This window comes from Patagioenas fasciata, chromosome W (assembly GCF_037038585.1).
Source record: "Patagioenas fasciata isolate bPatFas1 chromosome W, bPatFas1.hap1, whole genome shotgun sequence".
Taxonomy (NCBI): domain Eukaryota; kingdom Metazoa; phylum Chordata; class Aves; order Columbiformes; family Columbidae; genus Patagioenas; species Patagioenas fasciata.
The window spans coordinates 48,593,064-48,737,242 of NC_092559.1; the positions used below are offsets into that span (position 1 = coordinate 48,593,064).

The following is a 144,179-nucleotide window of genomic DNA, read 5'->3' on the forward strand; positions in this document are numbered from 1 at the left end:
AGAAATTCTTTACAGAGAGAGTGGTCAGGAATTGGAATGGCCTGCCCAGGGAGGTGGTGGACTCACCGTCCCTGGAGGTTTTTAAACTGAGATTGGACATGGCACTTAGTGCCATGATCTAGTAAATGGACTGAAGTTGGACCAAGGGTTGGACTTGATGATCTCTGAGGTCTTTTCCAACCCAGTCAATTCTGTGATTATGTGATTCCCATGCTGCCTGATTCCCCGTAGGTCTACTTTCCGCTTTTCTTCGAGCATCCGGCTTATCTTCGCTGGCCCGGTGGCCCTCTTGTGTCTTCACTTCCGGTGATCTTCGATACGAAGTATTGCATCGGGGTCACCAAAATGTTGCTTTCCATGTGAGAGACGGAACCTGACACACCAATATGATGTTCACAGAGTTCAACTTTATTGTCTGACCGGGCTAGCTTTATACCAAAAGCTGCCCTGTCCACGCGCCTTGCAACAATGTGATTGGTTACAACACGTGCTATACAGTAACGTGATAGGTTGCATGCACTGTCCACGCGCCCTGCATGCGCGTGTCGGCGATTGCTCATTGGTTGTTACCTTCTTATAGAGTTCCTTTTGTTTCTTTTGTCTCTGACTTCACCTTCCAGCCAGGCTGGTGACAACCCCATCTCCCCAGGGGGGGTTCTGCCACTACAAAACACAGCATAACCAGTTGGTCAAAAGAGATGATTATCCCTCTGTATTCAGCATTGGTGCAGCCTCACCTTGAATACTGTGTGCAGTTCTATTCTATATTCTATTCTAAGTATATTTATACTCAAAAATACACAAAAATGGTAAAGTACCTACTTCCTGTCCCCACAACAGAAGACATTAATTAATTGATAGGCAATTATGGCCACACATTTGTCAGATATTTCAGCATCATATGTCATAAAGTACTTCTTTGGACCATGTCAACACCTCAACTAAGATGGGAATAAAGATTGATTACAGAACCATGTATATTTAAGAACATAAAGGACTAGCTCGCATAGTATAGTACAAGGGGGAGAAGGGGGAATGGAACGGACCAACTACCACCAGCCTGGCAGGATTTCAGTTAGCTTTTTAACTTTTATTAACAAGCATATAATATTATTTGGCAAAACACTGGATACAAGCATCACTATCGTAAAATCAAAACATTAAGCAATAATCCCAAAAGGCTTCTTTAGACCAAAACTAGCCACCAATAGTACAAAAATCACACTGGAAACAGCATAGAAACAGTATAAAAAAGTAATGTCTCAAGTGAAACCAAGTCAAAAAATATGGCCTTACATTGTGATAATTTCAGTTTCTTTATTATACCACATATCGATGATAAAGGTTTAGTGATTGTACTGGTTTATTGTCCTTTAACCTTAATGTTTTTTTCAGAAAAAAGAATAAAATATTTTTGTCCAATTAAATTACTTGGATAAAAGAACTTTATTAAACCAATGCTTTTTAACTTAAAAGATACAGAAACACCAGTCCATCCTTCAAAAAGTAGGATTCCATCTTGCAGACACACATTTAAGCAATTTTGTCCAAATGAATGATTCCACTGCTTTCAGTTAAACCACCTAAGTTAGTAATAAAGTTGCCATTGTAAGAGTTTGCAGAATTGTCCTTTTAGCCCCTATCTTGCAATCTGACCTCAGCAGATCATGGTGGCTTCAAAAGATTTCAAGAAGCCTTGAGGATCCACTCAAGTGGCTCGAACAACAACAGAGTTTTAAATTTGCGTATAGGCATATCAAACTCCATTGTAAAAATATGACTGTTGGCTTCCCACAAAAGACAGGTTCCTAGACAGTGTCTGTACATGATGACAGATTTTGATGAAAACAGACATTAAATTATTTTTCCATGCTCTCTTTGTACCTTTAAAACAGACAGAAGTCAATACCTCTCAATTATAGTTAAGTGAATCTTATGCAAAGATTCTAGAATGTATGGCATTTTTTCTTGTTATTAACTTCAGGCAGAAAAACTGAAGCATAGATTGTATTAACATCTCTGGTGAAATGTCCAAACTGAATCAATTACCTGAGGAAATGCAGAAATTAGATTTTTCTGTAAAATTCAACCTTATGTACTAAACACATTTCTTAAGTACCACTGAGAAAACACATTTATGAAGATTAATGTGTTATCATACAGACTAGTTGACTCTTTCCGATTATACTTAACTCAGTGGTAAGATTCCTATACCCTGTTTCCCTGAAAATAAGACCTACCCCGAAAATAAGCCCTTGCATGATTTTTCAGGATTTTTGAGGATGCTCGAAATATAAGCCCTACTCAAAAAAATAAGCCCTAGTTACAGTTCATTTAAAAAGTCAATTTAAATAGTGTCCAGGCAGCTGTATGTGTAAAAAAGTAATAAGTTCTGGAGCAAAAACTAATATAAGATCCTATCTTATTTTTTGGGAAACAAGGTAATTGAAAAATAGGCTAGCTGTATAGTTCCATTTACCATTCAGTACGAAAAAGTGAATCTCCTAAGACTAATTATGCCATTATAACAACAATAGAGCCAAATACACTTTCAAAGGTTCAGTCTATTGAAAAAAATCAGTATAATCATAAATGTAGCCTCATTTTTGCAGTCCCACATTCTCAGAGGTGACAATGTTGTGTATATTATTGCACAACCAATAAAAATAAATATTCTCAGGTTAGATGGCACGCAAAGATACCAGACATAACAACGGCACAAAACAATTTCAGATAGGTTGCATCTTTTGCATATTACTTCTACAATTCATATTGAAGTTTCTTGCTAGATCATCCATTTTAAAATATTGCCAATGGGTAGTTCTTCCACTTAAAGATCTTGCAAACCCATACAATTCCAAACTTCATTCTTAAAAAAACAACAAACCACAAATGAAAATCCCAAGTAAAACCCCACTGAATGTATTTATGAAAATCCCTATGTTGCTTTTCAATCTAGAAGTAGATACTAAATTTACAGTTTAAACATATGTCTTATAAATGCATGTTTCTGACCATTTGCACAAAAGAATAAGCAAAGCTCTTTAGCCATACATAGCAAAGACATACAAATAAAGGCCATTCAAACCTAATAGAACAGGAAGAAGCTGTAAAAACTTTTTACAGTTTTATATGCCTGCAAATAAAGCTGGACCTTTGAAACTAAAAAGTACTCTAATGATAAAATAAACCAGAATGCTTAATACAATAAATAATTTTTATAAAGTTAATTTTTCCAAGCTCCCAAATCTTATTTAAATGTAATATTATATATTTTTCTGTGAATTACCTATTTTTAATGAAAACTATCTAGTGAGACTCTGAGCCTGGAATAATTTAGTCTCATTGCTGCTGAGAATAATGCTACAAGATAGCTTTTTACTGCAATTATTTACCAGTGTAAGAGGCTGTAAAAATCACTTCACAGTAATGTTATCTTAATTAAGATCAAAATAAATTAATCATGATCTCATCAGTATTGAAAAAATATCTATACTGAGCCCAACTTTCAGATTTAAAAGTTAAAAAAAAAAAAGAGAGAGAAAGAAGTCAGTACTGTTTTAGCCAATATAATCATGACATTAAATCAAGTGTTTCTAAAGCTTCAAAGAAGTAAAACACAACTTTGACTCCAAGGCTTGCCTCTGACTTGAATTCAGTTCTAGTCTATCCAGTCTTTCCATAAGGCTAGAAAGCAAACAAATAGTGCAGACACCATCCCACCCCTCCCCATGGGAAATAGTTTTTGTAATGAAGATATCTATTGTGACATGATGTGAACAATAGGGTTCTGGTTGTTTTTTGGTGTTTTTTTTTTTTTTTTATTATGAGCAGTCACCAGCTATAAGTGTTACACTGGTTACAGGTACATACCTATATAAACAGATTTGAATATATTGATATAGCACCGTAACAAATTTGAGTGATTCCAAAGGTAGTTACAAACTTGCAAACATATATTCTATACTATAGAGTGTTAGAGAAAGATTTAGAACCAAATGGCAGAGAGCTTTATGAATTTATGTTTGTAACTACTAACCTCTTTCAGTTATAGAGCTACACAGGGAAACACTAAAATCCCGATAAACTTCAACAGCACTGCATCAACATCTGATCTTGCAATAAGGTTCCACACTGTACACATACTGAAGTAGACCAATCACAAATATATTTATTAAACCTTTAGACTGTAGCTGAACAATGAATTAGGCATTTACATGGTCTCTGGGCTTGAGCTCTGTGTCTGTCTCAGGTACATTAGAGGTTCATGGAGGATGGGTGCTTATAACCGTATTTGCAGTCTTTGGAAGCCTCACCAACTGGAACTAGTCCCTGATTTACACTGGGAAGTATACAATGATAGCTCCAGAAAGGCCTATTATGTTAACTTACATATACATCCAAATCATCTGCATTCACTGTTCTGTGAAAAACTACCAAAAATAGAGACTAATTAGATCTCATCCTCTTCTGTAACTTCTGTTAATGCTAAAACCAGATAAAAGCTAAATTGTAGGTAAGCGAGTCCAGAAACAGTACAGCAAAAACAGAGCAAACTTCTAATTCCATCGCATACACATTAAATAAGTCAGGGGTGTCAAACTCATTTTCACTGGGGATCATGTAGGAGTAGTTACATTTATACAGTCCTAAAATTACATTCGGTCCTTTGAAGGCAACCGCGAGACTGACACGGTCCCCAGTGAAAATGAGTTTGACACCCCTGCTCTAAGCTTTGACATAAAGAAGTCATGTCTAACCCAGGTGTTCAAATGTATTGGTCTCACATCATCATTTTCAAAGATGGCTCTACTCCATTGGCCTTACTGTGGCTCTCTTGACCATCCCCATAGTTCAATACACTTTTTCTTTGCATTTCTTTTAGTTTCTTCACCATTTACCACCTTTGGCCATAAACGAAAACAAGGGCCCCATTTCCTAAGACAAACAAGAGAACTTAGATCTTCCCTCTGGCAACAGCAGAACTACAAAAAGAATAACTGAAAAGTTCAATTAAGAAAAGCATGGAAGATGCACAGAGCAATGTAGCTATTGGAAAACTCAAGAAGAGGCAGTAGGATTTAGAAAACTTGAATAAGCCTCTTATGAGATCAACCTGCTATTATCAAGTAATGTTAAGCAATGCTTTCTTGCAAAGTAGGGGAGCACAGCTGGAAGAAGCAGGACAGTGCTAACAGGCATACTGATTTTCCTAGCCATTGACATTTTATGGAATAGTGTGTTTGATATAACTGCCATTTTCAGCTGACAGGAAAACTCAGTTGAAGGCTGCCAATAATACTACTTATATTCTTTTCAGTTACTTAAGACTCCATGTCGGATACATTCACATCCATGCTATATATAATGCTATGCAGCATACAGCTTGCAGAAGTCACTTTCAACTACTATCACATTTTTATGAAGCTGAATATTTAAAAAAGCCTTTCAATTGGTGTAGTCAACACTGCTACTGCTAAGCACTACAGAAAGTGGATTCTCTAAGGTGTGCACATCTGTACACAGACACACATCCAGATAGGGTACTTTGCATCTCTCAGGGCTTGACACAAACAAAATTATCAGTTAAGGCCAGATAGTGCCCCTGTAATCTAATCTGACCTCAAAGATAAATAGTAATTGAGCTACAAACAGCTATGGTTTCATATAGAAAACAGTAAAAGAAACACAGAATTGGTTTGTAATTACCTGAAGAATTTTTAGCTAGTGAAATGGAAACTTGTGCAACATCAACAAAAGGTGCCATAATTTTAACAGCTAATGAAATAGCAAATACTCCCTAAATTAAGATTTTATTTTTGCAAGCTCCAATGACATATTTGCTTTAAAACAATTTCACAAGTTCAGCACTTATTAGTATTTCTTATGATCAGATGTAATTTATGCCATGGCAAAATATTAAGGCATATTAAAAAAATCAAGTGGACTAATTTCAAATCAACATGCAAAGGGAGGATATTAAAACACTACTGAAATACAAAATAAAGAACAAACACTGTGCAAAACTAATGAAGTAATTGGATCTCCAGGTTTTTAGAAAGTTTTTAATGCAGCATAATAAATATCAACAGTCACTGTATCATTAGGTATGTTGAATGCTCTGTAGAATGGCTTCATTAAAGCTGACATAACTGGGTATACTATATAAAACAAGAACACCTCAGAAAAACATACTGAAACAAGCTGTAAAGTTAAAAGTCAAAAATATAAGTAAATATAGTAATTTGGCATTAAAAGCAAAGTTTAAATCTCTCCCACACCATTTTAACTTATTTTTGTGTAACTACAAATAGATGAATCAGACTGACTTCCATGGAACTGTGAAGTGTTTTCACTACCTGTAAACTCAGTGCTAGTAGAATCGTGTTGAGTTGCGATTTATTTCATTTGTACAAAAATAAATATATATATATTTTTGTCCAAAAATCCATGCAGCACATCCCTAGAAATATTCAGGACAGTCTGCTATAGAAGCACTACGATCTTCCAAAATTATTCTGCTGGTTCATGTCACATGAGAATTAAGTGCTGCACTAAGGTGCCAGATGACAGTCTCTGCAAAAAAACTGTCCAGAAGGAAAATACAGTTCTCCTACAGCAAATCCATTTTGGGTCTGTAATGTAGCAGTAGAGGTGCTTTCTGTAAGACAGAATCATCAGACATGTTAAGGGGTAAAACCAAAAAGAATTCATATACTTTAAAAATAAGACTTATCTGTTTAACAAATTAAAGCTTAGAGAGACTATCAGAGTAGCTATATTCGAAAATTTCACCAAGATACCCCACCTACAGAGCCCCTGCCAAGAGAATCCTTCTACTTTTGTTTCAGCAATTGATCATCCTAAGAGTAGCTAACTAACACTAGGTCTGGACATCTACATTAGAACCTGTTCCCAGCAGGAGCCAATTGCAGACTCACAGACCCTTGGGGAAGGGCATAAGAATAGGGCAAGTAAATAGCAATAGTCTCCAGAATGCTCCCCAATCTCAAACAACTCAGGAATTTCCTAAGCCAGATATAGAGCCTTGTATTAATAGTCCTCACCCAATAATTCTTCTGTGAATTTACCCATTGCTTTTTTAAAGCTATGTAAACTTTGAACACCTACATCATCCTGCAGTACAGAGTTCTACAGTTCAAGTTTACACAACATAAAGAATGGTTATAAAAGCCTCTTATGCATGACTTTGTGTGAATTGGTTCATGTGTGGATGGAGCAATAGTTACCTGAAAAGAGCTGGCCAAAGAGAGGAAAAGTATATGCCTAGAATCAGTATGTTTGAAGTTGAAAGAGACTTGTGGAGTTCATCTGGTCCAACCCCCTCACCTAGAGCCAGTTGCCCAGGACCGTATTCAGATGGCTTTTGAATATCTCCAAGGAGGGAGACTTCACAACATCCCTGGACAACCCCTTCCAGTGCTCAGCCACCCTCACAGTCAAAAAATGTTTCCTGATGTTCAGAGGGAACCTCCTGTATTTCAGTTTGTGACCATCATCTCTCATCCTGTCACTGACCATCACTGAAAAGAGCCTGGCTCTGTCCTCTTATACAGCATCAAGGCGTTCTGTTTCTCACACTGACCCATCAGCGAGTATGCTGGGGATACACAAGAAGTTGGGAGGGGACTCAACAAAAGCTGTGGGAAAGAAGGAAGAAGAGGGGGGATATTTGGACCATTATGCATGAGGAAGCCCTGTTTTCCTGGAAACAGTTAAACAGCTGCAGGTCTGCAGGAAGCAGTGAATGAATTCCTTATTTTGCTCTGCTTCCACGCACAGTTTTGCTTTTCCTATGTGCTAGTTTGACTGAAAGTGAGTTAATTTTCTTCATGCAGTCAGAAAATGTTCTTTTTCATAGCTAGCATGGTTGTTGATTGGTTTTAGTCTGAGAACAAGAAGATAACACCCCAGGGCAGAGTTCATCTACAAGAAGGACTGGAAGTACGATCCAGGAAACTACAGAACTGTCAGTTTAACCTTGGTGCTGGGCAAGGTCATGCAGCAGATGATCTTGAGTAACGTCACACGGCACATACAAGAAAAACAAGTGATCAAGCCCAGTCAGCATGGGTTTATGAAAAGCAGGTCCTGTTTGACCAACCTGATCTCCTTCTACAACAAAGTTACCCACCTAGTAGATGAGGGAAAGGCTATGGATGTTGTGTATTTAGACTTCAGTAAGGCCTTTGACACCATATCCCACAGCATTCTCCTGGAGAAGCTGGCAGCTCATGGCCTGCATGGGTGTACTCTTTGATGGATAAAGAACTGGCTGGAGGACCAGGCCCAAAGAGTTGTGGTGAACAGAGCCAAATCCAGTTGGCGACTGGTCACGAGTGGTGTTCCCCAAGGCTCAGTATTAGGGCCAGTTCTGTTTAATCTCTTTATCAATTATCTGGATGAGGGGAATGAGTGCACCCTTAGTAAGTTTGCAGATGACACCAAATTGGGTGGGAGTGTCAATCTACTGGAGGCTAGGAAGGCCATACAGAGGGATCTACACCAGCTGGATCATTGGGCTGAGGCAAATTGTATGAGGTTTAACAAGGTCAAGTGCCAGGTCCTGCACTTGGGTCATAACAACCCCAGGCAGCGCTACAGGCTCGGGGAAGAGTGGTTGGAAAGCTGCCTGGCAGAGAGGGAATCTAGTGGTGTTGATTGACAACTGGCTGATTATGAGTCAGCAGTGTGCCCAGGTGGCCAAAAAAGCCAACAGCATCCGGGCTTGTATCAGGAATAGCAGGACTAGAGAAGTGATTGTGCCACTGTACTTGGCACTGGTGAGGCCCCACCTTGAATACTGTGTTCACTTTTGAGCCCCTCATTATAAGAAGGACATTGAAATACTAGAGAGAGTGCAGAGGAGGTCAACGAAGCTGGTGAGGGGCCTGGAGCACAAGTCTTATGAGGAGCGGTTGAAAGAACTGGGGCTGTTTAGCCTGGAGAAAAGGAGGTTGAGGGGAGACCTTATCGCTGTCTACAACTACCTGAAAGGAGGTTGTAGTATAGAGGGTTGTCCTGGTTTTGTTAAAAACAAGTTTCTCTTTTAGTGAATTTGCCTGCCAGCTAAAGCCTTCATGTTAGCTGCATTTTCCTGGAGAACCCAACACATGTTTTGGTTAAACCTAGCAATGGAATGCAAACTTATTGATAAGCACGGATGGACATCTCGCGAGAGGGGCAACGAGAAAACTGATGACCGAGAGACTGACCAACGGTGTATAACATTCCATTCACGTGAATACTTCATATAAAAGTGGGAGATCACGAGGATCTCGCCCCTTGTCCCTTTTTCCCTTTTTTCCTCATGGCTGACATTAGGAGAGGACCTTGCTGGTCGTCCCTGCGAACTGAGGCCTAGTGAGAGACTGAATCCAGCTCCGGTTGGCTACAGAGTCTAATCCAGGACTTTGGGTGCTGGCTCTGCAGTTGCTGAGACTTACAAGATTGGTTTTGTATATTTTGTATTATTTTCTCTATTCTTATTAGTATCATTAGTAAAACATCTTTAACTTTTCCAACTCTCTTCTCTCTGTCCTTCTTTCCCTCCCGATCGCCTGTCCTGAGTGGGAAGGGGGGAGAGGGAGGGGCAAAAGGGGGAAGTGGGGGGAGAGGAGGTTAATAATACATCTGCCAGGGTTTGATTGTCACCCCGCAATCCTAACCCTTGACAGATAATTGGCGCCCAACGTGGGGCAAGAGAAAGGGGTAAATTTGGAGATTTTTGGCTTTTCTACTGCTCTGACGTGCCTTTCAATTTTCTTGGCATGGTGCCAACTCATAGAGTTGTGATACTTGCGCGTCTGTTTGCTTTGGATATTATTTAGTGATATTAAGGCAAAGTGAATTACATTGATTTAAAGATGTTATGGCAAAAGTTGTATCAGTTATTTTCTACATTGTGGTCGCTGATCCCATATCTGTGTTTGTGTTTCTTTCTGTATCGAAGTATTCATTATATAACAACAAGAAACTGGACAGCGGTCATGATGATATTGTGTGGTATGGCACTGGTTTATTTCATTATGCTGCAGCCGCTAATGAATTTCTACTCGCTTCTGCTTTACCTTGAAAAACCTCCAGGAGAGATTAAAGAGCAGAATGGCTCTATATTTGCTAATTGGTCAAGCGAATCTTTAGAAAGGCTGACTAACAATACTTCTGTGTTTTCGCTGGGACAGTTTGCAAATGTTTTAGAGAACTTTGAATATCCTTGGAGCTTTGATAGAACTGTGATGGTGTTATCTGGTTTGCTGAATGTGTGTCAGTTTGTGTTACTGTTAAGAGAAATGAGGTTCAATAGGAGGTTTGCGTCTCTTTTTAGTCCTGAGATTTGCGGTGCGTCTTCGGAAGCTTTAGCAAAAAGCACTCCTAGCCGCTCGAGAAAAGGCAAAACAGCCAAAGCTGCTGCTGCAGCCACTGCCCCCCCAACCACGGCTTCACAGGCTGAAGCTACAGCTCCTCCGCAGAGCTCCTCTGCCAAGGTCGCTGCAGATAACGTTACTTCTCCAGCCTCAAAGGCTAACAAGGCAGCCCCCCCTTCTTCACACACTGGTCACTGTTGCTGCTGTAACCACAGCAATCACTGTGACAGTCATTCAGACTCTGAAAATGAATCAAATGATGGTGAACCCATATCAGCATCAGTTGCTGGTTGTAAGAAAGTCTCTAGAAAGACTACCCGTGCAGCAGGTGATGGCACAGGGCCAACATCAACCCAAGAGGCATCATCAGGACAGGGTGGAGATGAAGTGACCACCACTCGGTCCTTTTCTCCAGGTGAGCTGAGAGATCTGCGAAAAGACTTTAGTCGTCGTGAAGGCGAGAATATTTTAACCTGGCTGCTCTGATGCTGGGACAATGGGGCAGAAACAATTGAATTAGAAGGTGGTGAAGCCAGGCAGCTGGGATCTCTGTCAAAAGATTCCACCATTGATAGGGCAATTTCAAGAGAGTCTAATGCCACTACTCTCTGGACCCGACTCCTGGCAGCTATGAAAGTCAGATTTCCCTACAAGGAAGATTGTATATCCAAGTTAGGGAAATGGAATACTATGGAGAGAGGTATCCAGTTCCTGAGACAATTAGCTGTGCGAGAGATCATCTATCTAGGACCAAACAGCCAAGAGGGGACAGACCCAGATAGAATCAATTGTACAAAATCTATGTGGCGCAGATTTGTACAAAGTGCACCACCTGCATATGCTAAGTCATTGGCAGGAATGGTCTGGTCAGCTAGAGGTGTACAAGAAATTAATGAAGTGATTGAGCAGCTCCGGTACTTTGAGGACAGCCTTGCTGGTTCTCTACGGGCTTGTGTCTCTGCTGTGGAGAAACTGTGTGAAAAATCTGATGATCGGTTTGAAAAGCTGTTGCAAGAAATCAAAGAGCTCAGAGAAGACTCGTACCGTTCACGACCTGCACAAACCTATGTTTCAGCTGTTAGGAGAAGGCGTTTCCAATCTCGAGAGAGAGGGCAGAGACAGCCCACAAAAAGAGGTTCACTGTGGTTCTTCCTACATGAGCAGGGAGAAAACATGAATAAGTGGCATGGAAGGCCTACCTCAGAACTTCAAGAACGAGTACGTGAGATAAAAGGAAAAACTCCTAGGAAGGTGGCTGCTCCAGTTTACAAAAGGAGCAGAAGAGATTCTGATGCTCTTGAAGGAACCTCTAATTCACACCCAGAGACTGTGCAAAACAGGAATTAGAGGTGCCCTGCCTCCAACCAGGTGGAGGAAAGGGATAACAGAGTTTATTGGACTGTACAAATACTATGGCCTGGTACAACACAACCCCAGGAGTACAAAGCTTTAGTGGACACTGGTGCTCAGTGCACAATAATTCCTTCTAATTATAAAGGAACGCAATCCATCAATATTGTTGGAGTGACTGGGGGATCCCAGGAACTGACTGTTGTAGAGGCTGAAATGAGCCTAACTGGAAATAACTGGCAAAAGCATCCCATTGTGACTGGTCCAGATGCTCCGTGCATCCTTGGCATAGACTACCTCAGGAGAGGGTATTTTAAGGACCCAAAAGGGTATAGGTGGGCATTTGGTATAGCAGCTGTGGACACTGAGAAAATTGAACAGCTGTCTTTTTTGCCTGGTCTTTCAGATGACCCTTCTGTTGTAGGACTGCTGATGGCTGACGATCAGCAGGTGCCAATTGCTACCACGACGGTGCATCGCCAGCAATATCGCACCAATCGAGACTCTTTGATTCCTATCCAGAAGCTGATCCGTCAATTGGAAAGCCAGGGTGTGATCATTAAGACTCGCTCACCTTTTAACAGCCCAATCTGGCCAGTGCATAAGCCTAGTGACGAGTGGAGACTAACTGTAGACTATCGTGGCCTGAATGAAGTTACACCACCACTGAGTGCTGCTGTGCCTGACATGATAGAACTGCAATTTGAACTGGAGTCAAAGGCAGCCAAGTGGTATGCTACAATTGACATTGCTAATGCATTTTTCTCTATTCCTGTAGCAGCAGAGTGCAGGCCGCAGTTTGCTTTCAGCTGGAGGGGTATCCAGTATACATGGAATCGCTTGCCCCAGGGGTGGAAACACAGCCCTACCATCTGCCATGGACTGATCCAGACCACGCTGGAGCAAGGTGAAGCTCCGGAACACTTGCAATATATTGATGACATCATTGTATGGGGCGACACAGCGAAAGAAGTCTTCGAGAAAGGTGAGAGAATAATTCAGATTCTTTTGGATGCTGGTTTTGCCATAAAACGAAGCAAGGTCAAGGGACCTGCACGGGAGATCCAGTTTTTAGGAATAAAATGGCAAGATGGCCGTCGTCAGATCCCAATGGATGTGATCAACAAAATTGCAGCAATGTCTCCACCTACTAATAAAAAGGAGACACAGACTTTCTTGGGCGTTGTAGGTTTTTGGAGAATGCATATTCCTGACTACAGCCACATTGTGAGCCCTCTCTATCATGTGACTCGTAAAAAGAACCAATTTGAGTGGGGCCCTGAACAACGACAAGCCTTTGAACAAATTAAGTGTGAGATAACTCATGCGGTGGCCCTTGGACCAGTCCGAACTGGACTAGATGTTAAAAATGTGCTCTACACTGCAGCCGGAGATAATGGACTTACCTGGAGCCTCTGGCAGAAAGCACCAGGAGAAACCCGAGGTCGACCCTTAGGTTTTTGGAGTCGAGGATACAAAGGATCTGAGGCCAACTATACTCCAACTGAAAAGGAGATACTAGCAGCATATGAAGGAGTTCGAGCTGCTTCAGAAGTGATGGGCACTGAAGCACAGCTCCTCCTGGCACCTCGACTGCCGGTGCTGAGCTGGATGTTCAAAGGGACGGTTCCCTCTCCACATCATGCAACTGAAGTTACATGGAGTAAATGGATTGCACTGATCACGCAACGAGCTCGAATTGGAAGTCCCAACCGTCCAGGGATATTAGAAGTGATTACAGACTGGCCAGAAAGCAAAGACTTTGGGATGTCTCCAGATGAGGAGGAAGTAAAACGTGCTGAAGAAGCACCACCATATAATACGCTTTCAGAGACTGATAAGCAGTATGCACTGTTCACAGATGGATCCTGTCGTCTTGTAGGAAAACATCGAAAGTGGAAAGCTGCTGTGTGGAGTCCCACACGACAAATTACAGAAGCCACTGAAGGACAAGGTGAATCCAGTCAGTTTGCAGAAGTGAAAGCCATCCAGCTGGCTTTGGACATTGCTGAACGAGAGAAGTGGCCAATACTTTATCTCTATACTGACTCATGGATGGTAGCAAATGCCTTGTGGGGGTGGCTACAGCAATGGAAGAAAAGCAACTGGCAGCGCAGAGCTAAACCCATTTGGGCTGCCACACTGTGGCAAGACATTGCTGCTCGGCTAGAGAGCCTGCCTGTGAAAGTTCATCATGTAGATGCTCATGTGCCTAAAAGTCGAGCCACCGAGGAACATTTAAACAACCAACAAGCAGATCAAGCTGCTAAGATTAAAGTAGCTGAGGTGGACTTGGACTGGCAACATAAAGGTTAACTTTTCCTAGCTCGGTGGGCCCATGATGCTTCAGGGCATCAAGGTAGAGATGCAACATACAAATGGGCTCGTGATCGAGGGGTGGATTTAACTATGGACACTATTTCACAGGTTTTTCATGAATGTGAAACTTGTGCCGAAATCAAACAAGCAAAACGGTTAAAACCTGTATGGTATGGGGGGCGATGGTTAAAGTATAAGTATGGAGAAGCTTGGCAGATTGATTATATTACACTTCCACAAACACGTCAAGGTAAGCGTTATGTACTTACAATGGTGGAAGCAACCACTGGATGGTTGGAAACATATGCCGTACCTCATGCTACAGCCCGAAATACTATCTTGGGCCTTGAGAAGCAAGTCCTTTGGCGGCACGGTACGCCAGAAAGAATTGAATCAGACAATGGTACTCATTTCAAAAACAGTATTATAGACAATTGGGTCAAAGAACATGGTATTGAGTGGGTATATCATATTCCATATCATGCACCAGCCTCTGGGAAAATTGAAAGATACAATGGTTTGTTAAAAACTACACTAAAGGCACTTGGTGGTGGAGCCTTTAAAAACTGGGATTCACTTTTAGCAAAAGCCACTTGGTTGGTCAACACTAGGGGATCAACCAATCGAGCCGGGCCTGCCCAATCAGAAATTCTACGGACTGTAGAAGGAGATAAAGTCCCTGTAGTAGACATGAAAAATATGTTAGGAAAGGCAGTCTGGGTTACTCCTGCCTCAGGCAAAGGCAAGCCCATTCGTGGGATTGTTTTTGCCCAGGGACCTGGCAGCACCTGGTGGGTGATGCTTAAGGATGGAGAAGTTCGGTGTGTACCTCAAGGGGATTTGATTTTAGGTGAAAATATGCAATGCTGAACTGTATGATGTGAATTGCCGCACTAACAATGTTTAATAAGTGTCTTTCTGATCAAGACAATGGTGATGAAACTAGAGCTAGCTTCTTCGAGTGGCGCCCGACACCTTCTTCGACGTTGGTGTCCTTAACCCACAAACAGTGGTCATGAGATGCACTTGTACCATCTTTCCTGCCCTGGGAGACTGTTGTGACAAAATGAACTTAATGAACTTTTCAAAGGATGGTCCACTGATTAATTACTCCTGTGTATATATGTACATATGTGTATATATATATATAGTAGTAGTGATTAGATTGTATTGATAGATTGTATTGATAAGGTTTAAGTATCCAGTGAATGTCATATTATAAGGGGTGGAATGTCCTGGTTTTGTTAAAAACAAGTTTCTCTTTTAGTGAATTTGCCTGCCAGCTAAAGCCTTCATGTTAGCTGCATTTTCCTGGAGAACCCAACACATGTTTTGGTTAAACCTAGCAATGGAATGCAAACTTATTGATAAGCACGGATGGACATCTCGCGAGAGGGGCAACGAGAAACTGATGACCGAGAGACTGACCAACTGTGTATAACATTCCATTCACGTGAATACTTCATATAAAAGTGGGAGATCACGAGGATCTCGTCCCTTTTTCCCTTTTTTCCTTATGGCCGACATTAGGAGAGGACCTTGCTGGTCGTCCCTGTGAACTGAGGCCTAGTGAGAGACTGAATCCAGCTCCGGTTGGCTACAGAGTCTAATCCAGGACTTTGGGTGCTGGCTCTGCAGTTGCTGAGACTTACAAGATTGGTTTTGTATATTTTATATTATTTTCTCTATTCTTAGTAGCATTAGTAAAACATCTTTAACTTTTCCAGCTCTCTTCTCTCTGTCCTTCTTTCCCTCCCGATCGCCTGTCCTGAGCGGGAAGGGGCGAGAGGGAGGGGCAAAGGGGGGAAGTGGGGGGGGGAGAGGAGGTTAATAATACATCTGCCAGGGTTTGATTGTCACCCCGCAATCCTAACCCTCGACAAGGGTGTTGGTCTCTTCTCACAAATAACAAGTGATAGGACGAGGAAATGACCTCAAGGTGTGCCAGGGGAGGTTTAGATTGGATTTTAGGAAAAAATTCTTCATGTAAAGGGTTGTCAGGCATTGGAACAGGCTGCCCAGGGAAGTGGTGTAGTCACTATACCTGGAGGTGTTTAAAAGGCATTTAGATGGGGTTCTTAGGGACACGGTTTAGTGCTAGAGTTAGGTTAGGTTATGTTTGGACTCGATGATCCTGAGTGTCTCTTCTAAATGAAATGATTCTATGATTCTACCATTCCCTCAGGATCAGCTGTTCAGGACCAGGGTGCTCTCTTCTGGGGACTGGCTGCTTAGCACAGATGGAGTTTGTGAGGAATTGCATTGAGTATCTTTTCCATTTTATTTTCCATTTTATATATATTATTAGTAGTAGTGGTATATTAGTATTATTTTGTTATGTTATTAAACTGTGTTTATCTCAATCCATGAGTTTCTCCCTTCCCTTTTGATTCTCTCCCCTATTTGGGGTGGTAGGGGTGGGAGTGAGTGAGTGCCTATCGGGGTTGTGATTGCTAGTTTGGGTTATATCACAACACCCTATTAAATGGTCTTTATCTCAATCCACAATTTTTCTTACTTTTATCCTTCCAATTCCCCCATCCCCCTGGGAGGGAGCAAGCAAGTGGCTGTGTTGTGCTTATCTGCCTACTGGGGTTAAACCACAACACAGAATTCTTCCAAGCAGGTCTTTGAACAGACCAAAGCCTGTAATCCTGCCATTTACTTTGTTCCTTTCTTTCAGCACAAACCCTGACTGCTCCCTCCCTCATTGCAGCTGCAGATTCATGCTCTTGTATCTCTAGGATCTTAGAGAAAATCCTGTCAATCTCCTTTTTATCACCTTTGACATCATGCAGCCTGCTTACCTCCACCCTGCAGCTCCTTTACTTTGCAACAGAGATTCTCTACTAACACACATCTTCTGCAGACAATGGCACCATCTCCTCCTACTCCAGTACTCCCTGCAACCAAAAGGCTGAAGAGATGCATCTTCCTCTGGAGGTCAGTCTAAGTCAAGACCTCTGATATTCTAGGGCAGGGGTATCAAACTCATTTTCACTGGGGGTCACATCAGCCTCGTAGGAGTAGTTACATTTATACAGTCCTAAAATTACATTTGTCCCTTTGAAGGCAACTGAGAGGCTGATGTGGGCCCCAGTGAAAATTAGTTTGACACTCCTGCTCTAGACCCTTTACCAGCTTTGTTGCCCTTCTGTGAACTCACCCCAGCGTGTCAATGTCATTCTTGTAGCAAGGGGCCCGAAACTGAATACAGTATTTGAGGTGCGACCTCACCAGTGCCTAGTACAGGGGTATAATCACTTCCCTAGTCCTGCTGGTCACACTGTTTCTGATACAAGCCAGGATGCTATTGGCCTTCTTGGCCACGTGGACACACTGCTGGATCATGTTCAGTCAGATGTCGACCAATAGCCCCAGGTCCTTTTCTGCTGGGTAACTTTCCAGACACTCTTCCCTAAGCCTATAGCACTACATGGGGTTGTTGTGACCCAGCTGCAGGATCCAACACTTGGCCTTGTTGAACCTCATACAATAAGCCTCAGCCCATCGATCCAGCCAGTCCAGATCCTTCTGTAGAGCCTTCCTACACTCCAGCAGATCAACACTCCTACCCGACTTATTGTCATCTGCAAACTTACTGAGGGTGCACTCAATTCCCTCACCCAAATAGTTGATAAAGAGATTAAACAGAACTGGCCCCAATACTGAGCCCTGGAAAACAGCACTTGTGACTGGTTGCCAACTGGATTTAACTCCATTCACCACAATGCTTTGGGCCTGGTCATCCAACCAGTTTTTTATCCAGCGAAGAGTATGCCTGTCCAAGCCATGAGCAACCATTTTCTCCAGGAGAATGCTGTGTGAAACATTGTCAAAGCCTTTCCTAAAGTCTAGGTAGACAACATCCACAGCATTTCCCTCATCCACTAAACGGGTTGCCTTGTCATAGAAGAAGATCTGCCTTTCATAAACCCATGCTGATTGGGCCTGATCACCTGGGTGTTCTGTATGTGCCACATGATGGCACTCAAGATGATCTGCTCCGTAATCTTCCCCGGCACTGAGGTCAGACTGACAGGGCTGTAGTTCCCTGGATCCTCTCTCCGGTTCTTCTTCTACATGGCTGTCACATTTGCCCACTCCCAGTCAACTGGGACCTCCCTGGTTAGCCAGGATTGCTGATAAATGATGGAAAGTGGCTTGGTGATCACCTCTGCCAGCTCCCTCAGCACCCTTGGGTGTATCCCATCTGGTCCCATAGACTTGTGCATGTCTAAGTGGTGGAGCAGGCTGCTAACCCTTTCCCCTTGGATTATTTGGGCTTCATTCTGCTCCACATCCCTATCTTCCACGTCAGGGAGCTGTGTAACTGGAGCACAACTGGTCTTACTATTAAAGACTGAGGCAAAGAAGGCATTAAGCACCTCAGTCTTTTCCTTGTCCTTTGTCACTATGTTTCCCCCCGCATCCACTAAAGGATGGAGTTTCTCCTTGGTCCTCCTTTTGTTGTTCATGTATTTACAGAAACATTTTTTTTGCCTTTTACAGCAGTAGCCATATCAGCTCTAGTTGGGCTTCAACCTTTCTAATTTTCTCCCTGCATAATTTTGCGACATCCTTGTAGTCCTCCTTGAGTGGTCTGCCCCTTCTTACAAAGGTCATAATAAGATAGAGAAGGTATTACGAAAAAATGTGTGATTTCTCAGACATTGGCAGGACGTGATATCTATTGTGTACTGACCAGCCTTTCCTTCCAGCTCCCCTGGCAGAAATAGGGATGAATCAGGTTCTTTCAGTAGTGGATGAATTATGAGAATTAACAGCCCAAATGTATTCCTGCTGTCACAACAACTGTCCACGCAGCAAAATGCAGGGAAACCTCCCTGGAATCAATGGGTAGAGATAACTGTGTGTTATGAAGTATTAGGGACTAGGTTCAGGAGAAAAGGGAAAAAATTCTTATATGGATCAAGAGAAAACAGGGACTTAGAGTAATTGTGAAGATGGACAGTAGAGAAGAGGTTGCAGAGAAATAAGGATTAGAGAAATAGGTAAAGGAAACAGCGACAATAAGATTAGTAAATCAGAAGAAATTGACCAAATCTGTGTAAGGCTGTGGAAAGCGTTAAAGGATTCAGGAGAAAATATGGCAAAATGGATTAGGAAGAAAACATGGGATAAGTTAAAAAGAGTGATACAACAGTTGAAAAGAAGAGCTGTAGCACCAGTATACCTCAGTGCTCAAGCTCCACATACCTCAGTATTTTGTATCAAGTAGAGAAAAAAATACATTGTTTTCCTGGACAGAGGAGCATGAATCAGTTTGTCTAAAAATTTTCCTAAAGAATCTATTCAAAAAGAAAATATGAAAGCAACCTTTTCAACAGGAAGAAAAAGGCACTAAATATTATATTATTAACCTAATAATAGGGCAGTGAGCTGTTGATATAAAATATGAGGTTGTAAATGTGCTGGTTTTGTTGGGACTGATTTAATTTTCTTCATAGTAGTTATAATCTTTTAGTAGCTAGCATAGTCTTATGTTTTGGATTTAGTATGAGAACAATTTGATAACACACTGAACTTCCTTGGGACAGAGTTAATGCTTTCTTTCTAGTAGCTAGACTGTTTTGAACATGGTATGAAAAGAATGTGAGAATTCACTAATGTTTTAGCTATTGCCAAGGAGACCAAGGACTTTTTCAGCTTTCCAGCTGTAGGTAGACATAGCAGCTGGGAGGGGTCACAGGACAGCAGCTAGACTGACAGCCAGGTTGGTCAATGAAATATTCCCTACCATTAGCTTCATGCTCCATTGTGATGGATGAACTCAACCCCCTCCAACCAAACCAGCAGCAGTTTGGTATAGGCTCCAAAGGAGGTAAATGCCTGAACTGCAGCCAGGCCAAGAACTCGTTTTAGGAAACCCACGAGCAAACAGAACAGCACAGTGAACACCAATAAGTTGTGGGTGCAAGGAGTCTCATATATACCTTTCCCACTGTAAGCAATTTGACTAAGAACCAATCACTTTATTCCTTAAATATGACATCTTGGGTGAGCCGACTTTGAGCTCTCTCTGCTAAAAAAGCGTGGCTGTATGGCGATGATCTTTTACTACTCACAGATCACAGGGTGAGCTCAATTTAAGTTTCATATCAATCATTTAGCTTAAGTAAAAGTGTATTAAATAGAATGAATCACTTACTATTACAAAGGCAAGCATAGGGGAGGAATAACCCCAGGCACCAGTACAGGTTAGGGGTAGACTTGCTGGAAAGCAGCACTGCAGAAAACGATGTGGGAGTTCTGGTCAACAACAGGTTGACAATGAGTCAACAATGTGCCCTTGTGGCCAAGAAGGCCAATGGTATCCTGGGGTGCATTAAGAAGAGTGTGACCAGCAGGTCAAAGGAGATTATCCTCCCCCTCTACTCTGCCCTGGTGAGGTTGCATCTGGAGTACTGTGTCCAGTTCTGGGCTCCCCAGTTTAAGAAGGATAAGGAATTACTGGAGGGAGTCCAGCAGAGGGCTACGAAGATGATTAGGGGTCTGGAGCACCTTTCTTTTGAGGAAAGACTGAGAGACATGGATCTGTTCAACCTGGAAAAGAGAAGGCTGAGAGGGGACCTTATTTATGCTTATAAATATCTCAGGCGTGAGTGGGTGTCAAGAGGATGGGGCCAGACTCCTTTCAGTGGTGCCCAATGATGAGGGGCAATGCGCACAGACCGAAGCATAGGAAGTACCATCTGAATATGAGGAGAAACTTCTTTGAGGGTGACAGAGCACTGGAATAGGCTGCCCAGAGAGGTTGTGGAGTCTCCTTCTCTGGAGATATTCAAGACCCACCTGGACACATTCCTGTGCAATCTACTCTAAATGTATCTGCTTTAGCAGGTGGGTTGGACTAGATGATCTCCAGAGGTCCCTTCCAACCCTAACCATTCTGTGATTCTGTGTTGTGTGATTTTTAATGTACTGTCTGCCTCATGTTAAGTGAGCTGAATTTGCTGAAATCTTAAGTTGTATGTTGCAAAGTCCTGTTTGTATTCACCAAACTTGTATCTACTTAATGAAAACAAAAGCAGCTACAGGTCATCACAGACACCTGTGAGATAAGGCCTGTTTTGCATTTTGCTGGGAAGAAATAGAATTCATTCAGACAAAACAACACCTTCAAGGCTGACACAAAGTGGCTATGGACTTTAAACAATATCTACAACTAAACAAAACAAAGGCCCATCTGAGATCAGTGAAAAGGATCCAATGAGAAGCAAGAAGACCTCAGACTCAAATATTGCTTTTGGACTGAATCATGGTGTGAGGGGTGGGTAAACAGTCTGTAAGGGAATAAAAACCCAGGGATTTCTATGCTTGGCTGGGACCTCTGCCAAGGCACCCAGCTCGAGCCAACTCTGCTGCTGTACTACTCCATTAAATTATTTATTTCTGTGAACTTGGATACCTGAGAGTTTGCTTTGAGAGACCTAGGATCCAGACTTCAAAGTGACCTGACACCAGTCCCCTGGAGGGGAGATAAGCAGGTTGAGATGCAGAATGATTAAACTATGAAATCCTAGCAAAGCGATATAAAAAATTGGGTGTACACATATAATCCTTTGGGCATAAATACATATAATCCTTTACCTGTTTTCCCTTACCTTCTGTGCCTCTTTGATATGAACCACTGATCAAGTCTAGGGCTAAGTTTGGATCTAGGCGCACCTAGACTTCTCTCTGAGAAGGAGTTTAGAAAGCCAAGGGGTCCATTCTGAACCTTGTGACTCAACGCGAGGTCCTCCCTGTACCCTTTCACATCTTCTGTCCCCATAGAAATCACTCTAAAACAACTCTCACCTGATTCTGCTTGGCATATTTCCTCCATGCAGTAAGCAGTAGAGTGAACCTTGCCATCGAAATCTTAAGTCACACTTTAAGTGATCTAAACAGTGCTCGATGTCAAGCAGGACCCTAAATCACTCATCCACAACATCTGTATATAGCTGGAGCTGGCTTTTCCATCTCGTTAGTTTTTGGCCTTTTGCTCTTTTGGTCTTCTGTCTTTTGCCTTTTTGCTCTCTTTTTGGAATTGGCTGTTTGGGACTGAGGCTCTCTGTTTTCTGGGACTGGCTGTTCGGTGCAATTGTGTTTGCGTACTAACTGCTTTCTGGATCTCCGCTCTTCCAGGATCAGCTGTATGGGACTGGTGTTTTTGAACAATTGCCTTGTGTATCACTTATATGTATATATTGTTGTTGTTATTATCATTATTGGTTTTTGTTTGTTTTTTCTGTCTTATTAAACTGCTCTTATCTCAGCCCTTTTGATTCTCTCCCCCATCTCACTTGGGGGGGGGGTAGTGAGCAAGCAGCTGTCTGGTGCTTGGTTGCCAGCTGGGGTTAAACCACGATAGTAAATAATAGCAAATAACCTCTTATTTTAGGAATTGACTGGATAATGGAACATGGAATCTTAATTTTTATAGTGATATTTTGTAGAAATATAAAGGAATACAGGAAGCAGGGAAAGACCAGTATAAAGATTCAAGAGAATAAATACAAACTTTAACTGAAATAGATAAAGAATTCTGGAAACAACAGGTCCCATGACTATGGCAGAAAAAAATCCTACAGCATGGAAAAAAATAAATGACCAAGTTGAAACAGTGGGACTCTCAGTTTGTCCCCCTTATACAATATCCATATCCTAAAAAAGCTAGTACTGCTCTGGGAGAAATCATTTAGGAGTATTTAGAACAAGGTGCTTTGTGATAAGTTATAAAGTCACATGTCAGGGTACAGTGAGGGCCATCTGCTCCCTAAGGGATGAGGAGCCAAATGCAATCACAAGGCCAACAAGGCAGGGGCCTTGCTGGTCAGAGCCCTCACAGTACCTGAGCAAGGTGAGCGAGGTAGACACAAGGATGGTAAACAAGTTCAACTAAGAGTCCAGATCATCAGCAAGTTCATGGTGATGAGGCAAGTCCAAGCTCAAGCCAGGAAGTCAATCTGCAGGTTAGTGTCAGGATCAGGTCCCATGAGAGTAACCAGAGTCAGACAGTGATCACCAAGTAGGTCCATAGTAACGAGGCAAGGCCAAGGTCAGACTAGGAAATCAGTCTGCAGGTCAGGGTCCAGATCATTGGGGTCTATGGCCAAGCACAGCTGTGGCTGACCTGGAGCCCAGTACTCCTATGACATAGGCAGGGACTGAAGGCTCATGTCTGAGCTGAACTGGGGCTCCTGGGCAGAGGATATGGAGGCCTCAAGTAAGGCTGATCAGGACCATTAAGACCTACTAGTGCCCTCAGGGGCTTGACAATATAATTCTCCATTATGGCCTGTTAAAAAGGCTGATAAAGATCTTGGAGAATGATGGTATCCTACTGTCAGATAAATAAGTTCATCCTGAGGATGGCTCCTTTTGTAGTATGCATGTCTAAAATTATTGCTAATTTACAAGAAAATATCAAGTGGTTTTCAGTTATACATCTGTTTCATTGTCATCTGACTTACTGAAGAATCAGTTAAGAGATTTGCTTTCACATTTAGAGACAAATTATATACCTTTACTTAGGTACTGCAGGGGTTTTACAAAGTAGAAACATTATGCAGATAATATTCTAGTGATTGAGCTACAGAAGTGTAAGAGACAAGTAGCTGAGTTTTAAGATTAAGAGACCAAATAGGATTTAAACTCAACTTGAATAAGGCCCAATTAGGGCAACCCCAGGTAAACTATTTGTGAATTGTAATTGGAGAAAAAGAAAGCTTTGCTGGTATCAGGAGACCATTATGGAAATTACTGAGAAAGAATCAGGAATGGAACAGGAACAAGGAATATGATGCTTTAACTAAATTGAAAGAAGTTGCTTTAAAAAGCTCTGGCTGATTCCATGGGAGCAGTACTATTACAAAAATACAAAATGCATACTCTTCAGAGGGCAGAACATAAATTATCTGGCTGTGAGAAAGACTGTTTAGCAGCAGTCTGGGCTATAACAGTCTTTAAGACTTTCATCCTTGACAGTCCAGATATAATACAATTGCATTAGGTGTCCATGGCAAAGTTTTGGAAGTGTGGAGGCTGCACAGGTAGTCTCTGTGAGAAGAGACCAGGAGCTGCCCTGTGCTGGACACAGCCGATTTCAGCTGGCTCAGCAATAGACCCACCACTGACAAAAGCTGAACCAATCAGCGAAACTAGCAGTGCCTCTGTGAAAACATATTTAAGAAAGGTCAAAAATGTCAGACAGGCAGAGGAGAGGAAAAAAAAAGTGAGAAACAGCAGTATGAACACCAAGGTCAGAGAAGAAATAGGAAGGGGAAGAAATGCTCCAGGAGCTGGAGCAGAGATTTCCCTCCAGCCCATGAGAGACCATGCTGGAGTAGGTATTCCCCAGAGCAGATAATCACATGGGAGCCCATGGAGGACTCCACACTGAAGCAGCTGGATATTTCCTGAAAGTATTGTGGCTTGTGGAGAACCCATGGTGGAGCATATTTTCCTGACAGGACTGTAGTCTGTGGAAGAGACCATGCTGGAGGAGATTTTTTCCTGACAGACTGCAGCCTGTGGAGAGGACCTGATCTGGAGCAGGGAAAAAGTGTGAAGAGGAAGGATGGGCAAAGGGGATCTGTTATGTACTGACTGTAACCCCCCCATCCACCCCATGCTGCTTGAGGAGTTGGGAATGAAGGAGTGAAGTTAAGCCTTGAGGAAGGTAGTGGAGGTGTTTATTTTTTGTTGTTGTTTTTGTTTCTCACTATCCAAATCTATTTTAATTGGTAATAAAGTAAATTATATTAAATTAATTTTCCCCAAGTTGAGTCTGCTTTGCCTGTGATGGCAATTGGTAAGTGAAATCCCTGTCTTTATCTTGACTTTTTTCATCCTATTTTCTCCCCTTGTCCCGTTGAGGAGGGGGGCTGCATGAGTGGCTGGGTGGGCGTTTGACTGCTGGCCAAAGTTAACCCACCACACCAATTTATGGAGCTAATATTAATGAGCTGGGGGTGGTGGTGGTGATGGAGTACTGTATGACTATTACAACAACCAGATCTGAATAAGGGGTGGATCCCAGTTGTGAACAAAGAGCAATTGCTCAGGGAAGAAGAACTATGCATTGATGTGCATGCCCTTTAAAGGAACCTAGTAATAAACTAAAGATGTGGTTCACTGACAAGAGTGCTAGGTATGAACAAGGACAAAGAATAGTCCAATATGTTGCTGTTATTAAAATGGGAGAATAAATAGCAGGAAAACTGGAGAAAGGATGTACTGAGTTTAGCTGGGACTATGTGGGTACTCAGTTGCTAGACAGGGTCAATATACAACAAAATATTATCTCAAACAGCAGAATTATAGGCTATGACAGAAGTTATTAAAAGACAGCAATCCTTTAAAGAGAACGCATTATCTCTCTTTATCGACAGTGATTATGTTAATAATGGAATAAAATAATAGACTTACGACTGGGAGAAAGGGGGATGTGATAGCAAATGATAGTAATCAACCTTACAAGATGTCTTCTTTCATAGAACAGAACAGGCACAGGCCTTCACTGGCCTTTTGGAACAGGACAGGCCTTAACTGAAGAACAGAACAGACCTTAACTGAACAACAGGACAAGGCCTTTACTGGCCGCTGAATTTGTTATAGTTGATTTAACATTAGGATAGCAACCAGCCCTGTAGCCATAGAACTCTTGTAATCGGTAACCAAACTCTGTTCTTAAAGCTGACATAGATTTATGGTATATTCTTATAAGGCAGGTAACTGTAACCGAGCCTTATTCTTAAGGTGGACATAGATTTACGATATATTCTTTTAAAGTTGGTACCGTAGAAAATAACTGATAATTGTAGCATCTTTTAGATAGAAAGTTTGTGTTAGAATAGGTGTAGAATATGCTAATGGTTGTCAAGGATGAAATGAATATGTATGTGACTAACTTGTATAATAAGGTATGGTCTGAATCAGCTGTTGGAAGCCAGCTTTGGGTGCGAACCCCTGGTTTCCCAGCGCTGAAATAAAGCACCGCATATAACTACGTCCGTGGTTATGTGTCCTGATTGCTAACAGATGGAAAGCAGACAATAGAAGATCAATGGTGATGGAAGAAAACCAGAGGATTATTTTACAAGCTCAGAGAGACAGTGAGAAAAATATATAAGCATGTTAAAGCACATGAGAGATTGAAAATAATACTGAGAAACAGTTTAGTGGTAAAATAGATCAATTGACTCAGGATAATTGCTGCAGTTTAAATCAGGAAAAAGGTAAAAATAAGAAGACATGGATACTAGGGTTGTCTGAAAGAAAGCAAAGCATCTTAGATTGTCATAATATGTTACATGAAGGAGTACAGTTCACTCTCATTCAATAAATTTATTAATATATTTGACTACAAATGAAGCAAGAAATTGAATACATAATTAAAAAGTGCACAATACAAAAGCAAACTGTAATGATAAGAAAGCAAACTAGTAAAACTAAGATGCCACCTCCGTTGCATCAGAGAAGCCTTGGAACCTGGCAAATACTGCAAATGGATTATATAGATAAACTTCCATGAACTAAAGGAGGATATCAGTATGTCCTTGTGTACTGGTTTTGGTTGGGATAGAGTTAAATTTCTCTATAGTAGCTTGTATGGAACTATGTTTTTAATTTGTGATGAAAACAGTGTTGATAACACACCAATGTTTTATCTATTGCTGAGCAGTGCTTCCATAGCATCCAGGTCTTTTCTGCTTCTCATACCACCCTGCCAGTAAGTAGGTTGGAGGTGCACAAGAAGTTGGGATGGGACACAACTGGGACAGTTGACCCAAACTGACCAAAGGAATATGACATTGTGCTCCGCAATAAAACAGCATGGGTGGACATTGGCAGGGGCTGCAATTGCTCAGGGATGGGCTGGGCATCGGTCGGTTGATGATGAGCTTTCTTTTGAATAATTTATTTTTCTTGGGAGGGGGGGTGTGTATTTCTCTTTGTGTTCCTCCACCCACAACTATTTAGTTGTGTTTGTTCTGAGGATCCAAAGCCCAGCTCTGATGCTACACAAAGCTGCATATCCTTGGGACACATATCTGAGAAAACCTGCAAGAAGATAAGAAGGGCAAAACTAGGGAGAGTCTAGTTGAGAACTTTTGGTCGGATCAAGCCACTAATATCAACAGTAAAAGTTAGATGAAACTGGTTTGATTGTTACAATCATGTGTTAACTTTTTCAGTAGTGACCATGTTAACACATGATTGTAACGATCAAATCATTCATGTACTGGGGCATTATATGACAATTATATTAGAATACCTAACTAGATATTGTAAAATGTACATCTTTAATAGAATTGGGAAAGATCTTCCTTAAATGTAATCTTATTAATGATACATACTGGTTAAAGATAACATAAGTGGTTAAAGGGAAAACTAAAGATGGTCAAGAGAGACTTCAGGGTCTTGGGATGACTGGTCAAGTGATCAGGAGCACAAGTAGTGTTCTCCTCTGTCCCCACAGTTGCAGGATATGATGAGGAAAGATACAGGAAGACCCAGCAGATCAATACCTGTCTGCAGGACTGCTGCCACCGGCAGAATTTTGGGTTTTTTGATCATGGGTCAGCTTATATGGCACCTGGTCTGCTAGCAACAAATGGGATGGACCTGTCTCAAAAGGGGAAAAAGATCCTGGGGCAGGAGTTAGTGGGACTTATTGAGAGGGTTTTAACCTAGATTTGAAGGCAGAGGGGGAGGAAACCAGATGTGGCAGAGTCCTGATTGACCAAAATGGCTACACCTCAAAAGAGGACATATCAGAGCCAAGGATCTCTACCAAGAAGCCCATGCTAGAGGCTGGCCAGTAACTCAAGAAAACTGTCAAAACTGTATCTCAGCCTGCAGCCAGTGTCACAGCCGTTTAGACAGACACCCTCTAAAAGAAATATTGGTCCTTTTCAAAAGTCAGAGGGAAAACAGTATGTACTAGTAGGAGTAGAAATAATATCAGGATTAGTTCAAGCAATGGCATTTGCTTGAACAACTGAAGAAAATACAGTGATCGCTTTGGATTGCTGGTTTGGCACTTTTCCCAAGTCACAATCTATCCAATCAGATAATGGTTCTCATTTTACCTCCAAAGAGGTCCAAAATTGGGCAAGCAAAGAAGGAATTGCGTGGGTTTTCCACACTCCCTATTATCTGGAAGCTAATGGGATAGTAGAGAGAACTAATGGCCTTCTCAAATGCTTCCTAAAACCACAGGAAACTGGGTGAGCAAACTGCCTGCAAGAAGCTGCAACTCATGTAAATAGCTGGTGGGGTAAGAATGGATACCCAAAAATCACAGCATTCTGCCCTGAGCCACCAACTATAATCTCAGCTCTTTCTGGTCCTGATCACCCCAGGAATCCATCATACTACCCTGGTTAACCTGTGTTAGTAGAACTACCCATGGTGGGAGAAGTACCACTGGTCCTTAAAGAGCCATTAAACAAATATGCCTGGAAGGCAAAAGATGCTCTTGGAAAGGAACACAAAATCAACACAAGATGGATTATACCTTCCTTTTAATATTTCAAGCCCAGTTCTCTTAGGACCGAGCATACTCTCTTTTCTTTTAACAGATGAAATCCGTGGGACTGAATCAAAACCACCACTGCAAAGAAGACTAATGCTAATCTCAGATAAATTTTGTTGGTAATTCTCAGAATGTATCATGTACTATTTCAGGTATTACTTTTGTCAGCCACTTTCTCCATCCTTAGTATCTCGGCAAACCTCCAGTATGATATCTCCAATCATGAACGGGAAAATGAGTTTATAACTCTGGGTCATCACATAGCTTGTACATATAACCTCACCAATTGCTGGGTATGCGGAGGACCATTAGATCTGGAAAGCTGGTCATGGACCTCTGTCCCCATCGCTCCCAAATGGCTTGTGAGCAATTATAGTATAATTGGCAACAATACCTTTTGGGAAGAAAATGCACCATCACCCTGGCTAATACGATATCCAGCTCTGGGTCAATATTGTCTGAATCAAACCCCAAAAGATGGTGTTTTTATAGGAATCAGTAAATGCAATTGGACTTATATGTGCGATGATCACTGCATTACTCATGACTGTGTACCAACTGACTGTTCTAACATTAACCTGCGCTCAGCGAATATTCCCAAGGAGAAAAAACAGTATTGCAGGCTATATAACACCAATGACAATTCCCTATTACCCTGCATAGGGAAATGGGCTTGGGTGAATTTCTGGATACCAGAAATGATTTGCCATTTATTGGTCCTCAAACAATGAAACAACAAATTATGGGGGAATTAAAGTTAGGTGTAAATGGATGAATGAAATTGGTGCCTGGTCTTGCAAAGCCAGAGATCTTATCCGAAATCAGACCATTCTACAGTCTACTCCATTAGGAGGAACTGACTCACCTTCAGAACCCACAGACAGGTGTGTTTGAGAATGGTGTTCAAGCCTTAAAAGGTCATTATTGGATTTGTGGTCAGTATGCATACAAACTACTGCCAGCAAATTGGACCGGCGTATGCTATGTCGGAGTAATCCGTCCCTTATTCTTTCTGCTCCCTGGAACTGATGATAAAGACCTAGGTGTCCGGTTGCATGATGACACACAAAACAAAAGATCCGTTAATACTGCTCTGACAAGTGGTTCTAGCCAAAAGTGGGGGAAAGATGACTGGACCCCTCAACAGATCATTCAGTATTATGGACCTGCCACCTGGAACCCCTATGAGTGGTTTAACGGTGCTCGAGAACCTATTTATAACCTAAATCACATTATTCAATTACAAGCTGTTTTAGAAATAATTACCAATGAAACTGCTCATGCCCTGGACCTATTGGCAGACCAGGCCACACAAATGCAAACAACAATTTTGCAGCACTGCATGGTTCTCAAATACCTGTTAGCAGAAGAAGGAGGTGTTTGTGGTAAATTAAATGATTCAGGTTGTTTAAAAATTCATTACAACAGTGAAGTTGTTAAACAAATAACCACTGGAATTGTTAGTAACAGAATCAATTTTACAAGATGTTCCCTTCTGGAACAGGTGCAAAACTAATTCATCCTTTGCATATCATGTTTTACCTAATAAAGGATTTGAGTATATTCTTATCTTATCAACCTAGCATTTATCTTAGCCCAAATATGCCTAGAATGAGAAGAAATATATACAGTATCTCTGGAAATTAAGCTAGTCAGCAGTTATGCAATTATAGAGTAGTGCGCATGTGCAGTACCCAAAGGTGAAAAGGACAGAAGCGATGAAGACTACTTACTTCATCCTGAAGACCCCCTGAAAGACCACCAGAGGACACCGCGCATGATCAAAGTAGTTCCAAGGTGTTGCAATCGATGTTGCAATAAATGTTGAGTAACTATTACATGTTCTAATGATCCTAATGAATATATGAATATGTATGTGAATGGACTGTATAAATACGGTGCAACTTAAACTGACTGCTGAAGTCAGCTTTGGGTGCGAACCCCTGGTTTCCCAACGCTGAAATAAAGCACCGCATATAACTACGCCCGTGGTTATGTGTCCTGATTGCTAACAGAATAAGGAAGTTAGCCCATGTTCCCATCCAAACCTGGAAAAGTCAGGAATTTGATCCATTCTCATGGCTTCCGGGTATCCTACGGGTTAAACGCGTTTTGTTTTATATATCATATGGCTTAGCTATGTCAATCTTTTTACCATGCATTATTCCATGTTTAATACAACTAATCCAACACCTTGCGGTTAATTCACAGTTTGCAGCTGCTTCCTCACCAGACAATGCCAAATATGTGCAGCTGGTATACCAATCAAAATCTTCAACTGTTGAAACTGTATAAGCAAATGCTCTTTTCCCACTCCACTATCCTCTCCTTCTATCGCCGCCTGAAGACCACGAAGACAACACTCTGCAATCACGATAACAATCTGCAATCAAAATAGCAATCTTTGAACCACAGGGTGGTGTAAGAGATAGTGGCTCTTAGCATACAGTTTGAGTGTGTGTGAGAGATGGTGGTCCTTAACACACAGCATAAGTGTGGAAGGCTGAGATATTGTGAATTATTTGTCTCAAAGCTTGCTTGCTAAAATAATATGCTTAAGGCCTGCTTGTTATAGAAAAATGTTTGTTCACGCTGCTTGCTTAATTGGGCCTGCTGTAAAGGCCTAAGTACAGTGAGTTAAAGTGCAAAGTGCATGATCACTGTGAATTGCTAAAACTCAAAGAATGCTTGAAGCTTGTGTAAGCTCAAATGAAGCTCCAGTGATATCAGCCACCAACATCTGCGACCAGGCCTGCAGTGTGCTCAGGCAACACCCACCACCAACTGCCATAAAATGACCAGGTTACGACTTGCAAGTGTGCCCATCCACCACCAGGACCAAAACCTGTCACCTGGAACCGGTGGACCTGAGACCTGAGCGCCGCCAGCACCTACTGGGATCTGGACTCTGTTACCAGAACCTGGACTCTGATACTGGCACAACCTGAGACCTGCAAACTGCCAAGTGTTACCAGGACTTGAGACCTGCAAACTGCCAACACTACTGAAGCCTGAAACCTGAGAGCTGCCAGACAGGAGACGATGTTTGGATCCCTGGCAGTGACTATCTCTTGCTTATCTCCTGTTTATCTTCTTGCATGCTTGTTTAACTTTCTTCCTAATTACTCCACCCCTTCTCCTCTGTTGCTGTAGCTTTAGGTGTGAAAATGAAATAGATTGTCTTTACTCTGTCTTTAGGCACAAAAATAAAACAAGATTGTTTATTGGCATCTGACCTCGTTTGTGTCTTAATCTCACTGCTGGAATCATTTTTGAACCTTCCTGAGTCTGAAATTGGACCGGGATCCCACACAGAGGCACACCCAAGGGTGACATGCCAGCATCTGAGGGTAGTGCTAATGAGACCCTTCAGTCTGCCGACCCAGTGGAATCAATGGCTCAGCTGAAGTGCACCTATACGCATGCACGCAGCATGGGCAACAAACAGGAGGAGCTGGAAGCCCTTGTGAGGCAGAAAAACTATGATTTAATTGCCATCACAGAAACATGGTGGGATGATTCTCATAGCTGGAGCGCTGCAATGGATGGCTTTAGACTCTATAGAAGGGATAAGCAAGGAAGGAGAGGAGGTGGGGTAGCCATGTATATTAGGGAGGGTTTTGATTGTCTGGAACTTGAAGGTGACAAAAGGGAAAAGGCTTAAGGAGATATTAGTATATCTGTTAAGAGACTCTGTTGTATGGTTAATCACATTTGAATGGATAGTTTTATTAACTGTGATAATAATAAAATAATGTAGAATAAAATGTTTATGCTTATAATGATTATACAGCTAATGAAACATTCTGTGATTATGGATCTGGATCTTGAAGAAGAGGTAGGTGAGGATGTGGTGCAAGGCCTGCCTACAAGGTCACATAGAAAGAGGCAGTTGACTCCACACCTCAAGACCACCTCAGATAAGAAAGAAAGAAGGGTGACTGTAGTAGGCAATTCCCTTCTGAGAGGGACAGAGGGCCCAATATGCAGAGTTGACCCTCATCATAGGGAAGTTTGTAGTCTACCTGGAGCCCGGATCAGGGACATCACCAGGACGCTCCCCAATCTGGTGCACCCAACAGACTACTACCCACTGCTGATCTTCCAGACAGATGGGGAGGAAGCTGCACCCAGCAGTTTGAGGGGAATGAAGAAAGATTTCAATGCCTTGAGATGGATGGTAAAAGAGACTGGGGCTCAAGTGATTTTCTCTTCCCTCCTTCCAGTTTTGGGTGATGACATGGGACGGAATAGAAAAACTCAGACCATAAACAATTGGCTACAAGACTGGTGCTACAGGCAGGGCTTTGGATTCTTTGATAATGGCTGGTTTTACAAGACACCAGTCCAAACAGTGATATGTGGGAAAGGTTTATCTCGCAGGGTCAAAAGGATGCTGGGACAGGAATTAGCTGGGATCATATGAAGAGATTTATACTAGACTCGAAGGGGGATGAGGCTGTGGCTGGGCTTGCATCAGTGGCGCAGCACTCTAGAACTGATGAAGACTGGGAGGCCTCCCATACTCCTAGGGTGAAATCAGTGTGCTCAGCTCGCTCTCTGAAATGTCTGTACACCCACTCTCGCAGCATGGGGAATAAGCAGGAGGAGTTAGAAACCTGTGTTCGGGCAGGAGATTATGAGCTGGTGGCACCAGAAGCAATGTAGGCCCACTGATGAACGAGTTGGGTGCCCTGGTGACAGAAGATACAGAGAAGGCAGAATTACTGAATGCCGCCTTTGTCTCTGTCTACTCTGCTGGAAGATGTCCTGAGGAGTCCTGTACCCCTGAGGCCCCAGAGGAAGTCGGGGCAAGGGAGGAGTTTGCCTCAGTTGATGAGGACTGGGTTAGGGAGCAGTTAGGCAATCTGGACATCCATAAATCCATAGGTCCAGATGGGATGCATCCGCAGGTGCTGAGGGAGCTGGCCGAGGTCATTGCTAGACCACTCTCCATCATCTTTGCCGAGTCCTGGGAAACGGGAGAGGTGCCTAAGGACTGGAGGAAAGCAAATGTCACTCCGGTCTTCAAGAAGGGCAAGAAGGAGGACCCGGGTAACTATAGACCGATCAGCCTCACCTCCATCCCTGGGAAACTGATGGAACAACTTATCCTTGGTGCCATCTCAAGGCATGTCAAGGATAAGAGAGTCATTAGGGGCAGTCAACATGGCTTCACCAAGGGGAAGTCCTGTTTGACCAACTTCATCGCCTTATATGAGGCGATGAGGCGATAACGAAGTGGATGGATGATGGCAGAGCGGTGGGTGTGGTCTACCTTGACTTCAGTAAAGCATTTGACAGTGTCCCACAGCATCCTTACAGCTAAACTGAGGGAGTGCGGTCTGGATGATCGAGTAGTGAGGTGGACTGCGAACTGGCTGAAGGAAAGAAGCCAGAGAGTCATGGTCAATGGGGCGGAGTCTAGTTGGAGGGTTGTATCTAGTGAGTGCCTCAAGGGTCAGTACTGGGGCCGGTATTATTCAATATATTCATCGATGATTTGGATGAGGAAATAAAGTGTACTATCAACAAGTTTGCTGATGACATCAAGCTGGGAGGACTGGCTGACACGCCAGAAGGCTGTGCTGTCATCCAGCGAGACCTGGAGAGGCTGGAGAGTTGGGCGGGGAAAAATGTAATGAGATACAACAAGGGCAAGTGTAGAGTCTTGCATCTGGGTAGTAACAACCCCAGGTTCCAGTATAAGTTGGGGAATGACCTATTAGAGAGCAGTGTAGGGGAAAGGGACCTTGGGGTCCTGGTGGACAGCAGGATGACCATGAGCCAGCACTGTGCCCTTGTGGCCAGGAAGGCCAATGGCATCCTGGGGTGTATTACAAGGGGGGTGGTTAGGAAGTCGAGAGAGGTTCTCCTTCCCCTCTAGTCTGCCCTGGTGAGACCACACCTGGAGTATTGTGTCCAGTTCTGGGCCCCTCAGTTCAAGAAGGACAGGGAACTGCTGGAGAGAGTCCAACGTAGGGCAACAAAGATGATTAAGGGAGTCGAGCATCTCCCTTATGAGGAAAGGCTGAGGGAGCTGGGTCTCTTTAGCTTGGAGAAGAGGAGACTGAGGGGTGACCTTATTAATGTTTATAAATATATAAAGGGTGAGTGTCACGAGGATGGAGCCAGGCTCTTCTCAGTGACAACCAGTGGTAGGACAAGGGGTAATGGGTTCAAACTGGAACACAAGAGGTTCCACTTAAATTTGAGAAGAAACTTCTTCACAGTGAGGGTGACAGAACACTGGAACAGGCTGCCCAGGGAGGTTGTGGAGTGTCCTACTCTGGAGACATTCAAAACCTGCCTGGACACATTGCTGTGTAGCCTCATCTAGGTGTTCCTGCTCCAGCAGGGGGATTGGACTAGATCATCTTTTGAGGTCCCTTTCAATCCCTAACATTCTGCGATTCTGTGATTCTGTGAAACGGAATGAAAATTGACAATACCGTAAGTTTAACTTAGGTATCAACAGGGAGAGAAGTGTCATAAAGGACTGTTTGAACACCTATCTAGAAGCCACTGGCATGTCAGCATGACACTGCTTCTGAGTACACAGCTGGGGTTGGTCTCCCTGATGTTTCTCCAACTGGATAACTATGGCTGAGTGTGTGAGGGAATACATTAATACACTGTATAAAGTTATCTGCTGTTAATAATAGCCTGATGAAGTTTGCCAATGATACCAAACTGAGTGAAAAAGTGAACACTTCAGAAGGGAGAGGCACCCTGAAGGAAGACCTGGATAGGCTTAAAGAGTGGGGTAACAAGAACCTTATGAAGTTCAACAAAGGACAAGTTTAAAGTCTTGCACCCAGGAGAGTTGGGTGGGGAATAACCTGATGAAATTTAACAAGGGCAAGTGTAGATTCCTGCATCTGGGCAGGAACAACGCCAGGTTCCAGTATAGGCTGGGGAATGACCTATTAGAAAGCAGTGTAGGGGAAAGGGACCTGGGGGTCCTGGTGGACAGCGGGATGACCATGAGCCAGCACTGTGCCCTTGTGGCCAGGAAGGCCAATGGCATCCTGGGGTGTATTAGAAGGGGGGTGGTTAGGAGGTCGAGAGAGGTTCTCCTTCCCCTCTACTCCGCCCTGGTGAGACCCCATCTGGAATATTGTGTCCAGTTCTGGGCCCCTCAGTTCAAGAAGGACAGGGAACTGCTGGAGAGGATCCAGTGTAGGGCAACAAAGATGATTAAGGGAGTGGAGCATCTTATGAAGAAAGGCTGAGGGAGCTGGATTTCTTTAGTTTGGAGAAGAGGAGACTAAGGGGGAACCATGTTAATGTCTATAAGTATATAAAGGGTGAGTGCCATGAGGATGGAGCCAGGCTCTTCTCAGTGGCAAACAATGTTAGGACAAGGGATAATGGGATCAAGCTGGAACACAAGAGGTTCCACTTAAATTTGAGAAGAAACTTCTTCTCAGTGAGGGTGACGGAGCACTGGAACAAGCTGTCCAGGGAGGTTGTGGAGTGTCCTTCCCTGGAGACATTCAAAACCTGCCTGGACATGTTCCTGTGTGACCTCATCTAGGCGTTCCTGCTCCAGCAGAGGGATTGGACTAGATGATCTTCTGAGGTCCCTTCCAATCCCTATCATACTGTGATACTGTGATATCACTCAATCATGAGTGCAGCCCAGGCTGGGATCTACCCGACTCTGTGGAAAGGGACCTGGTGGTCCTGGTGGACAAGAAGCTCAGTGTAAGTGAACAGTGTGCTGCTGCAGTAAAGAACGTCTGCATCAACAAGGGCATCACCAGGAGAGACAAAGAAGTCATTATCCCACTCTACTCAGCGCTTGTCAGGCCACACCTAGAATACTGTGTTCAGTTTTGGTCCCCGTTATACAAAAAAGATGTGGACAGGCTGGAGAGGGTCCAGAGAAGGGCTACAAAGATGATCAAAGGACTGGGAAGCCTGCCATATGAGGAAAGGCTGAGAGAACAGGGTTTATTCAGCCTTGAGAAAAGGCAGCTTAGGAGAGACCTTATCATCATGTCCCAGTATTTAAAGGGTGGCTACAATGAAGATAGAGACTCCCTTTTTACAATGAGTCACATAGAAAAGACAAGGGGGAATGGGTACAAATTACTCCTGGAGAGATTCCGATTGGACACAAGAGGGAAATTTTTCACAATGAGAACAATCAGCCATTGGAATAATCTCCCCAGGGAAGTGGTGAATTCCCCAACATTAGACACTTTTAAGATTCAGCTGGCAAGGATGCTGGGCCATGTTGTCAAGACTGTGCTTTTGCCAAGGAAGGCTGGACCAGTTGATCCTTGTGGTCCCTTCCAACCTGGTATTCTATGATTTATAAAAGCTGTTATTAATGAATATTGGTTGTGATCTGTTGTGGCAGGATCCAAACCCCCCTCTCTCCCCCTCCCTCCTTCAGTATGGAAGGAGTAGGTACATCTCCCTCTCTCTCTGCTGTTTGAGGCTAACAGCTTCTTCTGTTTGGCCCCAGAGCACCCTTGCCAGGGCCATTAGGAGAAGGGAGTGCCGAGGCGCCAGGGAGTCGCTGGGCGCCTGCGGCCAGTGTGGGGGATGCTTGTAGGCTTCAGGAGCACCCCACGGCCAGTGTGGGGGTGCAGAGAAGCTTCTGGAATGCCTACAGTCAGATCTGATCAGCCTATAAAAAACGGGATTCTCGTCGAGACTCCACCCATTGTCGCGGGTCTCTCGGAGCACGAGCGAGATGCTGCCGCCGAGAGCCCCCCTCCCCGGGATGGAGACTCTGCTTGCCTTGCCGCCACGTGTGTGAGTAAAACTTCTTGCAGGATTACACATACACACGTGTAACTTTCCGTGCTCAATATGAGCACGTGTAAAATTAATCCTCACATAATCGCGGGTGTATTTTCCTCCCGTGCTTCCACATAAGCACATGTAACTTTCCGTGCACATTTGCATGCGTACTTTCCGTGCTTAATACAAACACGTGTAACTTCCGTGCGCATTTGCACGCGTACTTTCCGTGCTTAATACAACACACATGTACTTTCCGTGCACATTTGCATGTGTGACTTTCCGTGCTCAATACGAGCACGTGTATAAATTATTTCCTCGCACAATCGCGAGTGTATTTTCCTCCTGTGCTTCCACATAAGCACGTGTAGTATTCCGTGCACATTTGCATGTGTAAGTAAATTAACCCTCACAGGATTGCAAGTGTATTATAAATTTACCCTCGCAGAATCGCGAGTGTACTCACTTTCCATACTCACTACAAGTACGTGTATCTCTTTAAAAATAATCCCGCACCCTGTTCAGGCAAGTGTGTACTCCTCCCAGACTCAGAGACGGTTCCAGCATTGTTTTGGTGAAGCCACGTGCATGCACTCTGTGGACCGCCTGTTGTACTAGTTGCTGCCCCTTAATAATTTTCCTCAACTGATATCCGAACCTGTATTTAAGTCACTTTTGGAGTGCTAAAACCCTGTTTCTCACCGGTTTAATAAAAGTTGGTTTGGACCCTGTTGTCCCTTAAACTAGCCTCGGGGTGCCTCTGTGACATCTGTGTCTCCCCCAATTCAATCCCCTATCAGAGTAAATGGAATTTACAACAAAATCACTTCCTTTTGTTCAGTCTAAACCTCATACCTATGAGTTTCACTTGATACCCTTCACCTCTTTCTCCAAATAGACATTTACAGTTGCTGCCTTTTCCATGCCACTCTTGACTTTAGAAGTCTTCATGATACAGGTAAACAGTGGATTTATAGAGAGGCACAGCAGTGCTCTTGTTTAGCTCTCTATTCTTTTCCTAATAATTTCTAGCTTTTCTTCTGGGTTTTTCTTAAACCATTACTGAGCCGATATCTTGATGTGTAACCCTAAAACCTGATTTCTGTTTGATGGCAGTCTACTCAGACCCCACCGTTTTTATATATAAAGTTCAGATACATTTTTTTCCCCAGCATGCATCTCTACATTCACCCATATTGAACTTTAGGTGCCCTTTTATCACCTGGTCATCCAGTACTGTAAAAGCCTCCTGGAACCTTTAATCACCAACATTTATCTTTACTGTCTTGAATAACTTTATTAGTGCCAGTGTCACTTCACTATTTAACCTCTTTTCCAGGTAGTTCATGAATATGTCATAACTGACCACAATCTCCTACCTTCTATTTCCCAATCTGAAATTAATTATTTCTTCACAGACAGATAAAAATTGCCTACCTGTTCTCATTCATCCCTTCTATTTATGCATCCAAATGTATTACATCTTTCTATAATACCACAATATTATCCTAGAAGCTTGTGTTGTGTTGCATGTCCATTATGAACACTAACCCCTCTTCAAAGTTATCACTCCCAAATGGCACACACCCTGATACTCTTGATGTGACTTGTATCCTAGATCTTCAACTTGATATTTCATCATACTTACAGTAATTTTATTTGGGTGGCCATAAATAACCAGTGATAAATTATGCTCAGTATGAATCCCCCATCATTTACTCTTCAGCTCTAAGTTTTGTTGTATGGGGTCTTGGTTTTGTTTTATTTACATAAACTAACATCAGTAACCCAGAGACCCACTCAGTTGCTTTCCTCAGCCTTGTTTATGCCTACTAAACATTGCTACAAGCATCTTGAACTGAAGTCGGGAGCACCTCCTTTAATGAGTATATTCAGCCTCTCTCTTCCAAATTACAGAATACAAATGTATTGAATATTTGTCTCTTCTGCATTGTAACTAGTTTAACAATCTACACACAGTAATATTAGTTGTATCTGACTGACATGGCTGAGAAAAATGTCATTCTCAATGGCTTCAGCCTCCTTTACCTTATATATTTTTAATTACTATTAAATTGACATCTGCCATCAATGTCCCCTTTTCCTTAGTGGCACATTTTACATTTTCCCCTATTTTTCTCTTTTGAGTTAAGAAAAAAATATATTTTTTAAAAATAGTTTATTACACATTTTAAAATAAATATTTTAACAATTTTGAAGCTATTGCAGTATAGGCCTGCATGATGTATGCTTTATGAACTTTGTTCTTTAGTCAGCTAATGATTTACATGGAACATGAAAATTTTGATGAAAAGCAGTTGTGTCATACCTTAAATCTCCATCTAGTAACAACTACAAACTTGAGCGTATGGTCCTTGCCAAGAATCTCTTCATTGCATAATATATCCAGCTGATGTAAAAAGAAGAAATAATTAATTTATTGAGACACAGAACATGGCTTTGAAACAATACATTTCAGATAACTCCCAATAAAAAGATCAAAGAAACAGAACTCAATTCTCATGTAAAGACAGCTTTGTCCTTTGACATGCTATGAAAATTGTTTACACAGTACTCAGCAAGTAACTTTCTACTTTGAAAATACATTTATAAAAGGCTATTCCCTACTTATAGATCAGTGTTAAGGACTTTTTTTGCAGACACTTTATACTTGGTTTTATTTTTCTATGTTGGCTTTGAAAGAACTTGATCATGCACATGATCTTAGCCTATTTGACTGCAAGGCAACGTACTGAAAGGGTAAGTCACCATGGAAGTGGCATATGTTAATGGTACTTTACCAGAACCTGAGAAAGCTAAGAATACGCATGCAGTCCACTAACATGGCTTAGCTGACAGACAATAAGTCAAATCAGAATTTGTGTATAACATTCAATCAAGTGTTCGCATCCTTAGGGCCTTATTCCTCAAAAGATATTTTTTACTGGACATACCAATACTCTGTTTCCACAAAAATGCCATGTGCCCTTAAAGGGAGAGGGAGGACTCCTGAAACACAAGTACTGTTGAATGAACATTCATACATTTCATTAAGGGCCAAGTAGGTTGTAAAACCAGAGATTGCTGCAGTGGAATAGTAAGTTTAAGCACAAAAGAAAAAGGTGTAATTACTAAGAAAGCAATCCAGGTTTCTGAAAGGTGTTAGGAATTTTAACACAGATGCTAGATGGGCCAACTACAGGTGACATACAGCTGGATCTACTACTCACCAAAAAGGAAGAACTTTCTGGGGAGATGAAAATCAATGGCAGCCTTGGTTGTAGCAACCATGAAATAGTGAAGTTCAAGATCCTGAAGGGAGCGAGGAAATCAAGTAGCGGAGTACAGATCCTGGGCTTCAGTAGAGCAGAATTTTGCTTTTTCAGGAAGCTGGTAAGTGGGATCCCATGAGAGGCAGCTCTGAAGGGCAAAGGAGCTCAAGAGATCACAAGTCTTTAAGGATGTCCTCCAAGCACAAGAACAGTCCATCCCAATACTCAGAAAAATGAGTAGATGTATCAGGAGGCCAGTTTGCCTAAAGGGAGTTCATGAGAAAAAGGACATATACAGGAGATGGAAGTGAGGGCAGGCTACAAAGGAAGAATATAGAAACACTGCCCGGATATACAGGGATGATTTGGGGAAAGTCAAAGCTCAGCTGGAGCTGAAACTGGCAAGGGACATCAAGGGCGACAAGAAAAACTTTTCCTGCTACATTATCAATTAAAGTCTAAACAAGGAAAATGTGAGCCTACTGCTGCATAGGGTGGGAAATTTAGTGACAGTGTCTGCAGATAAGGTTGAGGTACTCAATGCCGCCTTTGTGTTGGTGTTCATCAACAAGGTCTCCCATGCCTTTTTGTGCCTAGAGACAGGGTTCAAGGAGGAGACAAACTGCCAGTAGTAGAAGAGGACTGAGTCAGGGATCTATTAAGAAATCTCAACCCACACTAGTCCATGGGACCAGATGAGATGCATCCAAGGGTGCCACAAGAGTTTGCTGATGTCATTGCAAGGCCACACTGTCATCACTGAAAAGTCACAGAGATCAGGGAAGGTACTCGGTGACTGGAGAAACATTGTACCAATCTTCAAAAAGGGCAAGAAGGACTATCTAGGGAACTAAAGGCCAGTCAGTCTCACTTTGGTAATCCCTGGGAAAGTCATGAAGTGAGCCCTCTTGGAAGCCATTTCTGGGCACATAAAGGCAAAGGTAAATCCATGCTGGCTATTCCAAATCACCAAGGGAAAAAAATCATGCTTGACCAACCTGATTGCCTTCTTTCATGAAATTACTAGATCCATGGATGCGGAGACAACAGTGGATGTTGTCAACCTTGACTTAAGCAAGGCTTTCAGCACCATCTTTCACAGCATCCTTGTATCCAAATTGGGACATTATGATCTGGATGGGTGGACTACCTGATGGGTGAAGACCCAGGTCAATTGTCAGGCTCAGAGGGCAGTGGTTAATAGTTAATACTCTACACAGAGGCCAGTGACATGCGGAGAATTGCAGGGGTCTATCCTGGGACCTGTGCTGTTGAAAGTCTTTTTATCAGTGACCTGGAGGAGGACACAGCATCCACTTCATCAAGCTTGTGGATGACATCAAACTGGAGGAGTGTAGCTGACACACTTGAGGACAGGACTGCCATTCAGAGGGACCTAGACAGGCTAGAAGGATGGGCTGATGAGAATCTCAAATTCAACAAGAATAACAGCAAAGTAATGAGATGTTACAAGCTGGGTAGCAGCTCTGCTGAAAAGAACCGGGGGGTCCTGGTTGAAAGCAAGTTGAACATGAATCAGTAGTGTGCTCTGGCAATGATGAAGCCTAACAGGATACTGGGGTGTATCGACAGAAGCACAGCCAGTAAACTGAAGGAAGTCAATGGAACAATGTTCAAGTGGAAACCAGTAACGAGTGGTTTCCCTCAAGGTTCTGTACTGGGACCAATACTATTAAATATCTTCATCGACATAGCCAGTGGGACTGAGTGCACTCTCAGCAAGTTTGCAGATGACACCAAGCTGAGCAGTGCAGTTGATTCACTAGAGGGATGGGATGCCATCCAGAGGGAACTTGACAGGCTTGAGGAGTGAGCTCATGAAGTTCAACAAGGTCAAGTGCAAGGTCCTGCACCTGGGTCGGGGGATCAATACAGACTGGCAGATGAATGGCTTGAGAGCAGTCCTGCAGAGAAGGACTTGGGGGTACTAGTGGATGAAAGACCGGACATGAGACTGGATGGCAACAAAAATTATCATAGGGCTGAACATCTCTCCTATGAAGAAAGGCTGAGAGAGTTGGGGTTGTTCAGCCTGGAGAAGAGATGGTTCTGGAAAGACCTTATTGTGGCCTTTCAATATATAAAGGGGGCTTATAAGAAAGATGGAGAAAGACATTTTGCCAGGGCCTGTAATGACAGGACAAGAGGCAACAGTTTTAAACTGAAAAGAGGGTAGGTTAAGATTGGATGTAAGGAAGAAATTCTTAACTATGAGGATGGTGAGACACTGGAACAGGTTGCCCAGAGAAGTTGTGGATGCCCCGTCCCTTGAAGTGTTCAAGGTCAGGTTGGATGGGGCTTTGAGCAACCTGATCTAGTGGAAGATGTCTCTGCCCATGGCAGGGAGTTTGGACTAGATGATCTTTGAAGGTCCCTTCCAATCTTCCATTTTATGATTCTATGATTTTAAGTGATCATTCCCATTTACTCAGCACTCATTAGACCACATCTGGAATGCTGCATTCAGTTTTGGCCTCTCCAGTACAAGAAAAAAGTTGATTAACTTGAGCAAGTTCAGTGGAGGGTCACCAAAATGGTCAGCGTGCTTGAACACAGACCCTATAAGGAGAGGCTGAGGGAACTAGGTCTATTTATCTTTGAGAAGAGAAGGCTTAAAGGGGACATCGTTACAGTCTTCCAATACCTGAGAGAAGCCTATAAAGAAGATAGAGCTAGGGTCTTTACTGAGGTGCATGGTGGGAGAATGAGACAATGGTGATCAATGGAAACAGAGTAAGTTCTGACGGGATATAAGGAGGAAAAAAAAAATCTCAGCAAGGATAATTAAGCACCAGAACAAGTTGTCCAAAGAGGTCATGGAATCACCATCCTTGGAAGTTTTCCAGAGATGGAAGTTTGAGAGTCAGGCTGGATAGAGGGGGACTATGACTAATATCAACAAAGAGGGAACAGAAGCTATGTTTTCACATGCCTGTCATTATGTGTTCTGGTTTTAGAATCTGAAATAACACAACTTGCAGAGGATAGAAAAACCCCTTTCTTCCCTTACCCTCCACCATTATTTCTTCCCATGAACAGTTCAATTATGTACTCCCTGCAGGGAAGGTAGCACCAGCTGATACTGCACAAGGCTGAGTTTCACTCAGAGTAGAGAAGCAGAAGAAAGTATATGCGCTGCTTTCCATTAAATCAGTCTTTTGGTAGCGTCCAAGTGTTATAATCCATTCTCTGCATTAAGTGAAAAATTTCTGCTAGGGCAGCATATCCCTTCATTTAAGACCACCAAACAAAGCATCTTGCAGGAGTCAGTTTTAACACAGGTGGAAAACACATAACCAAGCCTTTTGGTATGTTTTAAAACAGATCATGAAACAACATACTGAGCTACACTGCCAAATCTGTATAAAGCCAAGAACCACTAAGAGCTACATCTCCATTGTATTAGAGGGGGAGAAAAAAAGGGAAGATAACCAGTATCCTTAAATTAAAAGGGAGGGAGGTAAATTTGGAAAAAAACCTATTTGTCTGCATTCAGCTCCTCAACCTAAAAAGCCATTTTCTGTTCCTTTACATTAGGAAATAGAGTGAGCTCCAGTTTTGTTTTGCTTTGTTTTGGTTTTTTTTAATCTGTTTGGAAGGAACGACACTATTTTGAAAATAATCCATAAGATTTTCATTTGCAAAATAATTTTTAAACATTAAAACATTACCTCATTAAAAGAAGAAAGGTTAAGTTTTTTAGCAATGAACTTCTTTAGATGCAAGACTGTTGCTTGTGCTGAGCAGCGGATCCATTTTCGTTTCAATCCACGTAATTTGCTGCTATTGCATTCCAAGCAGATGCTTACCTTCAGGGAAAAGCAAACACAGGGCTAGTTGACAGAATTTCCTGCAGTTCCCATTATGTATTTCACATGCAGCATTTATTAGGTCAAAAAAAGGTGAAAATGTTGAATCCCAGTATTGTTTAAAGTGAAATGCATGCCGTGTCATTAAAAAAAAGATTGTCTAGTATTTTGTCAGCTTACTGTTAAGCACCATTCAACTCAAAAAGGATCTGGACAAAAGTTTAAGGCAGAACTTTAGAGCTGCCTTGTTCCAGAGCTTTATTTTAACTGCAAAGGTCACTACTAGTTCAGAAGAAGCCTAGGTCAAGGCCAAAGCAAAATATCATTATAAAAACCTGTCAGGACCCTGAGGTAATTTCCCTCCCCCCTGGAAGTTTGGTTGCCTGAATTCAGGGCCAATTTTGATAAGCAGCTGTTTGACCATGAAACTGTTGTGAAAAAATAACTGTTTGAGAAAAAGCTTGAAGAATTTTCAGCGTGAGCTCGCTCCATTCCACTTAGCAGCATTATTAAAGTTGAAGCACCCTCCCTTGGTTGGTCCCCCTACATGAGTTACATTGCAGCCATGCCCATGCATGGCCTTGACCCTGAGCCACAGATTAGACTTCCTGGTTTGACCTTGGACCTGTTTCATCATTATGGTCTATGGCTTGGTGATCACTGGACTGTGTATGACCTCGGTTACTGTTGTCTCTGGACCTGACTTTAATTTGCTGATTTCACTTTCTGGCTTAACCTTGGACCTGCCTCATCACTAAAGATTTATCTGGTGATCACTGGACTATGGCTGAATCTGGTTGCTGTCACCAAAGCTGCTATGCACTCCTTATTCAGGTATTGTGGGACTGCACTTCTTGTTGGTGAGGTCAATGCCCTGTCTGACTTGCTCTTAGCTCCTGTGTGGCGGCTGCAACCTTCCCCCCCTCCTGGGTCACTCAACTACCTGGCTACCAGGGCACTCAGGCATGATTTGGGGAAAAGAATTCACATTGTGTGAGTATGGCGAGATGGAGCACTGAGGCACTGTGTTCCATACCTCTGCCAAGAACAATTCCCCATTGTGTAAGCGCAGTGAAATTGGGAAAACTGAGATACAAGTGCAGTGAGTCAAGACACAAAGGCACGCCCTCCATGATCTTGGAACTCCTGCCGTATGGGAATAGACGCCCTTTCTGCCTGGGAAAGGTAGTGACCATCAGTCACTTTTGACAGTTTGGTACACCTGATACCTGGGACTCAGCCTGAGCAAAACAGTACCAGAACTATACCATCTGGAGAGTTCTGGATGCTGCCGGAATATTACCTCATCCTAAGAGTGGCTACAGTGGAAAAATACTGACTCAAGTCAACAATCTCGTGATCCTATAAATAGCAATCCTAAAGTGAGGCCCTTTGAGCTCTCCTGGATCACAGCGGGCTCTGACTCAGTATCTCCCTCCAAGGTGGGATGCCCCTCACAGACACTGTGACAAACCGATGCCACAAAGCCATGGACAAGGACAGATTTCTCGAGTTTCAACAAATTGCCCATTGAGGAATGCCAATGCACTAAAGTGAGTAATTTGCTTAACTCAAGAGGAAAATTTTATAGCTGTACCTCCACATATATACCACATACATATGCACAAATCTATAAATTAGTGTGTGTGGATATATTCAAATATCCATGGATTAATGCGCACAAGTATGTGTGTGTTTATAGATTTGTATATAAGCTTTTAATCATATATCTGTGTGTGTCTATATGTAAGTGATTTAACTTTCTCTTTTGTAAGTAGTGTGACCCTTGACATCATCAAATCTGTAATCAAGTCGCTGTTTTAATTATAACAAATCCCATTGAATTGTTTTAAAATAATTTTGAATTGTTTTAAATCATTTTGTTAATCAGCTGTTATCAATTTTAATGACTGTTTCTAATCTAACCTCTGAATCCAGTAACACAATTTAATATTTAAGGCATGTTTTAAAAGAATATTTTGAACTTTAAAATTTACTGATGCAGATGATGTAACGAATTTTTGAAGTTCAAAAGATTATATGGGAAAAATGGCCTTTTGATCTCTGTGCTTCAGTTCCCTCTTCTCAATCATCTATTTTCTTTATCTAGTCTAAGCTCTTTAGTTTAAGATTTATTCTGTGCACTTAAATTATCTAGTAGAAAGCACAACCCATCTGAATATTACCACTGCACTATCATTAAATGGAAAATTAATCCAAATTTAATTCACTTTGGACACAGCAGGGAAACATAAAGGCAATGAGTTGTATATTCCAATAGCAAGTTTCATACTCAAACAGGTTTTGTGTTTAAAACTTGAAACTAAATGCTAAGTTAAAAAAGACTTTTCATTCTAATTATTGAAACATATTCAGTCCTGATGCACTGGAGTGGCATGGGAGTAGACTCTCAGATAATGGTCCCAAATGACTTGAAATCTAGTTGAGATGAAAGCCAACAGAGAGTTTAGCCAGTATTCAGGAAACTCAGAAATATTTATAACTATCAAACCTTGATGAAATTCTCAAAACCAAATTTCTCCACAGCTACCTAAATAAAAATGATGAAGCTCAAGTTTACACAAAAGCATGGGAGAACACTATATCTTGTCTCTGTCAGAGAGAAAAGTTTATAAAAGAAAAATAATCATTTAAAGTGGAAATACAAAATAAAACTAAGGAATGCCCTATATCAGAAGTACGCCTACCTGTTCATCACTTCGATGATAGTCATTATCTTCTTCTGTTTTTTCTTCAGAAGTTTCTTTGTTTGAATTTTCATCTGGTTTAGTTTCACCTTTCAGAAGAAAGCAGAGCATTACAGTAATTAAATTACACATATCGGATGACAGGTAATCCTGAAACAAAGTCAAGACTATAAGAGCAACTGTGGAGTTCTTTTGTTTGGGTTTGTTTTTGTAAGTAATTAGTCTTGTCAGAGCATGATCAGCTTCTCTTCTAACCAGGAAAAAAGTTGGAAAGCAGTTTTATTCTTGGTAGTAGAGATGTGGACACTAATCCAAAGGTTCCTAGAAAATCAGTTCAAGACACCTTGCTACAAGTTTCATTCACTATTCTGTAAAACTGATATATGCTCTCCTCACAATCACAAATTTGAGAATTCCTTTGCCCTTGGATAAATACACACACACATACATTTTAAGTATAACCACCACAGCATTTCTATCACAAAATTACACTTAACAACAGCAGTTTCTGAAGTTAATGTAATTCAGGACTGGGATAAAAAGTAACCTTTTCTTATTATAGAGTTCTTGCATATTATAGATACGACTGAAGATCTTCACCAGGAACACAATACAGCCAGATAAAAGAACACATTCTATAAACAAGTGTGATGCAAAACAATGCTATGGTTAGATGGTGAGTTCTTGTATATAGTACAATATATAAGCACAAGAAAGACTGGTACAATATTATACAACAGTTATGAGTGCTAATAAATATTAGCTAGACACCTATCTCTGACAGATCCTTTCAGCAGCTTAATGGCAGCCTGAGCCCCCATCCCAAGACAAAATAAACATAAGACCATTTACCATTGTGATGTGAAGCTAGATGTTGCTTTGCAGAGCATGTCTCCCCTTTGATGTCCCCTGGTACTTCCATACCCAGTTTGTGATAGAATTCCCTCTGCTTTTTCATTTCCGCTGTTTAAAATTGTAAATATTAGTTATGCAATAATGTTCTTGCACAATATCAAGGTATTCCAAACCCCTCCTCTGTTCTGTAAAAGAAGCTTGTCAGGCAGGAAGTGGTATTAGCACTTTTTGCTACTTCTCTACTCTTGCTGCCGTAATCAAGTTACCCTGGATCTTATTCTTGAGAGGCAGAATACTACCAAGTCATTTGCAGAGCTATTATGACAGCATTCTGTTATTACATATAAAATAAGTTTTAAATACCGTACCATACTTTGTGTTTTTCCCCTTCAATATTTCTGTCAAAATATTGATTTTTAATTTTTATCCATATTTCTGATTTTCAATATCCTAGAAACAATTTTAAAATAATCTCTTTACCCAAATTTGCTTATAAATGTCCAATAATGTCCTCACTTGACACCTTAATTGGACTGAAATAGTCTATTTAAAAGTAGAAACACATAACTGAAAAATAATACTGAACAATTACTATAAAGCATTCTTTTAGTTCATTATCAAAGTAAATTATAAGAACACAAATGCAAAGGCACCTGCTAGCAAATGATTTAAGTACATCTTAGGAGAAGAAAAGTTCACTGAAACTAAAATTTATGCTACACTAGTGTTCTACCTCTGAGAACTCTGCAAAGCTGTCAAAAAAGAAATGAATATGCACAGAGTTTATTAAAGAAGAATGTATGCAAATTATAGAATGCCAACATGAAAAAGTTGTAGTGCTATTTAGGTTTACATAATGTTACTTTTTCCTGAAATAACACCAGCATTTTAATTTCTGAAGTTTTTTCAGTAACACTGCTAGTACAAGTCTAAAATTAAAAAAAAAAAAAAAAACACAAAAAACAACCAAACAAAAAACCAACCAAACAAAGAAAAAACAAAACAAAAAAAACACCACAACAAACAAACAACCCCCCCCAAACACTGAAGTACAGAGGAAATGTAATGCTAGAACTTGAACAAGCAAGGATGGTATTTTTCATCCCTCCATGAACACTTCCTCTTTTCATTAATGTAAAGGAATTATGTGTAAATCTAACATTCAGTAAAAATAGGTCATACCAGAACACTTACCTTCTTGGAGGCCTGGCACAAGTTTGTAAACAATATCTTGCATTGTTCTATCATGACTAGCAGGGAAATAAAAAGAAAAATTGAAGGTTTAAAATAGCCATCTTGATTCAAAACATTTCTCTTTAAAAGATTCAGTATTAAATCAACTCTACAAATCTCTAAATGTTATAAGAAATAAAAATATTTATCCTGGACAACTGAAATATCAAACATGAGATAACAGTAATAAGAAAGGAATGCAGATAAGGTTCAGGCTAAGACAAGAACTGACAAAAGGTAAACTGACAAAAGTTTAACAGAAATGCTAGGAAGGATGCTATAAACGATGGTCTTTACGATACAAAGGATGGCATCCTGTGACAGATGTATATACCTGCATGTGCATTAGTAACAGAACTCTCAAAATTCCTTGGCAATTTTGACAAAAGCATTTTTTTTAATTTTCTGTTTGCAGACACTAGACACTTTTCTGTTTCTAGAAACTAGACTGTTTCTTATCCCTTTTAATTAATCTCTCATGTTTCTAGGTTGTTTAGTTATTCATACTGGGCTTTATAAAAACATGAGGAAAAAAAAGAAAAAAAACAAGAGAACAAAGGAAAGAAAATTTGTGTTTGCTCTTATAATCCAGCATTTTACCTAAGAGCAACATCATGTAGCTCAGAATCCCATCTAGCTAAGAAGGGTGGACAGACATAAGGAAGGAAATGGTGGGGAAGCAGGACTGGTTAACATTTTAAACACATTTTCAACTGAAGTTTAACCACAAGCTGCTATTTCCTGGATTACTCTAAAACAAGTCATTGCCTGAAAGGACCAGAACATTACCCTGACTTCCAAACTATAAATAAAATCCAATACAAGCTAAATTGTCAGCCTCAGCTGCTACCAGGGCTTTAACCCCAGAAGAGTTTACAATACCAAACTCCAGCTTTTGACTCTCAGGTTAGGATTTTTAAATGTCACAGATTACAGGAACATCTCCAAAAACATTTCAATCTAAATGAATTATTTTAGCCATCAGTATGAGAGCAGAGATGAGAATTTAACAGCATTCTTAATGATGAAACATGAGATGTGTTTGTTTTACCTATTCCCCAGATGAATTAAATCACAGATTCTTATAACTAAGGCATAATACAAAGTTCCTCACTATTAATTCTTTATTGAAGAAACCACAGACTTCTAAAAGCAGGTTGGACAAAGGCTATCTGTTTTAATCTTTAAGGGGCAGTATTTTGTAACTAGCTCAAGGAAAATACTTATCTAGGAGGGCATCTTCATTTTTGGAAGGAGTAGAGCAAAGAACCCAGACTGAAGAAGGAGATCAGTTTTTAAAAAGACATAGTAATGTGCATTCAGTGTCCACAAACAACTGTCAAATCCACTTCTAACTACTCAATTTGAGGTTATAATCCCAGGCCTCTCTTAGCATTGAAAACAGGTTTCTGAACCAATACACGGATTTATTCCTGTAGCTTTACAGAGGACAATCATGTTGTCTTAAGTGCCATTTGTTTCTTCTTGCCTACTGGCATGGATTTATCATTACTGTTTTGTTATATTTCAAAATACACTCCAGTACAGTCTCTACATCATTCTTGGAAGGTATAAGAAAAACCTATCTTATTTCTGACTCCTGAAGACTCAGTTTTGAACAATTCAGAAAGTTTTTTATAGGACATGCACATTTCTCAGTGAAAGTGGAAAAAAAAGAATGAAATTAATTTTCTATAGCCACTTCTTCAAAAGCTGCACTAGAACTGAGATGTGCACATTCGAAGTAGTGTCACAAACAAAAAGAAACTTTGTATTGAGGTAGACAAGAGTCTACACAACATGCAGAAGCTATTGTGAACATAGTCTCAACATTTATATCAATGAAAGTTGCTATGGTACAAATCTCTAGTGAAGATACAGCCAAGTCAGGTGGTATAAACATTTCACTGATACCTTTAAAATTTTTAAAATGAGAGGAAACTGTTGAAGAAAAAGAAAGGTAATGTACAAATACACATAAAATACACTGAAAAATAAGGAAATTATGATATAATACCCCATTCATTTTAGGTCACACAGTAAGGGAGCCCTGGTATGGGAATGGAAAGAAGTAGGCACAAATCTTTCACACACTTTTCCATTCAAGATGTTGAAGCCACTACTCTAACTTTTCTCCTACCAACTTTCTCATCTGCACCTATGAACTAAACAGTTATTTGAAAGACTAAATCAACAATAATGCTGTGTATTTGCAAAGTCTTTGAATATACCCTCTCAGTCGCTGAAAAACCACTGTTCAACTGCCAGTCATTGTTCTGAAGTGTAATTCATGTAGATGTTCCATATGTGCAACCTCTATGATCCAGGCATACAAAACAAGAAGCAATTAAATCTCATTAAACTTCACTCAGAAATTAAACAATAAAGTCTATTGTGTTTGTCTGACTCAAAAGAAAAAGATTTGCTTCATAAGAACTACAAATTCACAGCAGAATTCAATACCTTACCTCTTTTATATAAATCTTCTATCTTCTAATGAGGCTTCTTTATATATATTTAAAATACTGATAAGCAAAAAAAATGTAGAGAGAAACTGTGCTGTATTTGAAAAGTTTGTACAGACCACAGAGTAACTAGTTGTGCTTTTCCTTTCATACTGCACACTTACCCAATATACTGTAATGGATGGCTCTGGTGTATAACAATCCGACATGTTGGACAGGTGTTATTTTCCTCCAAATACTTCACCAAACAGCTTCTACAGACTAATAACAAGAACATAAATAATTAAAAAGAAATAAAACAAGATGTAGTTTGAAGAAACTTGTGAGGTAGCCAGGGATATCTGAATGCTTTTCTGACATCCTTGGGCTGTGCCTGTGGAGGGACCAGCTGCCAGGCAAAAGGTCTTGCAAGAGGAGAGGGCAAGAGTTGGGTGGTGCTGGCAGTCCCTATGGTCGGTTCAAACCCCAGGAAGATGCATTAACCAGCCCCTAGGGAGTGCTAGTGACCAAGAGTGTGGCACTGGTTGGGAGTACTGTCAGCAGTTTTCATAAAAAGGGCAACACACTGTCAGTTGTTGGACTGATGCCTGTTCTGCTCACCTGTAGGCTTAGGCTACAGCCCTGATGGTCACCCCAACTAACTGGTGGCTGTGCAAGCCTACCCAGAAACTTAAGGTCTCCAGGGAATTAGAATCAGAAGGATGACATCTTTCAAAAGAATTACCATTCTATAAGTAAGTGGGCCATTTTTCTTCTGAGAACTATAAGAAGACTGTGACCTGCTGAGAGAAAATGGTGTCCACCCACTGCAACTGCAAGGTTGAGGCTGAAACCCAAACAAAAGTACTACAGCCTACCTATGCTGATGTCTCCACCCAAACAGACCTCCCAAGAACTGAAATAGCTGTCCAGACCTCAGGTTGCATGGAGCTGCAGCACCTGGAAGTCGCCCTAACACCTGAAGGCAGTGACAAATGTCATAGCTGCAAGTGTTCCCAGCTAGAACTCCTCAAACAAGTAGCTATGTTACAAGAGGAGCTCAACAGGCAGCACAGTATCCAGGAATGTGAGTGAGAGACTGATAGGTGGTATTGTGTGCTGTCCCAGGCTGAGTGACAGTCCAGCCTTAAGGTTGTGAAAGGGGAAGGTGAGCCTGAATCCAGCCTTGAGCTGACACAAGAAACTCACAAAATGAAGGAGACTGGACTCGTCTCTGCTTGCGGCAGAAGGAAGAACCTTCCCCTAAAGTGTCCTTGCATAACAGAGACAACACTCTGGGTTTGGAGAACAAACACCACATGAGTAATGGACAAGAAAAAGCCAACCAAAGTTGATCCAACCACCCAACCACATTAGAACCAGTGCCACCAGAAAAGCACATTAAATATTAGTATTATAATTGAAGACTCCTTACCGAGATGCACCAAAGCACCCATTTGCCATCCAGACAATTTCTCTAGAGAAGTTTGCTGCCTACCAGGAGCTCACATTCATTATGTCACTGAGAGGCTTCCCAGCCTGATGAATCCTACAGATTATCATCTGCTCCTACTATTCCACATAGGGTCCAATGATACTGTGACAAGGAAACTTAGAACCATCAAAAGAGACTATATGTAACTCAGAGCAATGTTAAAAGGATCTGGAACACAGGTGTGTTCTCTATCCTCCCAGTCAGAGGAAGGGGTTCAGGAAAGAGGAGAAGAACTGAACAGGTGAATGCCTGGCTGTGTGGCTGGTGCCGTACTCAAGGTTTTGGCTTCTATGACCATAGATGTATCTTTGAGAAGCTGGGTCTATTAGGAGCTCATGACATTCACCTGACCAAGTGGGGCAAGAAGGTCTTCACCAACAAGCTGGCCAGACTTACAAGGAAAGCTTTAAACGAGATTTAGTGGTGGAGGAGGATAGAGTTTTGAGCACCAGACAGGAGCCAGGGGTTGCTGGTGTATTAGGAACCAACAGGGAAATATCTGTGAAATGCCTCAAAGGAATTAGGGCATGTTCCTCTGAAAAGGTGACAAGGTAGGTAGCCTAACTGAAGTGCCTCTATACCAATGCACACAGCATGGGTAACAAAGAGGAGGAGTTGAAAGCCACTGTGCAACTAGAAAGTTATGATCTAATCACTGATGCTGAAACATGGTGGGATGAATCACATGACTGGAGTGCTGTCATTGATGACTACAAACTGTTCAGAAGGGACAGGCAAGGAAGGAGATATAGGGAGGTTTCCCTCTATGTAAAAAAAAAAAAAAATATGGACTGACTGTACAGAGCTGTATTTGAAAAATAGCGTAGAACAGACTGAGAGCTTATGGGTAAAAATTAGGGGCCAAGCCAACAAAGGACATCTTGTGGTTGGTGTTTACTACAGGCTGCCCAACCAACTACAGGCTGCCCAACCAAGGGGAGCCTGTTGATGAAGCATTCTTACTTCAACTACAGGAATCCTCATGCTCACTGGCCCTGATCCTGTTGAGGGACTTCAATCACCCTAACATATGCTGGAAAAGCAGCACAGGAAGGTATAAACAGTCCAGAAGACTCCTGGAGTGCGTTGAGGATAATTTCTTAATCCCCATGATAGAAAGCCCAACCAGAGGAGAAGGGTTACTGAACCTCTTGCTCATCAACACAGATGAACTAATCAGAGAGGTCAAGACTGATAGCAGCCTGGGCTGCAGTGATCATGCCCTGGTGAGATTCACAGTCCTGAGGGATATGAGCCAGGTGAAGAATCTTAGGAGAGCAAATGGTAATCTCTCTTCCCACATCTCTCAAACCCCTAAACTTCAAGGCATGGACTGGGGGAATGAAGAATTTCCCTTCATAGGAGAAGATCAGGTTTGAGACCACCTGAGGAACCTGAACATATGCTAGTCTGTGGAACTCAACGAGATGCACCCTGGGGTCCTGAGGGAATTGATTGATGCAGTTGCCAAGGCACTCTCCATCATATTTGAAAAGTCATGGCAGTCAGGTGAAGACCCCAGTGACTGGAAAAAGGGAAATATCACATCCATTTTTAAAAAGGGGAAAAATGAGGACCCTGGGAACTACTGACCAGTCAGCCTCACCTCTGTGCCTGGTAAAATCATGAAACAGATCCTCCTGGAAGACATGTTGAAACGTATAGAAGGCAGGGAGGTGATTAGAGACAGCCAACATGGCTTCAGCAAGGGCAAATCATGCCTGACTAATATAGTGGCCTTCTACAATAGAGGGACTGCATCAGTGGACATCATCTACCTGGAATTCTGTAAGGCCTTTGATGTGGTCCCCTACAACATTCTTGCCTCAAAACTGGAGAGATATTGGTTTGATGGATGGACTGTTAGATTGTGGCAGTTGCACATCCCCCTGACAGATTCGAGATCCGGAGCCTTCAATAGGACAGTTAATGGCTCTTTAGCACATTTTGTGCCCCACTGTGCCTGTCCCCATGTACACACCTAGGATGGTGCTGACAGTCACATCCTCCCCATCCCCATACCTGGGGGCAGGGCAACTTCACCTCCACCCAGCTGGGGGGGCAGGAGGGGTGGGAACCTCAGTCGATTGACAAGGTCCTCAACAAAGGAGGTGCCCAGAAATGCTGAGAAGCTTCTGGACTAAACGTAGTGACCACAGCCAGATCTGACCAGGCTATAAAATGGGGTCCCCACCAAAGACCCCGTTTGAGTGGTCTTCTTGGAGCAGCGGGTCTGTGAACTGGAGCCCTCCCCTTAGACTGGGACACCATCTAAGGAAACTTCCTGGGATTGAGAGCGCCTCACCTCTTCCTATGGTGAGTGGTTATTTTCCTCTGCTGGATATATCCTTGAGTGAGTCCTTGCCTAACCCAGGCAAGTGACTGTTTCTTCTGGGTACCCCTGAGTGAAAGAGTCCTCTAGTTTTGTTTCTTGTGAGTATATGCATGCACACTGTGGATCCTCATTATTCTTATGTTGTCGTACCCCAATAATTTCCTCAACTGATATCCAAACCTGTATTTTACATTGTCAGAGTGCTAAATAATTGAATAAACCTTGTTTCTAGTCAGTTTATTTCCTACACTTTTCCGGCTAGAATAAAGTCTGGTTTGGAACTTGTTGTCCACCTAAAACTGACTTTTGGGGTGCCTCCGTTACATAGATGCATAAGGAATTGACTGGATGGCCACATCCAAAGCATTTCAGTTAATGGAATAATGTCCAAGTGGAAACCAGTAATGAGTGGTGTCCCTCGAGTGTCTGTACTGGGACCAATACTGTTTAATAACTTCATCAGTGACACAGACAATGGGATTGTGTACACCCTCATCAAGTTTGCAGATGACACCTAGCTAAGCAGTGCAGTTGATTCACTAGAAGGATGGGATGCCATCAAGAGAGACCTTGACAGACTTCAGGAGTGGGCCTATTGTGAAACTCATGAGATTCAACAAGGCCAAGTGCCAGGTCCTGCACATGGGTCGGGGTAATCCCCAACATCGTTACAGGCCAGGAGATTAATGGATTGAGAGCAGCCCTACGGAGATGGACTTGGTGGACGAAAAACTGGACATGAGTTGGCAGTGTACGCCTGCAGCCCAGAGAGCCGATCATATCCTGGGGTGCATGAAAAGAAGCGTGGTCAGCAGGTCAAGGGAGGTCATTCTCTCTTAAGTGCTGGATTTTGCATCTGGGACATGGTAACCCTGGCTGTACAAACAGACTGGGGGACAAGATGCTGGAAAGCAGCTCTGCAGAGAGGGATCTGGGAGTTCTGGTCGACACCAAGTTGAACAGGAGCCAATAGTGTGCTCTGGCAGCCAAGAGGGCCAACCGTGTCCTGGGGTGCATCAAGCACAGCACTGCCGGCCGATTGAGGGAAGTGATTGTCCCGCTCTACTCTGCACTGGTGTGGCCTCGCCAGGAGTACTGTGTGCAGTTCTGGGTGCCACAGTATAAAAAAGATATTAAGCTACTAGAGAGCGTCCAGAAGAAGACTACAAAGTTGGTGAAGAGTTTGAAGAGGAAGCTGTATGAGAAGCAGCTAAAGTCACTTGATTTGTTCAGCCTGGAGAAGAGGAGACCTCATTGCAGTCTACAGCTTCCTCACAAGGGGAGGAGGAAGGGTAGGTGCTTAACTCTTCTCTTTAGTGACCACTGACAGAACTAGAGGGAATGGCAGGAGGATGTGCCAGGGGGTGGTTTAGAGTAGACATTAGGAAAAGGCTCATCACCCAGAGGGTGGTGGAGCACTGGAACAAGCTCCCCAGGGAGGTGTCACAGCCCCAAGCCTGACAGTATACAAGAAGAGACTGGACAATGGCCTCAGACACATGGTGTGAACTGTGGAGTTGTCATATGCAGGGACTTAGAGTCTTATGTCTGGACAGGAACAACCCCAGGTTCCAGTATAAGTTGGGGAATGACCTATTAGAGAGCAGTGTAGGGGAAAGGGACCTGGGGGTCCTGGTGGACAGCAGGATGACCATGAGCCAGCACTGGGCCCTTGTGGCCAGGAAGGCCAATGGCATCCTGGGGTATATTACAAAGGGGGTGGTTTGTAGCGGCACGGCTCCCACCCCCCCGCCCCGGGGGGATGGGGTTGTCGCCAGCCTGGCTGAGAGGTGAAGCCAGAGACAAAAGAAACAAAAGGAGCCCCATTAGAAGGTAACAATGAATGAGCAATCGCCGGACACATGCGTGCAGAGCGCGTGGACAGTACATGCAGCCTATCACGTTACTGTATAGCACGACTTAAAATCACATTGTTGCAAGGTGCGTGGACAGGGCAGCTTTGCTATAAAGCTAGCCCGGTCCGACAATAAAGTGAACTCTGTGAACATCACATTGGTGTGTCAGGTTCCATCTCTCACATGGAAAAAGCAACATTTTGGTGACCCCGAGGTGATACTTCGTATCGAAGAAGATCGTGGGAAGTGAAGACGCGAGGAAAAGCCACCTGGACGGTGAGGATTAGCCGTGTGCTCGAAGAATAGCGGAAAGTAGGCCTACGAGGAATCAGGTGGCATGGGAAACGTGGCATCCACGGAAGAAAAAATAAGAGTGAAAAGTATTCTGCAGCTGGCTGCACGAATAGGAAGATTTTTGGAAAAAGACGCGGTGGAGCGTCTTTTACTATTCGCCCAGCGGAAGGGGTGTGTCCGATCGACGGACGAATTTTTTTCTCTCGGTACGTGGGAGGACATAGGGATTGAACTATGGGAAGTGGTCACAAGGGGGAGCCGTGAGGCTTGCGATCTCGCCGGACCGTGGCGGGAGGTCAGGCAGCTGATGCAGGAAGTCTCAGAGGAGCCGGAGCTGTGTGCCGTCCCCCCGGAGCCGCCCGCCGCGAGCTGCCCACCCTCCGAGAACTCCGAAAAATCAACACCGCTGGTATGTCCCGTATCAGATCTGGAGTTCTGGGGCGGAGAGCAAATTATACGCTCTGCACCCTTTGAGCCATTGCCTGCCTCCGATGACGAATGGCAGCAATCAGCAAGTTTCAACAAGCCAGGACAAGTTAAACCAGCCGACGTGCCTTTGCCGGAAGACCCGATGGAGCACCGGGACGGAGCACCGCAGGATCGCCCTGACTTCCAGAAGGAGAGCCGTGTGCAGAGCCTGAAGGACTTACTGAAACGGCAGAAGACTCAGATGCAAGAAGTCTTAAAAGCAATGAAGCGACTAGATGGCGGTAACAGTAAAACTTCGCGGGTAATAGCATATAAAAAGGCGTCAGATGCAATTAAGATCAATTGCTGAAACAAAAGTAGAAGGATTCTCTTGGCAGGGGCTCTGTAGGTGGGGTATCTTGGTGAAATTTTCGAATATAGCTACTCTGATAGTCTCTCTAAGCTTTAATTTGTTAAACAGATAAGTCTTATTTTTAAAGTATATGAATTCTTTTTGGTTTTACCCCTTAACATGTCTGATGATTCTGTCTTACAGAAAGCACCTCTACTGCTACATTACAGACCCAAAATGGATTTGCTGTAGGAGAACTGTATTTTCCTTCTGGACAGTTTTTTTGCAGAGACTGTCATCTGGCACCTTAGTGCAGCACTTAATTCTCATGTGACATGAACCAGCAGAATAATTTTGGAAGATCGTAGTGCTTCTATAGCAGACTGTCCTTCTGAATATTTCTAGGGATGTGCTGCATGGATTTTTGGACAAAAATATATATATATTTATTTTTGTACAAATGAAATAAATCGCAACTCAACACGATTCTACTAGCACTGAGTTTACAGGTAGTGAAAACACTTCACAGTTCCATGGAAGTCAGTCTGATTCATCTATTTGTAGTTACACAAAAATAAGTTAAAATGGTGTGGGAGAGATTTAAACTTTGCTTTTAATGCCAAATTACTATATTTACTTATATTTTTGACTTTTAACTTTACAGCTTGTTTCAGTATGTTTTTCTGAGGTGTTCTTGTTTTATATAGTATACCCAGTTATGTCAGCTTTAATGAAGCCATTCTACAGAGCATTCAACATACCTAATGATACAGTGACTGTTGATATTTATTATGCTGCATTAAAAACTTTCTAAAAACCTGGAGATCCAATTACTTCATTAGTTTTGCACAGTGTTTGTTCTTTATTTTGTATTTCAGTAGTGTTTTAATATCCTCCCTTTGCATGTTGATTTGAAATTAGTCCACTTGATTTTTTTAATATGCCTTAATATTTTGCCATGGCATAAATTACATCTGATCATAAGAAATACTAATAAGTGCTGAACTTGTGAAATTGTTTTAAAGCAAATATGTCATTGGAGCTTGCAAAAATAAAATCTTAATTTAGGGAGTATTTGCTATTTCATTAGCTGTTAAAATTATGGCACCTTTTGTTGATGTTGCACAAGTTTCCATTTCACTAGCTAAAAATTCTTCAGGTAATTACAAACCAATTCTGTGTTTCTTTTACTGTTTTCTATATGAAACCATAGCTGTTTGTAGCTCAATTACTATTTATCTTTGAGGTCAGATTAGATTACAGGGGCACTATCTGGCCTTAACTGATAATTTTGTTTGTGTCAAGCCCTGAGAGATGCAAAGTACCCTATCTGGATGTGTGTCTGTGTACAGATGTGCACACCTTAGAGAATCCACTTTCTGTAGTGCTTAGCAGTAGCAGTGTTGACTACACCAATTGAAAGGCTTTTTTAAATATTCAGCTTCATAAAAATGTGATAGTAGTTGAAAGTGACTTCTGCAAGCTGTATGCTGCATAGCATTATATATAGCATGGATGTGAATGTATCCGACATGGAGTCTTAAGTAACTGAAAAGAATATAAGTAGTATTATTGGCAGCCTTCAACTGAGTTTTCCTGTCAGCTGAAAATGGCAGTTATATCAAACACACTATTCCATAAAATGTCAATGGCTAGGAAAATCAGTATGCCTGTTAGCACTGTCCTGCTTCTTCCAGCTGTGCTCCCCTACTTTGCAAGAAAGCATTGCTTAACATTACTTGATAATAGCAGGTTGATCTCATAAGAGGCTTATTCAAGTTTTCTAAATCCTACTGCCTCTTCTTGAGTTTTCCAATAGCTACATTGCTCTGTGCATCTTCCATGCTTTTCTTAATTGAACTTTTCAGTTATTCTTTTTGTAGTTCTGCTGTTGCCAGAGGGAAGATCTAAGTTCTCTTGTTTGTCTTAGGAAATGGGGCCCTTGTTTTCGTTTATGGCCAAAGGTGGTAAATGGTGAAGAAACTAAAAGAAATGCAAAGAAAAAGTGTATTGAACTATGGGGATGGTCAAGAGAGCCACAGTAAGGCCAATGGAGTAGAGCCATCTTTGAAAATGATGATGTGAGACCAATACATTTGAACACCTGGGTTAGACATGACTTCTTTATGTCAAGGCTTAGAGCAGGGGTGTCAAACTCATTTTCACTGGGGACCGTGTCAGTCTCGCGGTTGCCTTCAAAGGACCGAATGTAATTTTAGGACTGTATAAATGTAACTACTCCTACATGATCCCCAGTGAAAATGAGTTTGACACCCCTGACTTATTTAATGTGTATGCGATGGAATTAGAAGTTTGCTCTGTTTTTGCTGTACTGTTTCTGGACTCGCTTACCTACAATTTAGCTTTTATCTGGTTTTAGCATTAACAGAAGTTACAGAAGAGGATGAGATCTAATTAGTCTCTATTTTTGGTAGTTTTTCACAGAACAGTGAATGCAGATGATTTGGATGTATATGTAAGTTAACATAATAGGCCTTTCTGGAGCTATCATTGTATACTTCCCAGTGTAAATCAGGGACTAGTTCCAGTTGGTGAGGCTTCCAAAGACTGCAAATACGGTTATAAGCACCCATCCTCCATGAACCTCTAATGTACCTGAGACAGACACAGAGCTCAAGCCCAGAGACCATGTAAATGCCTAATTCATTGTTCAGCTACAGTCTAAAGGTTTAATAAATATATTTGTGATTGGTCTACTTCAGTATGTGTACAGTGTGGAACCTTATTGCAAGATCAGATGTTGATGCAGTGCTGTTGAAGTTTATCGGGATTTTAGTGTTTCCCTGTGTAGCTCTATAACTGAAAGAGGTTAGTAGTTACAAACATAAATTCATAAAGCTCTCTGCCATTTGGTTCTAAATCTTTCTCTAACACTCTATAGTATAGAATATATGTTTGCAAGTTTGTAACTACCTTTGGAATCACTCAAATTTGTTACGGTGCTATATCAATATATTCAAATCTGTTTATATAGGTATGTACCTGTAACCAGTGTAACACTTATAGCTGGTGACTGCTCATAATAAAAAAAAAAAAAAAAACACCAAAAAACAACCAGAACCCTATTGTTCACATCATGTCACAATAGATATCTTCATTACAAAAACTATTTCCCATGGGGAGGGGTGGGATGGTGTCTGCACTATTTGTTTGCTTTCTAGCCTTATGGAAAGACTGGATAGACTAGAACTGAATTCAAGTCAGAGGCAAGCCTTGGAGTCAAAGTTGTGTTTTACTTCTTTGAAGCTTTAGAAACACTTGATTTAATGTCATGATTATATTGGCTAAAACAGTACTGACTTCTTTCTCTCTCTTTTTTTTTTTTAACTTTTAAATCTGAAAGTTGGGCTCAGTATAGATATTTTTTCAATACTGATGAGATCATGATTAATTTATTTTGATCTTAATTAAGATAACATTACTGTGAAGTGATTTTTACAGCCTCTTACACTGGTAAATAATTGCAGTAAAAAGCTATCTTGTAGCATTATTCTCAGCAGCAATGAGACTAAATTATTCCAGGCTCAGAGTCTCACTAGATAGTTTTCATTAAAAATAGGTAATTCACAGAAAAATATATAATATTACATTTAAATAAGATTTGGGAGCTTGGAAAAATTAACTTTATAAAAATTATTTATTGTATTAAGCATTCTGGTTTATTTTATCATTAGAGTACTTTTTAGTTTCAAAGGTCCAGCTTTATTTGCAGGCATATAAAACTGTAAAAAGTTTTTACAGCTTCTTCCTGTTCTATTAGGTTTGAATGGCCTTTATTTGTATGTCTTTGCTATGTATGGCTAAAGAGCTTTGCTTATTCTTTTGTGCAAATGGTCAGAAACATGCATTTATAAGACATATGTTTAAACTGTAAATTTAGTATCTACTTCTAGATTGAAAAGCAACATAGGGATTTTCATAAATACATTCAGTGGGGTTTTACTTGGGATTTTCATTTGTGGTTTGTTGTTTTTTTAAGAATGAAGTTTGGAATTGTATGGGTTTGCAAGATCTTTAAGTGGAAGAACTACCCATTGGCAATATTTTAAAATGGATGATCTAGCAAGAAACTTCAATATGAATTGTAGAAGTAATATGCAAAAGATGCAACCTATCTGAAATTGTTTTGTGCCGTTGTTATGTCTGGTATCTTTGCGTGCCATCTAACCTGAGAATATTTATTTTTATTGGTTGTGCAATAATATACACAACATTGTCACCTCTGAGAATGTGGGACTGCAAAAATGAGGCTACATTTATGATTATACTGATTTTTTTCAATAGACTGAACCTTTGAAAGTGTATTTGGCTCTATTGTTGTTATAATGGCATAATTAGTCTTAGGAGATTCACTTTTTCGTACTGAATGGTAAATGGAACTATACAGCTAGCCTATTTTTCAATTACCTTGTTTCCCAAAAAATAAGATAGGATCTTATATTAGTTTTTGCTCCAGAACTTATTACTTTTTTACACATACAGCTGCCTGGACACTATTTAAATTGACTTTTTAAATGAACTGTAACTAGGGCTTATTTTTTTGAGTAGGGCTTATATTTCGAGCATCCTCAAAAATCCTGAAAAATCATGCAAGGGCTTATTTTCGGGGTAGGTCTTATTTTCAGGGAAACAGGGTATAGGAATCTTACCACTGAGTTAAGTATAATCGGAAAGAGTCAACTAGTCTGTATGATAACACATTAATCTTCATAAATGTGTTTTCTCAGTGGTACTTAAGAAATGTGTTTAGTACATAAGGTTGAATTTTACAGAAAAATCTAATTTCTGCATTTCCTCAGGTAATTGATTCAGTTTGGACATTTCACCAGAGATGTTAATACAATCTATGCTTCAGTTTTTCTGCCTGAAGTTAATAACAAGAAAAAATGCCATACATTCTAGAATCTTTGCATAAGATTCACTTAACTATAATTGAGAGGTATTGACTTCTGTCTGTTTTAAAGGTACAAAGAGAGCATGGAAAAATAATTTAATGTCTGTTTTCATCAAAATCTGTCATCATGTACAGACACTGTCTAGGAACCTGTCTTTTGTGGGAAGCCAACAGTCATATTTTTACAATGGAGTTTGATATGCCTATACGCAAATTTAAAACTCTGTTGTTGTTCGAGCCACTTGAGTGGATCCTCAAGGCTTCTTGAAATCTTTTGAAGCCACCATGATCTGCTGAGGTCAGATTGCAAGATAGGGGCTAAAAGGACAATTCTGCAAACTCTTACAATGGCAACTTTATTACTAACTTAGGTGGTTTAACTGAAAGCAGTGGAATCATTCATTTGGACAAAATTGCTTAAATGTGTGTCTGCAAGATGGAATCCTACTTTTTGAAGGATGGACTGGTGTTTCTGTATCTTTTAAGTTAAAAAGCATTGGTTTAATAAAGTTCTTTTATCCAAGTAATTTAATTGGACAAAAATATTTTATTCTTTTTTCTGAAAAAAACATTAAGGTTAAAGGACAATAAACCAGTACAATCACTAAACCTTTATCATCGATATGTGGTATAATAAAGAAACTGAAATTATCACAATGTAAGGCCATATTTTTTGACTTGGTTTCACTTGAGACATTACTTTTTTATACTGTTTCTATGCTGTTTCCAGTGTGATTTTTGTACTATTGGTGGCTAGTTTTGGTCTAAAGAAGCCTTTTGGGATTATTGCTTAATGTTTTGATTTTACGATAGTGATGCTTGTATCCAGTGTTTTGCCAAATAATATTATATGCTTGTTAATAAAAGTTAAAAAGCTAACTGAAATCCTGCCAGGCTGGTGGTAGTTGGTCCGTTCCATTCCCCCTTCTCCCCCTTGTACTATACTATGCGAGCTAGTCCTTTATGTTCTTAAATATACATGGTTCTGTAATCAATCTTTATTCCCATCTTAGTTGAGGTGTTGACATGGTCCAAAGAAGTACTTTATGACATATGATGCTGAAATATCTGACAAATGTGTGGCCATAATTGCCTATCAATTAATTAATGTCTTCTGTTGTGGGGACAGGAAGTAGGTACTTTACCATTTTTGTGTATTTTTGAGTATAAATATACTTAGAATAGAATATAGAATAGAACTGCACACAGTATTCAAGGTGAGGCTGCACCAATGCTGAATACAGAGGGATAATCATCTCTTTTGACCAACTGGTTATGCTGTGTTTTGTAGTGGCAGAACCCCCCCTGGGGAGATGGGGTTGTCACCAGCCTGGCTGGAAGGTGAAGTCAGAGACAAAAGAAACAAAAGGAACTCTATAAGAAGGTAACAACCAATGAGCAATCGCTGACACGCGCATGCAGGGCGCGTGGACAGTGCATGCAACCTATCACGTTACTGTATAGCACGTGTTGTAACCAATCACATTGTTGCAAGGCGCGTGGACAGGGCAGCTTTTGGTATAAAGCTAGCCCGGTCAGACAATAAAGTTGAACTCTGTGAACATCATATTGGTGTGTCAGGTTCCGTCTCTCACATGGAAAGCAACATTTTGGTGACCCCGATGCAATACTTCGTATCGAAGATCACCGGAAGTGAAGACACAAGAGGGCCACCGGGCCAGCGAAGATAAGCCGGATGCTCGAAGAAAAGCGGAAAGTAGACCTACGGGGAATCAGGCAGCATGGGAATCACATAATCACAGAATTGACTGGGTTGGAAAAGACCTCAGAGATCATCAAGTCCAACCCTTGGTCCAACTTCAGTCCATTTACTAGATCATGGCACTAAGTGCCATGTCCAATCTCAGTTTAAAAACCTCCAGGGACGGTGAGTCCACCACCTCCCTGGGCAGGCCATTCCAATTCCTGACCACTCTCTCTGTAAAGAATTTCTTTCTAATATCCAGCCTAAATTTCCCCTGGCAGAGTTTAAGCCCATGCCCTCTTGTCCTATTGCTGACTGCCTGGGAGAAGAGACCAATCCCCACCTGGCTAGAACTTCCCTTCAAGTAGTTCTAGAGAGTGATGAGGTCACCTCTAAGCCTCCTCTTCTCCAGACTAAACAATCCCAGCTCCCTCAGCCTCTCCCCATATGTCTTGTGCTCAAGTCCCTTCACCAGTCTTGTTGCTCTTCTCTGGACCCGCTCCAGCACTTCAATAACTTTCCTGAACTGAGGGGCCCAGAACTGAACACAATACTCCAGGTGTGGCCTCACCAATGCAGAGTACAGGGGAAGGATCACTGCCCTTGTCCTGCTGACCACGCTATTTTTGATACAGGACAGGATACCACCCTGTGGGATGGGTCTGGGCAACATATAGGGCCCTCTGTTCCCCTCAGAAGGGAGTCGCCAACTACAACCACCCTTATTTGTTTTTTCCTTATAGCTGCAGTTGTAATTCTTTTTGTAGATGAGGTCCATCCAGGAGGCTCTCAAGGGCAGATCTTCTTGGCTGTTCTCTGCCTGATTTTCTGGGTCCAGGGCCTCATATCTATTTGTTAAGGGCACCAAATGTGGCATCCGCGGAAGAAAAAGCAATAATGATAAGTATTCTGCAGCTGGCTGCATGAACAGGAAGATACTTGGAAAAAGACGCGGTGGAGCGTCTCTTCTTATTCGCCCAGTTGAAGGGGTGTGTCCGATCGACAGACGAGTTTTTTTCTCCCGGTACATGGGAGGACATAGGGACTGAACTATGGGAGGTTGTCACAAGGGGGAGCCGCGAGGCTTGCGACCTCGCCGGGCCGTGGCGGGAGATCAGGCAGGTGATGGAGGAAGTCTCAGGGGAGTGAGCCGGAAGTGTGTGCCGTCCCCCCACCCGCCGCGAGCTGCCCCTCTTCTGAGAACTCTGAAAAGTCAATGCGCTGGTATGCCCCGTATCAGACTTGGAGTTTTGGGGAGGCGGCGAGTCGCTTATACCCTCTGCACCCTTTGAGCCATTGCCTGCTTCTGACGATGAAAGGCAGCAACCAGTAAGTTTCAACAAGCCAGGACAAGTTAATCCAGCTGACGTGCCTCTGCCGGAGGACTTGATGGAGCACCAGGATGGACCACCACAGAATCACCCTGACTTCCAGGAGAGAAGAGCTTAAAGGACTTACTGAAACGGCAGAAGACTCAGATGCAAGAAGTGTTAAAAGCAATGAAGCGGCTAGATGGCGGTACAAGTAAAACTTCGCGGGTAATAGCATATAAAAAGGCGTCAGATACAATTAAGGATGGGTTGGAGGCAATTGGCAGGGAATGTGAAAAACGGGGAAAACAGGAACAGGAGGGGCGGAATTGGACCTCACTCCTGAGGAGCTCCGAATAAAAAAGGAGCAAATACAAACATGGGCAAAGCAATGTGTAGAAGATGGGATGTGGTCAATAAGGGAAGCAGATGAATATTTGAGAGCGCGATATGGAAAAGGGCTGGAGACTGGGTCAGCAGATCGGTTCGCGAATATGCGTCGACTTACTGATCCACAGGGAAACACAAGGGAATTGTATAGCAGTGACAGTAATGATAATTTGGGTGCTGCCCCTGTGCATCAGGGTAGAGATATTCCTCGAGATCATTCTTATAATGCAGGGCAATGCTGGCAAGGGGTAATCAGGGATGCAACCATTGAAGGGATTATGTTACCTGGTAGTATTACAGCAATGCCAGTATATGTAGATAACAGAGGGCAAAGGCAGTGGTCGCCCTTTGATTGGAAAACGGTTAAGCAGTTGCAAAGTGCAGTTATGCAATATGGTATGGATAATAAGCATGTGATGCAGCTAATCGATTCATTTTTCAAGGGGCGAGTACTAACTCCAACAGATATTCGCGCATTAATGGAGTTATTAATTCCCCCAACGGGGTATCTGCTGTTCTTGGACAAGTGGCAGGGGAAGGTGGAATTGGCAGTATTAGAAAATGTTCATTTACCAGCTGATGATCCATTGCGGTTAGCTAGCATGGACCAATTACCGGGTCATGGACAATATGCGGATGGTGCCACTCAGGCAGCGCTTCATCCAAGGATTTTGCAGCAAACGCAAGGGCTTGCTCTGGCAGCAGTGAAAGAATTGCCAAATAGAGGTACCCCTGTGCCACCCTATTCTACAATAAAGCAGGATCCTGGGGAACCCTATATGAATTTTGTGGACCGTTTAAAAGAAGCTATAGATGCTTCTCCTAACCTGACTCCAGAGGCAAAAGCTGCTGTGGGGAAAGATTTGGCCATGATGAATGCAAACACCCAATGCCAACAGATATTAGCCGGTTTGGGAAAAACTGCTTCTCTGGCAGAGATGGTGGAAGCTTGTACATGGGTACTGATTTTGCAACAGGAAGCAGAAAAGGCAAAAATACATGCTCTAGCTCATGCTGCAGCCTTGGCTTCAGCACTTAAGCCTGCAATGAAAGGCCGAAGCCCTTCTTCTCATGGCCTAGCATGTTTTACTTGCGGACAGACAGGACATCTTAAAAGAAATTGCCCTCAGTACGCTTGGAGAGGGGGACCTAGTAATGGTAGTAGTCAGTCACCAGCTCCCCTCGATTATTTGCACTTTGATGGCACGTGCAGTCGGTGTGATGAGTATGGACACCAAGCAGTGGAGTGTCGATCAAAATTTAAAAAAGATGGGACACCGCTGCTGGGAAACGGGAGGGCCAGAGCCAGGGGCTGGGGCGTGATGACACCACAATACCAGCCAAGAGGGGGAACAGCCATGGTTGTTTTTGCTCAGGGCAGCAACCTCAGGAAGCGCAGGTGTCAACATCGCCGTGGAAACAGATGTCACAATAACAGACCAGTCTGTACATGTTGTTCCATCTACAGTAACGGGGCCCCTAGGGTATGGGCTGAGTGCGCTTTTAATAGGCCGCTCTTCTGCTTCAAGACAGGGATTGTTTGTTTTGCCTGGATTAATAGACACCGATTATGCTGGACCCATAGGCATTATGTTGCAAGTCTTAACACCCCCTGTGACTATTAAACAGGGGACCCATATAGCGCAATTGATACCCTTCAGAGCATGTGTCCCAAAGGCTTTATATGCAGAAAGAGGTCAGAAAGGTTTTGGCTCTACCGGAGCCCCTGTGGTTGCTTTCACAGAAAAACTGACTTTGGACAAACCATCTCGGTTAGTTTCCATATATGGGCCTGGAAGTGAGATTAGGAGAAAAAGAATGCTTTTTGATTCAGGTGCAGATGTGACAATTATCCCTTGCACTGATTGGCCTCCGTGTTGGCCTTTAGAAGCAGTAAACACCATGGTAGTGGGGATTGGGGGGGCCACCCCTACCCACATCAGCACACATATGGTTAAGATAAGAGAAGAGGTCGAGGGCTTAGAGGCATGGGTACGACCTTATGTTCTGAACACGACAATTGCATTATTAGGAAGGGATGCAATGTCTCAGTGGGGAATAGTCATGCAGTCGCCTTTTTGATAATGGCCATTGCAGCGAGCAACACCCAGCCTTGTATGAAGCTGAGTTGGGAAACAAATGATCCTGTCTGGGTGGATCAATGGCCATTACCAAAAGAAAAGCTCGTGCATTTAGAGGAGTTGGTTGAAGAGCAACTCCGTCTCGGACATTTGGTCCCTTCCACCAACCCATGGAATACACCTGTTTTTACTATCTAGAAGAAATCAGGGAAGTGGCGTTTGTTACAGGACCTCAGGGCAATTAATGCAGTAATGAAAGATATGGGGGCACTGCAACCAGGTCTTCCTACCCCAACCATGCTTCCAAAAGATTGGGATATAATTGTCATTGATTTGAAGGATTGTTTTTTCACGATCCCATTACACCCAGAGAATTGTGAAAAGTTTGCCTTTACTGTTCCAGTGCTTAATCATCAAGCTCCCACGAAAATATATCATTGCGTAGTGTTACCTCAGGGAATGAAAAATTCTCCTACTATTTGCCAATGGTATGTAGATTTGGCTTTAAAGTCATTTAGGCAACAACACCCTCAGATGATCATCTATTATTATATGGATGATATCCTTTTGTGCAATAAAAAGGAAATTAGTGAGGATACAACAATTCAGTTGACAAAGCAATTATGTCAGTGGGGTCTGGTTGTGGCACCAGAAAAAGTACAGCGAACCGCACCATGGAAATATTTAGGATATGAGCTAACCCAGGCCATGATTAGACCTCAGAAGCTTACTATGAAAGCAAAGGTAGCAACCCTTCACGATGCAATGAAGTTGGTAGGGGAGTTGCAGTGGATAAGAAATGTTGTGGGAATTACAAATACAGATTTGCAACTGTTGTTTAGTCTCCTTCGTGGGGGACGAGACCCCCAAGAACCACGGTGCCTTACACCAGAAGCACAAAATGCGCTTGAGCAAATTTCAAGAAAAATTTCACAGAATACTGCTCAGCGGATAAGATCAGAATTGCCTGTTACTCTTTATGTCTATAATACCAATAAGGAGGTGGCAGGACTTTTGGCCCAGTGGAGCACGGAAGAAAAGGATCCGTTGTTAGTATTAGAATGGATATTTCTAAACAAAAACAAAAAAACACCATTCCGAGGTGGGAAGCCATTGCCCAAGTGGTAGTGAAAGGACTAAGCCGATATCTGACCTTGTCTGGATTGTATGTTGCTAAAATTGTGATCCCCATTTCTCTCAATCTGTTTGAACAGATCCTTCTCAAACATGATGATCTTGCCTTAGCTCTTGCCTGGATTCCAGTGCAGGTGGACAATCATTATCCACCGTATCCCATATTTAAAACTAACCTCCCCTTGGAGCCTATGTAAATTGTTAGTGAGCATCCATTAGATGCCATAACTATTTTCACAGATGCGAGTAGTTGCTTATACAAAGGAGGTTTTGTATGGTTTGAGAACGGTCAATGGCATTCACAGATTGTTGCAGCTGAAGGATCAGTTCAAATTTTAGAATTACAAGCGGTGATAGCGGCGTTACAAAAATGGCATAACTGCCCAATTAATCTGGTAGCAGATTCTCTTTGTGTTGTGGGAGCTGTACAAAGAATACATGGAGCGCTTTTGCAGCGTGTTTCCAACTTCTTGTTGTTTGAGGCATTATTAGATTTGTGGAACGTGTTAGATTATAGAACAGCGCCAGTATTTATAATGCATATAAAAAGCCACTCTAACCTACCAGGTGGGCTAGTTGAGGGAAACAACATTATAGACAAACTCGTGGCAGTGACAGATGTATCTCCTTTTGAACAAGCCAGAAAAGCTCACGAGTTCTTCCATCAGTCCTCAGCATCACTCCGAAAACAGTTTACTCTTACCAAGGAACAAGCTCCATCCATTATCGCAGCTTGTCCTGATTGTGCTCGCATAGTGCCTCTGCAACAAAAGGGAGTAAATCCTCGGGGCTTGAAGCCAGGTCAGTTATGGCAAACTGATATTACTGAATTTGCACCGTTTGACCGACAAAAGTACATTCATGTGTCCATAGATACCTGTTCAGGACTGTTGTGGGCTACAGCTTTGACCTCAGCAAATGCAAAAGCGGTAAAGTGTCATTTATTACAAGCTTTTGCTGTCAAGGGTGTTCCTACACAAATCAAAACAGATAATGGTCCCACATACCGTTCTGACACACTTGCAACCTTCCTCGTCCAGTGGAAGGTACAACACCTGTTCGGAGTCCCTTATAATTCTACTGGCCAGGCAATTATTGAGCGTGCACACCACACATAGAAAAATCTTCTGTCTGTTTTGCAAAAACAAGGGGGAATTGACGTGAGCCCAGAAGAGGCATTGTATGTGCTGAACTGGCTTAATCCTAAAAGTGAGACTGAAATGGAACCGGTTGTTATGCACCATATCAAAAATGTCAAAGATTTTTCCGAAAATGTACCTAAGGTTAGTGTGTTTAATCTGACAACACAACAATGGGAAGGTCCTATGTCATTAATAACCTGGGGAAGGGGATATGCTTGTGTTTCTACAGGTAACCATAATTTGTGGATCCTGACAAAGTGGGTGAGACCTTGGCTAGCTAACAAAGAAGAAACCGATTGCAGTGATGACAACCCTTAACCTCAGAGGTATTATCACTTTTAGCAACGGATGTAGCCAATGTTGAGCATACCACTTTGTAAAACACAGCAGCGATTAAATTTTTGTTATTGGCCATGGTCACAGTTATGAAGAGTCTGATTGTATGTGTTGTTTGAACTTAAAAGATAAAACGATAAAAGATTTGCAGAACAAGAAAATAACAGAAGATGTTGGGTTTTTTGGGTTGGATGCCTTGTTTGGTTAAAAGGAATACTGAAAACAGGTCTGTTCTTGTTAACTGTAACTGTATTAGCCTTAATGTTCTTACCCTGTATTTTGCACTGTCTTTAAAGCATGATACAGCGTATTGTTAATATTGTATTAAATAAGAGGGGGAGATGTAGTGGCAGGGCCCCCCCCCCCCCCGCCCCGGGGGGGATGGGGTTGTCACCAGCCTGGCTGAGAGGTGAAGCCAGAGACAAAAGAAACTAAAGGAGCCCCATTAGAAGGTAACAATGAATGAGCAATCGCTGGACACACACGTGCAGAGCGCGTGGACAGTACATGCAGTCTATCACGTTACTGTATAGCACGACTTACAACCACTCAGATTGTTGCAAGGCGCATGGACAGGGCAGCTTTGCTATAAAGCTAGCCCGGTCCGACAATAAAGTGAACTCTGTGAACATCACATTGGTGTGTTAGGTTCCGTCTCTCGTATGGAAAAAGCAACAGTGGTTAGTAGGTCAAGAGAGGTTCTCCTTCCCCTCTAGTCTGCCCTGGTGAGAGCACACCTGGAATATTGTGTCCAGTTCTGGGCCCCTCAGTTCCAGAAGTACAGGGAACTGCTGGAGAGGGTCCAGCGTAGGGCAACACAGATGATTAAGGGAGTGGAGCATCTCCCTTATGAGGAAAGGCTGAGGGAGCTGGGTCTCTTTAGCTTGGAGAAGAGAAGACTGAGGGATGACCTTATTAATGTTTACAAATATATAAAGGGTGAGTGTCACGAGGATGGAGCCAGGCTCTTCACGGTGACGACCAATGATAGGACAAGGGGTAATGGGATCAAGCTGGAACACAAGAGGCTCCACTTAAATTTGAGAAGAAACTTTTTCACAGTGAGGCTAACAGAACACTGGAACAGGCTGCCCAGGGGGGTTGTGGAGTCTCTTACTCTGGAGACATTCAAAACCTGCCTGGACACATTCCCGTGTAACCTGATCTAGGTGTTCCTGCTCCGGCAGGTGGATTGGACTAGATGATCTTTTGAGGTCCCTTCCAATCCCTAACATTCTGTGATTCTGTGACAGGAGTTGGACTTGATTGATGATCCTTGTGGGTCTCTTCCAACTCAGGGCATTCTATGATTCTATAATTCTGCCCCTCTACTCCACTCTTGTGAGACCCCACCTGGAGTACTGCATCCAGCTCTGGGGTCCCCAGTACAACAAAGTCATGGACTTGTTAGAGCAGGTCCGGGGAGGGCCACAAAAATAATTATAAGGCTGGAACACTTTTCTTATGAAGAAAGGCTGAGAGAGTTGGGCTTGTTCACTCTGGAGAAGAGAACATTCTTAATGAACATTTTTCATGACTGTTCTTAATTCAGAGAAGTGATGCATTGTAGCTATGGTGAGAAAATTATATCTAGTTGGAGGTTTCCCTGATACCTAAAATCAGCAATTAGTAATAAGTCTATATGAATAAGGGTCATACATTTTAGGCATTTACTAAGTTAATAAGAACAAGGTTCACAGCTGTTAGGTGTTAGGCACTTGTGTGCTGGTGTGACTGAAAATGAGTTAATTTTCTTCATTCAGTTAGAAACTTTTCTGTTTCTTAGCTAGCACGGTCATTATTTGGACTTAGTTTGATAATAAGAGATAACACCCTAGCACAAAGCTAATGTTTTTAATTGCTCTAGTCTGAGAGCCAAGGATGTTCTTAGTGCTCTGCCCATAGGCGTGAGGCATCGAGGAAGGGGGGCATAGATGGGGCAGACCTTGACTGACATCCAGACTGATCAATAAGAGTATTCCATCCCATTAATGTCATGCTTCATATTTCAGGAGAGTTGGGATCTTCTGGTCTCTCTCTTGCTCTCTCGGGCGCGCTCTCCCTCTCTTGCGCATTCCTTCTTTGCTCTTTTTGTCAGAGTCAGGGGGAGTTTGGTTTGGGACATTTAGTATAGCCTTTTGCTGTTTTGCAGAGGTCTCTGAGCCTTTCTGCCTTTTTTTTCCTCTTTTCTCTCTTTGGGTCCAGGGTGCTGCTTGCTGGGACTTGCTGCTCAGTGTAGACAGAGTTCGTGAGGAATTGCCTTAAGTATCTTTTATTTCTATTTAAATATATTTATTTACTAGTAGTGTATTAGCATTTTGGTTTTTTATTAAACTGTGTTTATCTCAATCCAAGTTTCTCCCTTCCCTTTCGATTCTCTCCCCTATTTGAGGGGGCGGTTGGCGGGGAGGGTGAGTGAGTAGCCATCATGGTTGCATTGCTAACTTCGGTTAAAACCACAACAACTTGTTAGGAGTTAAGTCACAAGAACGGTATTTGTTAAGATAAGCAGAAGGAGGTTAGGAGACAATGCCCTTGCTCTCGGAAGATAAGGTGACACCAGTGGAGCAGGTTACAAGCTGAATAACAAAGGGATGTAATGCATATGCAAAGGATTTCTTGGAAATGTAATGAATATGTATGATCTGTGTGGATATAGCCTGTGTCTGGGAATTGTTGGGGGGGGTGGGCCCACTAGGCAAAAAAGGTGGGGGTGGGCCCCCACTAGGCAAAAACTATTCCTGTGGGAGCCAACGTGTCAATAAAGGATGCTTGCTTCTAAAATCGTAAATTGATTTGGTTTTAGAAGTCTTTTTTAATTAGCTGATTTACAGTATCATCCCAACAAAACTTGCTTAAATTTGGAATACAGTGCCATTCCCAGTTACCAGAATAGCATTTCAAATAGGTCTATAGCATATTTACTTGTACTGTTCAGGTTTCATAAAGGATGTCATGGACACTGCATGCCATTAAGATACCTAGCCAATTTGCTGTTTATCATGGATGCATGTAGAAGAAAAATGTGTTATGATAATAAACCTTTGGCAAAAGAGTAATTTATTTTTCCTCAAGTCAGATGCTTTGAATCATTTTAATCAAATGCAATTTAACTTTTCACTTTCACAAAATACACTACAATTAGACTTCAATCAGGAAATTAAATGAGGAAAGGTCTTCAGTATACAGATAAAAACTGTTAAAATGGATACTACAGAGCAGTATGCTTTTGGAACTGTTTCTAAGTCTATACACAACCAATTCCCTCATTTTAACCAGTACTACTGTTTTTTCACTAATAATAATACATTACAGTATTAAGTGTTTTCCTGACTTGAAGTTCTAAACAAATTCCAGCTCAAATTTCAGAAATTAAAAAAGCTCAAGTTATCTAGATTATATATTTTTTTATTATTAAAAAAGGTTAAACATATTTTCCTTAAACAGTGATTCCTTTAATTATAGGCAGCCTTACAACAGCCCTTATGGTATAAGGCAAGAGAACTGTAGCGGTAGTGCCATCTACCTCTCAGACATGATGGTATGTTTGAATAAACAGCAGTTAAAGCAAAAAAACCCATTACATTTGCTTTGCTTATATATTGTATTTACATATTTAAGATGAAATTACTGTTGCTGGTACAGGTTATTATTGGACCAATCCTAGTAATTTTGCCCACTAAACCCAGATCTTGCATTACAGTCTGCTCCAGTGGAATATACTAGCAGATCCAGTTGCAAAGGTGGGGCACTAACCTGTTTAAAACAAGTAAACAAAAGAATCAAACCCATTTTCTAAAACCAATAACTTCTCACTTGCTATCAGTAGATCCTCCAGTTTTGAATAAAGAGATACCAAGCCCTCCTAAACTAAACTCAGCACAAGGTCAGCTCAGTTTGTCACAGACAAACTAAAAGGTACAAATGAAGAAACGAAGTGGGAAAACTCACTTTTCCTACAGCTCTTCTTTAAAATGCTTCTCCCCACCCTTCCACCCATAATATGAGGCTATGTCTCCCCTCAGAATTAATACCATAAGGATGAAACCAAAAGCAACAAAACTTTCTGAAAACATACATTTATAAGGGAAGTTCCACAAGACACACTGTAGGTTTACTCTAAAAATGCATTTCTGAGAAATGACACAACCTATATGAACACACATACTTGCAGTGCATGTTTCAGGGTCACAAATAAACAAATAAATTAATTTTAGAACAATGTAAAAGTGACCCTCTAGCAAGATTTTTTTTTATTGTTAATGGCAGCATTACATAATTTGGGACAAAATAAAGCAAAAGCTTAGGGTTCTAAATGCTTTACTCCAAACAGAACATCAAGAAACTTGAGAGATTTGGAACACATGGAAAAGGGATTCAAGAATGAGCTAAAAAAGGAATGAGAAGAAAACCAAGAAAAGCAAATACATTAAACCTAATGAACAGCATCTAGGAATCAAATGCAGTGGAAAAAATTAGCTCTGGCACATCTGAAACATCATATTATCTCTGTAAAACATGGCACATTTCTTCTAATATTCAGCAGAAAAACTACATTCATAAACATATACATTACTATTTACTATACATGGTTTCAAGTTTGTTTTCCTTATTTTTCTCACAAAACTATATTTTTGTTGAAAAATTATAAGTGCATAGCAAAGCTTGCATTATTCTGGCTGATACACAGTAAAACTTTAAACTTCAACTAAAACTGTTGAAACATCTAGAACATCGAGTAACAAAAACAATTTTAGCTTACAGCATTATATTCCTACTTACAAGTATGTAAGCATTCTGTTACAGTGGTGGCATCAATCAGGTATCCGTTGCATAAATGACAGGTTATATGGACATTAATGTCCCAAAGCTTAATCTTTCTAGTCATCATCTTTGGTATCTATAAAAAAAAAAAAAAATCACCCATACATTACATAGGAACTCAGATGTACTGATGAGGTAAAAGTAGTTTCAAAATAAATGAGTAACTATAATTCACCTTAAAGATATGCTTATGTAGATAGCTTCAGGCTCTTTTATACTTACATATATATTTTGAGTACTAAACTTTTAAAATATTATAAAAATGAACGGTGAAATAATTGAAATCTACACTATTTTATATGTCAGGTTTTCAGAGTGGATAAGTCCTAGTACATTATTAACACTGACCAAGTGTGGTGAGTTAGCCTTGACTAACTGCCAAAATCCCACCCAGCTGTTTAGTCACTCCCCCTCCTCAGCAGAATAGAGAGAGAAAGTAGAAAGAACAGGAATGAGAAAGCTCATGGTTCGAAATAAAAACAGGGAGATTGCTTACCAATTATGGTCACAGGCAAAACAAACTTGGCTTAGGGAATATTAATTTATTGCCAACTAAAATAAAAATGTAATTACTAAGGTGGGTAGTGGGAAACAAAAACACAAACATTAAACCAACACCTTTCCTCCCCTACTTTCCCATGCTCAACTTCACTCCTTCACTCCAGACTCTTCCACCCCACCCGCCCTGGAGCTGCACAGTGGGGATAAGGGTGGGGGGTTACAGTCAGTACATAATGGTTTCTCTCTGCTGCTTTGTCCTTCTCACACTTCTGTTCTGTTGTGGGTTCTCCACAAGCAGCAGTTTCTTTAGGAATATCTATCTACTCTGTCATGGATCCTCGACAGGCTGTAGAGAATATCTGCTCCAGCACCATGGAGCACCTCCTCCTCCTTTTTCTGACCTTGGTGTTGACTTTGATGTTTCTCACTCTGTTTCCTCCTCCTCTCTCTGTCCGGTGCTTTCTGCCCTTTCACAGAGGTGCCACAAACTTTCCTGATGGGCTGAGCTTTGGCCTGTGCTAGGTCCACTGCCAAGCCAGCTTTGCTGTTTTGACTGAAAGAAAGGTAATTTTCTTTATGAAATTAGAAATTTGTATTTTTCATAGCTAGCACGGTTGTCATTTGGATTTAGTTTGAGAACAAGAAGATAACACCCCAGGACAGTTATGTTTTTCTTCAATTAACTTTCCAGTGTTTTTGTTGGAACAAAGAGAATGTAAGAGCTTACTGTTACCTTTGTTGTTGTCTGGGAGCCAAGGTCTTCCTGAGCTCTCTGCCTGCAGGTGAGAGGCAGCTAGGAAGGGGGGCATAGATGGGACAGACCTTGACTGACATCCAGACTGATCAATTAGAATATCACAGTATCACAGTATGTTTGGGATTGGAAGGGACCTCAAAAGATCATCTAGTCCAATCCCCCTGCTGGAGCAGGAACGCCTAGGTGAGGTCACACAGGAATGTGTCCAGGCGGGTTTTGAATGTCTCCAGGGAAGGAGACTCCACAACCTGCCTGGGTAGCCTGTTCCAGTGCTCCGTCACCCTCACTGAGAAGAAGTTTTTTCTCATATTTAAGTGGAACCTCTTGTGTTCCAGCTTGATCCCATTACCCCTTGTCCTATCATTGTTTGCCACTGAGAAGAGCCTGGTTCCATTCTCATTGCACTCACCCTTTATATATTTATAAACATTAATAAGGTCACCCCTCAGTCTCCTCTTCTCCAAACTAAAGAGACCCAGCTCCCTCAGTCTTTCTTCATAAGGGAGGTGCTCCACTCCCTTAATCATCTTTGTTGCCCTACGCTGGACCCTCTCCAGCAGTTCCCTGTCCTTCTAGAACTGAGGGGCCCAGAACTGGACACAATATTCTAGATGGGGTCTCACCAGGGCAGAGTAGAGGGGAAGAAGGACCTCTCTCGATCTACTGACCACTTGTTGATAGTACACTCAATTCCCTCGTCCAAATCGTTAATGAATATATTGAATAATATTGGCCCCAGTACTGACCCCTGAGGCACTCCACTAGATACTGGCCTCCAACTAGACTCCGCACCATTGACTACCACTCTTTGGCTTCTCTCCTTAAGCCACTTTGCAACCCACCTCACTACTATATTGTCTAGACCACACCTCCTCAACTTAGCAACTAGGATGCTATGGGAGACTGTGTCAAAGGCTTTGCTGAAGTCAAGGTAGACCACATCCACCACTCTGCCATCATCCATCCACCTTGTTACATTCTCATAAAAGGCTATGAGGTGGGTCAAGCATGACTTACCCTTGGTAAAGCCATGCTGACTGCCCCTAATAACCCTCTTATCCTTGATATGCCTTGAGATGGCACCAAGGATAAGCTGTTCCATTACTTTCCCAGGGACAGAGGTGAGGCTGACCAGTCTATAATTACCCGGGTCCTCCTTCTTGCCCTTTTTGAAGACCGGAGTGACATTTGCTTTCCTCCAATCCTCGGGCACCTCTCCCGTTTCCCAAGACTTGGCAAAAATGATGGATAGCGGTCCAGCAATGACTTCAGCCAGCTCCCTCAGCACCCGCAGATGCATCCCATCTGGACCCATGGATTTATGGATGTCCAGACTATTTAATTGCTCCCTAACCCAGTCCTCATCGACTAAAGCAAACTCCTCCATTGACCTGGCTTCATCCGGGGTCTCAGGGGTACAGGGTTCCCCAGGACAGCCTCCAGCGGAGTAGACAGAGACAAAGAAGGCATTCAGTAATTCTGCCTTCTCTGTATCTTCTGCCACCAGAGCACCCACCCCATTCATCAGTGGGCCTACATTGCCTCTGGTATTAGTTTTATCTGCTATGTATTTGAAAAAGTTCTTTTTGCTGTCCTTGACCCCTCTCGCCAGCTGTAATTCTAAGGAGGCCTTGGCGATCCTAGCTGCCTTCCTACATCCTCTAATAGCAGCCTTATATTCCTCCGAAGTGGCCAGCCCCTGCTTCCATGACCTGTAAACTCTCCTCTTCTGCTTGAGCATACCCAACAGATCCCTATTCAGCCACGCAGGCCTCCTGGCTCCCTTCCTTGACTTCCTACGCGTGGGGATGCTCTGATCCTGAGCATGGAAGAAGCAATCTCTGAATGCAATCCAGCTCTCTTGGGCCCCTTTTCCTTCAAGCAGTCTTGCCCATGGGATTTCCCCCAGCAATTGCTTGGAAAGGCCAAAGTTGGCCCTGCTAAAGTCCAGGGTTGCAATTCTACTTGCTATTCTGTTCCTGCCACATGAGATGCTGAACTCCACCATCTCGTGGTCACTGCAACCCAGGCAGCCCTCAACCTTTACTGCTTTGACCAGACCCTCCTTGTTAGTGAGGATGAGATCCAGCAGTGTACCTCTCCTAGTCGGCTCCTCCACCATCTGCATGAGGAAGTTATCATCAATGCGCTGGAGGAACCTCCTGGACTGTGGCTGGCTCAATGGTCCTTCCAGCAAACATCAGGGAAGTTAAAATCCCCCACCACAACCAGGGCCTGTGACTGTGAGGCCACTCTCAGCTGCCCATAGAAGGCCTCATCAACTTCCTCAGCCTGATCTGGTGGCCTGTAATAGACACCTACAACCGTATCACCCCTGCCAGCCTGTCCCTTGATCCTGACGCATACACGCTCGACTCGTTCCTCATCCGCTCCTGGGCAGAATTTAGTACATTGCAGTTGCTCTCTCACATAGAGAGCAACTCCACCACCACGCCTGGCTGGCCTGTCTTTCCTGAAAAGGGCGTAGCCATCCATGACCACATTCCAGTCATGTGAACTGTCCCACCACGTTTCTGTAATTGCCACCAGATCATAATCTCCCGACCGAACATAGGATTCTAACTCCTCCTGCTTATTCCCCATGCTGCGCGCATTGGTGTACAGGCATTTCAGGGAGCGAGCAGAGCACACCAATTTCTCCCTAGGGGCATAGGAGGCCACCGGGTCCTCATCCGTTTTAGAATGCTGCCCCAGTGGGACAAGCCCAGCTACAACCCCATCCCCCTTCTAGCCTAGTTTAAAGCTCCATGCCATTAGCATCATGCTTCATATTTAGGGAGAATCGGATTTTCTGGCTAGGGAGACAGAGACCTGTTCTGGTTCTGCTCCACTTCGGTTGAGTTCTGAGTTCCTTAGTTTGGCCTTTTGCCATTCTGCCATTTTACAGTGAGCCTCTGGGCCTTTCTGCCTTTTTCCCTCTTCCCCCAGGACCAGGGTGCTCTCTTCCTGGGACTGGCTGCTTGGTATGGACAGAGTTCATGAGGAATTGCATTGAGCCCCTTTATTTTCCATTCAATTTTCCATTTAATATATATTAGTAGTAGTAGTAGTGTTATATTAGTATTATTTTCTTATTTTATTAAACTGTGTTTATCTCAATCCATAAGTTTCTTCTTACCCTTTCGATTCTCTCCCCTGTTTGGGGGAGGGGGGGCGGGGAGGAGAGTGAGCAGGTGGCTATTATGGTTGTGATGGCTATTGTGGATGTGATTGCTATCTTGGGTGAAACCACAACACCAGCTATGTCCAGCAAAGGGCAGTCCTGGACCTCTTCCCACAAAGGCCACACCCCTGCAGTCTGCCCCCCTTGCCACTTACATCCAATACACCAAGGGATGCTGATTTAAGACCAAATCCTATTTTACTCATCTAAGTAATTTCAGTCAAGCTAGTAATTAAGACATCTGAAACTGAAGAGATCCTCCTGTAATTGGCAAATTGCAAAATCAAAAGGAATATGTCTGATTTGACAAATTCGGGTTAACCAAACTAAATGTCAGCCTCTCATCTCCTTATGGTTAGAGCATGATTTTGAATCCATATCTGAAAAAGAGATCTGAAAAGTAAAATAAACCAGGTTTCTTAAGTGTTTAAAATAAAATTAAATAAACATGACAAACTAAACTCCTTGTCCCATCAGTAGAGCTACACCCTGTTGTACTCAGAAATGTGAAATACAGAGCTTTTCCCCCCTCCTTCCCAAATTAAAGGATGCTACAACCACCATTAAAAGGAAAGCAATCAGAATTTTAAAATTAAATAGCTTGGGGTTTTTTTTGCAACATTGCCCATCACTGGTAAACACAAACTGACTACAAAATGCATGCTTTCAATAACAAATATACTCCTACCTTTTAAATATACATTATCTTTCTACTTATGGAATCTCAAAAAGAAGAGTAAAAAAAAAAAAAGTCACTTCTGTGACAGCCTTGAAGCAACCCCCCATCCTTTGCAAAACAAAAGACTCATTAACAGTATATGTTATGCCTTAAACAGCTGTTTTTTGCAACTTTAGACAGGAAAAGATAGGTGGCTGTGAAGGCAGATACTCTATCTTTTCTCTTTCAAGGTCTCTGTGAAACGAAGGCATAATTTTTTGAGAGTAAGACAATTAACAGTGTTCCTTCCTGAGGCCTATCAAGGTCTCGGTCCTCATTCCTGGTTAATTGGGATGACCAAGATTGGTCATCTAGTGGACAGGCAACCTCTAGGAGAAATCACGAACCACCAGCTACCCCTAATGGACAAAACAACTCAATTCTGGTCAGCACTGCTACCATTCCTCTAATTTTTTGACCACCGACTCATTTCTGGAACAATCTTCTTAATTAGCATGAAGAACGAGCAGAGAGAGGAGATGAGCCGCCCCTCTCCTATCTCGCATGCAAATGGACTGGGTTATAAAACTTTCTTACTTGGGACACTTGTGTGCGTGTGTGCTGCACAGCATTAACAAAGTTTTCAACGCATCCACCCCCCTCCAGAGGGCGTCGCTGGACCGACCGACCTGTGGCACGGTGATTATCTTCTGATATCTTAATCTACCTCTTTTCTTTTCCTCTCTCTCTCTTTCTAACTTTATTCTGGGCACATAAGAGTAATATCGTTGCAAGTTCTGCTATCAAAGTCTTGATAAGTTTTATGATATAGTTACAAACTTTTGCCAAGTCACTATTCACTGTAATTCCACTGAGTGTTTTTAGTAGATTCGTGATTTAATTGAACCTCTCAGGTGATTGTCGTCACTTTCTGTTACTGCGCATAGTATTCAGAGTTAACTCATCCCTCATCTCACCTGGTGGGATGGAATAAATTCACACTGTGCTAGGAAACTAAGTAACCTTTAACTCTCAAACATATAATTTTCATAAATATACAGCCAAGGATTATGATTCAATTTTCCTAAACCTTCCCTCCCCCTAATTGTAACTGAATACTTAGATTTATGTCCTGTTTATTCTCAGAATATATGCAACGTTTTTCATTCCTTTTGTTTAAAATACAAGAGACGATAAATTAACCAGGAAGCAGATACATTCTGATCCCACAAAAAACCCTTATGGGGGCAGTTTTAAATATGATAAAGAAACCACCTGCTTATACATATATATCAAAATAAAAATTGCACTGGTAGCATAAGATGACAGCATTATATTTAATTAAAACAGGAGGTTAAACTGGTTTACAATCCATTACACTTGGTTCCTACACTGCAGTTTACCAGATTACACTTGGTTAGTAGATAAATCTTGCTCTCCAGTAAACTGAGTAGGCATGGCTCACAAATACTTGTTTTAACTGAGTTTGTTCTGGAATACATTTCAGAATATGAATAGTGGAACATTTTTGTACAGTATGCAAAGCTTCAAACAGGAGACCTGGACAGGCTGGAGTACTGGGCAGAGAAGAACCTAATGAAGTTTAACAAGGGCAAGTGTAGGGTCCTGCACCTGGGGAGGAATAACAGGCACCAGTACAGTTTAGGGGTGGACCTGCTGGAAAATATCACTGCAGAGAAGGACTTGGGAGGCCTGGTTGACAACAGGTTGACCATGAGTCAACAAAGTGCCCTTGTAGCCAAGAATGCCAATGGTATCCTGGGGTGCATTCAAAAAAGTGTGACAAGCAGGTCGAGGGAGGTTATCCTCCCCCTTTACTCTGCCCTGGTGCATCTGGAGTACTGCATCCAGTTCTAGGCTCCCCAGTTTAAGAAGGATAAAGAATTACTGAAGGGAGTCCAGCGGAGGGCTACGAAGATGAGTAGGGGTCTGGAGCACCTTTTTTATGAGGAAAGACTGAGAGACCTGGGTCTGTTCAGCCTGGAGAAGGCTGAGAGGGGACCTTATTTATGCTTATAAATATCACAAGGGTGGGTGGGTGTCAAGAGAATGGGGCCAAACTCTTTTCGGTGGTGCCCAATGATAGGATGAGGGGCAATGGGCACAGACTGAAGCATAGGAGGTACCATCAGAATATGAGGAGAAACTTCTTTACTTTGAGGGTGACAGAGCCTGGAACAGGCTGCCCAGAGAGGTTGTAGAGTCTCCTTCTCTAGAGACATTCAAGACCCACCTGGACACATTCCTGTGCAATCTACTCTAAGTGTACCTGCTTTAGCAGGTGGGTTGGACTAGATGATCTCCAGAGGTCCCTTCCAACCCTAACCATTCTGTGATTCTGTGAGTATGACAAGATGGTAACCTGAACCCTAAGCATGTTAAACATAGACAAGGATTAAGGTAAATAGACTAAGTGGTAAACTAAGCATAAAGATCTATCAGACGCCAAAGTTTCAAACTAATGTGAAATATATTAGCACTGAAAAAGGTAATTACATTCCATTATAAACTACTGAAGTGCATCTACACTGTATGATATATAAGAGTAACTGAAGACTTCTGGGTCTTAGGGCTAAATAGTAAAAGAGACAGAACCCAAATTTGTTTTATGGTGTTTGAGATTTTATTAACCTAGTAACTAGCTGTCAAAGAAGAATGAAAACATTATTTGTTTGCACAGTATATCAAATAGATCAGAACCTATGCCAGGGAACTCAATTACTTCTTTTCTAAACCTTATTTTATAGCTAGGTTTCCATGCAACTGAAGAGCAGCCACATATTTAGCAGTTTCAATATAGCAAATGAGATTTCCAATTTAAAAAAACTGTATGAACTACACACATTTCTATAGCACAGGAAAACAGCTATTTATGGCCATTGTTCAGAAATATTTAGGAGAAGACTTAAGCCAGGGGTGTCAAATTCATTTTCACCTGGGGCTGCATCAGCCTCACAGTTGCCTTCAAAGGGCCAAATGTAATTTTAGGACTGTATAAATGTAGGCTTAAACTGTCATTTAAACCACTAGCCAAATAGGAAGTGAACCCTTCTGAAGACAATGGAAAGCATAACTTCTAATAGGTAAATATAGTTAAGTCTAAAAGTATACCTAAAATGGCAAACACCCAGGCACAAAAATTAAATATAACACTAGTTATTTGACTATGCAGGAATTCAGCCAAAACAATGAGTGTGCACAGATAACCAAGGAGTGAATCCAAGTATTAACCAGGATAAGTATCACAAAAATGATCAGAGCGCTGGAACACCTCTCCTGTGAGGACAGGCTGAGAGAGTTGGGGTTGTTCAGCCTGGAGAAGGTTTCAGGGAGACCTTATTGTGGCCTTTCAGTACTTAAAAAGGGCCTATAAGAAAGATGGGGACAGACTTTTTAGCAGGGCCTCTTAGGATAAGACAAAGGGTAATGGTTTTAAACTACAGAAGGGGAGATTCAGGCTAGACATGAGGAATAAATTTTTTACAATGAGAGTGGTAAAATACTGGAACAGGTTGTCCAGAGAGGTGGTAGATGCCCCATCCCTGGAAACATTCAAGGCCAGGATGGATGGGGCTCTGAGCAATCTGATCTAGTTGAAGATGTCCCTGCTCATAGTAGGGGGGGTGGACTAGATGACTGTGGCAGGATGCAAACCCTCCTCTCTCCCCCTCCCTCCTTCATCATGGAAGGAGTAGACAGATCTCCTTCTCTCTCTGCTGTTTGAGGCTAACAGCTTCTTTTGTTTGGCCCCAGAGCACCCTGGCCAGGGCCATTAGGAGAAGGGAGTGCCCAGGCGCCAGGGAGCCACTGGGCACCTGCGGCCAGTGTGGGGGATGTTTGGAAGCTTTAGGGGCACCCCACAGCCAGTGTGGGGGTGCAGAGAAGCTTCTGGAATGCCTACAGTCAGAGCTGATCAGCCTATAAAAACGGGACTCTCGTTGAGACTCCGCCCATTGTCGCGGGTCTCTCGGAGCACGAGCGAGATGCTGCCGCCGAGAGCCCCCCCTCCCCGGGACGGAGACTCCGCTTGCCTAGCTGCCACGTGTGTGAGTAAAACTTCTCCTCGCAGGATTGCGAGTGTATTTACTTTCCGTGCACATATGCACGCGTACTTTCCGTGCTCAATATGAGCACGTGTAAAATTAATCCTCGCATAATCGCGGGTGTATTTTCCTCCCGTGCTTCCACATAAGCACGTGTAATATTCCGTGCACATTTGCACGTGTATTAACTGTCGCAGGATTGCGAGTGTATTATAAATTTACCCTCACAGAATCGCGAGTGTACACTTTCCGTACTCACTACGAGTACATGTATCTCTTTAAAATAATCCCACACCGTGTTCAGGCAAGTGTGTACTCAGAGACGGCTCCGGCATTGTTTTGGGTGAAGCCATGTGCATGCACTCTGTGGACCGCCTGTTGTATTAGTTGCTGCCCCTTAATAATTTTCCTCAACTGACATCCGAACCTGTATTTAAGTCACTTTTGGAGTGCTAAAACCCTGTTTCTCACCGGTTTAATAAAAGTTGGTTTGGACCCTGTTGTCCCTTAAACTAAACTCAGGGTGCCTCTGTGACAATGACCTTTAAAGGTCTCTTCCAACCCAAATGATTCTATGATTCTATGAATACTTATGAAGAAACTCCCCATCTGAATAGATGTTTAACACAGGATATTTTGCACATTCCTGTATGGCATTTGTTAACATCTGTCACCTCAGATGGGGTACTGGGTTAGTTGAACCACAGGTCTGTTCTGGTGAGAAAGTACCAGCACTATATGACCTACCACCCAACAAATGTTTGTCATTTACATCATATAAAATAAATCAGTTTTTATAAAATCACCACAAATGTATTTTTCCTGTAACCATACACACACTCAGAAGTACAGTGTTGTAGGGGGAAAGCTTTTGAATTATGTCTAATTAAAATATTAGAAGGAAACAGAACAAATATAATAATTACAAAGCTATTAATGTTGGAACTATTTTGACACAACATCATAAAGGCATATCAAAAATAATCCCCTAAACTCTAGTGTTAAACAATCTTAATTTCACTTACACAATCACGAATACACTCCCGGACTTGTGCTGATGTTTGCTCAAAGTTATTTCTATGTCACCAATAGTGAATTCAATATTTATTGAAGCTTAAGATTTTACATTTGTCTAAATAGTTTACTAATTCCATATGAAATATTATTAGTTTTGTAATTATCAATCAACTAAACAAAACAGTTAATCCTTCTTCTACTGATGGGTTCCCATAAAAGCACTGAGACAGATTTATGTTCAGTTTCAATAGTCTTTAAAAGTTTCAGCATCTGTCTTTAGTGCCTAGCTAACAGTCTCAAAGGCCTAAATTAACCCAGCATTCACATCTATCACAAAAAGTAGAATAAAAGCAGACTTCAAGCATTTTATAGATCTGCTTGGAAGAATCCTACGGGACATGGCCCTAGAGAGAAGAGGGATTCAGGAGAGCTGGTTTATAATGAAGGATCACATTCTCCAAACTCAAAAAAGGTCCATTCCAACAAGTAGGAAAGCAAGGAAAGGTGGCAGGAGGCCTGCATGTGCAAGGAGCTCCTGATTGAACTCAGACATAAAAAGGAAGCGTATAAGAGGTAGAAGCAGGGGCAGGGTACTCAGGATGAGTGTAGAGATTGCAGGGCATAAGAAGACTTTGTTATGGTAACCCAGGATAGTTCACCTCCCCCATCCGAGTATGTAGAGTCCCAAGCTTATCTTATCTCATTGTTACGGTAACCTGGAATAGTTTGCCCATGTAAGGGTATGTGCAGATGAGGGAGAAGCATCAACGTGAAGGCCAGCTGTGTATCTCAGAATTTGTACAACAGTGCCTGCATTACATCAGTGAGTTTGCTAATGAGCAAAACAGGACATTGCATATGTATTATATGTTAATCAGCACAAGTTTTGTTATCCACCCCCTTGAGCTTCACTCCTGAGCAGGGTTCCACTGTGTCAGGTCCCCATTTGATTAGCGTCAGTGTCCTGAGGCTTTCACTGTGGTAATGCTATACTTTCATTAAAGCCAAACCTTTCACTTGCCAAGTGTTGTGCCTCGCCCCTGAGGGATCCACAACTGCTTTTTGCTCATAACAGAGATGCTGTCTGATCTTGCAGGGATGGGGTTAGAAAAGTCAAGGCCAACCTGGAGCTGAATTCGGTAAGGAGCGTGAAGAGCAAAAAGAAAGGATTCTACAAGTACATATACAGCAAAAGGAAAACTAGGGAAAACATGGGCCAGCTGTTGAATGGAACAGGGGAACTGGTGACAAGGGACATGGAAAAGGCCAAGGTACTCAATGCATTCTTTGCCTCAGTCTTTATTGATAAGACTGGCCTTCAGGAATCCCAAGCCCCTGAGACCAGAGGGAAAATGTGGAATAAGGAAGAATTACCCTCGGTGGAGGAGGACATAGGGAAGCACTTAAATAAACTGGACATACATAAATCCATGGGGCTTGATGGGTTGCACCCACAAGTGCTGAGGGAGCTGATATCATGGTGAGGACACTCTCAATTATATTTGAATGGTCATAGTGAATGGGAGAGGTTCCTGAATGCTGGAAGAAAGTAAATGTCACTCCTATCTTCAAAAAGGGCAAGAAGGAAGATCTGGGGAACTACAAGCCAGTTAGCCTCACCTCAGTTCCTGTGAAGGTGATGGATAAAATCCTCCTGGAAACTGTTTCCAGACACATGAATGCCAAGAAGGTGATCAGGAATAGTCAGCATGGATTTACAAAAGAGAAATCATGCTTAACCAACCTGATAGCCTTTTACAATGAGGTGACTAGCTTGATGGATGAGGGGAGAGCAGTGATTGTTGTTTACCTTGACTTTAGCAAGGCTTCTGACATCATCTCACATAATATCTAATCTGTACTTTGTCAGCTCGTCTGTGATGATAAGTGGACAGTGAGGTGGACTGAAAACCAGCTGAATGGCCAGGGTTGTGAATGGTAAGGGTTGTGAGCAGTGGCACAAAGTTCAGTAGGAGGCAAGTCAGAAGTGGTGTATGCTAGGGGTCAATACTGGAGTAAATACTGTTTAACATCTTTGTTAATGACCTAGATGCTGGGACACCCTCAGTAACTTTACAGACAATACAAAACTGGTAGGAGTGGCTGATATGCCAGGGGGCAGTGCTGCCATTCAGAGGGACCTTGACAGGCTGGAGAATTGAGCAGAGAGGAACCTCATGAAGTTCAGCAAGGGGAAATGTCAAGTCTTATTCCTGGGGAAGAATAACCCCAGGCACCAGTACACACTGGGGGCCAACTGCCTAGAAAGTAGCTCTTCACAGGACCCTGGGGTTCTGGTGGACAACAAGTTGACCACGAGCCAACAATGCGTTCTTGTGGGAAAGAAGGCCAACAGTATACTGGGCTGCATAAGAAGGAGTGTTGCAGGCATGTTGAGGGAGGTGATCCTTCCTCTCTATTCAGCACTGATGAGGTCACATCTGGAGTACTGTGTCCAGTTCTGGGCTCCTCAGTAAAAGAAAGATATGGACTTACTGAAGCAAGTCCAGTGCAGGGCTACTAAGATGATTAAGGGACTGAAGCATCTTTCATATAAGGACAGGCCAAGAGAGCAGGGACTCTTCAGCCTGGAGAAGGCTCAAAGGGGATCTTATCAACATGTGTTAATACCTTATGGGAGAGAATGAAGATCAGGAGGGGAGTCAGACTCTTCTCAGTAGTACCCAGTGACAAGGCAAGAAGCAATTGGCACAAATTTAAACATGTGAAATTCTGACTGAACAGAAGAAAATACTTTTTTTTTTTACTGTGTGTCACGGTTTCTCTTATCCCCATACACTCTCTCTCTCTGTACGGTCTCATTTCTCCCCATACGGGCCACCAATTAAATCTGTCACAGTTTAAGGCAAGGCAGCAATAAACTGTGGCAGATGCTCCCTGTTATCCCCTCATTTCCCGCCACCCTTCCTTTAGATCGGAAAGATGATAAGAAAGATAAGAGGAAAGGAAATGAGACTTAGACTTCAAGTTGGAGAGTTTTAAAGGATTTTACTAATGCTACTAATAAATAGAGAATATATATACAAAATACACAAAACCAATCTCAAGTGCTCGATATGGAGTTGGAGTCACTCCAGCAGCAGCTGAGCTGGGTGTGTGGAGCTGGAGTGGCCCCAGCAGGTGCAGCTCAGGCCCCCGGAAGTCATGGGTGGGACTTCACAGCAAACCAGAACCTGGTTGCAGGGATGCAGGGCCTGAGGCCTGTAGATCACAGGCAGACAGACAGGGTCCTCTCTAGATGCCGGCCATGGTCGAAGAGAGCGTGACCCTCGTGATCACCCTCTTATATAGGGGGTATGACGATTATGGGATGGCATACTTCCGTTGGTCAGTTTTAGTCTCCTGTTCCATCCACCCCTCCTCAAACACGCCCCTCTCACAATGGAACATGGGAAAACTGATAAGTCTTTCTTGGCTACCATAGTAATAAATCTAAACATGAGTTTCTTCAGCATTCCTTTGGTCTTCTTATCAGCACCGAGTACAGCATCCTAGGAAAAATATGCAGATTAAAACTCAGAGAAGTGCAGCCACCTAGAAGAACTTAGCTGAAAGAAAAACCACTAAAAGGGAACTGGTCTTGTTTTTAACAAAACCAGGACACTGTGAGGGCAGGCAAACACTGGCAGAGGTTGCCCAGAGAGGCTGTGGAGTCTCCATCCTTGGAAATATTCAAAACCTGACTGGACACAGTCCTGGGCAACTGTCTCTAGTTGACCCTGCTTGAGGACTAGATGATTTCGTGAGGTCCCTTCCAACTTAAATGATAAAGTGAAAGGCATGTTTACCAGTAGCTAAATTTCTCTGGACAATTCCACTTAAAGTAACATTCATCTGCTCAGACTACTGACATTTTCTGCACAGGTAATTAACCTGATATGTGGCAGATAAGGACCAGCACTATACAGTAAGCTAATACAAAGTCTGAAAAAAAATTTTTATTAGAAAGACTGAGATTATCCATCTTGCTTTAACTAACCCTATTCCCTAGACAAATCCAAGCTTTCCTCTTAATTCCTTCTACAAGTCTGCGGGGAATGAAGAACGATTTCAAGGTCTTGGGAAGGATGGTGAAAGACTCAGGGGCTCAAGTGATCTTCTGTTCACTCCTTCCATTTTCAAGTGACGATGTGGGACGGAATAGGAAAATTCAGTCTCTAAATGGTTGGCTCCAAGACTGGTGCTACAGGCAGGGCTTCAGATTTTTTGATAATGGCTGCTTTTATAAGACTCCAGTCCGGACAGTGTTATGCGGGAAAGGCTTATCTCGCAGGGGCAAAAGGATGCTGGGGCAGGAATTAGCTGGGCTCATTTGGAGAGCTTTAAACTAGGCTCGAAGGGAGATGGGGTTGTAGCTGGGCTTGTCCCACTGGGGCAGCATTCTAAAACGGATGAGGACCCGGTGGCCTCCTATGCCCCTAGGGAGAAATTGGTGTGCTCTGCTCGCTCCCTGAAATGCCTGTACACCAATGCGCGCAGCATGGGGAATAAGCAGGAGGAGTTAGAATCCTATGTTCGGTTGGGAGATTATGATCTGGTGGCAATTACAGAAACATGGTGGGACAGTTCACATGACTGGAATGTGGTCATGGATGGCTACGCCCTTTTCAGGAAAGACAGGCCAGCCAGGCGTGGTGGTGGAGTTGCTCTCTATGTGAGAGAGCAACTACAATGTACTAAATTCTGCCCAGGAGCGGATGAGGAGCGAGTTGAGAGTGTATGGGTCAGGATCAAGGGGTAGGCTGGCAGGGGTGATACTGCTGTGGGTGGGATAAGAGGGTCATTAGGGGCAGTCAGCATGGCTTTACCAAGGGTAAGTCATGCTTGACCAACCTCATAGCCTTTTATGAGAATGTAACAAGATGGATGGATGATGGCAGGGCGGTGGATGTGGTCTACCTTGACTTCAGTAAAGCCTTTGACACAGTCTCCCACAGCATCCTCACAGCTAAGTTGAGGAGGTGTGGTCTAGACAACAGAGTAGTGAGGTGGGTTGCAAACTGGCTTAAGGAGAGAAGCCAGAGAGTGGTGGTCAATGGTGCGGAGTCCAGTTGGAGGCCAGTATCTAGTGGAGTGCCTCAGGGGTCAGTACTGGGGCCAATATTATTCAATATATTCATTAACAATTTGGACGAGGGAATTGAATGTACTATCAGCAAGTTTGCTGATGACACTAAGCTGGGAGGAGTGGCTGACACACCAGAAGGCTGTGCTGCCATCCAGCAAGACCTGGACAGGCTGGAGAGTTGGGCGGGGGATAACCTGATGAAATTTAATAAGGGAAAGTGTAGAGTCCTGCATCTGGGCAGGAACAACCCCAGGTTCCAGTATAGGTTGGGAAATTACATATTAGAGAGCAGCGTAGGGGAAAGGGACCTGTGGGTCCTGGTGGACAGCAGGATGATCATGAGCCAGCACTGTGCCCTTGTGGCCAGGAAGGCCAATGGCATCCTCGGGTGTATTAGAAGGGGGGTGGTCAGTAGATCGAGAGAGGTCCTCCTTCCCCTCTACTCCACCCTGGTGAGACCCCATCTAGAATATTGTGTCCAGTTCTGGGCCCCCCAGTTCAAGAAGGACAGGGAACTGCTGGAGAGGGTCCAGTGCAAGGCAACAAAGATGATTAAGGGAGTGGAGCACCTCCCTTATGAAGAAAGGCTGAGGGAGCTGGGTCTCTTTAGTTTGGAGAAGAAGAGACTGAGGGGTGACCTTATTAATGTTTATAAATATATAAAAGGTGAGTGCCACGAGGATGGAGTCAGGCTCTTCTCAGTGGCAAACAATGATAGGACAAGGACTAATGGGATCAAGCTGGAACACAAGATGTTCCACTTAAATTTGAGAAGAAACTTCTTCTCAGTGAGGGTGACAGACCACTGGAACAGGCTGCCCTGGGAGGTTGTGGAGTCTCCTTCCCTGGAGACATTCAAAACCCGCCTGGACACATTCCTGTGCGACCTCACCTAGGCGTTCCTGCTCCAGCAGGGGGATTGCACTAGATGATCTTTTGAGGTCCCTTCCAATCCCAAACATACTGTGATACTGTGATATTATCTTTCAAAAAAAAAAAGAATCATAGAATGTCCCAAGTTGGAAGGGACCCAGAAGGATCATCGAGTCCAACTTCTGTCCCTACATATGACAACCCCACAGTTCACACCATGTGTTTGAGGGCATTGTCTAGTCTCTCCTTGAACACTGTCAGGCTTGGGGCTGTGACACCTCCCTGGGGAGCCTGTTCCAGTGCTCCACTACCCTCTGGGTGAAAAACTTTCTCCCAGTGTCTAATCTAAACCTCCCCTGGCACATCTTCCTGCCATTCCCTTGGGTTCTGTCATTGGTCGCCAGAGAGAAAAGGTATGTGACAAAAGGTAAAACACCCCCTACTCCCAATTTGGAATGCAGGCAACAGACTATAAAAATCCCATCTTCCTATCCCTTAATCAGCAAGCGCTTTGTCCAAAAGAAAGCCAAAAGTGAATTTGAAAACTTCTCCAGAGCAAGTAATTCAATCTAATTTTGAATTTAAAAAGGAAAAAGAAATACCTCTGAACAGTAAATATGTATGTCCAGTATACTTAAGTTGTAAGATGGCTTGTAACATTCAAACACAACTTATTATGCCTTCTAATAATTCAAACAATAATTGTAACTGAGAGGAGTCCTATGGCCATTGTTAAACAAGAGACAAATTTGAAACAAATTATCCCAACCCTCCTGACTATCCACTAACCTAGTGCCCAGATTCTTACCTGCATTCAAGTTTAAATGCATTTTGTTCCAAATAAACAGGAAGTGCCCATGTAAAGCTCAGTCTATTTAAAATCGCAAAACAGATGTAATCACATTGTTCACCCCTATTAAGCAAGGAATCAAATGTTAATACTTCATGCATTGGTCTATTCGAATGATATGAAAGACAAATTTCTTATCACTTGGACTGTTTTCAAGTTGCACTGAGTACTTGAGGAAAACAATATCTAGTCATAGTTACATAGAAATCAACTCTACTTAATTAAGATAGCACGATCACAGCATTTAAACCTTGCTGCTTTCACAACTAGCAGAAAAAGATTAGCGGTGAAAGTAGTTGTAGCTTTAAGTTACAAGAACAGAGTATAAGTTTACCTTTGCAAAGCATCATCTAGACTCAAGTCTTGTTGCATCAAATTCTTATTCTTAATTTAAAAAAAACAAAATCACATCACATTCAGCCTTCTGGATTAGAGACTGATTTATAAACTCACTAGAGTGCACTGGAGCTATACGGGAAACACACACCTATATATTAACTGAATATGTTTTTAGCTTGGCTTTCTTTAGTAACAATGCTTATGTGACTAGTCAGTGCGTACAAGATGCATGCCCAAGAATTTCTGAATCTTTCATATGATTGCAGTCAAGTTCACAGGCAAAAATCTCATAGATATTTATGTTCTTAAATAAAAGCAAACAGCCATAAAGGAGGGACCAGGACTCAAACATTTGCAGTTTTACCTTCAGCTTTTGTATGTCTGTTTTCCACAATTGAACACAGCAAATCTCAGCTGCCACCAAACCTCTATCCAAAATACTGTTTTGTAGCGATTAGTGGAGAGTTACAGAAAAATCTTAGCATAACTTGTTTAAAAAGTTAGTCACAGCCAATCAAGATAAATCTGTAGGATACAAAGCTTCACTAGCTCTGCTACTCAGTTACTTGTTTAAATAATCTGCTAAAACAGGAAGTCTTAGACAAACTGAGAAGTACTGTAAATAACTGTCTGAAATTCTTTATCTACTGCATAATGGCATTTGATCAGAAACACCTTAACCCAGCCAGTGAGAATCAGCATCATAACATGATCCCTTACACTCAAATCCATTATTGGAAGAGAGGAAACTACTCTCCACTCTAATTTCACAGTTTTTAAATGATGAAACTCTTCTCAGATAGTTTATACCTCTTTAAAATTAATTTGCATCCCATTTATTGAAAAAGAAAGCAGGAAACACGAAATGTGAAAAATCAGCCCTTTCCTAGTTAGATCACTCTTTAGGACCCTTGCAAACAGAGCTTAGAAGCCAGTGAAACAAGCAGCTCTGTGATGAGCTGAAGAGCTGTTCTTAACCTCCAAAATAAGCACTTTTCACTAGGAACCATTCTTTAGACAGAACCAAAAAATCCACATTGTGACTACTTAAAGAAATAGAAGACCTTATAAAGTTTCAGAGACCTGACTCAATCCTGAAAAGAAAGAAAAGTTTTCTTTTGATAGCTCAAGTATTCAGCCAAGGAATGGAGTAGAGGAAACTATAAAAGCATTTGGAGTACTCTCCCATTTTAAAGAAAATCCACAACAGGAGAGGGTGGAAGGGGTTAGACATGTCAGTCAAGTATCCTCATTCATGCTATATTTTCTCTGCTAAGATAATGTCTTGTTAAAATTACCAACCCAAAGGATAAGCAGCATATTACAGACCTCTTCAGTAAAGTTATGCCACTAACAAAACAGGTTTGAAGAAGCAGCTTTCAGAGATTACAGTAAAGAAAACTTAGAGTAGACTCACAGAAACAGATGACAGGCAGAGACCCCTCCTCAAAGGAGTGGTTTTATCATTAGCACATATGCTAGTCAGGAATATTTTGGGCTACATGAGGCATACCTCTTAAAATTGCATTTATTTTCAGTCCGCCATCCAGGGACCTGAAAAGATATAAAAATCATCTAAAAGTTAGCATCCAAAACTCCTTAAAATCCAGCAACACATAGAAATCTTAACTTACTAAGCTCACCTAACACTACCTACATGTATTAATTCAGAACAACTCAAAGGAAAAAAAAAAAAACATTCATTTTTGATAAAGAAAATGAAAGCCTGCCAGAATTAGAAGAAAAAGGAACTTCAGGAAACACCCATATAACATCATCTATGAAAGGACAAGCTTACCACAGAAAAGTAAAAAACAGCCCAAAATTCAAGCAGTCCTGATATAATGTGGTGGGAAACATACAAAAATTTAAAAAAAATAAAAATCAATTATCTGTTGTACTGGGTCTGGCTGGGATGGAGTTAATTTTCTTCATAGCAGCCTGTATGGTGCTAACCACCAGCACAAAGTGGATTGCCCAGGACTTCAGCTAGCTGGCATCTCCATCCCTCCAAAGCCACTTCTGACAATCACAACATGCACAGTGTCATCCACAGACAGCTTGGAGCCCATCATGGATAGCAGAGCTTATTCAGGAGGAAGAGAACTGTGGCAGTGCAGTACTGTTTTGGATTTGTGACCAAAACAATTTTGATAACACATCAATGTTTTAGCTATTGACTAACAGTGCTTACACAGTGTCAAGGCCTTCTCTGTTTCTTACTCTGCCCCAGAGCGCATAGGTTGGGAAATGCAAGAAATTGGGAGGGAACACAACCAGAACAGCTGATCTGAACTGACCAAAGGGATATTCCATGCCATGTAACAATATGCAACAGCAACAAAATCAGAGCGGAGGGTGGTTTTGTGTAAGTACCCATTGCTCAGGGACTGTCTGGATATCAGTCTACTTGTAGGAGGTGGTAAGTGATTGCCTTTGCATCATCATGCTGTGTGGTGCTTAGCTGCCAGCTTGGGTCAACCCACCACATCTGCACAAATGAGAATGACAGAAGAAAATGACTGCTCTGTTAAAAAGATTTGTGTTTGAAGATCCACAGCAAGCAGTATTATTCTCAAAATCTATTTTAAAGTATCTGCTCTCCATTTCATTTTCAAAAAAAATTCAGATGGAAATCTGCCATATCTCCAAAATCTTCATATATTTTCCATCACTTTCCAAACAGAGCATAATCACATGAACATATTAGCTTATAAAAATTGTCTTCAATTTGTCAAAGGTAATTCACACAGGAAATATCCAGATGTTATATAGTGTCCTGGTTTCAGCTGGGATAGAGTTAATTTTCTTCCTAGTAGTTGGTATAGTGCTGTGTTCTGGATTTAGTATGAGAATGTTGATAACACACTGATGTTTTAGTTGTTGCTAAGCAGTCAAGGCCTTTTCTGCTTCTCACACCGTTCCACCAGCAAGTAGGCTGGGAATGCACAAAAAGTTGGGATGAGACAGAGCTGGGACAGCTGACCCCAACTGACCAAAGGGATATTCCATACCATACAACATCACACTCAGTATATAAGCTGGGGGAAGAAGAAGGAAGGGGGGGACATTCAGGGTTATGGCATTTGTCTTCCCAAGTAACTGTTTCATGCGATGGAGCCCTGATTGCCTGGAGATGACTAAACACCTGCCTGCCACTGGGAAGTAGCGAATGAATTTCTTGTTTTTCTTTGCTTGTGTGCGTGGCTTTTGTTTTACCTATTAAACTGTCAATCTCAACCCACGAGTTTCCTCACTTTTACTCTTCTGATTCTCTCCTCCATCCCACTGAGGTGGGTGAGCAAGCGAGTGACTGTGGTGCTTAGTTGCTGGTTGAGGTTAAAACATGACATAAAGACAAACAATTAATACTGCTTCTTTATCTTCCTCCATCAAAAACAAAGACATAGTCTGCAATTATAATTTTGCTTTTATATTCCTTAAGGAGATGATAAACACTATGGCACAATGAAACTTCATGACAACAATAGACAAAAACCAGAATGCAATCCAACTGAAATATCTCTCAGGACCTCCTTCGGGTACTTTTTTTTACCACATTTAGAGAAAATTCAGATAAATGTTAAACATTGCCACACTGAAAGCAAAGTGGCATTAAAAGCCTTTGTGTTGGTACTAACAACAATAAACTTCACACAGAGAACAGAAAATCTCTTGGCTGTAGAGAAGAATGGACTTGAGGATGCATCTGCTGCAAAAGAATCCATTCCTTCAGCAAAAAATGTCCTAATTTATATTGTGGTAGTAGAAACTGAATTACAGGTTTATCATCAGAGCATTCTAAAAACATCACAACACAAGCTTATGATCAATGAAGATGTTTTCTAAAAGACATTATCAAATATCTCCCCTTACTTGGAGAGAACACAGCAACATTCTAATTCAGATGGAAGGAAAGAGTGGCGTTTATCTTCTTAAGAGGGGAAAATCAAAAAGCCAAACTTGTCCATATGCTACATGCTCTGAATGCAAAAAGACAATGATGCGTTATGAAAGCTAATAATGAAGTACACTTAGTTTTTTTTTATCTAGACCAGCTATTGGTGACTGTGCAAAGATACTAACCCTTAATACAAACAACTTCAGGACTGAGTGCTAGCATTTTAACATGCATTTTATTTTATTTACAGGAGTACCCAAACTGCTGGGGCTGCTCTTAGTTGCTTGATAGATTGGCAAATTGTAGTTCTCATCTGTACCAAATGGTTTTTTAATGCAAGACAATAAGTCTTCTCTCATGAGAGTCCAGAATAGGGGCGAACACTGTTAAGGGATGTTATAAGGCTGCTACCTCTGGCAAACTTATGGATTACTCCGGCCTGGCTGCTGGAGACAAACCCAAGGGTCTCTGTGTCCCACGCCAATGGATATGGCTGCTACTTTGCTTACATCAGCAGCAACAGGAAGGTTAGAAAAAATGTAGGTCCGCTGCTGAATCAGGTGGATGCCCTGGTGGCGGATGATACAGAGAAGGCAGAGTTACTGCATACATTCTTTGCTTACATCTTTACCGCTAAGACTGGCCCTCAGGTATCCCAGACCCTAGAGACAGGAGAGAAAGTCTGGCAGAAGACTTTCCCTTAGTTGAGAGAATCAGGTTAGAGATAGTTTAGACAAACTGGACACCCACAAATCCATGGGCCCTGATGGGATGCACCCACGAGTGCTGAGAGAGTTGGCAGATGTTATTGCTAAGCCACTCTCCATCATCTTTGAAAGGTCAGGGAGAACAGAAGAGGTGCCTGAGGACTGGAAGAAAGCCAATGTCACTACACTATTCAAAAAGGGCAAGCAGGATGACCCAGGAAACTACAGGCCAGTCAGTCTCACCTCCATCCCTGGAAAGGTGAAAGAACAACTGATTCTGGATGTCACCTCCAAGCATGTGGAGGAAAATAAGGTTATCAAGAGTAGTCAGCATGAATTCAACAAGGAGAAAGCACGCTTGACGAACCCGATAGCCTTCTATGATGGTATGACTGGCTGGGTAGACGAGGGGAAAGCAGTGAATGTTGTCTACCTTGACTTCAGCAAGGCTTTTGACACTGTCTCTCACAACATAGGCAAGATCCGGAAGTGCAGGCTAGATGAATGCACAGTGAGATGGATCATGAACTGGCTGGATGGCAGAACTCAGAGGGTTGCGATCAACAGCGCAGAGTCTGGTTGGAGGCCTGTAGTTAGTGGGGGTCCCAGGGGTCAGTACTAGGTCCAGTCCTGTTCAACCTGTTCATCAATGACCTGGATGAAGAGACTGAGTGCACCCTCAGCAAGTTTGCTGGTGATACCAAACTGGAAGGGTTAACACACCAGAAGGCTGTGCTGCCATTCAGCAAGACCTGGACAGGCTAGAGGACTGGGCAGAGAAGAATCAAATGAAATTCAACAAGGGCAAGCATAGGGTCCTGCACCTTGGGAGGAATAACCCCAAGCACCAGTACAGGTTAGGGGTTGACCTGCTGGAAAGCAGCATTGCAGAGAAGGATCTGGGAATTCTGGTCAACAACAGGTCAAACATGAGTCAACAATGTGCCCTTGTGGCCAAAAAGACCAACACTATCCCAGGGTGCATTAAGAAAAGTGTGACAAGCAGGTTAACGGAGGTTATCCTCCCCCTCTACTCTGCCCTGGTGAGGCTGCATCTGGAGTACTGCATCCAGTTCTGGGCTCCCCAGTTTAAGGACAAGGAATTACTGGAGGGAGTCCAGCAGAGAGCTACAAGGATGATCAGGGGTCTGGAGCATCTTTCTTATGAGGAGAGACTGAGAGGGGATCTTATCAATGTTTATAAATATCTCAAGGGTGGATGTCAAGAGGATGGGGCCAGATGCTTTTCAGTGGCGCCCAACAATAGGATGAGAGGCAACAGGCACAGATTAAAGCATAGGAAGTTCCATCTGAATATGAGGAGAAACTTCTTTACTTGGAGGGTGACAGAGCACTGGAACATGCTGCCCAGAGAGATTGTGGAGTCACCTTCTCTAGAGACATTCAAAACCCACCTGGATGCATTCCTGTGCAGTCTACTCTAGGTGTACCTGCTTTAATAGGTGGGTTGGACTAGATGATCTCCAGAAGTCCCTTCCAACCCTAACTATTCTTTGGTTCTGTAAAGGCACCTTATCATACATCCTTGAGATTCCTGCAGGCAAAGATCAAAGCAGTGTGGTAAACTGTATCTGCATGAATCCCTGTATAAATTTCAAAATAAGCAGGCTCATTGATCTTCACCAAGGGCTGAATTCTGCAGTGCCTGCGTCTCCACTTGTGTCACCTCTGCCAGGGAGCTTAGGTGCTGTTTCAGAGATCCCCCGGTAGTAAGGTAACAAAAATAAATTTCCTCTTTGCGTTGCATCTGTGGCCTCTGGTTGTTCCTGTAACCTGCCTGCGTTCATTCACACATTTGGCATGGTCAGCAGTCACTAAAAACAGCCTCCCCAGTCCCTGACTTTTCTTCAAACCATGGCATGTCTATGTTGGTGACTCCCTGCATTCCGGTATGGCCCAGTACGGAGCACCAGGCCCTCATGGCTGCTTTTGTGGCAAAATTGGCTCCTTCGGAGGCATGGCCTGAGATGGATGAGGGGGCAGCGATTACCCCCCAAGCAACTGAAACAGCTATGCGTGTGTTGCCGTGGAAAACGGCATTGAATCTTTCTCGCAAGTTAGCAGGAAAATTGGGATGGTTATTAGTTACTGGTCTTAGAGCTCTTGGTCATGAAGTTGTTGCATTGCAGAGTAAAATGAGAGAATTGGAATAGGAGGTTGAGATTTTACATGATGCAAAGGTGATCGCACAAGAAGTAATTACAGTTCAAGCAGAGTGCTGCTACGAGTTGCAAGATAATGTAGAGCAGTTGGTAGCGCGTATTGCTAAGGAAAAAAGGGATAAATACGGAAAAAGTTTTTTAGTTCTCAGTTTTGTGCTCTTACCACAAAATCTTGGAATCCTGAGGAATGGGATGGAAATATTTGGAGTGAATCCTCAGACTCCAATATAGAGTTTGAATTTGATCCTGACTTAAATGGCAAAGAGGTGGTGGGAGCGCAGCCCAACATACAAATGATGCGGCAGCAGGAACAAGCGGACGGGGGGCAGATCATGTGTCCTTACTCTCCGAGAGAGTTAAAGGAATTTTTAGAGATCTCTCAGCAGAAGAGTGGGGAAGGAATACTGGCATGGATTTTGCCAGTTTAGGATAGTGGAGCTGCATCTATGCATTTATTAGTGGATGAAAAAGATTTATTAAGCCCTATAGCCAATGATGATCAGATACAACGAGGATATGCCCAGCTGCAAAATGTCAGAGGTCCTGAAGAGTGAGACATTATTGCACCTATGCTATATCAATGGTTGCGTGCAACAGTTTTAAAAGTATATGCTGAACCTGATGAATTGGTGTTTTCCCTTGGAAACTGGTATACAATGGAGGTGGGTACTGATTCAGCGCGGCAGATTGGAATCGCTTATACGTGGATTACGGGATCCAATCCGGACAGGGTAGCAGTCACAAGAAGTGTTAAAATGCAGCTTTTGAGAGCAGTGCCTGCCTTGCTAAAAGCCATGATTCTGCCAGCAGTGACAAATGCTACGGGTAATATAGGTGCTCTAGCAATTACCTTGAGGGAAATTGGGCCTGTAATTTCAGAACCCTCTGTTTGGGTGGTGAATAAAGGAAAGTTGGCAAAACCAACAGGAGTTAGAGCATGGGTGATGATGAAACTAATGTGGAATGATCTTGTACAAGCTGATATCCCACAATTCGAAATAGCTGGGATCACACCCTCATTAGTGTTCTACGGATTGCAAAAGTTATTACTTATGAAAAAAGGCAGCCACTGCTAGCTCCATCGCAAACACTGTGCCCACTCCTCACCCCGCCTGCCACCTCAGTGCAAGACCAGTTTGCCTTTACCTGGCAACAAAAGCAATATACTTGCTGAGTATTGTCTCAAAGATACAAAGACAGTCCCTCCATTTGCCACCAAATGATAGTAGCTAATGTAGCACTATGGTCAGGTACTGTTACTGATTGCCATTATACTGATGATCTGTTGATTATAGCACTGTCACAACAAGAAACTGAAGCAGTTGCCAAATTTCTCAAAAGTGCATTTCCAGGACCAAGGCTGGGAAATTAATCTGACTAAAAAGCAGGGCCTTAGTACTACTATACTATTTTTAGGAATAGTTTGGAACGGAGAGATTAGAGAAATACCAGATAAGGTACAGCACACAGTCCAGCAGGTTTTTTTACCAGCCACAGTAAAACAATTACATGCCTTTTGAGGTTTTTTAGGGCATTGGAGAACTTTTATCCCTACATCTTCTGTGGAGGAGGATTCCCCTTATGAAGGGTGAATAGAAGAGCACAAAGTTGATACACTTGAGTCGCAAAAATTAGGGAAGTAGATAATATGACCTCTGCCGAGCTGCATGCTCAAGCTCCAAATGTGCATATAGCTTGTAGACATGGATCAGCTTATACCGCACACACATGGGAAATAGCTCACGATCAAACTCCTTTGTTGTTATATATTTGTAGAACATGCGCACGTCGTTGTGCTACTTGTACACATTTAAATTTATGGGCATTATGTAGGCCATGGGGAAACATAAAATGCGGGTGGTGGGTCTTGAGTGCCTGTCAGGTTGATTATATTGGCCCCCTACTCCTGTTTAGGGGGTGACAATATGTATACACTGCTGTGGATACCACATCAGAACTAACTGCAGGGGAAATGGAATTATTCACACCAATGGATCGTGAAGGGGGACTGCAGCCTATTGATCTAGATGTAAAAATCCATATAACTCCAGAGAATGTTGTATGGTTTTGTACCCTGACTTCTCCTCTTATGTTACGTCCTTTGCTAATATCCGATTTTTCAGTTCTTTTATTTCAGGTATCTTCAGTGAATACCTAAGCTTTATCTAGTGGAGACAGCATTGGAACAATGTTCTTGCTGCCATAGACCCAACATCAAATTCAAGTCCAATCTGAATAAGTGCAGGCCACAGCTTTCCAGTCTGCGTGGGCAATTATTCCCATACCAGGTTGTTAAACCCAGAGTAATACTAGCTGAAGGAGCTGGAACAACAGCATATGTATTACTTGAAGGCGACAATGTTCCTGTTGATCAATTAAGTTTTGTCCTGGTGAACTTAAATTTGTTCAGCCTCTACTGTACCCAAATCATTTTACTTTAATTTTTAGGAGAAATTAACAGCTGCACATCTCTTAACAATGTGACATGACAACCCCAACAGCTGTATTACAGAATTATACCATGCTAAAAGATATTGACATAAATGTTTCTTATTGTTGTTTTCTCTGAGGAGGTAGTGGCTGTAAATGCTGCTTTGATTTTGAAGGCAAGTGTTGCTTCAACATAGATGATGAACTAGCCAGCATGGAAGAAGACATTTCACATCTTTGGGACTAATGCAGCAACTGAAACAACCTACTGATAATGCCTGGCTGAATGATTCGTTTAATTCCTTGACAAGATGAACAGGACACCTGATTTTAAGCATTATTGTAGAAATATGTTTTTCCTTTTTCTGTATGTGTTTATTGCGTGCCCCTGTAAATTGTTCTGTGCTACACCTGACAAGCCCAAATGAACAACTCCAGCTTTGCTGGCCCCAACAGAAGCAGCCTCTTGTGTGAGGGGGTGGAACGTGTGGGAATAGCATAAGAACGGCAAGGAGGATAACTGTAAATATGATCAAGCGACTGCAGCTGGGGCGTAGAAAAACACATAAATCACAAGTAGAACCTCTGTGTTTAGATAACAGGCCTGTGAAAAAAGTCATAAAGGCACCTTATCGTACATCCTTGAGATTCCTGCAGGCAAAGATCAAAGCAATGTGGTAAACTGTGCCTGTGTGAATCCCTGTATACAGGCCAAACTGAGCAAGCTTGTTCATCTTCACCAATTCTGCAGTGCCTGTGTCTCCACTTGCATGACCTCTGCCCAGGACCTTAAGTGCTGTTTCAGAGATCCCCCAGTAGCAAGGTAACAAAAATAAATTTCCTCTTTCCATTGCATCTGTGGCCTCTGGCTGTTCCTGCAACCTGCGTGCGTTGGCTCACACAACAACGGAACAAGAGTGAGAAACAGCAAAGGGAACACCAAGGTCAGACAAGGAGGGGAAAGAGGTGCTCCATGGCACCACAGCAGATATTTGCCCCTCTACTTGGCTCTTGTGAGACCTCACCTGCAGTTCTGCATTTAGCTCTGGAGCCCTCGGTACAGGAAAGACATGGACCTGTTGGAGAGGGTCCAGAGGAGAGCCACCACAATGATCAGAGCGCTGGAACACCTCTCCTGTGAGGACAGGCTGAGAGAGTTGGGGTTGTTCAGCCTGGAGAAGGTTTCAGGGAGACCTTATTGTGGCCTTTCAGTACTTAAAAAGGGCCTATAAGAAAGATGGGGACAGACTTTTTAGCAGGGCCTCTTAGGATAAGACAAAGGGTAATGGTTTTAAACTACAGAAGGGGAGATTCAGGCTAGACATGAGGAATAAATTTTTTACAATGAGAGTGGTAAAATACTGGAACAGGTTGTCCAGAGAGGTGGTAGATGCCCCATCCCTGGAAACATTCAAGGCCAGGATGGACGGGGCTCTGAGCAACCTGATCTAGTTGAAGATGTCCCTGTTCATTGCTGGGGGGTTGGACTAGATGACCTTTGAAGGTCCCTTCCAACCCAAACTATTCTATGATTCTACGATTTGTTTTTGTTTAATTTCATGGCATTGATGATTGCCCAGTGCTCCAATCTATCTAGATCCTGCAAGGTCTCTTGTCTCTCAAGCAAGTCAACAGCGTCTCCCCATTTGGTACCATCAGCAAACTTACTAATTCTACTCCTGTGTCCAGGTCGGTGATAAAAATATTGAATGGAACCAGCCCTAGAATTGTGCCCTGAGGAACACCACTGGTGACTGCTTGCCAAACAGATGAAGCCCCATCCTCTGCAACCCTTTGAGCCCTGCCATTCAGCCAGTTCTTTGCCCACCGCACTGCGTATCTGCTCATTTCACAGTTGGACGACTTTTCCAGAAGGATGCTCTGGGGGACAGTACCAAAAGCCTTACTGAAATCCAGAAAAACTACATCCACTGCCTTCCTTTCATCTGCTAGGTGAGTGACCTTATCACAGAAATATATTAAATTAGTTAGACAGGACTTTCTTTTCGTGAACCCATGTTGACTGTGCCTGATGATTTCACTCTTCTTTAAATGCCTTTCAATAGAACCCAGTACAACCTTCGCTATAATTTCTCCAGGAACTGAGGTTAGACTAACTGGTCTGTAGTTTCCTGGGTCTTCCCTCACGCCCTTCTTCTGAAGTGAAATAACATTGGCTAGCTTCCAGTCAGTGATTACCTCCCCAGACTCCCAAGACCTTTGGAAGATGATCGAGAGGGGTCCTGCTGTAACATCCGCTAGCTCCTTCAGTACTCTGGGATGAATCCCATCAGGCCCCATGGACCTATGAACACTCAGCTGATACATATGGTCCCTTACAATTTCAGTGTCCACAAATGGAAAGTCACTGTTCCCGCACTCATGGTCCTTCAACTTAAAGGACTGGGCAGCCTAAAGACTATCAGAATTATTAATGACTGAGGAAATGAGAAAAAAAAAAAAAAAGGCACATTGAATGCCTCCACTTTTTCTTCATACCTATTTGTCAGGTGACCATCTTCAACAACAAGTATCAGTCCAATGTTTTCTTTAGACCACCTATTGCCATTAATGTAACTTAAGAAGTCTCTCGTCGGCCACAACACTGGCCAGTTTTGACTTCAGTTCAGCTTTGGCCTTTTGTGCCTTCTCCCTGCACATGTGGGCTACAACTCTTCCTGCGAAGCCTGACCTTACTTCCAGAGATCATTCAATTTATTTTTCCTCTTGAGTTCCACAAGGAGTTCTCTGTTCAGCTAAGGTGGTTCTTAAAAACTGACCAGCACTTGTGGACTCCTAAGCCCTCAAAGGCAGATTCCCAGGAGACTCTCCTAGAGTAGTTCCCTAAGTAGCCTAAAGTTTGCTCTGATGAAGTCCAGGGTAGCAACTTTGTTGACCTTTTTTCCCCTCACTACACAAAAAGTTTTAAACGGAACTATTCTGTGACCACTGTGGCCAAGACAGCCACCTACCATCACATCTCCCACAAGTCCTTCTCTGTTCACAAATAACAAGTCTAGGAGGGCACCTTTCCTAGTTGGCTCACTGAGTGCTCGTGACAAGAAGTTATCTCCCACAGACTTCAAGAATTTCCCAAACCTACTTGTCACAGCAGTATGGTATTCCCAGTTGATGTCTAGGAAGTTGGACTCTCCCATAAGGGCAAGAGCTACCGATCCAGAGATTTCTCCTAATTGCTTATAAAGCAATTCATCAGTGCTGTCATCTGCTACAACACCTGCTTTGTTTTCCATCTTCTTAATCCTTACTCAGAGGCTCTCAACCACATCATCACTAACTGTAAGGGCTGTACAATCCAAACCTCTTCCTTACATACAGTGCAACTCCTCTGCCTCACCTGCCTTGCCTATCCTTCCTGAACAGCCTATAGCCCTCCATACCAGCACTCCAGTTGTGGGACTCATTCCACCAAGTCTCATGAATACCAATGACATCATAGCTCTAGGAACTGATCAACGCCTTCCAGTTCATCCTGTTTCTTTCTCATGCCATGTGTGTTGGTGTACAAGCATTTCAGATGGGCTCCTAAGCCCTCAGTGCTCCCTGGAGCAGTGTAAACGCTCCCATTAGCACTGCCACCCTCAGGCGATGCCATGCCAACACTTGGCTTACTTTCATCTCTCCTGTTGGTATCCCCTTTGCCCCATCGATTCTAGTTAAAAGCCCTCTCAGTCAGTCCCACCAGCTTATGAGCAAAGAAGTTTTTCCCCTCATTGGGACAGGGGGATCCCGTCAAGCCCCAGCATATCTTGTGCCTCGAAGACTCACTCTTCCATGGTTATAGAAACCAAAGTTCTGGCAGAAGCACCAGTCCTGGAGCCAGGTATTGGTGTCTTGGGCATGCTTACTTCTGAAGTCTCTCCCCATTATTGGGAGGACTGAGGAAAACACTGCCTGTGCTCTCAAATCTTTTGTCATTCTTCTCAGGGCCCCGAAATCTCTTTTGATCAACCTTGGACTTCTTGTTGCAACATCATTAGTACCTGCATGAAAGAGCCAGAGTGGGTAACAGTACAAAGGCTGTACTAAGCTCATCAGTTGATGGCAACATCCTTGATTCAGGCCCCAGGGATGTAGCAAACTTCCCTGAAAATAAAGTCTGGTCTGCAAATGGGTGCCTCCATTCTACTCAGGAGAGAGCCACCCATGACTATAACTCATCGTTGTTTCTTCACGGCGCTGGTCTTAATGTAGGTCATGTTGCAAGGGGTTGGTTGATCTGACCTTGGTGATGATGCTTGCACAGGTTCCTCCTATCTCATTATGCGCTTCGTCTACCATACCCAGAGCCTTGTACCTATTCTGGAAAGGTAACTGAAAGGGTAAGTGTCGAGATTGCAGAGTGACAATCAAACCCTGGCAGATGTACTGTTAACCTCCTCTTCCCCCCCACTTCCCCCTTTTGCCCCTCCCTCTCCCCCCTTCCCACTAAGGACAAGCGATCAGGAGAAAAAGAAGGACAGAGAGAAGAGAGTTGGAAAAATTAAAGATGTTTTACTAATGCTACTAATAAGAATAGAGAAAATAATACAAAATATACAAAACCAATCTTGTAAGTCTCAGCAACTGCAGAGCCAGCACCCAAAGTCCTGGATTAGACTCTGCAGCCAACCGGAGTTGGATTCAGTCTCTTACTAGGCCTCAGTTCACAAGGACGACTAGCAAGGTCCTCTCCTAATGTCGGTCATAAGCAGAAGGGAAAAAGAAGGAAGAGGGACAAGACCCTCATGATCTCCCACTTTTATATGAACTATTCACGTTGGTCAGTTTCTTGGTCACCTGTTTCTCGTTGCCCCTCTGGCGAGATGTCCATCCATGCTTATCAATAACTTCACATTCCATTGCTATGTTTACCAAAACATGTGTCTGGTTCTCCAGGAAAATGCAGCTAATACAAAGGCTTTAGCTGACAGGCAAATTCACTAAAAGAGAAACTTGTTTTTTAACAAAACCAGGACAGTAAGGAAGGATTCCTCTTGCAGCTCCATGCTGTAACCTGCTTTCACTCCTCCCTATCTCTCGTAATGCTGCCTTCCTCCTGGCACAAAACAGATCCTGGACCTACCTCTTGTAGCAGCCATGCCAAGTTGGCATGCATGTACCAGAGATGGCAGAGCACAGCTCCACTAGTTAATCTCCCTCTCAGGCTTTCAGATGCTCTTCAGTCCACCCACCTGCTCCTGACGCTCAGCCACCAGGCAGAGTAGTTCATCTACCTGGTCACTCTTCTCACAGACTTGCTTGCTATCAACCTCCATCTCCAGGAATATACTCACACCCACCCCCCCCCTCCCCGCAGTCTGAAGCCTGGGCGGTCACATGCTCTGACAGGAGCTCTGTCTGTGTGGCTGCATTGGTTCTATCAGGTGCTAAAAGCTCAGGAGAAGCAAAGGACACCACTTTTTGCTGGGTGGCCACCATGCTGCCACACACCTGCCCACTGCCATGTGCCTGCCCACTGTGCTAGGTCCCCTGTTGTAGGATACAGTGAAATGTTTTTCATGCATTCTGAGCTGTGTTGAACACCTCCACCTGGTCTCCCTTTCTGAACAGAGGTGCAGATTCTCTCATTTTAAATATGCCCCCATATACATTTTTCCAAAACCTCACAGAGTTTAAAGAGTTCACATCCACAGGCCTGGGTCTGACACTTCTGTGAAAGCTATGGCTATAGCTCTTTATAAACTCAGACAACACATGAATGTAGTCAAGTATCACGTGCTGTAAAATATCTTCATTTTGAGCATCCTCTTTAAACCCTCTATAAACAGAGGTTATTACTTTTGAGAAGCAAAAAGTTGAACTGAAGACGGAACAAGAGATTGAAATTGTGGAGGGGAGGACTCAGATCAAAGTCGGGTGATAAAAAAGAATGAGATAAAACAGAATGCTATTATTTTTGCAAATCTGGGACACTTACCCCCTAAGGCAGCAACCATTCGCAATGACTAAAGGAGGAAAACTCAATACTTTGGAAAATCAGAAGGGCTGAAAATGTTTTGTACGTGGGAAAACTTGTAGGAGGTTGTGATGTCAAGTTTACCCTATCCCTTCTAAATTCTACCAAAAATATATCTAAGACTGAAGACAGAGTTGTAATAAATGGGGTAGTAGGGGGAAGGAGAGATAATTCTGAATAAACTACTACTTGTGACAAAAGGAATTAAAAGTGTATGGGGAATGTTTGTATTAGTGGAAGATTCCATTTATTAGAGAGAAATCTTCATTAGAGAGAGATTTTATCTTTAAACTCTCTGTAAACAGAGGTTATTACTTCATTATAACTAATAAAGCAGTAAACATCATACTGCTTTAAGTGCTTGTTTAAAAGCTTGCTTAGAAATTTCTTTCTTCATTCTCTCTGTAACTTCTGAGACATGGGCCCCCTACTAAGAATGGTTTTTAAATCCCCAGCTATTTCAGAACCCATTTTGCCTTTTACACCAATGGCCCAGGCATAGTTTGATCATGTGTCTACCAAACACTGTTAAGAAGTACTTAACACCATTGCTTTCTTTGGAAAACTGTTACCTGTCCACCAAGTCAGCCTACCACAGAACATCAACCTCTGCGACATTCACCTTGTTCCTTCTAAAACCTCCAGAACACTATATATGTCTTCTAATACAATTTGTATCAGTAGACATGCCTATGCCACATCTACCGACACACCATCACTACACACACATGCAAAATAAAACAATGAACAATGAATTTAACCCATGCACAGAGAAATTTTATTAACAGGGCATGAGGGGTGTCAATCACCAGTCAGGCTTCTCCAGCCTCTTTCTTTTTTCCCCCTTGAACGCTGCTCTCCTTTCTTTGACTGCTGCAGGCCTGAGCAGGAATGCCAGCAGTTCACAGTACATTTCTGTCTTCTCCCTCCTCACTCAGTTGGAGCTTTTCCCATTGTCCTATGATGTTATCAATGACCAAGGGAGGAGAAAACACATATAGCACAAGCAGTCTTACAGGTAGCTGTAAACTCTCTCTGGTGGGTTGACCTTGGCTGTTCACCAGGTGCGTACCAAGCTGCTCTATCACTTCCCTCCACCAATAGGACAGGGGGAGAAAGTATGACAAAAGGCTCACAGGTCGAGATAAGGAGGAGATCACTTACCAATTACTGTCACGGGCAAAACACACACGAATTGGGGACATTAATTTAATTTATTGCCAATTTATTGTAACAAAGTAGGACAGTGAGAATCATAGAATCATTTTGGTTGGAAGAGACCCTCAAGGGTCATAGACTCCAACAATTAACCTAACTCTGGCACTAAACCATGTCCCTAAGAACCTCATCTATGCATCTTTTAAAAACTTCCAGGTATGGTGACTCCACCACTTCCCTGGGCAGCCTGTTCCAATGCCCGAAAACCTTCCCGTGAAGAAACTTTCCCTAATATCTAACCTAAACCTCCCCAGCACAATTTGAGGCCATTTCCTCTCATCCTATCACTTGCTACTTGGGAGGAGAGACCAACACTCACCTTGCTACAACCTCCTTTCAGGTAGCTGTAGAGAGCAATAAGTTCTCCCTTCAGTCTCCTTTCCTCCATACTAAACAACCCCAAATCCCTCAGCCACTCCTCATAGGACTTGTTCTCTAGACCTTTCACCAGCCTCGATGCTCTTCTTTGGACACACTCCAGCACCTCAACGTCTTTTTTGTAGTGAGTGGCCCAAAACTGAAAACAGTATTTGTGGTACAGCCTCACCAGTGATGAGTACAAGGGGATGATCACTTCACTAGTCCTGCTAGCCACACTATTCTCAATAAAAACCAGGATGCTGTTGGCCTTTTTGGCCACCTGGACACACTGCCAGCTCACGTTCAGCCAGCTGTTGACCAATACCCCCAGTTCCTTTTCCACCAGGCAGGTTTTCAGACACTCTTCCCCAAGCTTGTAGTGTTGCATGGGTTTGTTGTGACCCAAGTGCAGGACCCAGCACTTGGCCTTGGTGAGCCTCATACAATTGGCCTCAGCCCAATAATCCAGCCAGTCCAGATCCCTCTGTAGAGCCCTCCTACCCTCCAGCAGATCAACACTCCCATCCAACTTGGTGCTGTCTGCAAACACACTGAGGGTGCACTTGATCCCCTCGCCCAGACAGTTGATAAAGATATTAAACAGAACTAGCAGTGTATTAGTATTTTGTTATTTTATTGAACTGTGTTTATCTAAATCCAAGTTTCTCCCTTCCCTTTTGATTCTCTCCCCTATTTGGGGAGGGGGGAAGTGGGATAGCAAGCAGTTATCATAGTTGTATTGCTAGCTCAGGTTAAACCACGACAGGGACACACACTGAAGCAGTCTGTTCCTGAAGGACCGTGCCCCATGGAAAGGGATGGAAAGGGCCCATGCTGGAACAGTTCTTGGACTGTATTCCTTGAGAGGGGCCCCATACTGGAGAAAGGGAACAGTGCAAGGAGGAAGGAGCAGCAGAGATGAAGCTTTACAAATTGAACACAACCCCTACCCTACCATGAAGAGTCAAGAGTGGAGGTAAACCTGAGAAGAAAGGGGGGGGAGGGGAATGTTGGTTTTAGTTTTGTTTCTCACTATCCTACTCTGTTATTAATTGCCAGTGAATTAATCGTCCCCAAGTCTGTTTTGCCTGTGATGGTAATTAGGGAGTGATCTTCCAGTCCTTATCCTGACCAATGAGCTTTTAATCTTATTTTCTTCCCCTCTCCTGCTGAGGAAGAGTGAGAGAACAGCTTGATGAGCAACTGGCAGCCAGCCAAGTTTAACCCACCATAGTCATATACCTAATTCAGTAAAGAAATCATCCACACTTATTGCTTCCAAAACAACTTAAATATTTTAGCTTTACACCAGATGGGTATTATTTGCAATCTATACTTGAACCACTCAGTTCCCTAATGAACACAGTAAAACTTTTCCTCTCAAGTGCAGGATCTCAGGGGGTGGGGCAACATGCACACAGCAGCAGGCACCTGCATTTGGGGACAACATGTTCTAGGATTGGGGAGTACTTATCACGTTTAGCAAGTGGCAAGGTTATATTTGCCTGCCCTCTTCCCCCCCCCAAAAAAAAAAAAAAATTATGCTTTAAAAACTGCATACAAAAAAAAAAAAAAAATAATCAGAGATTAACCAGCCAGTACAGTGCTGAAACAAGAAGGGCTAATGTAATTACTGGCTGTATAAGTCAGGGGAATAACAAGTCAAGAGAGATATTTCATTGGTGCAGACAGAATCAGATAGATACCATATACAGCTCTGGAATCAACCCACAAACAAAAAACCCACAAACAAAAAACCATCACACACACCACACAACAAATAAACAAAAAAATTCAAAATAAAATTCAGAGACTCAAAATTACTCGGAGAGTAAATAATAACTGGGAGGTCAACTGTGGTGTGTCAGCACCTTCACAAAGTGGAAACAAAGTATTAAAAGGCTCTAGCTAAAGGCATAACAGGATTTAGGGATTGGAATCAGATGCCCATTTGCATTAGAAAATAGGTATATGCTTTCAGCAGTTAGCATGATTAACCATTTGAACAAGCAAACAAAAACCCTGTAGATCCCGCATCCTTAGAATCCTCAAATCAAGACTGGATTCCTTGTGTCTAAGACAGTTCACTTTTTAGTCCAAAGCAGTTATGTTCAATGCAAGGGCAACTGTGTGGAAGTTAATGGTTTGAAACACAGGCAGTCATACAAAAACCAACCAACCAACCAACCAAACAAAAAACACACACCACAACCAAACGACCACACACACACAACATATAAAACAAAACAAAGAAAAATCTCAGTCCCTTCTGGCCCTAAACTCTGGGAATACAATCATTACACCCCAAAAATGAACAGTTGTAGTTAGCCAGTTGGCTCATACTTTTTATCTTGTTCTTTCAGGTTCTTTTTTTTTTTTTTTAATTATTAAAGTGTTTTTATCTCAACCCAAAAGTTTCTCACTTTTACCCTTCCAATTCTCCCCCATCCCCCCTGGCAGGGGGAGAGAGAGGAGAGAGTAAGTGAGCAGCTGCATGGTACTTAGTTGCTGGCTGGAGTTAAACCACAGCAATACATAAGGGTGGGAAAAAAAAAAAAATCTCAGTTTAATTTAAAACTAAATAATTGTTCACAAGTCAATAGTTAAATCTTTGTTCCGGTAACCTAAAAAAAAGTTGCTCTTAAGCACATACTGTACAGTGCCCATTCCCCAACACACACATAAATGTTTCCCACCACACTATGCTAATCACAAAGCAAATACACCCTCAGTTTCACCTAATAATGGTAGTTAGTACCACTAAAATAAGAGTTTTTACACATTGTCAGTTTTAATGTTAGTGTCAGTCACAAGGTTAAAACATAAAATGGTTAACAGCAACCCAAACATACAAGGATATCATTAATTCCCTTCCCATTGCTTTGGACAAACTCAACCATTTTTTCATCTATAAGTAAGTCTTGAGCTCACCATACTGTCTCACACACTTATTTAGGTCCCCTATCTACCTTTATTCAGCCATCAACTTATTGTTGTTATTATTATTTTAAAGAAAACACATAAGAATTCCATTTCTTTATCCCTCTGCAAAACATAGTACAAATAATTCACAACTATGAGGAATGACAGGTTGATTGCAAATAGCTGGGGGGGTGGGTTGGGGGCAGGGTTTTGCTTGGGGTTTTTTTTATTGTTGGTGTTCACAATTGTCTTTTTGTCTTTTCAGTTTGACTTTTCTTTTTTAAAGAACCCCCTAATGATAACATGAGTCCTAAGCCACTCTCCATCATCTTTGAAAGGTCAGGGAGAACAGGAGAGGTGCCCTGAGGACTGGAAGAAAAACAGTGTCACGCCAGTCTTCAAAAAGGGCAAGAAGGAGGATCCAGGAAAGCACAGGCCAGTCAGCCTCACCTCCATCCCTGGAAACAACTCATTCTAGATGTCATCCCTAAGCATGTGGAAGAAAATAAGGTTATCAGGAGTAGTCAACATGGAATCACCAAGGGGAAAGCATGTTTGACCAACCTGATAGCCTTCTGTGACAACATGACTGGCTGGGTAGACGGGGGGAGAGCAGTGGATATTGCCTACCTTGAGTTCAGCAAGGCTTCTGACACTGTCTCCCATAACATCCTCATAGGTAAGCTCAGGAAGTGTGGGTTAGATTAGTGGACAGTGAGATGGATTTAGAACTGGCTGAATGGCATAGCTCAAAGGGTTGAGATCAGCAGTGCAGAGTCCACTTGGAGGCCTGTAGTTAGCAGCATTCCCCAGGGGTCAGTACTGGGTCCAGCCTTGTTCAACCTATTCATCAGTGATCTGGATGAAGGGACAGAGTGTACTCTCAGCAAGTTTGCTGATGATGCAAAACTGGGAGGAGTGGCTGATATACTAGAAGGCTGTGCTGCCATTCAGGAAGACCTGGACAGGCTAGAGAAATGGGTAGAGAAGAACCTAATGAAGTTCAAAAAAAGGCAAGCATAGGGTCCTGCATCTAGGGAGGAATAACCCCATGTATCAGTACAGGTTAGGGGTTGACCTGCTGGAAAGCAGTTCTGCAGAGAAGAACCTGGGAGTCCTGGTAGACAAGTTAACCACAAGCCAGCAACGTGCCCTTGTGGCTAAGAAGGCCAATGGTATCCTGGGGTGCATTAGGAAGAGTGTGACCAGCAGGTCAAGGGAGGTTATCCTCCCCCTCTACTCTGCCCTGGTGAGGCCACATTTGGAGTACTGTGCCCAGTTCTGGGCTCCCCAGTTCAAGAAAGACAAGGAAATACTAGGGAGAGTCCAACAGAGAGCTACAAAGATGATTACTGGTCTTGAACCATCTTTCTTACAAGGAAAGGCTGAGAGAGCTGGGTCTTTTTAGCCTGGAGAAGACTCAGAGGGGATCTTATCAGTGCTTATAAATATCTCAAGGGTAGGTTTCAAGAGGATGGGGCCAGACTCTTTTCAGTGGTGCCCAACAACAGGATAAGGGGCAACGGGCACAAATTGAAACACAGGAGGTTCCATCTGAATATGAGGAGAAACTTCTTTACTTTGAGGGTGAGGCTGTGGAGATCCTTAAAAAAAAACAAACAAACAAACAAACAAAAAAAAAACACCACACCCACACATCTGGACGCATTCCTGTGCAACCTGCTCTACGTGTACCTGCTTTAACAGGGGGTTTGGACTAGATGATCTCCAGAGGTCCCTTCCAACCCCAAACATTCTGTGATATTAATTGTTATTTAACTATGCCTTTCTAAATGAAGTAAGCTACTCATAGCAAATTCACTTTTTTTAACTAGCCTCTCTATACCTGGAGACAACATCTGAGAATTACATTTGCTGCTATAAAGAATAATCTCTAAAAAGAATTTGCCTCGAGTGCTTCAAAAGGAAAGTGCAATTTAATAAGTTCTTCCTATACAATGTAGGTTTAAAAAAATAAATCAAGTTCTCTGAAGTAGACATATGTATTCCTACAGACTCTTAAACTCTATGAAAAGAGACATGTTAAGAGTTTGAATGATAACAAAGCTAAAAACAAGAAACAGAAACCTGATTTGAAGAACAGCAAGTTTTTCCTCAGCTTTTCAAAACAGGCTACAGTAAGAACTGCTGCATACAGTATCTGTTTCAATCAACAATAAAACACAATGGTACATATCACAAAGGCTGGTTTTAATGTGATGCAACCCCACCCTCTCCACCCTTTGATTGCATTTACTTCATTCAGCATAGCAAGTACATTTATAACAAAGTCTGTGACCCTTGACTTTCACCTTCCCAAAATCTGTGTTTTATTAAAATTATTAATTTGCCCTAAAGACAGGACTCCAACACAAGTCCTGTACCAAGTAACAGATTCAGGAATTGGGCAGCATCTTTCTAGCTGTTATTTCAATCAGACATTCTAATCTGACATTCAGTTTTCTCTGCCCTCCCTTCAAACCTGATAGAGTACTTAACAGAGCACAAGGGGGTAGTTTGAACTGTTACTCAACTCTTTTTACCAGTAATATGAAAAATGAAACAGTTTAAACCATGGGACATTCAAGAATATCAACATACTGAAATCCATTGCATCACCAAATACTGCTGATAAAGGCTTCCATTTAGTATCTCTTTGTCAAACTAGATACCAGTCAGATCACTATCCCAATAGAAAAGGATGAAGTTATATATACACATATAAACAAAGGGGAATATTCCACACTCACATTCTTGCAAGATCTCATTACATTTGAAGCATTTTTCAAAACATGCAGCCACTTTACAGATCATATCTAGCTTAGTTTCCATGCAAATATTTTTAATGTATTCCTGAAGCATCCAACATTTTGGTCTAATATTACTTTAGTCCAGAACGATCCTTATGCACATGAGATTTCAAAGTTGGAATGAATGTTGTGTTTAAATAGCATCTGATTTTTAATTTTAACCTTCTCATCCACAACTTTTATTTTAAGAAACATCAGTAGACAATTATGTAGGACTCCTGAAAAATACCAAAACAAAACACTTCTAAAGGAACATTCTAGAGCACACATGGGTAATCAGACTTCCTAGATCTAGGTTTCTCAGTCACCCATATTTCACATCCAGAGGGAAGGGAAAAAAAAAAAAAAAAAAAAAAAAAAAAGAGACTAAACTGATTTGAAACTACGCATTCAGAGTTATGGAGTATATACAACATTTCCCAAAACAAACAAACAAAAAAAAATATGAACTGGCAAAGAACATCCAAATATTATACAACCATAGTATTCAAGGACTAAGTCTCTTACAGTTTCTTCATAGAATACTCTGAAGTGAAATCAATTACTTTGCAAAAATAGACCGACTGGCACCACATTATTCCATAGCACCACAACTCACTGACAAATTCAACATTTGCAGGAAGCAAACAGAACTTGGTAGTAGAACAAATACTCAGGGGATGGAAGCAAATGCAAACCACAAATATTCCTTTTTTAATCTACTAGTGCTACTTCAATTCCTGCTTCTCACAGGACTTGAAAACTTAAACCATACGCAGCATCAAACCCCCACATCTGCAAAACTGAAGTCATTTAGCGAGGAATACACCCACTCCATTCTGACTAGAGACAGATTCCCTCCCCCTCCCAACAGTAGGGATTTAATCAGTGCAAAACTCTTAATAGGGATGGAGGGAGCTCTCTGAACGCGACTTAGCTCTCATCCAGACCCCACCACCACCACCTCTCCACAAACGTTCTTTATCACCCTGCTGAGCTACACACTTAAGCCAACCCACAATAATGCAAGGCCTCCATACAAACCTGAGGACAAGAGTCTGTTAGCAGGATGCAGGGGCATACTAACCAGGCATCCGGAAAGAAAGAAGCATTACCACTCCTCCAGAAACCAGGAAGCTTAATAATTTGAATAGGAAAGGGAGGGGTGAAAACAGAAGGGGAGAGGGGAAAGGTAGGGGGAGAAAAAGTTAGTGGGCTTTTTTAAAGGAAAAGACACCTTTCCCCTTGGTAGGCAAAAGCTACCCTTAAGCACGAAAAAAGAAGGGGGTTTAAGGAAAGTTAAAAAAAAAAAAACCACACAACACACTATCTATTAAAATACCATCGAACCCACCGAGACAATAACTTGCATTTTCAGTATCACAAAAAGTTCAAGCACAGCCTGACCACACCCGACCCAGTGTCACGTCCCGTCCGTCCCATCCCCCAGCACCGGAGGGCGGCAGACTGACCTGTCAACAAATGGCAGCGACGGCAACAGAAGATGAACAACGCTGTGCCCAGCTGCTAAGAGAAGGGGGAGGAGCAGAAATCTTCTTTCTTCAGAGGGTTGATTCCCGTTCCCTTTTCCTTCCAGTTCCCCTTTTTTTTTTTTTTTCCTACCCCTGTCAAATAAGAGAAAAAAAAAAAAAAAAGAAAAAAAATACTGTCTTTCCTTCTTCTTCCTCCTCCCTTCCCCCCAATTTTCCGAGTCTGAGTTTAAAACAAAGAGACGGAAATAGCCGAGTGCAGACCGAATGAAGCCGAGCGTGTCATGCAAATAGCGCATGCGCACTGTGTGTACACATGCGCTCATTATATCCTTGCTACTGTCGAGATACGGGATTGGTTTCGCGTTATCCATTCTTCCTATCCCACTCCTTTATGCGTGTGCTGAAAGAGGAGCAGTGTCTTTCCAGTTCCCCCTTAAGCTCGGGATAGAAGAGACCTCTCTGCTGTACTCTGCGTTTCTCCCTAGGGTGGCCCCTGTGGGATTCCCAGCCCAGTATTGCTCCCTCGTGCATGCACACACTTTTTTCAGGTAGCATCCTTGTATGCTATCTTTTTGTCAAGATGAGGGTGACTGGGTGCAGGGTGAATTTACCCAGAAATAGCCCTTGTGCAATACATGGTTTTCCCCTGCCCAATTTAGTCGTCTTGTCACACAGGGACAGGCACCCCTGGCACTGCTTTCCCCAAACCTGTATCTTCTCCACATGCAAAGACAAGCACCCCAGAACAATCTTTCCCAAACGGGCACATTTCCGCATACAGGGACACTCATCACTGCCACAAATTATGTGATAAACAGGGACAGACATTTTATGCATGACTCTTCTAACATCTCCCTCTCATACTGGGAGGACAAATACTGTTGCAACATACAAGGAAAGATCTTACTGCCACAGCCTACCAACACCCTTATTTACACAGGAATAAACCCTGCACAACCCATCAACAGCTTTTCTCCACCAACAACCTCCACACAAAGGACTTAACAACCCTAGTCCTCTACTGACAGTGCAAAAAGGCACCAGAACAAACTCCCAACATTAAACTCACACATGCAATCCAACTTTTGTACTAGATTCTCTAGGACCCAAATATTCCCCCATCCACATGTGTAGACTTCAGAAACAGCTCACATCCTCTCCAAGACATGCTCACATTTTAAGAGTCCAGAAAATGGATGTCCAATGCCTAACAGAACCAACATTCTGTAAAGGTGAGTTGAATTTTTCAAAATAATGAGATTAATAAATAAGACTTACATTCTAGACATTTTTTATGCTTTCAGATTTCAGCGTTTAGAGCCATATCATATTCCAAAGTTCTCTCCAGAAGCATATAGGTTGTTTGTTTTTTTAACATCCTCCCACAAATAATCACATACTTCTGTAAGTTGGAGCTTTAAGAAGTCCACCAGTTACAATGAAACTGAAACAGAAGCTGGGAATGCTGGTGACAAGATATTTGCAATTTTTCATTGGGTTGCATAAGTCAAACACTCCAACTGAAAGCCCTGCTGAAAGACAAAGCATGAGGACAAATTTGCAAAGTAGGAACTGAGATTGAACTCACACCACATAGCTGAACACTAAAATTACAAAGACAAGTACTCAAAAATTAATCTTTACAGGGCAATTTGTACCTTCCCTATTATGCATGTTTTCTATGTAATCTAGATACATATCTTCACATTTATACATACACGTACAAAGATTAAGACACGATACAGTCTGCTTCCACTTTGTCTAAGAAGGCAACTAGAAACAGGATATTCAGTGTGGCACATTCCTAGAAGTTTTGCCAGCAGGTTAACAATTCACTGAGTCTTAAACGCAGTGTATATCATGACTATCATGTCTGTGCTTAGCTCTAGGAATAAAGTTATCCAGAGGTTACGATATGGTAAAAAGGCACATGCCAACACTGTAGATTTGCCATATGTAGCTTCAAGGTCTGTGCATCTGAGCAGGTGAGTCCTGTCTGTCAGATATCTAAATTCTGTTCCCAGTCTGATCACAAGAGACTTTCCAAAAATCTTTACTTAAATAGGTATATGCTACATTGCAAGGGTGGCCTCCCGCCTGCCTTCTCTATTGAGGGTTCAAGAAGCCAAAAGCAACAGCAACAAGCTATTTTAATTAAACTTTATAAACAGGGCATGAGGGGTGTCAATCACCAGTCAGGCTTCTCCAGCCTCTTTCTTTTTTCCCCCTTGAACGCTGCTCTCCTTTCTATACCTCTTCTCCTTTCTTTGACTGCTGCAGGCCTGAGCAGGAATGCCAGCAGTTCACAGTACATTTCTGTCTTCTCCCTCCTCACTCAGTTGGAGCTTTTCCCATTGTCCTATGATGTTATCAATGACCAAGGGAGGAGAAAATACATATAGCACAAGCAGTCTTACAGGTAGCTGTAAACTCTCTCTGGTGGGTTGACCTTGGCTGTTCACCAGGTGCGTACCAAGCTGCTCTATCACTTCCCTCCACCAATAGGACAGGGGGAGAAAGTATGACAAAAGGCTCACAGGTCGAGATAAGGAGGAGATCACTTACCAATTACTGTCACGGGCAAAACACACACGAATTGGGGACATTAATTTAATTTATTGCCAATTTATTGTAACAGTAGGACAGTGAGAAATAAGAACAAATCTAAAAACACCTTCCCATCCCTCCCTTCTTCCCAGGCTCACCTTCACTCCTGACTCTTCTACCTCCTCCTCCTCCTCCCAAGCAGCACAGGGGGATGATGGGGATTTCCTTATGATGTGGTCATAGACCAGACCTATTGCTAGAGAGTCAATGGCTGAAGCTTTGTTGTGGGTGTCAATAAGGTGGTTCATACAATCCATCATCATGAAGAGAGATCGGTAAAAGCCTTTCTGCAAAGTATACTTGCCCGAAATCTCCAGGGGCCTCACCAGGTATATGGTAAGGTTCAAGCTGGTGTTTCGTGGGAAGATTCTGGCACTAGCGTTGTTGGGTAGCGCGATATAGAAACCCACATCTGCCATCCTTCTATTTCCTCCCACTCCAACCCTAATCACTAGATGATCTGGAATTGGGAGGCTTCTATCCAACTGTCAAATTTCTGGGGCCTGCCATACTATTTCATCAGCAGATGTTTCTTCCTTTCTCTTTTGCTGTGATGATTTCTCAGTTTTATAGATTATGTCCTTGTCACGATTCACTTCTTGAAGTTCTTCATGGTAAAATGTCCCCTTGATTGCTTTGTGACCATCTTCTATTATGCGACACATGGTTTATCTTTTAGGTTACCCTATGTGGAATATGGAGTCAAAGATCCTTGTGGGTCCCTTCCAAGTCAGGATATTCTGTGACTTTAATTTTCAGCAGTGTTGAAAAAACAGGGGGGTAATCTTTGCAGTCCGCAATTCCCAGTGCTTGGGGAAGGCTGCTTAGTTTCACAGGTAAAAAGCTGTAAAGAGTCTCTTAAACATATACTCAGGCTGAGTTTACCGCCTTGGGTGATTAATTGCTGTGACTACACAACCTTCTCAGGTGCCCTTGCATAATAGGTATGAGGTTCTGCAAGTTGAACCTCATCTAGCTTGGAGGTGTCACCGACATTAAGTTGGCCTAAGCCTTGCGTGAAAATCACTTCCATAGAGAAAAAAAGATGGGTCATTGTCATAGAATACTCTCCCGAGGGGAAAAGAAGGCCTAATATGCAGACCAGACCCACTTAGTGAAGTCTGCTACCTCCCTGGGGCCCAGGTTAAAGATGTGAAGAGAAAGGTTCCTACCCTGGTACAGCCCTCAGATTATTGTTCATTATAGATTTTTCAGGTAGACAGCGAACTTGCAGAACCTCATACCTATTATGTAAGGGCACCTGGGAAGGTTGGGTAGTCACAGGAGACATGCCTGCTGTGCCAGGAGGAACATGTTGCCATTCCCCCTACCCCTTAAGTCACCATGTTCAGCCAGGTGGACAGAGAATAGGGAATCCTCCATATCATGCCCCCTGTCTGCCTGCCGGGCCTGTCCTGTTCTCTGTAGCTGTCTTGGTGGATGTGATGAAATTTTGTTAATGCCGTGCAGCACACACATGAACACACACACATACAAAATGACCCAAGTGAGGAAGTTTTATAACCCAGTCCATTTGCATGTGAGATAAGAGAGGGTGGCTCATCTCCGTCTGCAGAGACCAGACCTATTTCTGGAACAGAGCAAGCAAAGGGAGGAGATGAACCACCCTCTCCTATCTCACCAGTTATTATGCCTCGAGCATGACCTTGCTTTTATCTAAGAGTGAAGCAAGAAGATACACCTACTCTTACGCCAGTACCAGATGGCAGTAGTGAGCACACCTGTGCGAAGTATGCCCAGGTAGAGGAATTACTCTGCTTAGTGACAGAGCTCCGGGAGGAGTATTAATATTTTGTTATTTTATTAAACTGTGTCTATCTCAATCAATATTTCTCCCTTCCCTTTTGATTCTCTCCCCTGGTGGGGGGGGGAGGGAGGGAGTGAGCAGCTATAGTGGTTGCATTGCTAGCTCAGGTTAAACCACAACAGTATCTGTTAAAACCAGCAAATACCGATACCCCCCTTTTCTAGGGAGTTTGGAGAAATCTTTTTGCCAATGTTGTCCTCGTACATTTCTTTTTCTAATTGTTCCTATTTGTACCTCATTTACAGTATTAAGATTGTTTTACAACCATGTTTCACATTGCTGGGTCACTTGTCTCCAAATAGTATATAAATTCACTCTTACCTTTTAATTAAATCTTGGTATAGAACATCAGCTCCCCAATGACTTTTGTTGTGTTCTAATACAATTTCCCATAACATACTGCAAGGCATAGTTTACTGATGTTGGTTCGAGGAGACCCTTCCAGGATCAGAGACATTACCTTCATATCTGTCTCTGTCCTTTCAGCAGCTTGTCTCAAAGTATAATCTGCCAATTCATTTCCAATTTCCTGATAAGTGTTTCCCTTTTCATGCTCCTTGAAATGCATGATGGCAACTTTCTAGTAACAACACAGCTTCCACAATTGGAGTATCATGTTTATTCTGTTTTCTATGTGCTGTTAATAAAATTCATTCTTTTCAAATGGCTCCATGGGCTTGCACCACTCTAGAAGCATACTTTGAATCAGTCCAAATATTAATCTTCTTCTCTTTGGATAATTCTAAAACTCGTGTGACTACAGCTTCCTGGGCAGAAGTCCCTGGAGGTAAAGATTTAGCTTTGATTACCTTGTGGGTAGTTGTTACGGCATACCCATCTCTATGTACTCCATGCTTTACAAAGCTACTTCTGTTGGTGAACCAGTAGTCTTCAGCGTCTTCCAGTGGCTGTTCCTTTAAATCCGGTCTACTGGAGTAAACAGCCAGGTTCCATTGTTTCTAAGCAATAGTGGACCACAGGCTCTGAAACAGATCCACTAAGGAAAGAGGCTGGATTGACAATGTTAGTAGTGACAATATTCACATCATCTTGTTCCCCAAACACCGCTTGGTATTTCAGAGGACACTAACACAGTCATTTTCTGCCCCATAGTGAGCTTATGAGCTTCCTGTACATCGAGTGCAACAGCCACCACAGCTCAAAGACATCCAAGCCAGCCTTTGCTCACTTCATCTCATTGCTTAGGGAAGCAGACCACTGCTAGTTTACAAGATCTTAATTGCTGCACTGAAACACCCAAAGCAATTCTTTGCCTTTCATGTGAGTACAACCAAAATGATTTGGTGACATCTGGGAGGCCCAGGGCTGGGGTCTTCATCAGTTCCTTTTTCATTTGTTAAAATGCCCTCCTTGGCTTCTCCAGTCTAATTCAACTTGGAGGTGTTTTCTTTTAACAGTTCATATAACTGTAAACTCAAAGTCACAGAATCACAGAATGTTAGGGATTGGAAGGAACCTCAAAAGATCATCTAGTCCAATCCTCCTGCTGGAGCAGGAGCACCTAAATGAGGTTACACAGGAATGTGTCCAGGCGGGTTTTGAACGTCTCCAGAGTAGGACACTCCACAACCTCCCTGGGCAGCCTGTTTCCAGTGTTCTGTCACCCACACTGAGAAGAAGTTTCTTCTCAAATTTAAGTGGAACCTCTTGTGTTCCAGTTTGAACCCATTACCCCTTGTCCTATCATTGGTTGTCACCAAGAAGAGCCTGGTCCCATCCTCGTGACACTTGCCCTTTATATATTTGTAAACATTAATAAGGTCACCCCTCAGTCTCCTCTTCTCCAAACTAAAGAGACCCAGCTCCCTCAGCCTTTCTTCATAAGGGAGATGCTCCACTCCCTTAATCATCTTTGTTGCCCTGCACTGTACTCTCTCCAGCAGTTCCCTGTCCTTCTGGAACTGAGGGGCCCAGAACTGGACACAATATTCCAGGTGCGGTCTCACCAGGGCAGAGGAGAGGGGAAGGAGAACCTCTCTCGACCTACTAACCACCCCCCTTCTAATACACCCGAGGATGCCATTGGCCTTCTTGGCCACAAGGGCACAGTGCTGGCTCATGGTCATCCTGCTGTCCACCAGGACCCCCAGGTCCCTTTCCCCTACACTGCTCTCTAATAGGTCATTCCCCAACCTATACTGGGACCTGGGGTTGTTCCTGCCCAGATGCAATATTCTACACTTGCCCTTGTTATATTTCATTAAATTTTTCCCTGCCCAACTCTCCAGCCTGTCCAGGTCTCTGGATGGCAGCGCAGCCTTCTGGCGTGTCAGCCACTCCTCCCAGCTTAGTGCCATCAGCAAACTTGCTGATAGCACACTCTATCCCCTCATCCAAATCACTGATGAATATATTTAATACCGGCCCTAGTACTGACCCTTGAGGCACTCCACAAGATACAACCCTCCAGCTAGACTCTGCCCCACTGATCATGACTCTCTGGCTTCTTTCCTTTAGCCAGTTCACAGTCCACCTCACTACTCGATCGTCCAGAACACACTCCCTCAGTTTAGCTGTAGGGATGCTGTGGGAGACTGTGTCAAATGCTTTACTGCAGTCAAGGTAGACCACATCCACCTCGTTATGTCCTCATAAAAGGATATGAGGTTGGTCAAACATGACTTCACTTTGGTGAAGCCATGTTGACTGTCCCTAATGACCCTCTTAGCCTTGATATGCTTTGAGATGGCACCAAGGATAAGTCGTTCCATCAGTTTCCCAGGGATGGAGGTGAGGCTGACCGGTCTATAGTTACCTGGGTCCTTCTTCTTGCCCTTTTTGAAGACTGGAGTGACATTTGCTTTCCTCCAGTCCTCAGGCACCTCTCCCATTTCCCAAGACTTGGCAAAGATGATGAAGAGCGGTCCAGCAATGACTTCAGCCAGCTCCCTCAGCACCCACGGGTGCATCCCATCCGGACCCATGGATTTATGGATGTTCAGATTGCCTAACTGCTCCCTAACCCAGTCCTCATCAACCGAGGCAAACTCCTCCATTGTCCTGACTTCCTCTGGAGCCTCAGTGATACAGGGCTCCTCAGGACAGCCTCTGGCAGAGTAGACAAAGAAGGCATTCAGCAATTCTGCCTTCTCTGTATCTTCTGTCACCAGGGCACCCACTCCGTTCATCAATGGGCTCACATTGCCTCTGGTGTTAGTTTTATCTGCCATGTACTTGAAGAAGCTCTTCCTGTTGTACTTGAACCCTCTCGCCAAGTTTAATTCTAAGGAGGCCTTAGCTTTCCTACTCGCCTCCCTACACCCTCTGACAACAGCCTTATATTCTTCCCAAGTGGCCAGCCCTTCCTTCCATGATTTATAAACTCTCCTCTTGCACTCGAGCTTACTCAGCAGTTCCCTGTTTAACCACGCAGGTCTCCTGGCTCCCTTCCTTGACTTCCTATGTGTCGGGATGCTTTGATCTTGAGCCTGGTAGAAGCAGTCCCTGAACACTAACCAACTATCTTGGGCCCCTTTACCTTCAAGCAGCCTTGCCCATGGGATTTCCCCTAGCACCAACCTGTCATTCCAAGAAATGTCTTGAGCTCTTTTACCGTTTTCAGGTTCTGGTCTCCAGCAGATATAGCTTCTTTTTGCTCCATCCCCAGCTCTCGCTGTCCTCTGGAGATCTCAAATCCCAGATAAGTCACTTGGTGCTGTATCAGCTGGACCTTCTGTTGGGAAACTCAATACTCACCTAATCTCAGAAAATTAGTAAACTTACAATCCATTGCATGCAATCTTCTTTGATTTTTGTGACTATAAGGAGATAATGAAGTCTCATTTCCTGAAAGAGCTTCCCAGGCTTCAAGTTCCCATGCTAAGTGATTTCCGAAAATAGTAGGGCTGTTGTTGAATCCCTGGGGTAACACTGTCCAGATTAATTGGGCTTTTCTCCCATTCTGACTCTCTTTTGCTATTGCAAGACAGAAAAGGCATCTTTCAAATCCAACACAGCAAACTATTTCTGATTGTCTCATAATTTGTTATACAATGTGTAAGGGTTAGCCACTATTTGGTGTAATTTTCTTCATTACTTTCAAATCCTGCACTAACTTTATAGCTTTTATTATCTGGTTTCTTTACAGATATTCTATCAGCAGTCTAAACTGCAGGAAGTTACTGATATTTTTTTTCTCTTTCCTCTAATTTCAGAGGATATTGTTTGATTCTGACTGGTCCAGTTCCAGGTTTCAAATTAATTTTCACTGGTTCTGCATTCTTTGATTTACCAGGAACTCTTGAAGCCCATACCCCTGGAAATACTTGAGCCAATATTTCCTGAGGTATTTGGCTTTGCTTGTCAGTTTGAATCATGACCAAATTCAAAATCTCAGTTCTTTTGTCTTGAATCTTACTTCACCTCATTTGAATGTCATTATTGCTTTCAGTTGTTCTAATAGGTCTCATCTTAGTTTTGGAGACTCAGGCATATTTAAGAACGTATGAATTCCAATTTGTTTTCTCAATTTATATTTGATTTGCTGTAAAAAGAAAGCTTTCTCATGTTGGCCAGTAGCTTCCACTACAGTTACAAAATCTTTATCTCATGGTATCAATTCCTGATTCAAAATCAAATAAGATGCTCCAGCATCAATTAAAAACTCCATTTATTTTCCTTATTTCCCTAGCTTTAGTATAACCAGTAGATCTGCTAGGGTAGATTCCTCAGGTTCCTGTCAATCAAATTCTGCTATGACTGCAGACTTCAATTTTGGGCAATTCTGTCTCAAATGCGCTTCTTCTCTGCAAAAAGCACATTTTAACTGGAGTCTAGGTCAGGACTCCTCACTCTTCCTAGGAAGCCCTCCCCTATCCCGTCCTATACTACATGTTGAACAACATCATTTCAGCTTCCCCTGCACTTTGTTCTGCTCCTTTTCCAATGTTAAAACAAAAGGATCCTGTGGTGCCAAGTTAATACTACATTCTTTCTGCCACTCTGAGTGGTTTCGCAAAGTGAAAAATATATCAGCATACAAAACTTGACTCCATTTTCTTTCTTTCTTCATGAATAACATTTAAGTACCATAACTCCAAGTTTCATTAATAGGCCATTTTTCCTCACCATCTAATTTATGCAGTAGCCACTGATCATAATATTTCATCAAGGTTTCTCTATGTCCTGGTTTTGTTAAAAACTGTGAGGGCGAAAAATCATGGACTCCACACAAACCAATGTGAATTCAAGCGAAGCCAATTTATTACAGAAACAAGCCTCCTTATATATGCAGTTATTTCCTGATCACGCATCCATGCTCCAAGCATGCATTAACTGATTGGATATTGTCCATGTTCATGAGCTGTCCATGCGCCCGAGTCTCACTGCTAATAGGTCTGTTGATTTAGGTTGTGTTGCTGCCTTGTAGCTGGTGAACTGTTTTACTCCCATAGCAGATCCTGTTTTCAGCTTTCCAAGGTGGCCTTGAAATTCCTTTGGGCCTGGCTAGTTCAATAACATATCTCCATCTCATAGAAACCCATCCACAATTCCCCCTTTTTGTTCTTGAACCAGCCAGGCCCCATTTACAGTGCACAGAATCATCTTTGAAATACACTGCAACATGCGATCACATGATTAACAACATAATTACAATTACATATAATGCAGTTAAGCCTCACTTAATAAGATCAAACAACTACCCACCTATTCCCAAGCTTTTAAAACATTTGTCAAACCCTAATTCTACTACGACAATCTTATTAACATGCTGTTTTAGTATGTCTAAAGTACTATGAATAGATTCCAAAGGATCAGACAAGTTAATACAACACATTGTCTCGAATTCTTCACAACCATGACCTAGTGTTAAAAGTAAAAGATCTATAACTGTGCGATTTTGTAGAGTAGCATGCCTAATACCATCAACATCTACTATTAATAGTTAGTATCTCAGAAGTTAGATTAGCCTGTTTAAAAGACCCACAGCTTAACTTTGATATGTCTCCTAAAGCTTTACCAGCTGCTAGACTAGGGAGAAGGAGTGCAGTAGATACTATGGTAGGAATGTCTCATAATTTTACCTGATTTTTGCATTGACTATCTAAGTGTAATATCACCCTTTTGACTCTCCTGCTGTTTGCTCAAATTGCCATTCTCCACAGAAGGTACACCACCTGCTTGCTAATAGGCTTCTAGACCATCAGGTCTGTGAGCATCCATAACACTGAATTAGGATCCATGGTTTACATCTGAAACAGTCCTCACAACTTATCTCTCTCCTGTTCGTCTGCATCCGTTGAATCTTTGTTGTCTTTATTCAGCCATGGCTTGACCCATTTCGCGGGAATCCACTTCGATCCTTGACCTGTAATGACACAAGCCTAACCTTTTCCCCAAGCTATTAATTGGAAAGGACCTTCCCATTCACCTGTAACACCATTGTGCACTTGGACCTGACACTGATTTTCCCTGAGGTCTGTCAGATGGCCTTTTAAACTTGTTCCATGGCGAATCATAGGTGGAATATTGAACCCTTGGGAGAGGCGTAAAAAGTTCAAAACATACAATGCTTTGCTCAGTCTGTCATATGGAGTAGTGCAGTCACTTCCTCCAGTGCATTCACGTAAACAAAAACAAAAAACAGTTTGGATTCAGATACGTGCGTTGGACCTTGACTACGTACTCAAAATCACAAATCAAATTTAGAGGTTCCTCCTTAAAAAGCTCTAAGTAATGTAAAGCTGTGCCAAGTTCTACTAATTGGGTTGAACCTTCAGTAATTTTTACAGAATTATGCCAATTGTTATCTTCACGCCACACCACTACAGCTTTATGAGACTTCCCAGAACCATCAACAAAAACTGTGCAAGTATGTAGGATACAAGTATGGTCTGTGACCTGATGTTAAAGACTTGCAGGTTCTGCGTCAATTTACATTTAGGCATGTCAAAAGCTGTGCTGTTAAGAAAACCAGCTAGTGCAATTTACAAGGACATAGATTGCAAATAAAAAAATCAGAATAAAATTTCGCAAATGGTACATATATGACAAAAGGATCGTGGCCTATTAAGACTTAAATTAATTCCCTGCTGTCCTGCTCCGGTGCTGGGACAATGGGGCAGAAACAATTGAATTGGAAGATGGTGAAGCCAGGCAGCTGGGATCTCTGTCAAAAGATTCCACCATTGATAGGGCAATTTCAAGAGAGTCTAATGCCACTACTCTCTGGACCTGACTCCTGGCAGCTATGAAAGTAAGATTTCCCTACAAGGAAGATTGTATATCCAAGTTAGGGAATTGGAATACTATGGAGAGAGGTATCCAGTTCCTGAGAGAATTAGCTGTGCGAGAGATCATCTGTTTTGGATCAGACAGCCAAGAGGGGACAGACCCAGATAGAATCAATTGTACACGATCTATGTGGCGCAGATTTGTACAAAGTGCACCACCTGCATACGCAAAGTCATTGGCAGGCATGGTCTGGTCAGCTAGAGGTGTACAAGAATTTAATGAAGTGATTGAGCAGCTCCGGAACTTTGAGGACAGCCTTCCTGGTTCTCTACGGGCTTGTGTCTCTGCTGTGGAGAAACTGTGTGAAAAATCTGATGACCGGTTTGAAAAGCTGTTGCAAGAAATCAAAGAGCTCAGAGAAGACAGGTTCCATTCATGACCTGTACGAACCTCTGTTTCAGCTATTAGGAGAAGGCGTTTCCAATCTTGAGAGAGAAGGCAGAGGCAGCCTACAAAAAGAGGTTCACTGTGGTTCTTCCTACATGAGCAGGGAGAAAACATGAATAAGTGGCATGGAAGACCTACCTCAGAACTTCAGGAACGAGTACGTGAGATAAAAGGAAAAACTCCTAGGAAGGTGGCTGCTCCAGTTTACAAAAGGGACAGAAGAGATTCTGATGCTCTTGAAGGAACCTCTAATTCACACCCGGAGACTGCAAAACAGAAATTAGAGGTGTCCTACCTCCAACCAGGTGGAGGAAAGGGATAACAGAGTTTATTGGACTGTACAAATACGATGGCCTGGTACAACACAACCCCAGGAGTACAAAGCTTTAGTGGACACCGGTGCTCAGTGCACAATAATTCCTTCTAATTATAAAGGAACGCAATCCATCAATATTGTTGGAGTGACTGGGGGATCCCAGGAACTGACTGTTGTAGAGGCTGAAATGAGCCTAACTGGAAAAAAGTGGCAAAAGCATCCTATTGTGACTGGTCCACATGCTCTGTACATCCTCGGTATAGACTACCTCAGGAGAGGGTATTTTAAGGACCCAAAAGGATATAGGTGGGCATTTGGTATAGCAGCTGTGGACACTGAGAAAATTGAACAGCTGTCTGATTTGCCTGGTCTTTCAGATGACCCTTCTGTTGTAGGACTGCTGATGGCTGACGATCAGCAGGTGCCAATTGCTACCACGACGGTGCATCGCCAGCAATATCGCACCAATCGAGACTCTTTGATTCCTATCCAGAAGCTGATCCGTCAACTGGAAAGCCAGGGTGTGATCAGTAAGATTCGCTCACCTTTTAACAGCCCAATCTGGCCAGTGCCTAAGTCTAGTGACGAGTGGAGACTATCGTGGCCTGAATGAAGTTACACCACCACTGAGTGCTGCTGTGCCTGACATGCTAGAACTGCAATTTGAACTGGAGTCAAAGGCAACCAAGTGGTATGCTACAAGTGACATCGCTAATGCATTTTTCTCTATTCCTGTAGCAGCAGAGTGCAGGCCGCAGTTTGCTTTCACCTGAAGGGGTATCCAGTACACGTGGAATCGCTTGCCCCAGGGGTGGAAACACAGTCCTACCATCTGCCATGGACTGATCCAGACCACGCTGGAGCAAGGTAAAGCTCCAGAACACTTGCAATATATTGATGACATCATCGTATGGGGCGACACAGCGAAAGAAGTCTTCGAGAAAGGTGAGAGAATAATTCAGATTCTTTTGGATGCTGGTTTTGCCATAAAACGAAGCAAGGTCAAGGGACCTGCACGAGAGATCCAGTTTTTAGGAATAAAATGGCAAGATGGCCATCGTCAGATCCCAATGGATGTGATCAACAAAATTGCAGCAATGTCTCCACCTACTAATAAAAAGGAGACACAGACTTTCTTGGGCATTATAGGTTTTTGGAGAATGCACATTCCTGACTACAGCCAGATTGTGAGCCCTCTCTATCAAGTGACTCGTAAAAAGAACCAATTTGAGCGGGGCCCTGAACAACGACAAGCCTTTGAGCAAATTAAGCATGAGATAACTCATGCGGTGGCCCTTGCACCAGTTCGGACTGGACTAGATGTTAAAAATGTGCTCTACACCGCAGCCGGAGATAATGGACTTACCTGGAGCCTCTGGCAGAAAGCACCAGGAGAAACCCGAGGTCGACCCTTAGGTTTTTGGAGTCGAGGATACAAAGGATCTGAGGCCAACTATACTCCAACTGAAAAGGAGATACTAGCAGCATATGAAGGAGTTCGAGCTGCTTCAGAAGTGATCGGTGCTGAAGCACAGCTCCTCCTGGCAACTCACATTTAGCAAAAGCCACTTGGTTGGTCAACACCAGGGGATCAACCAATCGAGCCGGGCCTGCCCAATCAGAAATTCTATGTACTGTAGAAGGAGATAAAGTCCCCGTAGTACACATGAAAAATATGTTAGGAAAGGCAGTCTGGGTTACTCCTGCCTCAGGCAAAGGCAAACCTATTCGTGGGATTGTTTTTGCCCAGGGACCTGGCAGCACCTGGTGGGTGATGCTTAAGGATGGAGAAGTTCGGTGTGTACCTCAAGGGGATTTGATTCTAGGTGAAAATATACAATGCTGAACTGTATGATGTGAATTGCCACACTAACAGTGTTTAATAAGTGTCTTTCAGATCAAGACAATGGGGATGAAACTAGAGCTAGCTTCTTCGAGTGGCGCCTGACAACTTCTTCGAAGTTGGTGTCCTTAACCCACAAACAGTGGTCATGAGATGAACTTGTACCATTTTTCCTGCCCTGGGAGACTGTTGTGACAAAATGAACTTAATGAACTTTTCAAAAGATGGTCCACTGATTAATTACTCCTGTGTATATATGTACATATGTATATATATATATAGTAGTAGTGATTAATTAGATTGTATTGATAGATTGTATTGATAAGGTTTAAGTATTCAGTGAATGGCATATTATAATGGGTGGAATGTCCTGGTTTTGTTAAAAAACAAGTTTCTCTTTTAGTGAATTTTGCCTGTCAGCTAAAGCCTTCATATTAGCTGTATTTTCCTGGAGAACCAGACACATGTTTTGGTAAACCTAGCAAGGGAATGCTAACTTATTGATAAGCACAGATGGACATCTCGCGAGAGGGGCAACGAGAAAACTGATGACCGAGAGACTGACCAATGGTGTATAACATTCCATTCACGTGAATACTTCATATAAAAGTGGGAGATCACGAGGATCTCGTCCCTTTTCCCTTTTTCCTTCCCTTTTTCCTCATGGCTGACATTAGGAGAGGACCCTGCTGGTCATCCCTGCAAACCGAGGCCTAGTGACAGACTGAATCCAGCTCCGGTTGGCTACAGAGTCTAATCCAGGACTTTAGGTGCTGGCTCTGCGGTTGCTGAGACTTTCAAGATTGGTTTTGTATATTTTGTATTATTTTCTCTATTCTTATTAGTAGCATTAGTAAAACATCTTTAACTTTTCCAACTCTCTTCTCTCTGTCCTTCTTTCCCTCCCGATCGCCTGTCCTGAGTGGGAAGGGGGGAGAGGGAGGGGCAAAGGGGGGAAGTGGGGGGGGAGAGGAGGTTAATAATACATCTGCCAGGGTTTGATTGTCACCCCGCAATCTTAACCCTCGACACCTGCATTTCTTGATCAGAGTAACAATCAGTATATCAGTCTGTTAGAATTCTCATTATACTGTCCCACAATAGCCACAGGTTGTTTCTATGTTGTAGCTATAAATAGACAAATCTGCAAGTCCAGTCGAATGCAGTCAGCCTGTAAGGTTGTCATAAATTTATTCCTCAAAGTTTTGAACTGCATTTTGGGTGTCATATTTATTGGATATTGTTTTCCCTTACTGGATCGAAGTCCTGTTTCAGTTCTATCAGTGTAGTGTTTGCTTTATTGAAACATTGTCTGCCAATACTAATGGAAATACAGCATTCAAAATTTCCTTGGAGATTTCTCACTTGCAGCAAGCAGATCTGCACCATCCAAGCAGTTTCTTGTAGGCCATGCAACTAAACAGAATTCTCAGAAAATGTTATTTGAGCTTACAATTTACTTAACAAATCTTGACACAAGAGAGGTATAGGGCTTTCTGGCAACTACAGGAATTCCTCGGTTAAAACTTTGTTCCAAATTTGGCACTCCATTGGATTCAAAAAATGGCCTTTCTTTCTTTCTTTCTCACGGTCTTAAAAACTATCATGGTGAATTTACTAAGAAGTCTTTTACAACTAGTTACCATAGAATAAGTCTATTAAAAAAATTTTGGTTTAATTTCCCAGTTTCATTAAAACTACAGATCTGCTAGGGATGCCTTTAAATTTCACCCTCAGACTGCTCCATTCAGTATTACAACATCGCTGCAGTGGCGGGGGGGGAGAGAAAACCCCCCTTTCACGGCTTTAAAAGCAGGCAACCAGGTTTTTCCTTTTTTTTTTTTTTCTCTTCTTGCTGCAGTTCAGATGTAGCCAAGGCCACACAGGTGGTGTAATCACTGGTACGAAGTAGGAGGCTCTGGCAAACTCGTCAGTTACAATGAGCTGAGTTTATCTTGCAGCTTGACACAGGCCGGAAATTTATGTTCAAGCACAGGCCTGGGATATTTTGCTATTTTGTTTTCCCATTTCATTCCAAACATAATACACTTTATATGCAATTCCAATTAGCTCAACAGTCGTTACATTCCTCAGTCCCATTTACCTTATACAATTTACAGATGTCAAAAACCAGCATATTGAACATCAATCCATTATTCCATTTTCCTCGATCCAAATCAGTTCATATTCTAGCAGCTTTTAAATACAACCTCATACAATACCAAGTTCACATCCATCATAACATTTAGTTTTCTTTCCCATATTTCCAACTATCACATAAATTCAATGCGAATCAGAGTTTAACAACTTCAATGATTTTCTGGTCTCAAAATTACTAAATAACAACATAAGCAATTACTCTAATGTGTAAAGATGCATCCTAGGGGGGAGCAAGGTGGTATTTTAGTAGCGGAACCAGTTCCCATTTTGTAATTATCTCCCCAAACAAAATTATTTTGGTACCAAATATAAATATGCAAATTAAAATACTGAGCTCAGATATGCAAACCAAACATCAAGTCCAAATATGCAAATAGATGACAGTTACACTTATTCAAGACAATATCTCAATTTTCGTATTGCACCTTTGGACCGGTTACTGCTCAGCCAGATGGAGGCACCGCTGGGTCTCCCTGACAAAACAGGTCAGTGTGTGCTGGAGCCCAATCGGCACCTGCCCCCCCGCCGCCACAGCAAGCTGAACTGGGCAAGGTTTTTATTAGTGTCTCATCTGGGGTGCTACAACTGTTATCCCAAAACCAGGATTCTTTACCTAGTGTGCATACAAAAGAGCTAAATTTAGTACACTGAGATGAGACACAGCCTATGACAGAATTGCGCAAGTGTGGATATTGGAATAAAGCTAGCATGTTAGAAAGAAAAGTAACAGCTACTACACACAAAATTTTACCATCACATTCACGCAGTAAAGAACTAAATTACTCATGGTCTTTTGTATAACCACAAAAAGCACATTTCAAGTCAACGGATTCTCATGATTTAACAGTCTATGAACTTACTGTACCATATAACAGACAAAGACCTATTAAACTGTAATATTCTTAAACAGATACCCACAAAGAAAACAGGTTAATGAGGAAAGCATCTTGCAGACTTCAGCAAGTTTTCTATGACCTGTGTGTTATCAGTTAATTCTCTCTTAGCTTGCTGAAGTTCAAACTGTTCTGCCTGTAAAACTGTCTGAAATGATCTAATGATCTCTTGTAGAGGTTTATTTTGTCCTGTTCTTCTCGCCTTAAAAACAACATTAATTGCAACAAAGTACTATACTTCAAGGTTCTATCCTCCAGCCACTTTTCCCAATCATTTAACTTATACAGAAGCCAACAGTGATTTCGATATTTAACAAGATCATCTTTCCTCCTATTTCCAAGTGCCATCCTATGTTTTAAAGCACCTGCCAATACCGATTTCTTAGGAACATGACTGAAAACAGTCATTCATGACCCCATCTCGTAAGTAAAAACCATGAGAAGAAGAAGGGAGGGGGGGAAGCACAGGGCTGCTTGCTGTGCAAGTGGGAAAAGTGGGGAGAAGGCCCACAGTGCATTCACATGAACAATGTCATAAAGAAACAACTTTAAAAACAACCAGTAAAACAATTAACTCACATTCTTGACAAGCTGCTTGATTTTCAGAGACACAATACACAGCAGCACGTATTATGTACTGTAAATCTCGCAGATAACACACTGATAGCGAACATTAGCATTCTCTACTGCTAATTTCAACACTAGTGCTTCCTTAGCTTCTAAGTTTTCAACCTGCTTATTGATGGTCTCTTGAAGATGGTCAATAAATTGCATGTAATTCTCATTGGGACCCTGATTAACAGTCGTAAATGATTTGGCTGCTTTGTTGGTTTCAGGCACCTTTATCATAGCTTGATACTCATGGTCTGCTGACTGCCTCAGGATTTCAGAAACTAATAGCGCCTATAATTGTGGTGTGCCAATTATAACCTGAGTCCCCAGGTGCACCCCCTTTCCCGTCACGATCAGCATGACCGTATTGCCAACTGCTGGATTCACTCACTATTAAGTGATCTAATCTTTCACACAGTTCTTTTGTCCAGTTCTTATCCGGTGACACCTTCTGCTCTCTCGTGGAAGTTGGAAGGTTAAAAAGTGGTAAAGGCGGATACAGATTGGTAAGACGACTCATAGTACACTCGTTTATGACTTCAGCATTCTCAGCTTTCACAGGTTCTTTGGGCAAGTTGTCTGATTCCAATCCTTTGGACTTGTTGTTCTCACCAGGGCTGCGTAATGGCATAGGAGGCCACCTGTTTGGCATTTTTCCTCCCCCTGCCCTGGACTGCTGAGCTATCGGGGGTGCCGAAAGCACAGCAGGGGATGGAATAGGGAGGGTATCAAAGACACGAACAGGGTAAGCTTCATAGCGATTTTCAGGTTTCTTATCAGGCTGCAACACTGCAAAAATTTCGGCAGCAGCAGACCGTTCAGCCTTAAAATCTTTTAAGGTAGTAATTATAAAATTCCATGTAGTTGCTAATGATTTAGCTTCTTTATATCCGTTGCTGACCTTATCCCATAATTTCTGCCCTATATCGTCCCAAAGTTCAAGTTTAAAAGCCTTCTCGGTTTCTGCCGGGTAGCCGTTAGTTTTACACCAAACTAACACTCTACATATGTTACTTTCTTCATATTTCACCCCTCTCTTAAAGAGGATATGCGAGAGAAGACGCAATATTGCTTCTTCTTCTTTAGATATATTCTGCCCCATCTCCTCTCACCCCAGCTGCTCACCTTTTTGGGTGTCCGTTACAACGATGTCGGATCCTCTATTCCTCCTCTGTCGCTTCCGTAGAGATCAATCGGGAGGCACACAGCCCGCAGACCACGTCCCGGTCCCGGTCCAGCTGCGCCGTCCCCAGCCAGGGCTCATTCCTCACAGCAGTCGTCCTCTCGCCGTAAATTCTTCTTGCAGATCACATCGGAGTCATCACTTGCGATGGTGAAAAATCATGGACTCCACACAATCCAGTGTGAATTCAAGCGAAGCCAGTTTATTACAGAAACAAGCCTCCTTATATATGCAGTTATTTCCTGATCACGCATCCATGCTCCAAGCATGCATTAACTGATTGGATATTGTCCATGTTGACGAGCTGTCCAAACACTCAAGTCTCACTGCTAATAGGTCTTTTGATTTACGTTGTGTTGCTGCCTTGTAGCTGCTGATCTATTTTACTCTCGTAGCAGATCCTGTTTTCAGCTTTCCAAGGTGGCCTTGAAATTCCCTTGGGCCTGGCTAGTTCAATAACAAATCTCCATCTAACAGAAACCCATCCACAAAAAACAAGACCAGTTTCTCTTTTAGTGAATTTTCCGTTCAGCTAAGTTCTTCTAAGTAACTGCACTTTTCTGAAATTGGCTGCATGTTTTTGCAGACAGGATCTGATAATGGAAGCAATGGTATGGAGAAGATGCCCAGGTTTAGATTTACTGCTATGGTAGCCAAGGGTACTGATAAATTGTGCACATCCCATGAGAGGGGTCTATTTGCAAGAGGGGCCAACAGAACAAGTGACTAAAATTGACCTACTAAGTATTCTGCAGCGATTAGAGACAACACATACCAGGACGCAGACAGAGATTCACACAGAGGCAGAGATCTTTTTCAGGAAGAAGCGCTGAGCTGGGCCTAGCAGAGAGCTGACCTAGGCCTAGGCTGCCTTCTTTATTCACCATTGACAGGATTTACAGGCACGGGTCTGGACTAAGATGTTTACAAAAAGTGTTTTTCCACTGATTGTTATTAAAAACACACTAAACTCATGTGATATTTGTCTCACTTGTTTTTCCACTCATTCACAGACCAGGCCCAAGGACATTCACACATCCCAGACACTTGGGGGTGGTTATCCAGCCCAAGATACCATTCTCACGAGTCTGGGCTATAACTTTTTACAATTATGAGAAACGTACTTCAAATAATCTGTCCAAGGCCCTTTATGTGTTATTATGTTAGTATTATGTCTTCGACCATCCAAATGGTCATGTTAGTATTGATCTTTCTTTACCATCCGGGTGGCTGGAACCGCACATCTTGCTTTCCCACATTTTACTTTCCAACATTTCCCCCTTTTTTGTTTTAAACATCAGGTTCTCAGTGAGCGCAGTAAGGACCCTAGCTTTGTTCTTCTTTGCATTCTGTATCATTCTCCAGATGATTCGGAGGACTACAACAAAAAACATCACACAAGCATATCCAATTCCCACAAAAAACCCATATAATGGTATTGCACATATTTAGCACTCTGATAACAGAAAATACAGGTTCAGGTATCAGCTAAGGAGATTATTTAAATACAATATCATAAGAATAATGAGGATCCACAACGTGCATGTAGTCACTCACAAGAAACAAAACTAGAGGCCTTTTACTTCAGGGTACTCACAAGAAATAGTCACTCACTCAAATAAAGAAGTGAGGTGTCATTAATCCCAGGAAGTTTCCTTAGATGGTGTTCCTGTCTAAGGAAAGAACTCCAGTTCACAGACCTGCAGCTCCGAGAAGACCACTCAAAAAGTGTCTTTGGCGGGAACCCCATTTCATTGTTTGGCCAGATGTGGCTGTGGGCATTACAACATAGTCCAGAAGCTTCTCAGTTAGTCTGAGCACATCCTTTGTTAAGGACCCTGTCAATTGACCGAGGGTCCCACCCCTCCTGACCCAGCAGTTGGTAGAGGTGAAGCTGATTGACAACACCTTGGTACCATTCTAGGTGTATATATGTGGAGACAGGCACAGTGGGGCACAGAAGGTGCTAAAGAGCCATCAACCTCCTCATTGAAAGCTCCGGATTTCAGGGGAATGTGTACTGCCTCACAATCCAGCCTGTGACCACAGTCATCTGACAAACTACTTTGAAGTGGTGGTGCAGTCACCTCTTGCCTCCAAAGTCAAAAGGGGGCATTCTGTTGATGAGTTTGAATGCCCACTGTGGATCATCATACCTTATGTGTCATTTTCTTTTTGCAAATCAACCTACAATAGAACAGAACAATACAAATTATAACAAATACAAATATTGGAGAGAGCTAGTCAGTTATCCTAATAAGGAAAACAAATGCATTGAAGGATTTATTTTACCAGTCAGTAATCTATACAATTCTGATATGCTCATACCTCTAATTTATAAACTCAAAACATCTTCTATGGTTACTTTAGATACCTTATGCATTAAGACTCAGAATGGAAACAAAAACCAAATTACTCTGAACTACACCTCCATCTCCCCATCACTGATAAAACAGACAGAACTTCTCTAACAAACAATTGTTAATAGGTTTTGCTGTAATTTTTTAGCTGTCTCCAGGTAACATCACTGGCCTCCTTCTTCGGTCTCTTCTGTTTCTTCATTACCCTCTGCTGCAGGGACAGATGCTGCATCTCTGGTACTGGGTCCTGCATCATGTTTGTCCAACTCGTAGAAAGGTTTAACATATTTAGCAGGAAGCCACTTTGTTCCTGTTGGAAGAAGAACACAAGCATACGCCCTCCCCCAGGTGATTAGTTCTACAGGCCCTTGCCACTGACTGTTGTGCAGGGGATCCCAGTATAAAACCTTTGGTCTCTGAGACAGTGAATCTGGAACACGAAAGTGTTTTTCCACTGCTGCGATAGAGGAGGGAGGCATAGTACGATTCAAAAAATTTAAAGTATATGTTGCATTGTCTAATTGTTCTTGAGGCGTCATATTCCCCCTTTTTTGTTTTAATAACATCTGTTTCAATGTGGAATGTGCTTGTTCAATGATAGCCTGTCCAGTGGGAGAATGTGGAATACCTGTGACATGCGAAACACCCCATTGCTGTAAAACATATTGCGTGGATCTAGCAGTGTATCCAGGACCGTTGTCAGTTTTAATCTGTTGTGGCACTTCCAGCATAGCAAAACAGTGGGTCCAGTGACGCTGATCATCTCTGCTTTTCTCACTTGTATGCGCAGATGCACAAAGCATACCTGAAAAAGTATCTATAGAAACATCTACATATTTCAAACAGTCAAAAGACGAGACATATGTAACCTCAGACTGCCAGATGTCATTAGCTGAGAGTCCGCGAGGGTTAACTCCAAGGGAGGGCGAGCTTGTAAACAGACCTTGACATTCCGGGCAAGAGCAGACTATGTCTCTCACTTGCTCGAGAGTGAGACCAAACACCTTTTTTAAGGCAGCAGCATTCTGATGGAAGAAAGCATGTGAAGCCCTGGAAGACTGGAAGTGGACTGTAGCTACAGTATAAGAATCCGGAACTGCATTGCCTTCAGTTATGGGATCTGGTAAAGCTGCATGAGAGCGTATATGAGTAACAAACAGTGGGTGTTTGCAAAGCTGTAATGCAGTTTGCAAGGATACAAATATATCAAAGAGCTGCTGTTGTGAGATTTCTTTAAGAAAAGCGAAGGGGATGCACTGTAGGACCTTGACTACATACTCAGAATCACAAATCAAATTTAGAGGATCCTCCCTAAAAAGCTCTAAGGCATGCAAAACTGCGCCACGTTCCACTAATTGGGTTGAACCTTCAACAATTTTAACAGAATGATGCCAATCGTTATCTTCACGCCAGACCACTACAGCTTTATGAGACTTCCCTGAACCATCAACAAAAACTGTGCGAGCATTTGGGATGGGACCAAATACAAGTACGGTCTGTGGTCTGATGTCAAAGACACGCAGATTTTGAAGCAATTTACATTTAGGCATGCCAAAAGCTGTGCTGTTAAGAAAATCAGCTAGCACAATTTGCAAGGACAGAGATTGTGAATAAAAAAATCAAAATCTGCTTTCACAAAAGGTACATATATGACAGATGGATCACGGCCTACTAAAGCCTGAATCCGTTCTCTGCCTTTTTTGATCAGAGTAACAATTAATTCCAGGGGCTCAGTAATAGTTTTACAAAAAGAACTGGGCAAAAAAATCCATTCCAAGTATATTAGTCTGTTTGCATTCTCATCATACTGTCCCACAATAGCCAGAGGTTGTTTCTGTGTTGTAGCTATAAATGGACAAATCTGCAAATCCATTCTAATGCAGTTAGCCTGTAAGGTTGTAATTGTGTGTGCTACTAGCTATATTTCTTTCTGTGCCTGCGGAGTTAAAGTGCGAGGAGATGTTAAATCTGAATCTCCCTTTAGCAAATTAAACAGATGCTGGGGTTCATGGCTAGAAATTCCAAGCATGGGTCGTACCCAGTTAATTGTACCAATCAATTTCTGTAAATCATTCAATGTTTTAATGTCATTATTAATTGTCAAAGGCTGGGGTTTGATCATAGTTTCTGTTAAAATCCAGCCCAAATATTTCCAAGGAGGCACAGTCTGTACTGTTTCCTGTGTAACTTGTAAGCCATAAAGTTTCAAAGCTTGAAGTAAGTGTGTTACCGCACCTTGGAGGTAATCAGATTGTTCAGCACAAACTAAAATGTCGTCCATGTAATGATATATTATAGCCTCTGTAAATGCCTCACATGTAGGCTGTAGAGCGGTACTCACAACAAGCTGGCAAGTTGTGGGGCTGTTCTTCATACCCTGAGGTAAAACTGTCCATTGATAATGCTGCATAGACTGAACATTGTTAATGCTGGGAACTGAGAAAGCAAAATACTGACAATCGTCAGGATGTAGTGGAATGGTAAAAAAGAAATCCTTTAAATCTATAATCTGTAGTGTCCAATTACTAGGCAGCATAGTGAGATTTGGGACGCCAGGTTGTAAGGCTCCCATAGGTTGCATTACTGCATTAGTTGCACGTAAATCTTGTAGCAAATGCCATTTCCCTGATTTTTTCGGGATAACAAAAATGGGAGTATTCCACAGACTCGTGGAAGGTACTATGTGTCCTGCCTGCAACTGTTCTTGAACTAGTGAATGAGCCTGGAACAATTTTTTCCCTTTCAAGGGCCACTGGTCGACCCAAACCGGCTTGTGTGATAACCAAGTAAGTTTGAGCAGGGGTTTTAGATCAGTGACCCTTAAGATAAATTTGTGTCTGCAGTGATTAAAGTAACGTGCCATTGCCGTAGCAAATCCCTACCCCAAAGGTTGATAGCAGTCTGTAAAACATATGGCTGAATCCAAGCTGAAACTTTATCTGGGCCAACAACCTGCAACACCTGAGCACTTCTCATTGGTGGTCATGTTAGTATTGATCTTCCTTTATCATCCAGATGGCTGGAACCGCACATCTTGCTTTCCCACATTTTACTTTCCAACAGTATTCCGTCCCATCTACGTCATACACCCTATAAAGTGGGAGATCACGAGGGTTTCGCTCTCTTTGATCATGGTCGGCATCTGAAGAGGACCCTGCCTGTTGTGCCTGCAATCCAAGGCCTGGTTCCAGACTCTGCATCCCTGAATCCAGTTCCGGTGCTGCGGAGTCCAGCCCAGGACGTCCAGGTGCCTACCCTGCAGCTGCTGGAGCGCCGGCTCCCCTGCAAGCAACTCTGCACTACCCCGGGGAAATTCAAGATTGGTTTTGTATATTTTTATTATTTTCTCTATTCGTTAGTGGCATTAGTAAAGCATTTTTAACTTTTTCCAACTTGTAAGTCTCTCTCCCTTTTCCTCCTATTACCTTTCCTTAGTGGGGAGAAGGTAGGGGGGGAGTTAACAGAGAACATCTGCCACGGTTTATTGTCGCCCTGTAGTAAACTGACACTCTATTCACATTGTCACCAGGTGGTTCCCCAGTCTTTTTCCTGTGAGCTAAAATACACTGCAACGGGCTCCTTTTCAGAATACCATTACTATGCTGTCCTCCCATTAAGTTTTATACAGAACAACACAGCTAATCTTATAACAAATACAAACTAGGAGTATTAATACATATATCAACACTCCACAGATAATACTAAAAGCTTCCCACAACACACAATCCTCACAATTTGTACTCCAAGTTTATCCCACTCTCTCCAATACTTACAGTTAACACAAAGCAATTCAAGCACACAGGTCAAATCTATATAACACTCCTTTGTGTGGAGGTTGTTGATGGAGAAAAGCTGTTGATGGGTTGTGCAGGGTTTATTCCTGTGTAAATAAGGGTGTTGGTGGGCTGTGGCAGTAAGATCTTTCCTTGTATGTTGCAACAGTATTTGTCCTCCCAGTATGAGAGGGAGATGTTAGAAGAGTCATGCATAAAATGTCTGTCCCTGTTTATCACATAATTTGTGGCAGTGATGAGTGTCCCTGTATGCGGAAATGTGCCTGTTTGGGAAAGATTGTTCTGGGGTGCTTGTCTTTGCATGTGGAGAAGATACAGGTTTGGGGAAAGCAGTGCCAGGGGTGCCTGTCCCTGTGTGACAAGACGACTAAATTGGGCAGGGGAAAACCATGTATTGCACAAGGGCTATTTCTGGGTAAATTCACCCTGCACCCAGTCACCCTCATCTTGACAAAAAGATAGCATACAAGGATGCTACCTGAAAAAAGTGTGTGCATGCACAAGGGAGCAATACTGGGCTGGGAATCCCACAGGGGCCACCCTAGGGAGAAACGCAGAGTACAGCAGAGAGGTCTCTTCCACCCTGAGCTTAGGGGGTGTAGGAAATTATCATCTTGCCAGTATAGTAGGCTCAGGCAAGATCTCTCAGCAAAGCATATTTTATTAATGATTTTGCAAAACCGGGTGTTCTACCTAAAGGTAGGCACACGGAATAGGGCAAAAATCCCTTGCTTATATACCCCCTGAATCTCGGCTGCAAATTCCCTCCCCTGTTCCCTATTGGTTGGGTACTGCAGGGTTTACAGACTACCCAATGCCTGCCTCAGTTTACATATCTCATTAATCTAATTCTAAGAACCCCCTCCCCTTATTGATTTATTTCCATTGAAAGTATGAATTCCTGGCTCTCTGGCTACCCTTCCCCCTAGCTTAACTTTTAAACACAGAAATCAGTTTGCATTCCAAGATTAGCTCAAAGAGACTTAGTTTTACATTCAAGATTGATAGCCAGATGTCTCTCAGTCTTTATCAGGTTTCAGATTTACAGTTGTGAAAACAACATTCCTCCTTCGATGGCTCCTTACATGCAGTTGTGTAAAGATCATAACCATAGGGTTCTCTGTTGGAAAGTAAAATGTAGGAAAGCAAGATGTGTGGTTCCAGCCACCTGGATGATAAAGGAAGATCAATACTAACACGACCATTTGGACAGTCGAAGACATAATACTAACATAATAATATATAAAGGGCCTTGGACAGATTACTTTGAAGTACGTTTCTTGTAATTGTAAAAAGATGTAGCCCAGACTCGTGAGAATGGTATCTCGGGCCGGATAACC

The 144,179-nt window shown here is 42.4% G+C and overlaps 1 protein-coding gene across 5 annotated transcripts; it reads right to left on the reverse strand.

Moving 5' to 3' along the window:
* Positions 1-492: 492 nt before the first annotated feature.
* Positions 493-117,711, reverse strand: LOC136114637 (polycomb group RING finger protein 3). 5 transcript variants are annotated; one of them, XM_065860055.2, is made up of 10 exons: positions 117,582-117,711; positions 95,133-95,173; positions 76,246-76,363; positions 51,896-51,992; positions 49,228-49,283; positions 48,031-48,141; positions 47,179-47,267; positions 44,333-44,470; positions 39,698-39,778; positions 493-663 (listed from the first exon to the last, which is right to left on the reverse strand). In XM_065860055.2, the coding sequence occupies exons 3-10, from the start codon at positions 76,352-76,354 to the stop codon at positions 610-612; spliced, it is 735 nt and encodes a 244-aa protein (XP_065716127.1). In that variant the 5' UTR covers positions 76,355-76,363; positions 95,133-95,173; positions 117,582-117,711; the 3' UTR covers positions 493-609. The 5 variants fall into 5 exon arrangements, with proteins under 5 accessions (XP_065716127.1, XP_065716128.1, XP_065716129.1 ...); XM_065860056.2 differs by lacking the exon at positions 117,582-117,711 and adding an exon at positions 117,464-117,542; XM_071801647.1 differs by lacking the exon at positions 493-663 and adding an exon at positions 3,554-6,661.
* Positions 117,712-144,179: the final 26,468 nt, after the last annotated feature.

Coding starts and splice junctions, on each gene's coding strand:
- LOC136114637 (XM_065860055.2), bottom strand. CDS start 76,354: ATGATGACTAGAAAGATTAAGCTTTGGGACATTAATGTCCATATAACC. Junction 39,779..44,332: donor ACCTTTCTTCTTTTAATGAG/GTAATGTTTTAA, acceptor TTTTTACATCAG/CTGGATATATTATGCAATGA. Junction 664..39,697: donor TTACTAGATGGAGATTTAAG/GTATGACACAAC, acceptor TGTGTTTTGTAG/TGGCAGAACCCCCCCTGGGG.